The sequence below is a fragment of the Hypanus sabinus genome, chromosome 30, assembly GCF_030144855.1.
Source record: "Hypanus sabinus isolate sHypSab1 chromosome 30, sHypSab1.hap1, whole genome shotgun sequence".
NCBI classification, from domain to species: domain Eukaryota; kingdom Metazoa; phylum Chordata; class Chondrichthyes; order Myliobatiformes; family Dasyatidae; genus Hypanus; species Hypanus sabinus.
In genome coordinates, this window is record NC_082735.1 from 38,355,183 (window position 1) to 38,498,199 (window position 143,017).

At 43.2% G+C, this 143,017-nt stretch overlaps 2 protein-coding genes across 7 annotated transcripts; one reads left to right on the forward strand and one right to left on the reverse strand.

Annotated features, from left to right (window-relative positions):
• The first annotated feature begins 5,105 nt into the window (after positions 1-5,105).
• fam110d (family with sequence similarity 110 member D) lies at positions 5,106-55,102 on the forward strand. Of its 6 annotated transcripts, none has more exons than XM_059954753.1 (3): positions 46,154-46,968; positions 47,051-47,159; positions 51,910-55,102. In XM_059954753.1, the coding sequence occupies exon 3, from the start codon at positions 52,110-52,112 to the stop codon at positions 53,247-53,249; it is 1,140 nt and encodes a 379-aa protein (XP_059810736.1). In that variant the 5' UTR covers positions 46,154-46,968; positions 47,051-47,159; positions 51,910-52,109; the 3' UTR covers positions 53,250-55,102. The 6 variants fall into 6 exon arrangements, with proteins under 6 accessions (XP_059810737.1, XP_059810731.1, XP_059810733.1 ...); XM_059954751.1 differs by lacking the exon at positions 46,154-46,968 and adding an exon at positions 48,627-48,813 and having other exon boundaries at positions 47,129-47,159; XM_059954754.1 differs by lacking the exons at positions 46,154-46,968; positions 47,051-47,159 and adding an exon at positions 5,106-5,214.
• A 67,470-nt stretch (positions 55,103-122,572) lies between these two features.
• LOC132383374 (taste receptor type 1 member 1-like) lies at positions 122,573-140,873 on the reverse strand. The gene is made up of 7 exons (XM_059954263.1): positions 140,750-140,873; positions 138,561-138,705; positions 135,408-135,705; positions 131,877-132,671; positions 130,713-130,925; positions 124,964-125,084; positions 122,573-123,504 (listed from the first exon to the last, which is right to left on the reverse strand). Exons 1-7 carry the CDS (start codon positions 140,871-140,873, stop codon positions 122,573-122,575), a joined length of 2,628 nt encoding a protein of 875 aa, XP_059810246.1.
• Positions 140,874-143,017: the final 2,144 nt, after the last annotated feature.

Consider the following 143,017-nt stretch of genomic DNA (forward strand, 5'->3'; position numbering starts at 1 on the left):
CTAGACCAGGATTACAGTATATTCTTTTGTATGAGTGTTAATTTAATTGTGGCATCTTTAGGATTAAGACAGGTTGTCAAGGTAGGCAAAGAGAGTCTGTTTTCATTGGCTGCAAATCCAGAAAAAAAAAACTAAAAACCCAGGAACTGACAGAGATACTCAACAAGTCAGGGAGTGTCTGTGCAGAGACCTTGTTTCAGGTCAACGAAGAAAGGTTGGTTTTCAAATTTTCAATTTACACCTCTTTATTCCCACCTCATCTTCATGACAGGCTCCATCCCAGATCTCCACCAATCTCTCCACAGCTTCCGGAGGGCATAGGTGTCAGGCTTCCAGCAGTCTCTCCACAGCTTCCGAAGGGCTGTGCCAGGCTTCCAGCAGTCTCTCTACAACTTCCGAAGGGCCTAGGTGCCAGGCTTCCAGCAGTCTCTCCACAGCTTCCGAAGGGCCTAGGTGCCAGGCTTCCAGCAGTCTCTCCACAGCTTCCAAAGGGCCTAGGTACCAGGCTTCCAGCAGTCTCTCCACAGCTTCCGAAGGGCCTAGGTACCAGGCTTCCAGCAGTCTCTCCACAGCTTCCGAAGGGCCTAGGTACCAGGCTTCCAGCAGTCTCTCCACAGCTTCCGAAGGGCCTAGGTACCAGGCTTCCAGCAGTCTCTCCACAGCTTCCGAAGGGCCTAGGTGCCAGGCTTCCAGCAGTCTCTCTACAACTTCCGAAGGGCCTAGGTGCCAGGCTTCCAGCAGTCTCTCCACAGCTTCCGAAGGGCCTAGGTACCAGGCTTCCAGCAGTCTCTCTACAACTTCCGAAGGGCACAAGTCTCATACCTCCACCAATCTCTCCACAGATGTTGCTTCATCACAGGTGAACCACAAGGCTGTGTGCTTAGTGCCCTGCTCTACTCACTTTACACCTACGACTGTGTGGCTAAGCACAGCTCCAACACCATATTCTAGTTTGTCGATGACACCATTCTTGTGGGCCAAATCAAAGCTGGTGACATACAGGAGGGAGAGTGAAGTTTTGGTTGAGTGGTGTCTTTACAACTTCTCACTCAATGTCAGCGAGACCAAGGACCTGATTGTACTTCAGAAGAGAGAAACCAGAGGTCCTTGAGCCAGTCCTCATCGGAGGATCAGAGGTGGAGAGGGTCAGTAACTTTAAATTCCTGGGTGTTACTATTTCAACGGACCTGCCCTGAGCCCAGCACGTGTGCAATTGTGAATAAAGCACAGCAGCTCCTCACTTCCTCAGGAGTCTGCTGAGATCTGGCAACACATCTAAAACTTTAACAAACTTTTATAGGTGTGTAAGGTAGAGTGTATTGACTGGCTGCGTCACTGCCTGGTACGGAAACACCAATACCTCTGAATGGTAAGCCCTACGAAAGTCACCAGTAAAGCTGTCCCAACCAATGAGCAGATCTACATGAAATGCTGTCGTAGGAAAGCAGCATCCATCATCAGAATTCACTCACTGCATTACAGAGCAATAAACATCAAGGATGTGAGGATGGCTTAAATGCATGAAAACTGAGACCTCAGAGGACCGCGATCATGGGGGTAACTTCCACACAAAGATGAGAGTTTAAAATTAATACATGCACATACTTTCACCAGGAGTCACTAAAGGATTCCTTCATAGCAAGCTGTGTTCCTTACCCTCCTCCCCCACTCCCCCCAACCCCCATCCTCCACATATGAGGCAGGAACCTCTTTAGAGAAAGGAATCCCTGTCTTCACTGGGTTTACTTTCTCAGGGAATCCCATGTTTGCTTCACAAACCTTCATCAGTACTTTTCAAACAGTGTCCAATGAGATAAAAGTGTTGCCAACAATGCCCGGCTCTGGGTTTTCTTGCAGTGTTAATTACCCATGAGACACTAACATAAAGTTCAGTTTATTGTCACTTTCTGTTGAGAATTTAAATCGCTTTACTTATAGAGTTGTCATCCACCACCTATTTTTCAGCAAAGCTGGTTTTTTCCAAGATTCAAGGAGAATGAAATAATGGTTTCTCTGGATCTGATACAGCACAAAGAACACGGAAGATAAAGGTCACAATAATGACACTAAACACACACAAAAAATATAACTGCATAAAACAGCTTACACACATAGATTGATTGTGTGCCCATAAAGTGACGCTAGGCTGTACATAAGGTGACTGATGGGAAATAATGAAGTAGTGGTGGGTTAGTGGGTGGAGGTGTTGATTGGGGAAAGTAACTGTTTTTGAGTCTGGTGGTGTACAGCCTCCTGCTTGATGGGAGCAGGACAACAGACCATGAGCAGGGAGGGTGGGATCTTTCATGATGTTACTGACCGTCTTCTGGCACCTTTCTGCATGTAGGTCCTTGATGGTGGGTAAGTGGATGCCAGTGATGGGTTGGGCAGTTTACTCTACCTGTTCTAGAGCGTTATCGCAGTGCAGTTTCCGTACCATGCAGGATGCAGCTTGTTAGGGTGCTCCTTACTGTGTATGGACATGAGTATGGATGTGCAAAGTCCAGCTCTCTTCAGCCTCAGAAAGTAGAGGCATTGATGAGCTTTCTTGAATGTGCAGGATGTGTTCTGGGACCTGGAGAGGTTGTGTGTGATGTGCCCTCCCAAGAGTTTGAAACTACTTGCAATTCCTACTGTTGTGACAGGGGCATGTGAGTGGTACGACTTCTCAAGTGGATAACCATCCCCTTTGTCTTGTTGACGTTGAAGAAGAGGTTATTTTCCTGGCACCCTCAACCCATGACCTCTAGTTGTAGTCTCATCTAACCTCAGTGGAAAAAGTCTGCTTGTATTTTTCTATCTACACCCTTCATAATTTTGTATATCTCTATGAAATCTCCGTCCCCTCGGTCATCTATGTTGTAGGGAATATAGTCCAAACCGATTCAATCATTCCTTATAACTGAGGTCCTCCCGTCCTGGCAACATCCTTGTAAATTTTCTCTGTACTCTTTCAACCTTATTGACATCTTTCCTGTAGGGAGGTGACTAAAACTGCACACAATACTCCAAATTAGGCCTCACCAATGTCTTATATATGGTCAAATGAGCAGATCATCTGCTTTTTCTTGTATCAAAGATTAAACTTATCCAGAAAAAAACTCACATGCTCTTTGTAACATTGTAGCAGCATCTTTTATTTCTACCCAGAAGAAAGGGGCCTCAGTTTAACGTTGCGTCTGAAAGTGAGCTCCTCCCACTGTACAGCGCTTAGTCAATCTGAGCATCAGCTTCGATTATTTGCTCAAATCCTCTGACTGAGGCTTGTACCCATTAGGAAAAATGTTCTCCACCAAACCACAACCAACAAAAAGCCTTTTTCCACCAGTCTGTTCAAGTGAATCTTCAGCACCTGGCCCATCACGTGGACAGCATCTCAGACCATGCAACGTGCCTTTAGGTTTCAGGACTGGGTTATACTTGAGCCCACAATTCACGGCTTCGGCTAGCATCTGCAACCAGTATGTAAAATGAAGACAAAACAGCATAATCTGCTTTTAGTAAGGTCTTGGTTTTCTTGGTTTTTAGTAAGGTCTTGGCCAAGGCTGCCAGACTCAAAATCAGTTACTTTCCCCAGCAGTGAGGCTGATCGCTCCACCCACTAACCCACCACTACTTTATTATTTCCTATCAGTCACCTTATGAACAGTCTAGTGTCACTTCAAGGACATACAATCAATCTATGTGTATAAGCTATCTTTTATAGATATATTTTGTGTATGTGTTTATTATTACTGTGTTTTTTTGTGCTGCATTGGATCTGGAGTAACAACTATTTCATTCTCCTTACACTTGTGTACAGGAAGTGACATTAAACAATCTTGAATCTTAAAGTTCAAACAATGGAAGCCAATTATGTCTTTTCCAAATTTGGCTGTCAATATTAGATTCTAGCCTAGGACCGTCTCAGTGCTCACTGTGGGATTTGTGGCAATTTCTCCTACATTTCCACACATAACAGGAAGCAGGAACTGTACAGCTGTGTAATGTGTTCAGGTTTCAGGCACCGTCCTGAGGGTAATGTATATCCTCTGGCAAATCCATTATAGTGGCTCCCAAGCTGTAACGAGAGTCAGGTACAAGCCTGTCCGTGCTGGGTTACATGTCCCTGTAATTTGCCCGTGTTAATGTCGTTCATCCAGAAAAGGGCCTCAATTGCAGAAAAGAAATTGCATGGCTATTGAGAAGAAAACGAGAATACTGGAAATGAGAAGGAATGAGAATACAAACCTACGGCGGTTCTGTGAAAGGGGAAAGAGAGGATAATGTCTGAGCCTCATGTTTTTCATCAGACTTTGAAGACCTGAAAAAGAATCTCTTTATTCAGCCCCATTAGATCTATGCTCTCTAATCTGAGTTTACTCTACCAATGTGGAATTGAGAGAGCACTAAGTGGAGCTGGACTTCCAAAACCCTATCTAGCCTGGTGATCATGCACTCTATGTTGAAAAAATGTGATGTACTGTGGCTAATATTTACACCTCAATCAACAGCACCAATAGTAGATAATCTCGTCAGCGTATTACAGTTTGTGTGATAACCTGGTGTGCGATAATTTCCTTCATTACACCAGCGATTAAACTTCAAAAATATTTCATTGTCTCTGCCATTGTTTTGTGTTTTTAAACTTGTTAAATACATTACTTATTGGCTTAGTTGATGTGCAAATCACTGGTGTGGGATTTGAACACATAACCCTCTGACACAGATGTGAGATTGCTACCCATTTAGCCACAGTTAAAACAAAAGAAACAAAAGCATATTAATAGTTACTTAAAAAAAAGCTTTCTCATTATAGAAGAGGAAATCCACGTTCAACAAGGAGACGGGGTTGTTTACAACTGAAGGGTCTATGCAAAACTTTATTAATAAATGATCTGTTCTGCTCATTGAAAACAGGGCAGTCCTGTTTAGGATATGGTGATATAAAATCTTTATCCTGAGTTCAGATTGTAAATCTTTCCTGTCTGTTGACCCTCAATTGGTCCTCCACATCAATATGACACAGACCCCGTTGACACAGGAAATGTCTCGAGGCTTGGTCTAAAGCACAGATCGTATCAATCAGCTTAATCTCAGGTCTCTGCAGGGTCTGGATCCTGTTATAGGTGAAAAGGTCTATCAACAGATGGGCCACAATGGGAGAAGTGGAAAGGTCATTTTCAGAAACAGCTAATTAGTCTTCAGAGACCTGATGCAGCAGAAATTCATCAGGTAAAAATTAAGATTTTTTAAAATGTGCTTTTTAAAGGAACTCAATTTACTTTTGAAATCTGTTCCAGTTTCAAAGTGGAAATACATGCATCTTACTTCTTTAAAGGAATAAAGAGCCAATGTTTCGGGCCAAGACCCTTCCTCAGAACATAAATCCTGATGCTGCCTGACCTGCTGAGATCCCCCAGCAATCTGAGTGTGTCGCTCTGGATTTCCAGCATCTGTGCAATCTTTCATGTCTGCTTCTTTTGTTTCCCAATTCCCACATCAAATTTGTTTTTGGGGAACAGAGTATTTTTCAATTCAGGCAGTTAGTTTATGCATCAAGACAGATGAAAGGAAAGAAAGGCTTGCATTTTGTTACCGCCATGTCCCTTTTAGGAAACTCAGGAAAGAATTTGCAGCTGATGGTGTACTTTTCCAATGGAATAGTGAAGTCACAGCAGGCAGTTTGTTTATTTATTTAGGGATACAGCGCGAAATAGGCCCTTCCAGCCCTTTGAGTTGTGCCACCTGTTTAACCCTAGCCTAATCACAGGACGATTTACAATGACCAATTAACCTACTAACTGGTATGTCTTTGGACTGTGGGAGGAAACTAAAGCACCTGGAAGAAACATACACATTCCACAGGGAGGACACACAAACTCCTTATAGAGGACACAGGGGTTGAACTCTGACTCCGACACCCTGAGCTGTATTAGCGTCACGCTGACCGCTATGCTACGGTGGATCTCCAATTTGTGCATAGCCAGCTCCTACAATCTGTAATTACTGTTACATTCTTGCGACTTACAGGATATATTACAGCTAACAATCAGGTGTTATTTTTTCAATGAGTATTTTTTCTTCCCTCGTCAGTAATGACTACTTCCTTTGAAAAGCATCACCTCTTACAGTAGAGTGCCTCCTCGGTTGTGCCAATCTAGATTTCAGTGCTCTGGACTAGGCTTTGAAGCCAAGCATTTCAACATGGAGTAAGGTCAGTTGAAGTACAGCTGATGTCAATATTGCAGAGGTCCTAACCTGGACCCAACACATCATTGCTGCTATAAAGATGGCAAGACAGTGGCAACCTTTCACGAGGAGTTTGAGGAGAATTAATTTGTCACCTACAACACTTGCAAATTTCTGCAGATGCACCACAGACAGCATTCTAACCGGCTGCATCACTGTCTGGTATGGGGCGATGGGATGCTATTGCACAGGATCGAAAAAAGCTGCGTTGAGCTGTAAAATTAGTCAGCTTCATCATGAGCACTAGCTTCTGTAGTATCCAGGGGCAGAGTCCATCATTAAGGACCCTCACCACCCAGGTCATGCCTACTTCTCATTGCTACCTTCAGGAAGGAGGTACAGAAGCCTGAAGGCACACACTTAACAATTCAGGAACAGCTTCTTCCCCACTGCCATCTGATTTCCCAATGGACATTGAACCCATGAACACTACCTCGCTACTTTTTATTTCCTATTTTTTGTGTTACTTATTTAATTTAACTGTTTTATATAGACAAACCTGTGAATTACAGTAAGTGTATATATCAATTGTAATGCACAGGTTTTATTTGCTCTATTATTACATAATGCATTGTACTGCTGCCATAAAGTTAACAAATTTCACGACATACGCTGGTGATATTGAACCTTTTCTTATTCTGATGTAGTCGTATACCACGCTATTATCCAAGATTACATGCCATGGTGGTGTAGTGGTTAGTGTGCTGCTATTACAGTTTGGGGTGTTCCAGAGCTCGGAGTTCAATTCTGACACTGTCTGTAAGGACTTCATGCATTCTCCCTGTGAGCCATGCTGGCTTTCTCTGGCTCCTCTGGTTTCCTCCCACAGTCCAAATCATACTGGGTAGGTTAATCGGTCATTGTAAGTTGCCCCATGATTAGTTTAGGGTTAAATTGGGGTTGCCGAGTTATTGGGGCAGCACAGCTTGAAGGACTGAAAAGGCCAACTCCTGCTGTAATTCTAAATAAAAAAATAAAAATAATTTTTCTCATGCAGTCACAGTCAGCCTCAGTAAGAATGATAAAGTGCTGTGAAAACAGCATTTAGACCATAAGCCTGTGAGACATTGGAACAGATTAAGGCCATTTGGCCCATTGAGTCTGTTCCACCATTCCATCAAGGCCTGTTTTATTATCCCTCTCAAACCCATTCTTCTGTCTTCTCCCCGTAACCTTTGACACCCTGACTAATCAGGAACCTATCAACCTCTGTTTTAAATATACTCAACTACATCTGAACATAACAGTAGATGTTGGATTAAAACTTAACTATGTTGGTGCCTTGAACTTTGCTCACTGTGCAAAGAGGACAATTGCTCACACTGTCAGGCCAAGGCATGTTTTAATCATAACAATAGAAATAGGGGCTTTGAGCAATAAAATATTGACTCTAATGAGACTATTTTAGTTTTTTATTCACATCCCTCCTGATGCTGCTTTCAATTGCCTCCCCATGCCCTGTTTTTTTTTCAGTCCTCCTGTGACAAATTGGAGCCGGGCACACAAATGGTTAGGAGCAAATGTTCTCCTGGAGCACAGTGGGAAGTATCCAGAGTCTCGTGTACGACTCACCCCAACTATCAGGATCTTGATCTTCACTTGCTCCATCATTGAACTGTTCCCAAAACCAATGGACTCACTCTCAAGCACTCTTCTCATGTTCTTAATATTCATTTATTATTACTATTATTATATTTTTCTCTTTTGTGTTTGCACAGTTTCTTGTCATTTGCACATTGGCTATTGTCCGTCCTGTTGGGTGCCGCCTTTCATTGATTCGATTATGGTTCTTCGATGTAATGAGTAAGCCCATAAGAAAATGAATCTAATCATTGTATATGGTGAATTAAATGTACTTTGATAATGAATTTACTTTGAACTCTACCAGCTAGGACAATGAGCAAACTACCTACTTAAACAGGGTGTGAACTGTATTGATCCCTGGCAACAGCTTGTTTAATTAAAGTTAACACCATGATCTGACTCCTGAATACTTCAGTCCACAACCAAAATGTACGGCAAATAAAAGTGTGTGTGGAGAGTAGAGTTATGGGAGGTGCCGTGTTACGGGCAGTGTTAAAAATCTCCTGGCAATATTTGATGAAAAGCCAGAAAGATCTAGCCCTGAGATACAAATGTGGGTATGGAGTGAGGATAGAACTGGTTTTAATTCCGAGGCCTACTATGGCTGAGTACATTCAATTCCTGAGCTCAGACTTGAGGAAGCCACTCTTCATCTAATGCTCTCAATATTTATTGCTTTTTACTATTATTATTATTATTTCATTTTTTTCTCTTTCTTTTGGTATTTGCACAGTTTGTTGTCTTTTGCACATGAGTTGTTTGTCCATCCTGTTGGGCACGGTCTTTCATTGATTCTGTTGTGTTTTTTGTACTTACTGTGAATGCTCGCAAGAAAATGAATCTCAGGGTTGTGTGTGGTGACAAGCATGTACTGGCATAACAAATTTACTTTGAACTTAGAGTTTGAACTTTGAAGGTCAGGAGGGTCCAGAGAAGACTCACGAAGAACGAGTCCAGGCATAAAAGAGTTCATGTTTGATGAGCCTCAAGGTATGGGCCTGTAATTGCTGAAGTTCAGAAGAATGAAGGGACAAACTCATTATTGATAGGCCTAGGTAGAGTGGATGTGGAGAAGATGCTTCCTATAGTGGGGGAATCTAGGACCAGAGGGTGCAGCCTCAGAATAGAGAGATGTCCATTAAGAACAGAGATGAGGAGGATCTTCTCTAGCCAGAGGGTGGCAAATCTGTGGAATTCATTGCCACAGATGGCTGTGCAGCCCAAGTCACTGGGTGTATTTAGAATGGACTTAGGTTCTTCATTAGTAAGGGCATCAAAGGTTATAGGAAGAAGGCAGGAGAATGGGTTAATAAGGGATAATAAATCAGCCACAATTAAATGGCGGAGTAGACTCAATGGGCCAAATGGCCTAAACAACATGCCATTGTGATAATACTGTTTGACCTCACAGGCATCCTGTCCTTATTTTTCCTTTTACGAGCTCATACCACTCATATTTCCTCCAGTTCTGACCCCGTGCAGAACCCAGTTTTAACTGACATACCTCAGCCCTGTCCAAGCCAGGAGGTAAATCGTGAAATCAGCACAAGGTACAGATTTACGACCTGACCAAAGTTAAGCCAAACTTGATCTGAGCTGAGAATATACAAGTTTTTTTGATACCCAAGCTGAGCTGACCCAAACATTACCTGCTAAATGCATCTGAGCCGGCACTGAAAACCCTAGCTCTCAAGAGCATCTGTTCAACTCTTAAAAGTTAATCCCTTACCCTTGTGCATATTTACTTACAAGGAAGCCCAATCCAAGCCAAGCACAAGGCTCCACCTCCTTTCCAGAGCCTACCCACCAAATCCCAAATGAACATAAACCCTAACCCATTATAATCAAAGGCTCCACCCTGGATGTTGTCCCTTCTCATCTCTCCTGCTGGGCAGAAGACCTGATAGAACATATCACCAGACTCAAGGATACATTCTGACTACTTAATGTTTCCCTGATGTGATAAAATAGACTCTTTTTTGTTACTGTGAACGAAGTCACTGAAAAGATACTGAAGCTAGTGGATATAAAAGTGTTTTACTCAGCAAAAAAACGAGTAGCAGGCATCATATTTGAGACACACATGGAGGAAGAGGCCTCCTGACCCAATATTATATGTTATTTTTACATGCTAAAGATCAAAGATAAAGGCAGGACAATTCTATAGTTACAATGTACCTACAATGCTTCCCTTGAATTACATGTAGTTTTCAAACACCTTCTTCATCTCACTCATATTCCAGACAACCAAAATAAACGTTAATCCCCATTGACTCTAGGCCACATTCGTGCATATGCAGGCGTTTAAGATCTAACTGCTCTGAGCTGCGTTTTAAATTCAATCTGCAATCTACATTCAAATCTGAAGATTGGTTGCTGGTGAAATTAATATTTGTGACATACACCAACTCCAGAATACACCCTAGCACTCTTGACCTCACATTCTATCTCATTATGTCTTTGCATCTTGTTGTTTAGCTGTGCCACACTTTCTCTATAGCTGTTGCACTTCATTCTGCATTTTGTAATCATTTTATCTTGCACTATCTCAGTGAATTGACCTGTATGGAGCTTTTCACTGTATGTGTGACAATGGTAAACTAATTCCAATCTTACAGTTAGGTTCTAATAGGCTTGGTTCACTGCCTTTTTTTATGCCATGGACCTCTACTATTACCAGAGGGGTTTGTGGTTCCCGAGTTGGGAACCCCTGCTCTAGGTATTAGGCTCTGGAGTTTTCTCCTTAAGCCAGTCCATGTTAAAACTTACTCTTTGAGATATCTCATGGTCAGCCTTGCTGGTGTCTCCTGAGCTGACTCATTTAACAGTTCTCTGAAACATCTTAGGAAGTCTTGATTCCACTAATGACAAGTTAGTAATGAATGCTGTTGGCACCAGACGGTTAACACGTAACGGTGATAAAAAAAAACCTGTTGAAGACCAATTTCTGACATGCCTGGGAAACCTTGGCTCAGAACCAACGGTTTGCCATAGTAGTCATTGCCTGCTTTACACCACAGACCAAGAGTCGTGAAAACAGACCTGGCGAATAACCGCATTATTCCCAAAGAGTTAAGGGAGGGATTCCCAGGGAGCCGGCAGACAGTTTAACATGCAGTCGTCTGAGCTGAAATGTGAGTTCGATCCTCCAGCAATGAACGAACAACAATTTTCAGGCCTATTAAGCATGTAATGTGGAACAGATGTGTAAGGACTTGTGAGCTGGTACAAGAAAGTAAGAGACAGAGTGAGAGGGAGAGGATGAAAAGCAGAAAAACATGATAAATTCAGGCATAAATGAGAGGGAAGCTTACAAATAATTACTTTCCCTTCTTAGCTTTGTATTTAAATTGCTGTTTCTTTTACAGTTGTCCACACACCTATTTCTAATAAAAATGATGCTGACTCTGTCTGCTATATTTTTCAGCAATCTGTCTAAACTTTGTAAAGCTGTTATCTATATTAGAGCGATCCTCCTTCAGAACTTGCACAGTAAAGTGATGAAAGAATACTAAGTACACAGACTCAATGGCCAATTTATTAGCCACCCACTGAACCTCCCGAGTGTATGTTCATGGTTACCTGCTGCTGTAGCCCAACCACTTTGGGGTTTGATGAGTTATGCATTTAGAGATGGTTTTCTGCACACTACTGTTGTATGGCAAAGTACAGCACAGAAAGAGGTCCCTTGGCCCATCTAGTCTATGCTGAACCATTTAACTGACTAGTCCCATCGGCCTGCACCAAGACCATAGCCCTCCATACCTTTATTACCAATGTACCTATCCAAACGTCCCTTTAATGTTGAAATCAAGCTCATGTGCACCACTTGTGCTGTCAGCTCATTCCATATTCTCACCACCGCCTGAGTGAAGAAGTTTCCCCTCATGTTCACTATAAACTTTTCATCTTTCACCCTTAACTCATGACCTGTGTGATTATTTGAATTACTGTTGCATTCCCGTCAGCATGAACCAATCTGGCCATTTTCCTCTGAGCTCTCTCATTAACAAAGCATTTTCACCCAAAGAACCGGATTTTTTTTGTTTTTCACACCATTCTCTGTAAACTGTAGAGCAGGAATTCCCTACCTGGGACCACAGACCCCTCAGTTAATGGTAGGGGTCCACGGTATAAAAAAGGTTGAGCACCCCTGCCCCTGTGTGTAAAAATCCCAGGAGATCAACAGTTTCTGAGATACTCAAACCACCCCATCTGGCACCAACAATCATTTCACGGTAAAAGTCACAGATCACTTTTCTTCCCCTATTCTGATGTTTGGTCCGTACAACAGCTGAACCTCTTGACCCACTGCATGCTTTTATGCATTGAGTTGCTGCCACATGATCGGTTGATTAGATATTTGCATTAATGAGCAGGTGTACAGGTGTCCCTAATAAAGTGACTAATGAGTGTATGTAAATAATTTTTGCTGCCTTCTTTGATCTTACTCTGCCATATCTGGTTTGCCACATCTGCAGCTCATTGAAATTATCTCACCTCCTTCTATCAAATGTGCTTAAGTATGCCTGAAGTAGTGCAGCCTGCTCTGAAACGAAAGATCGCACACAATCTCAGGATATAGCTCTCACAATCTCAGGAAGTGTCAAAGTGCTTTATAACCAACACACTCTGCAGTCAGTGAACATGACCTCCTGTCCTACATCCCTGGTGTAGTCTCTGTGGGAAAAGCCGCCACTGGTTTTGGCACAGCAAGCTCCCACAAACGGTGCTGTGATGACGGAGGCACAATAGGTGAAATCTGACTGTCTGACACAGGGAAGCCTCGCCCTGACGGGGAGCTTCTTCACTCAGAGGGTGGTGAGAGTGTAGAATGAGGTGCCAGTGGAAGTAGTGGATGCAGGTTCAATTTCAACATTTAAGACAAATTTGGATAGGTACGTGGATAGTAGGGGTATGAAGGGCTATGGTCTGGTGTGGGTTGATGGGACTAAGCAGGATGGCAGTTCAACACAGACTGGGTGGGCCAAAGGGTCCTCTTCTGTGCAGTGCTCTATGATTCTACAGCACTATTACACCCTCAAGGTCATTCTCAGCCTGAAAAATGACTAACTCACAGTGTGAATTTTTTTCATCTGGAGGCACAGAAGGCTTGAAATCCAACAAAAGTTTAGCAAGCAGCAGCAATACATGTCTTCTTTGACTTTGAAAGGCCTTTGACTCTGTCAACCAAGAAGGAAAAAGGAATGTCCTTCACAATTTTATCTACCTTCTGAAATTCATCTCTGCCTGACATCTCCTCCACGTTGACTGGGAAACCAAGAGACCCGATTTCTGTGTGGACCTGCAAGGACACATCATCACATAACCTTTTCTCTGTCTTTCCACAGTTCAAAGTTAACTTATTATTAAATAACACATATGTCTCTGCAAACTACCTAGAGATTCATTTTCTTGCCGACAATGAATACAAGAAACAGAACAGAATCACCGAAGGACCACACCCAACAGGGTGGACAAACAACCAATATGCAAATACAAGACTAGAAAAAAAACAGTAATAATAAATAAGCAATAAAAACATTGAGTAAATGAGTTGTAAAGTCCTTGACAGTGAGTCTGTAGGTTGTGGGAACTGTTCAGTGTTGGGGCGAGTGAAATTATTCCTGCCGCACCTTCCTTCCTCCACTCCTCATGGGAATGGACCAAATTAAAAACTGCATCACCTACACCATCTTCACGCTAGGGCAGCCTGCAGAATAGAGGAAGTATCTGCACATACTCACGCTGAGAGCTTCGTTCCAGGTCATTGTTAATCTGTTCACTGAAGTATGTAATAGAATAGAACAGTACTGCTCAGGAACAGGCCATTCGGCCCACAATGTTGTTGCAAACCAGCTAAAAAGCAAATCAAAAACACCCAAACACTAGTTCCTCCTACCCACACCATGTCCACATCTCATCATCTTCCTAACATTCCCGTGCCTATCGAAAAGCCTCCAATGTAGTCGCTTCTCCCTCTACACCAGGGTTTAATACTTGATATCCATTCATGAAAGGTCCTCCACTAAATTGCTTCCGCTGCACAAAACCATAACTCATTAGAAGCTTCATAATCAAATTGATAGTGCAGTGGCTGGCATGGTGCTTTATAGTGCCAAAGACTGGGGTTCAGTTTCCACTGCTGACTGTAAGAAGTTTGTATGCTCTCCCGGTGACCATGTGGGTCTCTTCTGGGTGATCTGGTTTCCTCCTACAGTGTACAAGTTAGTAGGTAGTGGACATACTATATTGCTAGGTGGTGGGGTGGAGATAGGTCTTACCATCGAAGGGCCGATTCCGTGCTGCATTTCATTAAACAAAGCTTCCGGTCGCACTAGCTCGCCGGCTATCATTCCAAACTTAAAGGCTCTTATTACAGCCGCTCAGGCCACGTGGCGTGCACGGCACCAGATTGCTATAATACACACACTGCATTCCGAAGAGAATCTCTGAGCGTTATTGAGAAGTCCTCAGCATGGGAATTCAAGCCCAGGGACCCAGAGAATCCAGGGTGGCGCTGAGTGCAGGGGTTTTCCAGCTCCCAGAACACCGCAAGTCCTCATCCGGCAACCTACAACCCTGTAGCACCCTCACCAGCTGCTACAGCATGGGAGCGATCCTCGACACGGAGGGACTGCCTGTGGAGAAGGGATACACCCAGCCTCCTGTCACTGATAATCTCCCACATTCAATCCCATTGTCATGTGTCCAGTGGGAAAAATTGTTATCCAGGTGGATGATTCCAGAGTGTTTTCTTCCATCACCAAATATTTTATAAGTGCTGAACAGAGAGGAACTTAAAACAATCATTTAATACACTAGGATTTAGATGCTTGGATTTTGCTTGTAAAGTGGTGTCAATGGGTAATTTATGGGTTGTCTTGTTACGTCGGCACTAGTACCAATAGAAATGGCTAGTGGCATAGAGTTTTGGAAGACTGAATCGCACCTTCGCTGCGATCGTCTCACTGGAACCACCCCTCTGAATGGAGCATTCCAGCTAAAGTGGGTGGGGTTGGAGAAGCGAAGGCTGAATCTAGAATTCACTCTAATTCTGCAATGATTCGGCCAGCAGTGGGTTTTTAGTAGAGCGTCTCCCAGGAGCGCAGTCTGCCTTTAACATAATGCTGGCTGGAGAGGGGGTGTCAAGAAGAGGATTCCTATCAGAAATATCCAGCGATGCTCTCTGTCAGAACCTGATTTGTGGGGTCAGTGATTCTTTTTGTTACGAATTGCCAACGACTTGACCTTATATAAAAGGGCTTGAGTCTGGAACAGATTGCAAGTTGTCTATTGATTAAAGCAGTCAAGTTCTGCTCTTCAGGTGACTGCCATTTAGGATCTTTCTCTTGCAGTATAACTGTTGCGTTACACTTGATAAGTACTTGAATCTGTATCTGGTTGTATAGCTTGGTTTCCTGTGGCAAAGTTATCCTGTTGGCCCACAAGTTTCTCCTACCGAACCAACAGATGTTCAATAAATATTTAATTGTGTAATTGTAATTAGTCAAGACCCTGCTTTGATTTATGGGGAAGATTCTTTTCCTTTAATTCTTGTTGCTTCCTGATTATGCTGACTGGATGTAAAAAGAAGAGGAAACTTTGTATTTGTAAAGTAGGGAGTTCCAAAGCACTTTGCACTTTACTATTAAGGAGACTTTTTGTTGTTCGGTCACGGTTTGATTTTGTGCTCTAGGGAGTCTAAATATGATGTTGGCAACAGCCAACCTGTCTACAGCAAGTTCCCACGAACAACAGCTTGATATTTTAACCAAGGGTTAAATATTGACCTCTGGCCATATCCATCATGTGACCACCAGGATAGTAGAAGACATTAAGAAGATGGACAGTGCTCTGTAGCTGTGGTGATCCCTGTGTTCCTGAAATAGCTGGGGCTGATTCAGGAGTTTTGACTTGAAACGTTGACAATTCTCCTCCCTACTAATGCTCTTCAGCCCTCTAAGTTCTTCCAGCAGATTGTTTGTTGCTTTCAATCCTGGCTTCTTGGGCAATGCAATTTTCATTGCACCAGTGTTGAGGGGTTTTCCTGCAGCTGTGTGAACCTTCAATTCAGTTCCCTCCCTAACTCATTCTCTACCTTTGCAAATTGCCTTTGACCACCTCTCTGAATACCACCTCATTTGACCTGGTTTCAGATTTGTTCATTCTTGTAAAGCAGGGGTTCCCAACCTTTTTTATGCCATGGACCAAAACCAATAAGCAAGGGGTCTGTGGACCCCCAGCTGGGATCCCCTGCTGTAAAGCGTCCATAGAGATGATGCTGAATGAAGGATCTTACATTAGTATAAGATGGCGATGGGGTTGTAGGAAAGGGGTCTGCAGTGCACTGAGAACTGACCTCCTGTTTATTTCTACAGGGATAACTCCACAGTAGTTAAGGGTGCCCTGGGAACAGGGGGAAACCTTCTCCCATTTAATTGATATCTTGTCTGTCATGTAACCGAGCTGTGGTTTAGTGAGGTGAAATAGCCAAAGAGTGCCCAGCACGATGTTTTTGTTAACGGGATTTGATCGGAAAATCATTGTTACTTTACCCCGAAGTGAAATGTGATAACGATTCCAAATTGATTTGTGAGACTCTTGGATTTGAATGGGGTCTTCTAGGTATGGGGTACCCTTTGTGCTTTGAAGTGAGTCTTCATTGGGGGCCGTGCGTGACATCATTCCCCATGCCACAGAAATTAGATGCTGTAACCTGGAGAGTCACAATCTTTCAGGGTATAAGCTACAGCTACTTTCAAAGTAACTACAGAGCTAAGCTCCTTAAATTATTACCTCTGATCATTCTGGCTACCTCTTAACACAGTCTTAACCTCACTGCTACCATCTGGCAGGTGATGCAGAAGTCTAAAGCCCCATACTACCAGGTTCAGGAAGAGCTAACGAAAACAAGATTCAGCAGATGCTGGAAATCCAGAGCAACACTCACAACATACTGAAGGAACTCAGCAGGCCAGGCAGAAATAAACAGTCAATGTTTCAGCCTGAAATGTCGATTGTTTATTCATTTCCATGGATGCTACCTCGCCTGCTGAGTTCCTCCAGTATGTTGTGAGTGTTGCTCAGGAACAACTACTTTCCAACAACCATCAGATTCTTCATTTGATCTGCACAATCTTAATCCGACCTCACCAATGGAACGCTACAAACCACTTCTTGCACTACTGTGCATTTACTGTATTCACCAATTGCGACATCAGTCTTGGGCTGCAAACTTACTCGTGTGACGATGGGAAGCAGATGAGGAAGGTAAATGTAGCAAAGTGTCTCTGTCCACTCCCTCTCAGATCTGCAGAGATCTGAGCTGCACACTTTGTTCCACTCCCTCTCCCCTGCGGTGTCTGTAGTGATCTGAACTGCACACTTTGACCCACTCCTTCTCCCCTGCGGTGTGTAGTGATCTGAGCCTGCACACTTTGTCCCACTCCCTCTCCCCTGCGGTGTGTAGTGATCTGAGCCTGCACACTTTGACCCACTCCCTCTCCCCTGCAGTGTCTGTAGTGATCTGAACTGCACACTTTGTCCCACTCCCTCTCCTCTGCGGTGTGTAGTGATCTGAGCCTGCACACTTTGACCCACTCCTTCTCCCCTGCGATGTGTAGTGATCTGAGCCTGCACACTTGTTTTTTACAATGCTACTTTTGCTTTTTGTGGGTAACTGTTTGCCTCTGAGCTGATGTGAGGGCAACCTGGTCCCTCAAAAGGCAAGACTGAGCAAAGTGGAAGAGGCATTGTCTCCCAGAGCCACCTAAAAGCTCAAGGACATCGGACAACTGAGATCATCAGTGTTCCCCTGTTGCACAAGTCATAGATGCAGAATTAGACCATTTGTCCCATTGAGTCTGCTCCACCATTATGGTTGATTTATTATCCCTTTCAATCCCATTCTCCCTTCTTCCCATAACTTTGACACCCTGATTAATGAAGAACCTATCAGCCTTTGTCTCAAATATTCCCAATGACTTGGCCTCCAGACCTATCTACTGTATGACAATGAATTCCACAGATTCACCACCTCTGGCTAAAGAAATTCCTCCTCCTCTCTAACAAGAGAAAATCTGCAGATGCAGGAAATCTGAGCAACACACACATTGCTGGAGAACTCAGCAGGCCAGACAGCATCTAGGAAAAGAGTACAGTCAACGTTTTGGGCTGAAATCTTTTGACCTCATCTCTTCTAAATTGATGTCCCTCTGCTCTGAGGCTGTGCCCTCTGATCCCAGACTCCCCCACTGTAGGAGATATCTTCTCCTCATCCAATCACAATATTTAGTAGGTTTCAATGAGATCCCCCTCATTCTTCTAAACACCAGAGCTTACGGGCCCAGAACCATCAAGTACTCCTCGTATGTTAACCCTTTCATTCTTGGGATCACCAACTTGGGTGGATTTCACTGCTCTTTAATCAACTGGTCAAAATATTAGGGCTTCCTGTCTAATATCAGTGGGAATCCCTTCACTGTACAGAAGACGGCCACCACTGACTTCCCAATGGCAGCTGTCACTGGCCAATAAATACCAGCTCTGCCAGTAAAGCCAACAATTTGGGAAAAAATAAGAGTAGGAAGTTGTGTGCAATAAGCTAAACATTTCGTAATCTTCTTCTCCTTTATGTCCCTGCCCCTGTATTTACTTGCAGTAGAAGCTGATAATTTCTAACATCTTGCTGATTCAATGAAAGGTCTCAGTTCTGAAAAATTAACTGTTTCTTCTCCCTTTTATAGTTGGTGTTCAAGCCTCCCTTCAATTCACTTTTAGTTTCCAGGTGTTACTGGCTGTTCTTTCTTCACCGTACCTGTTGTTTCTTAGCTGAAAAGAATTACTACTGACTCCATCCACTGCAGATAGGTCTCCTATTCACCAAATTGCAACAGGGAGATGCTACAAGTCCATTGCCACTAGGACTACACATTATCATCAAAACTTCTTATCTGTAACTATTCAGCTTTGCAGCAAAACTCACTCAGGTGTAATATCCTGACAGTCCCCGCAGAACATCTATTAAATCACAGATTCCCAATCTGGGGTCCATGGACCCCTTGGTTTATAGCAGTGTTCCAAGGTTGTGAATCACTGCACTCAATGGCCTTTCCTGCTCTCCTGGCTCTGTTAATAATTATTGAGTCTGTTCACATGTTCACGTTTAAGTTTGATGTTTGTGCATGTGACCATTATGCTAATTGTTGATTCCTTGTGGCTGTTTGCACTATTGTCTTGTAAATTGTTGGTCGCTATGGTGTTATCTGTTATGGTATTGTCCTCTGTTTTATGCTTGGCACAATCCTGGTATGTTTCACATACTGGCAATAAAGTGATTCTGATTCTATTGACGAGAATGGGTGTAAACAAGATGGACATGAAAAGATGATGGAAAGATAATATTTAAATTGGACTTTAATGATAGTAATTGAGATAAAGGAGTAAAGCTTCCTTCTCTGCAATAAAGTGATTCTGATTGGTAGCAGTTGCTTCTTCAGGGTACCTGTTTGTTATTTACTTAGTGCCTGTTCCTCAAGAGGACCACAACCTTGTAGGGTTTGGAGGCTTGCGTGCCTCAGTGACCTGGAGAGCTATGTTGGCTGGAGTTAGAGCCTTGTGCTTTGGCTCTTGGTAGGGTCTCCATGCCAAACAGGTGGAAGGGCAGAGGCCAGACTGAGAGTGGTCCACCCGTCCTCCGGATTTGGGAGTTGCAACTCAGGACTAACAATCCTGACTGGTCAGACAAAACTGTTATAGAAACAGCAACGAAGACTCCTTCTATATCTGTGCCGGGTATGAAGAGACAGGCGGAGAACCTTCACTGCTGCCCTAAATGCCTGCAGAGTAAGAGGCAGTAACTTTATGCCCGCTGATGTTTACGGCAGCAGAGTAGGCCTCCATCTCAGATATAGAACAGCAATCTCTATTGCTGTTTTCATAACAATTTTGTTTGATCGGTCAGGGTTGTTAGCCCTGAGTTGAACCTCCAAACCTGGAGGACTGGTGGACCACTGTTAGTCTGCCCTCTACCCTTTGACCTGTTTGTTATGGGTGACCCTGCCGAGAGGCAAAGCATAAAGCCCTGACTTCAGACAGCGTAGTTCATTGAAGCATGCGAGCCTCCAAACCCTATGACAAGACTGTGGTCCTTGAGGTGTTGTTTCTGAGGAGCACTTATTATTTAAGTCTTTCATCTTTTTAAAAGCAAAATAAACTAAAATCTGAAGGAAAAAAAGATGTAAATAAGGTTGAAAGAGTACAGAGAAAATTTACAAGGACAAGAAAATCTGCAGATGCTGGAAATCTAGAGCAACACATGCTAAATGTTGGAGGAACTTGGCAGGTCAGGCAGCAACTATGCAAAAAAGTAAAAAGTCAACGTTTCAGTCCAAGAACCTTCATCAGGATTGGAAAAATAAAGATGAAAAGTCAGAGTAAGATGCGGGGGGGGGGGGGGGCGAGAGGAGGAAGAAGTACAAGGTGGTAGGTAACCTGAAACTGTGTCAAGGGGAGGGGTGAAGTAAAGAACTGGGAATTTGATTGGTGAAGGGGAGAGGTGGAATCTGATGGTAGAGGGTAGAAGACCATGGATGAAAGGGAAGGGGGAGGAGTACCAGAGGGATGTGGTGGGCAGGGAAGGAGATAAGGTGAGAGGGAAATGGGAATGGTGAAAGGGGGCACGGGCAACTACGCTCAAGTTCAAGAAATTAATGTTCGTGCCATCAGGTTGGAGGCTACCCAGGCAGAATGCAAGGCGTTGCTCCTCCAACATGAGTGTAGCCTCATCGCAGCAGTAGAGGATTGCTTTGTATGAGAGTTTTGAGAACCTTTTAAAGAGAAATTTGGATAGGTATTGATTGGGTGGATAGTCAAGAGGCTTTTTCCCAGGGCCGAAATGGCTAACACGAGAGGACACAGTTTTAAGGTGCTTGGAAGTAGGTACAGAGGAGACGTCAGGGGTAAGTTTTTTTTACGCAGAGAGTGGTGAGTGCGTGGAATGGGTTGCCGGCGATAGTGGTGGAGGCAGATACGATAGGGTCTTTTATGAGAATCCTGGACAGGTACGTTGAGCTCAGAAAAATAGAGGGCTATGGGTAAGCCTAGGTAATTTCTAAGGTAAGGACATGTTCGGTATGGCTTTGTGGGCTGAAGGGCCTGTATTGTGCTGCAGGTTTTCTATGTTTCTATGTTATTTGGATGGGAGAGATATGGAGGGCTATGGCTCTGGGTGCAGGTCGATGGGATGAAGCAGATTAATAGTTCAGCAAGGACTAGATGGGCTGAAGGGTCTGTTTCTGTGCTGTAGTGTTTATGATTCTATTCTAAATGTATGTTGTTTGCACGAATATTAGGAATTGAAATTCCTTCTGAACAAAGCTGCTTCCGGTTGTACGAGGGTATTGAAACATTTCCTTGGATTGTCAGTGTTGATGTTCGAGCTCCATGAGGGTCACCTTCCATTTAACCCCAGCAATCTAACTTTATACGTACCTTCCCCACCTTTCCTGCCTCCCATTTTTAATTGGATTTACTTGTGACAGTCCTATAATTTTGGCCCATTGTTGTGGCTTTGCCTTCATGGTGAAACCTTTCTCTAAAGCAAATTGCATTACTTCAGAATTTTGAAGGGCTCTGTCAGGTCACCCTTTGAAGAAAATGTCATCCTGTCCTAACTGAAAACTGAGGTTTAATTTTCCGGGTTCCAGGCCTGATCCCAGTTTTGATTACAATGTGATTGGGTGGAAGTGCTGGGGAAAAGGGGCTAAAATTTAATTTTGTCTTCCTGAATTTGGGAAAGGTGAATAAAGCATGTTCCTGATCATCATTTCATCAATTTTACTTTTATTTCTTTAACAGTGAAGGAGAAGATGTGCTCACACAAGGGTCGCACGATAGCTTAATGGTTAGCAGAACACTTTATAGTACAGCCGCTGCCTGTAAGGAGTTTGTACGTTCTCCCTGTGACTGTGTGGGTTTCCTCTGGGTGCTCCAGTTTCATCCCACATCAAAAGCCATACCAGTTAGAAGGTTAATTAGTCATTGTAAGTTGTCCAGTGATTAGACTCGGGTTAAATCAGAGGTTGCCGGGGGTGGTGTGGCTCAGAGGTTCGGAAAAGCCTATACCACGCTGTATCTCAATAAATAAAATTGGTGCTAAATCATTTTACAGGTGCTCTAGTGGTGCCCGAGAAGTTTTGAGAAATGTCCCCAGAAATTTAGCTACATTAAGAGCTCTTTCCAATTGAAAGTTGATTCCTTTTCTCTCAGAAATGAAGCACAACGGTGACAATTTCTGGATGGTTTTCCATCTCGCTGGAGTTTAATAGTGTAGCTGCAGGAAGTAACCATCTTCATACACTGATACAATTATCCATCAGAGTGTGAGAGAGAATGTCATTCCCCGTGTAGAATTTGTTTTGGAGACTGCAAGTTAACGTGGATCTTATTGTCATGGGAGCACCTATTGATAGGCAGTGCAGGACAACCACATCCTTTCAAAGTGCTGGTGTTCATTCAGGGAGCTTTTGGGGTAAATCCCATACTTTTGCCTTAAATCATTCTCTCCCTGACCCCCCACAGTGCGTCAACCTCCAGCATCCTTACAGTGTTGATCAAAAGCTGCCCTGTAAGTTTGACACTCCCAGAGGACCTCTCCTTGTTGGGACAGATGAGTATTGCATGAGTTGTTTGTGAAAGGCTTCATTGCTCTGTGTGGGAGCAAGACTGAGCTCTCTCCCTGTGGATGTGTAGAATAAAACCAGTATTTTCCAGAACAACAAAAAGTTCTGCCTTTCCCTGATAAGATTCCAGGCAACAAGTAATATGTCTGTTAGAGCTGAGCTGGGTTAGTGCACAGTGTGGGTATGAAAGGTCAAACGATGAATTGAGAGCAGTCAGATCGAAGTTCATTTCAATTCTGCGGTTTTTGAACGACTCCTTGAAGGGAAAGGTGGGGGCGTGAGGCTTTCAATTTTAAACTCTCCCTCTCTATGGCAACTGACTGAGGCTGTACCACACAACCTGTTTAATTTCTGAACCAACAAAATTATAGCAATACCATCAACGAAACAACGTTTTATATTATAAACACGAGGTTCTGTGGATACTGGAAATCCAGAGCAAGCACACAATGTTGAAGTAAATCAACAGGTCAGGCGGCATCTATGGAAGTGTATTGACAGTCGATGTTTGCTGTTCATACCCTTATCCCACTCCATCTCTTAGTAATCGTGATCTGTTGGCTTTGTTACCTTTAGAAACTGCTCTTCCAATACATACCAGCCCAGTCTCTATCTTCTGTTCCCCGGGGACAGGCCTATCACAAACTCCTCTTCACATCTTCACCTATTATTCCTTTTTCTTTATTTATCTCGTTTGAAATAGAATTATTAAAACCAACAGAAACTCTTTGCATTAAAATGTAGTTCCTTGGGTTCAGGAGGTAAGCTGTTCCCTGCGGGGCCCTCCAGTTCTGGAAGACCTGTTTAATGGAGTTCTGATGAACTGAACATTGTAAGTATGCTGTGTTGGGGTCTGTATGTATTGCAGTGCTTGTAGCCTGCCCCAGCACATCCTTGCTTTGTGTTGTTAACACAAATGATGCATTTTACTGTCTGTTTCAATTATACACGTGATAAATAAATGAATCTGAACCTCTGCTCTAAGTTACGTACCTATGGGAACAACAATCACTCTGTTCACCTTCATACTCGTGGTCTGAAGAATGACAAGAAACAAACTTGAATAGCTGATGGTATTATCACTGGGGGGAAATCCCCAAAGCTCCCTACCCACCAGTGCAGGGGAATAGCTTCCATCACGGCCTAATGTGGTTCAAGGGGAAGGTTCATCACCAGAATCTTCCTCAACTTGACATGCTTTCAACATGTGTATTTTTTAGCGGGGAAAGATAGAGAATTTAAACAGAAAATACTGAGAAGAAACAATGAGAGCCTCAAAGTAGTATATTATTCTTAAAACAGAATCTAGTTGATGTGTTCTCAGAGGATCTGTTTATTTTTGCAGTGTAAATGTGAAGAAAGATGCAACTTAAATCAAGACTCTGCAGCCCATTTTACTGACTCCATAGTACATGCTACAATGTGTTTCTCTTTCTGTTCACTTTTTTTCCCTGCTATTTTGGGCGATTTCGAATGGGGCAGTCTGTAGATAGCAAGCGACATAGCACTAGATTAAACTGAATATGTCTGGACTCTTTGTTTCTTATATTCTATGTTTTCCCACAAATATTTTTTCCTTTTTTGCCATTTACCTGACTTTTTTTGTATGTTGGTGTGTGGGGGGGGGGAGGTTTGATGTTTTTCTTTGGGTGGGTTACAGGGTTTTTTTTTGTTTCATGGCTGTCTGTGGGAATCTCAGGGTTGTATACTGCATACATACTTCGATAATGTACATTGAATCTGGCTCTGAAGGGGCCACCCTGATCATCACTGATCTCGCTCTTTCCTCCTAGCCCTGCTTCAAAGCAAAAATCTGGGCAGTTGCCCAGTTTCCACTGGATTGTTAAATCTGCTTTCACTCCTTTTCAGGCAGGCCATTCCTGATGAGGAGCAGCGCTATTGAAAGTGATTCCCTGAGTGTTGTTCTTTGATGATTTCTGCCCCAGGATGAACACTCTGAGTACATTGAAGGTTGGGACAGTGATTCATAGATACCTGGGAGATCTGAGGATACAAGGATCATTTGGGGAAAGTCGACTTGAAGCATTGAGTCAATCACAAAATGATTGATTAGAGCGGACTTGAATAGTCATGTCATCTTCTTGCTTCCATTTCTAATGTTCATGACGTTAAAAAAAAGCAGAGTTGGAAACATGTAGTAGATCATTCAACATCTGTGGAAAGAGGTTACATTTTCAATCAGCAGCTTAACCTGTGTCGTTAATTCACTTGCTTCCCTCCTGTTTCTGTTAGGCCTGTTAAGAATTTGCAGCATTTTCAACTTTTGTTTTAGCTTCCCAGCATGCCCACTGCTTATAATTGATGGTGATTATTGAGCCTTTGCCTCTTCCTTCTGTTCTTCCAGCTGTTGTTTGCATACTTACTGCTTTGACGGGTTTATAATGATGTAAAGTGTTGGAAAACAGGACCATTGCAACATTTTCAGGACCTACTGGCAAGAGTCTGTTGGCAGAGATGAGAGTAATGATGGCAGTTCAAAGCAGCCAGTCAGTTTTTGCGAAGGGAACTTTAGTGTTTTGATCGTAAGCCTTCATTGGATATTTATTTTTATTGGTCACTTTACTATGTACACCAACTCATTAATGCAAAAATCTGATTAGCCAATCATGTGACAGCAAATCAAAAGCATAACAGCATGCAGACCATGGTAAAGTAGTTGTTTGGACCAAACATCAGAATGGGGAAGAAGTATGATTAAGTGATTATGACAAGGAAATCATTGTTTGTGCCAGATGGGGTGGTTTGAATATTTTAAAAAACTGCTGATTTCTGGGGATTTTCACATGACAGTCCCTATGGTTGACAGAGAATAGTGCAAAATGAAAATTACAAGCATCCAGTGAGTGAAAGCACCTTGTTAATGAGAGAGGGCTGGAGAGGCCAGTGTGGGGAACAGAAGAAAAGGAAGAGCAGAAGATTGCAAACATTGGCTACTTGATTAGACAAAGGAAGTACGTAAATTGGCCACGGAGTGTAGTTTTTAATATAGTAAACACAACAAACTCTGCTGGTGCTGGAAATCCAGAGCAACACATACAAATTGCTGGAGGAACTCAGCAAGTCAGGCAGTGTCTATGGAAATGTACAAGCAGTCGATGTTTTGTGCAAGACCCTTCTTCAGGATCGAGAAAGGAGGCAATAGACATCAGAATAAAAAGCTGGGGGGAGGGGAAGGAGGTTAGTTTGAAGGTGATAGGATGAAGCCAGGTGGGGAGGAAAGCTAAAGGGCTGGAGAGGAAGGAATCTGATAGGAGGGGAGAGTGGATCATAGGAGAAAGGGAAGAAGGAGGGGCACCGCGGGAGGTGATGGGGAGGTGAGAAGAGATAAGTGGCTAGAGTGGGGCATAGAAGGAGGGGAGAGTGGATCATAGGAGAAAGGGAAGAAGGAGGGGCACTGCGGGAGGTGATGGGGAGGTGAGAAGAGATAAGTGGCTAGAGTGGGGCATAGAAGAAGGCGGGGTTGGAAGAAAGGGAAAAATATTTTTATCAGAAGGAGCAATCGATATTCATGTCATCAGGTTGGAGGCTACCCAGATCAGGAATATAAGGTATTGCTTCTCCATCCTGAGAGTGGCCTCATCATGACGCAAGAAGAGGCTGTGGACCAACATGCTGCAGTGGAAATGGAAACTCGTGGGAACAATCTCAAGTACTTTCCAGCTGGGGAAATGGTGATATCGTGGTTAAATTACAAGACTGATATCCAGAGGTTGGATCTGGAAAGTTTTCATCCAAATTCTTGTTTAGTGGCTGGGGATGCTGAATTCAAGTATCATCAGTACTAGTGGTCATGAACTAGGAACGGGAATTAAAATGTTTGGCCACGGGGAGGTTACACTTTCCGTGGTCGGAGTGGATGTGCTCGACGGAGTGGTCCCCCCATTTATGTTTGGTTTCACCAATGTAGAGGAGGCAGTATTGGGAGCACTTGACACAATAGACGATCCCAATATATTCACAGGCAAAGAGTTGCCTCGTCTGGAAGGACTGTTTGGTGCTCTGAGGGAGGAGCTGAATGGACTTTGACCATTTTCAGAGATACGTGCCAGGTTGGAGATTAGTGGGGAGAGATGAATTGACAAGGGAATCACAGAGGAAGTGATCCCTGCAGAAAGTGGAGATGGGGAGGTGGGATTGTAGAGATAAAGATGTGTTGGGTGGTAGGATCCCGCTGAAGATGGGAGTGTTGTGGAGCATGATATGCTGGATGCAAAGGCTCATGGGGGGAGAGTAGGTGAGGACAAGAGGAAGCCTATCGATGTTAAGCTGGTGGGAAGATGAGGTGACCAAGGATGTCTGGGAAATGGTGGAGATGCTGGTGAGGGCAGCATCAATGGTGGAAGAAGAGAAACCACATTCTTTAAAGAAAGAGGAGATCTCTGATGTCCTGGAAAGGAAAGACTCATCCTGGGAACAGATGTGGTGCAGATGAAGGAACTGAGAAAAGGGGATAGCATTTTTGTAGGAGAGAGGGTGGGGAGAGGTATCATGGTCTCTTGGCCTGCTCCATCTTTACCTCTGCTGCCTTCCACCCATAAAATTGTACTCTTCCAAAACCCTTCCTGCATCCTAATCCTAACTTGTATTGTTCCCCAATGCCCCACTATTTTCTGACCACCTAACACTTGACAGTTTAAAACCCTCTTGCACTTCAGATCACTTCAAGGCAACTTTGCCTCCAGCCCTGGTTTCTGTGCTCCAACAGTTCAGATCCCAGATCATCTGCACTATGAACTACTTTAAAATCTGTCACTCTGATTAAACACTTATCCATCAGCCCCGAAAGCACCTTTTAATCTGAAGTATCACATTCTGGAATGATGGCATCTGACTGTTACGGTCAACCGTGAACAATTACCCATGTTAATTCACAGCCCTAGGGTTGTAACTCAATTAAAGAAACATTAACAGTAACCACGTCTCAAGTGCTTTGCAGCCAGAGAAGTGGTGGTATTGTGGTTAAATTACAAGACTGATATCCAGAGGTTGGACCTGGAAAGTTTCAATCTAAATCATAGTTTGGTAGCTAGGGAAGTCGAACTCAAATAATTTCAGTACAGGCAGTCATGAGCTAGGGAAACGAATGTTGTAAAGTTTCATTGCATTCACAGAAGACTGACAAATATGCACAGTGGCTACTTTATTAGGTAGCTCCTGTACCTAATAGTGGCTACTGAGAGTATGTGCGTGATCTTCTGCTGCTGTAGCCCGTCCACTTCAAGGTCCAACATGTTATCAGCTCTGCGACCCTCTTCTGCACACAACTGTTGCAATACGTGATTTATTTGATGCCTTCCTGTCAGCTTGAACCACTCTGGCCATTTTCCTTTGACCTTTCATTAACAAGGTGTTTTGCCCACAGAACTGCCGCTCTTTGGATGTTTTTGTATTTCATACTATAAACTCTGTAAACTCTAGAGACTTCAGCAATTTGAGATACTCGAAGCACCCTGTCTGCCACCAACAATCACTCCACAGTCAAAGTCACTAAGATCACATTTCTTCCCCATTCTGATGTTTGGTCTGAACAGCAACTGAACCTCTTGACCATGTCTGTGTGCTTTTATGCACTGAGTTGCTGCCACAGGATTGGTTGATTAAATATTTGCATTAAGAGAAGTGGCCACTAACTGCATGCTGAAGAACCCACAGCATGTATTTGAATCAGGTTTATCACCTCTGCCCAATGTTGTAAAACTTGTTGTTTTGTAGCAGCAGGTCAGTGCAAAGATAGAAAAATCTATAAATTACAAAATTGAATAAACAGTGCACAATCTGAAAAGGCCAAACAAGCCATTCGGGGACGATTAGAAATGCATAATAAATGTTGTAGCAGCCATAAATCCTGCAGATCAATAATGACCAACCAGTTTAAAAATAACATCAGATTTGTTTATTTCCAACTTCAGTGAACGCTCGATATTCCTGACCAAGCTACGTCTTGCTGAAGCAGGTTCCATAATGCTGGTTACTCACCATGGTTTGTTTTCAGTGACACTCATCCCTGAGACCGATCTTCACGTGAGCACAGGTGCTCGATACACTGTCTTTCACAATCTCAGGATGTGCCAGAGTGTTTTACAACCAATTAAGTACTTTTGAAGTGCAGTGATATGTTCACCAATGCACACAAGCAGCAATTAGACAAATGACGTGATCTTCTGTTTCAGGGATAGCTTGGTGGATAATTATTGGATTGGACACAGGGTAACACCCCTTCTCTTCAAACGGATTGTTTAAGAGGGCAGGTGCACTCTGGTTTGACCATCTCAAATGACAGGTAGTAACTTGGACAAAGCAGTGGTTCTTTGGGGTTGTGTTGGATGATCAATTCACAGGCTGTTGGCATTGACTGAGGTGCTAGCTGTTGTTGTCAAACCCCAGTTTCCTCTGAACGGAGGAGCTGAGAGTCTGGAATTGCACAGGTCAGATTGGGCAAGTGTAACTAACTATTTTCTGAGGACAATGTTGGGACCAACCTGTTTTTTAATTCAGGTTATTGATAATCACTTGACTTTTAAGTACTTGCTGCCCTGGAGGGATTTGAACTTGTGTCTCTGAATAAGTAGACCAGAAGTCTGACTGCCAGGCCATTATCTAAGTTTTTTATGCTGTCATACATTGTTCATCCTAACAACACACTCAAATCTTTGGTACAAGCTCAGATGTAGCTTCTGAACTCAGCTGACCGGGAGCTGATTACTTCAGCTGTATGATAATAACTGCTCAGAGCCTAGTGTGGTTAAAGGGAGAGATAGCCAACTGGGACCAAGGCAGAGAGGAGGAGGAGTGTGTGCACAGGGATTGTATTGAGGATGGAGGGGGTGTGGACAGAAAATTGAGATTGGTGGGCAGTTGATAGAAGCCAGAGTAACATACACAAAATGCCAGAGTGACTCAGCAGTCCGGGCAGCATCTATAGAGAGGAATAAACAGTTGAGATTTCACCAGGCCTGAAATGTTGACCATTTATTTCTTTCAATAGATGCTGCCTGACCTGTTGAGTTCCTTCAGCATTTTGTGTGTGTGCTGTTCTGGATTTCCAGCATCTGCAAAATCTTTTATGATTTTTGTTTCCTCTCTCCTCCAATCTTTTTCCACTTTCACCTTTCCTCTGGATTCCCAGCATCTGCAGAATCTGTGTTTAAGGAGAGAAGCTGGTAGGATTTGGCTCCTGGGATCTTTGGTCTCACTCCAGCACTGTGCTCTCATAGAGGGAGTATAGAAGCAGATCCTTCATCCCACTGAGCCTACATCAACTGTACGAATCCTACGTTAATTCCGTTTTTTAAATTCTCCCTGCGTTCTCAAGAATTTCCCTTGATTCTACCTGTCACCTACACATGCAGGAGTGGGCAATTTACAATGGCCAATTAATCGATCAAACTGCATACCTTTAGGATGTGGGGGTGGGGGAAGGCTAGAAATGATCACAGCCAGGGTCGAAAGATTAAAGACTTGCTTTATTTGTATTGCGTACATCGAAACGTACAGTGAGATGCATCAACGACCAACACAGTCCAAGGATGTGCTGGGGCAGCCTTACAAGTCTCGCCAGGCTTCCAGTGCCAACATAGCATGCCCACAACTTACTAGTCCATACGTCTTTGGACTGTGCGAGGAAACCCACGTGGTGATGGGTACAAACTCCTTACAGGCAGTGGTGGGAATTGAACCCTGATCGCTGGCACTGTAGAGGTGTTGCCCTGACTCCTGTGCGGCCGTCCCCCCCCCCCCCAGGCTGAAGCTGGGTCTTTAGTGCAATGAGGGAGCGGCTTTGCGAGGTGTGCTGCTCAAGAAGGACCAGTAACACCTGGTGTAATTTGGTTTGATTTTCCCAGCAATATTTCATGGAGACCTAACAAGGCTGAAGCACACCTGATGCTGGGGCTGCAAGCTTAGCTCGTACTGGGAAGAGTCTGGTAAATTGCTTTCCCCAAGTGGAAAGGCTGATCAATGCCTTCACCACTACCGTATCATTTCCCATCAGCCACTTGCGTGCAGCCTTGCCTCACTTTATGGACATACAATCAATCTGCATAAATACTGTAAGCTATGGGTGACAGGGTGGAGGTGCAAGGCATTCCTTCCCTCTGCAAGCCTGCAGGTCACCCTCGGGCAAGGTGTAGCACCTGCTTAGCCCCCCCACCCGAAGCCATAGGTGCAGGTGGTGGGTGGTCGTATGAGCAGCCGGTGCATTTCACAAGTTCTGGTTCTGCGACCACTGAGGCCAGGCAGACAATCTCTGAAGAGTATCGTTGATGGCTGGGCTCACCCATTTTGTAAAGACACTTCCCAGAAGAAAACAATGCAAACCATTTCTTTAGAAAAATTTGCCAAGAATAATCATTGTCCTGGAAAGACCACAATCACCCACGTCATATGACATGGTACATAATGGTGATGTAAGCTATTATATTAATTTATATATATTGTGTGTTTTATCATTATTATTTTGTCTTTTACCCTTTGTTTTGTGCTGCATCAGATCTGGAGTTACAATTAGCTTGTTTTCCTTACACTTGTGTTCACAAAATGACAAAGATTTAAAAAAAATTTCCAGACAGACGGAAAATGACATGGAAATGGGCATTATCGCATTTCCAGCTGGCTAAGGTTTATTTCAATCACTGAGCTTTGAAATAAACAGCTCTGTGTTATCAAATTTCTAGGGTAATGCACTCTTTCTGTTTGGAATTGTTCTACTAGATAAAACAGTTCAGCAAAGGGTGCTGGCTGTTTCTTGAGATAATTTCCATGTACTTCAGAACCATTTACGTCACACCACCTGTTCTTAGTTAGTTAGCACAGGTTGACGCTTTCCCCACAAATAGGTGGAGTGACCTCTCTCCTGAAGGTTGTATCTGAATATTCCCAGACAAAGATCAAGGTTTTAGGCCCAGAGCAGGCAGTCGAGTTGATTGACAGCTTTGAGAAGGTGTGCGTGTGATTGATTGGCTGGAGTCGTTTTGACAGACAGGCTGGCAGTTCCAAAGTTTCCAATTACAGATTATATTGGGTGGTGTGTGTAATTCAAAGGTGGTTTGCAGGGAGCTGAGCCGTTTGAAGTTTTATGTGAACCAGCTGAGGAACCAGGCAGATCGAAGTTGGGAGCAAGCTACTGAGTCAAGTCTGTGCTGAGAGTGGAAGCTCTTTTGCATTACCGTGGGTGGTTAAATGTCCATTGTACTGAGATGTGCTGCGTTCTGTTCATTCATCTGCCTTGGGTGAGCAAAACAAGTTATTAACCCAGTCTAGTAAATGTGTACATTTACAGAGTGCTGCAAGCACTCAGCTAATCAGACAGCATTTGTAGAAAGCATGGGAAAGATCTTCATTGAAACTTCCCCTTCACTTACTGCCTGCCTCCTGCCTTCTTTCCCCACTTTGCCCTTCTCTCTCCCAATCTCGATTCCTTTCTCACTTTGGTCAATTTCAGTTCTGAATATAATTGCTTGCTTTTACTGTTTGCCGATTTGTTGATTTTTCTTTCTGTCCCTACATCTTTTCCTTCTTTATACACTTGCACTCTTTCTTTTTAATTAAATCTGTTTCTTTCTTCATCTGTGTTAACGTAACACTGCTCTCTCCTTGCCTTTTTCCTGAGTGAAGGGCTTAGCCATCTGGCTGGGAACATGGGGAGAGGGAGCAGCCATGGTCTGAAGTGTCGTAGGGCATTTCACAGGATCATCGTTACCTAAAGCTAATGACTTTATTCTGGTAACTGAACGGTGGGTAAATCCGGGACCTCCCAGCCAAGCTCTTACAAGGGAAGGCTGCAGAGGGAACATGTACAACTGATGTTTCACTTGCAGAGAATCACACAGCCATTTAAAATTTTTGATGTAAATTTCCTGTGTATTAGTAGGGGGCAGGGTAGTTTTCAGTTGTTGCTATATGTTGAGTGAGTGAAGTTAAATCTAACATTCAAGAAAAATGAAACTGCCAAGATTTATTTTGAAAACCAAAGATTCTTTAGTACACGTGTTGAAGGTAATACATTGCCACTTTTATGCTTGCCCGAAGCCTGCCCCCTAGGCCTGAGTCGATATAGTAGTAGTTTATGCTTGGTCTCATCTTGATCTTGTCCCTGGTATGAACCTAACACATTTCCACCACTGTAAGGAGTTTTATACGTTCTCCCTGTGACTGTGTGGGTTTCCTCCGAGAGCTCCGGTTTCCTCCCACATTCCAAAGGGGCATGGGTTAAACGTAGGTTAATTGATCACATGGTTGTCATTGGACGACACAGACTTGTAGGGCTGGAAGGGCCTGTTATTGTGCTGTATCACTAAATTAAAAATCACACAGCAACTAATATCGTGCCTTTAGCACAATTAAAAGCATTAAGGGTATTTCATAAGTGAATATTGAGGAGCAAAAGTGACAGATGGATTGAGAGAGTGGGCAGAGAGGTAGATCAAAGAGCAATTGGTGTACGTGATGATCCAGGTCACTGTCAATGGATCAATTGAAGGGCACCATAATAGCCCAGTGGTTAGCGTGACACTTACAGCTCAGAGCATTGCAGAGTTCAATTCCGGTGTCATTTGTAAGGAGTCTCTGTACATCCTCCCTGTGGAATTCGTGGGTTTTACCCAGGTGCTGTGGTTTCACCTCAGTCCAAAGACTTTACAGATAGGTTAATGGTCATTGTAAATTGTCCCGAGATGAGGTTCGGGTTAATCGTGGTTGTGGGGTTGCTGGGGCAGCATGGCACAAAGTGCTGGAAACGTCCATTCCCCACAGTATCTCAAAATAATGAGGCCGTGGCTAGATCTGCAGACCAGTCCAGGAATAATCTTAAAACCAGTTGGATGCTGCATTTCACACAATGTGGCAATGGCAAAACTTTAGAAATTACTTTGTAGATTGTCATCTTCCTTAAGATATCCTGGAGTCATGAAAGATCCCACATTTTAATTGAACTGAATTGAATTGACTTTATTCCTTCACATACGAGAGGAGTAAAAATCTTTATTCCGTCTCCGTCTGAACATGCAAATTATAGTAATTTGTAATAAATAGTATATACATTAAAATGTACAACAGGACAGTCAATATAGCTTAGAAATACAATTGTGTCAGCATGAATTAAGGAGTCTGATGGCCTGGTGGAAGAAGCTGTCCCAGAGCCTGTTGGTCCTGGCTTTTATGCTGCGGTACCGTTCCTTGGATGGTAGCAACTTGAACAGTTTGTGGTTGGGGTGACTCAGGTCCCTAATGATCTTTTGGGCCCTTTTTACACACCTGTCTTTGTAAGTGCACTGAATAGTGGGAAGTTCACATCTACCGATGTGCTGGACTGTCGGCACCACTCTCTGCAGAGCCCTGCGATTGAGGGAAGTATGGCTCCCGTACCAGGCAGGGATGTAGCCTGTCACAATGCTCTCAATTGTGCCCCAGTAGAAAGTCCTTAGGATTTGGGGAGTCATGCTGAACAACTTCAACCATCTGAGGTGAAAGAGGTGCTGTTGTGGTCTTTTCACCACACAGCCGGTAGGTACAGACGACGTGAGATCCTCGGTGATGTGTATACCAAAGAACTTGAAGTTGTTCACCTTCTCAACCCCAGATTCATTGAGGTCAGTAGGGGTGAGCCTGTCTCCATTTGTCCTATAATCCACAACCAGCTCCTTTGTTTTTGCGACATTGAGGGAGAGGTTGTTTTCTTGACACCACTGTGTCAGGGTGAAGAGTGGGAGGGAAAGAGGTAATATACATATGGCAGAACTTAGTGCTGGACCAATGCTTTTTTGCAATTCGTGGATTAAGTCTCAAATACTTGGCTAATCAAATTAAAATCTGAGTATTTCTGCTCATAACAGTAGGCTGCAAAAAAAAGACCTAATTTGATTTTTATCCCCATCTCAAACTCTTAAACTGTAACTTTTTAAAATCAGAACACAATTTGGAACATTTCCAACCATCTACAGGCCTTTCCATTAATGTGGAACCTTTCTGCCCCTTTTTCTGTAGAACCTTGGGTCGTGAGTGAAATTGCTGAAAATCTTCTAACCTAACCTTTCTCCGAGAGACCCACTTTTCTCTAGTTCTAGTCTCTTGAACATTCCTGAATTCCTTCACTTCACCTCCAGCAGCTGAGGCCTTGGCTGTGGAAAACGTTCCCTGAAACTTCTCGCCTCCCAAACCCTCAACAGGCACCTTAGACCTTGGGTAAGCTTTCGGAGCCCCACCTAAATGCATTTGCCTCTGTGCCAAGTTTAGTTTGCTACATCAGACAGCAGAGAAGCTCCTGTGACCCTTATAGTTTTTACAGATTTAACTAGAGTACAGGGATTACTGCTGGCTGCAGTCTTGTACACTTCTGAGTCACGGAATACTTACCGCAGGCATCTTAAAGCAGCTTGAGATTGTTTTGATTGTACAGATAAACAAAATCCACAATCCACGGGCAGGATAAGGAAGGCTGGATCCTTTACCTGACAAATTTCTACATGCTGAGGCCTTACTTTTCAGGCAGTATCTATGGAAAAGAGTGAACTGTCTGATTCGGGCTGAGACCCTTCTGCAGGTCCTGAGTCTCGGCCTGAAACGTTGACTGTTTACTCTTTTTCATGGATGCTCCCTGGCCTGCTGAGTTCTTCCAGCATTTTGTGTGTGTTGGATTTCCAGCTTTGGCAGATTTTCTCGTGTTTGGCCTTAATGATCAGTTCCAATGAGTGGGTCATTCCACTTGAATTCTCCTCAAAAAGCCACACTTTCTTGAAGTTACAAGCTGGATTACTAAATGTTTACAAGGATGTTCTCAAGCTTCCCTTGGAAAAAAGTGTGAAAAGCCAGACCTGTGGTAATCTTGGACCACAGATGCTCAAGAGGGTGAAGGACTTTCAGGGTGTCACTGAGAAGTGAGTCCAAACATTGGCAGCATATGGAAGAGTGCAACAGACGAAGGAGTGAATTTCCCTCTGAAGTACCCTGTTAAGCACCTGCTGCCTTCACTGTGCCAGAGCCTGCAGGTCCAACAATAGTTTGATTCACCACTTTAGAATGCACTGAGAAAGTGGCTGGAAGGAAGTCTTCAATCCTGAGGATCTGCTGAAGAGGCCTACCATTGTTGCCTTGCATATTGTCATGGAAACAAAGTGGGGTCTATTCATATGTGAAGGATGACAAGAGGAAAATCTACATTGAGCCATATTCTCTGTTGCTGGCAGTTCAGGTCATTGTGATTACCCTCCTGTCTCAGCTTGAATTCTCACCTCCAAAGAGAGGAGAACGAATTTTAAAATATTGTTGGCTTTGTTAAGAACCTCAAAGGTGTGGGAAAAAGTTAGGACTCGTCCCCAGGATATGCAGGCAAAGCAAGGAGAAATACCACATGTTCTTTAAAGAATTCTTCCAGTATATGAGATGCTCTTACAGGGAATAGAGATTCTAAGAGAAAATCTTGGCTTTTAGTTTTGATGTTTTTTTCCCACATGTAAAAAGAGCTAAATATGCACCAACATGAGCAGTGGAAATAGAGTGATGAATTGCTTCATATAATCAGGAGCAGATTAAAATCAGTTTCCCATTACTCTGCTAGACAATAATTAGACTGGAGTTTCCCCTATAACCCTAGATCTTGCTTTTAGTGGCTCATTAAAGGGGAAGTGTTTTTTTTTGCATTTAACTGCCTCATTACTACAGATTGTCTCAAGGCTGTTGTGAATCAGTGATCACCAAAAGGCCTTGGACAGGATTTAGTCTTCCATCGGGCAATACCTTAGTTTGGCAGTAAACAGAGACTTAACTAGAAAGTTTACCTCTTACCAACTCCACCCCATCAATTTTCTCCTATCCCTTTTATTTCTGCCCAATTGTCTACTGTTCAAATTTTTCCCACCAGTTAAAGATCTCCAGGACACTCACCCCTTTGCCAGCTGTCATAACTGTTGGAGGAACCGACTTGGTTGTCATTTCAAACCCTACTCTGGCCAGGAGTAAAAGGCTAGAATGTGCACTCCAGCAAATATATACTGACGAGGTGCCGCAATGTGTTGGCATGGTTAGCGCAATTCTTTACAGTTTCAGCAACCCGGGTTCAATTCCTGCCGCTGCCTGTAAGGAGCTTGTACATCCTCCCCATCTCAGAGTGCTCCAGTTCCCTCCCACAGTCCAAAGACAGACTGGTTGGTAGGTTCACTGGTCTTTGGAGATTGGCCTGTGCTTCGGCTAGGATTAAATTGGGATATTGCTGGGCAGCACAGCTTGAAGGGCCAGAAGGGCCTTTTCCATGCTCTATCTCAATAAATAAACTAATTGAAATTTTGGAGCTGAGATCTTTCAGAAGAGATACTATTCCTTTGGGCATTTTAGCAGAAAATAAACCGACAGTATTATTTTAAAGGTATGTGTGTATATATAATGTGTGTACATATATATTCCTTTAATATATATATATATATTAATAATATTCATTCCCTGTTCTGATGCACCTCCTGTGCCCATTGATGTGGGTTTCCACCGTGCGTCCCATCTGGCAGGTGGACACCTGCATTGAGGAGCACAGGAGATATATCCATTTGGGTTTCCCGGAGAAACCGGCGGTAGCAGAACACTGCATTCACAATGGCCATAGGATTGACTTCAGCAGAACAAAACTACTGTGCCGAGCTAGTGGCTTTCAGGACTGCCAGGTAAAGGAAGCCATTGAAATAAAACTAGAGAGAAGAATTTTAACAAAGGCAAAGGTCTTGCTCTATGAAATAACTGGAAATTGATTGAAAACCAGGTGGGGGGAGAGCAGAAACCTTATTGGATGAAGACTAACCAATCAGGAGGGACAGACCACAGGGGTCTAAATACCAGCAGACTAGACAAGCCCAGGCATCATCCCTGATAAAGATGGCAGAGTTTGTCATTGAAATGTCAGTTATAATCAATACCTGTACCCTGTAGGAAGTCCAAGAAGAGGTTAATCGTCATCAACGCTGGGAAAGCACTAGATCCTTTTGTTAACTTCACTCACACTGTACTGTTCCCACAATCTATAAACTCACTTTTAACGAGTCTGCATCTCATTTTCTCAATATTTATTTCTTCTGTTGTATTTGAAGAGTTTGTTGTCTTCTGCACTCTGGTTGATCACCTGACTTGGGTGGTCTTCCATTGGTTCCGTTATGGTTATTATTCTATATATTTGCTGAGCTCCCCCACAGGAAAACAAATCTCAGGGTGGTACTTGCTTTGATAATAAGTTACTTTGAACACCTTTCACGAAGGAAGTTCCAGATCATAATTACCCTTAAATGCCTGCTGCCTGTGGTATATGTGGCACAAAATTTTAAACCTGTGCCTGTAGTCCTTGAACAACTTGTTAGTGGGAACTTGTTCCCTCAATTTCCCTTAGTTAATCAGTCATGATTTTTCTACACCTCAGTAAAATGTCCTGTTACAGACTCTCGAGCAGATCAACCCCAACTTAGCTAATTTAACCCGAGACAGAAATTGCTAAATTTGGTAAATCTTTTCTGTTCCGTACCTTCAGGACCCTAACATACTTTCCAAAGATTACCATGAGACTTGGAACAGAATTAGGCCATTTGATCCATCAAGACTGTTCTCAGCTTTGACCCATCAATATCTGACCTTTGTTCACTTGTTTCCCTGCATACTATGCATTATTTTGTCAAATAATGTAGGAAGCACTTTCTTTGAAGATAATACATTAATAATAAACTAAACTAGGTGGCAGGGTGCCGATGCATCCCTCCCAAAAGATGTGTAAGGCACCCCTTCCCTCCACTAGCCTGCAGGTCACCCTGGGCAAGGTGTAGTGTCTGCTTAGCCCCCTGATCAGGGTCACACGAAGCCATGGGAGCAGGGGGTGGTTGATTGAGTGAGCAGCTGGTGCACATCACAAGTCCAGGTCTTGTAAAGACACTGCCCAGAAGAAGGCAATGGCAAACAAATTCTGTAGAAAAATTTGCCAAGAACAATCATTATCATGGATAGACCATGATTACCAACATCATGCAACATGACACATAATGAAAGTGATGAACGTAAGAAATATTCAAACATCCTTAAGTTATTGATGAGACCGTAGGATATATGAGTCCATTTGGCCCATCAAGTCTTTTCCAACATTTCATCATGGCTGATCCATTTTTCCTCTCGGCCCTAATCTCCTGCATTCTCCCCGTATCTCTCCATGCCCCAACTAATCAAGAAACTATCAGCCTCTGTCTTAAAGATTCCCGATGGCTTGATATGCACAGCCATTAGTGATGAAGAATTCCGCAGATCCACGCTGGCTAAAGAAAGTCCTCCTCATCTCCGTTCCAAATGGGCATCCCATATCTGTTGATCAGGCTGATTCCTCTGATTAAAGTATCACAAAAGTACAGCGTGTATTTTGATGGCTTCCAAGTTGAGTGGTCCACTTGACTCCTGCCTCTGTCTGAACATCAGTGTGACATGCTGCTGATATTGATCCAGATCTACCCTTGAGTTTTCAGTCTAAATTTGAAGATTAAATTAAAGGACACTACTGTGACCAAAACCATTTTAGTGCATTTAAGTATATATTTTATTTTCTTTGAAGATCATGATTTATTATTGGAGCTGCAGAATGAAATGAATGTTGCATTCTAGAATTACCTATTTGATTCATCATCATTATGTGCCATGTCATATGATGTGGGTGATCATGGTCTATCCATGGTTCTTGGCAAATTTTACTACAAAGTGGTTTTGCCATTCCCCCCCCCCCACCCTCTTCCTCTATTCTCCACTCTGACCTCTTGCCTCTTCTCACCTGCCCATCACTTCCCCTGGGTCCCCTCCTCTTCCCTTTCTCCTATGGTCCGCTCTGCTCTCCTATCAGATTCCTCCTTCACCAAACCTTGATCTTTCACACCCACCTGGTTTCACCTATCACCTTCTAGCTAACCGCCTTCCTCTCAATCACACCTCTTTACTCCAGCATCTTTTCTTCTTCCTTCTCAGCACTGAAGAAGGATCTCAGCTCAAATGGTCAACTCCATAGATGCTGCCTGACCTGCTGAGTTCCTCCAGCATTTTATGTGCATTTACAAGATCAGTAACCCCAGCAATTATCAATACTCTTCAGAGATTGTCTGCCTGGCGTCCTTGGTCACAATACTATACACAACACAATACAATACCCAATACTATACACAACACAATACACAATACTATACACAACACAATACACAATACTTGTGTGTGATATGCACCACACGACCATCCACCACCTGCTCCCCAGGCTTCATGTGAAGCTAAGGGGCTTCAGGGGCTAAGCAGGTGTTGCATAAGGGTAACCTAGCGGAGGGAGGGAATGCCTTCCACTTCCTTTGCTAGAGATGTGTTTGCACCCCACCATGCAATATCTGAATATTAGTCAACATATTTCCTGATGGTTGGTTGTAGCCAATGTGGGGCATATTGATGTATCTGTGATCTAACCTCTTAGGAACTTCTAGCCCGATTTGGTAACTCGAGCTGAATGTCAGAAGTGATAAAATGATGATGTAGTGATTTATTAGTTGAAGAACAAAGGCAATCGACAAAGACCCAAAATACTTGGACACACTTAAGAGATTCTCCTCATTTTGACCTTGTCTGGTTTAATTATTCATGCTATTTCCACCTCTTCTCACAGCTCATCATCCTAAATCATGCTGTAAAATTACCATTCTCATCTACCTTTCTTCCTCGGGATTGGCCGAGCTAAACTCTTTTGTCTGTTCACAAAGTGGGCGTCCAGGGTTAAAGACTGCAGAGTTAAGGGTCCACAGTAAATCAGCATTAGAAGTGACTGAAGGTCCTCAATGAGGTGTGATTTCAACCTCTTTATTGGGGGCTATAAAAGACAACTGGCGGCTGGAGTCAATGAATCTCACTTTCCTCTCATCCTTTGACCTTCAGGGTCACTAAGTCCAATTATCCTCTGGCCATTTGGCAACGTGAACGAAAGGGCCGTGGAAAGAGTGAACATCCTAACACAAGCCTGTCATCTTCAGTCACTGAAGTGAGGGTCAAAGGGGCCAGACGTGATGAATGCTGATTGCTATTGTTGACGCCAACTGCAATTATATATTTATTGAGTGACAACTTACCAGAGAGTACCAGTACCAGAGAAGCTTATTTAATTAAAAATTCTGTGTGGCATGCAGTGATCCAGACCTGCATTTCAGCAACTTGCAACTCTGTAATGCATTTAGTATAGCACAAATGAGCCAAGGCACTGTAATCCAACATGTCTCAACACTAAACTACATATTAAGGCTTTGGGCGAGCTTCAAATGAAGCAGCTCAAGGAAGAATATTAGGAGGACGTTCCCCAGCTTAAGAGAACAGACCTGCTGAAGGCTTACTGAAATGAAGTGTTTAACATTGGTTGCCTGTGAGAGCCGAAGATGGGAGAGCAGACGATGGGTGCTGGTTCTCGGGCTGGAGTGCTTCGTGGAGATGGAGAGGTATTTGAAAAGAATGTCAGGCAATTAAAGGGTGAATCTAGCTCAGTGATCACACCAAGTGTTGGGTGAATGGGACTCAATGTCACCTGAGGTACAGGCAGCAGAATAAATGGGGATGGAATGAAAGAATTTCAAACCAGATCCTTTGAAAGAGACGATGGTTGTGTGCCTGTCCATCTAGTACTATCCATTGTGTGGTTTTTCTCATCTGTGTTGTATTAGAGTACCTTGAAACTGAAGAGGATACTGACTGTACACAGTAATAACAAACCAGGGGCAGACAACAAGACGACTAAAAATACTTTCAGAAGTTTGCTTTAGGGAACTGGTAATTTGTTCTTTGTTGATGGATTATGTCACTGACTTGAGAATACTAGCCTTACCTCATTTCTGTTCATCATGTATTGCTGAATCAAGTTCATTGTCACTGACATATATCATTAAATTTTGCTTTGTGGCAGCAATGAAGTACAAAGGTATAAAAATTACTGTAAGTTGCAATGAGAAATTATAGTTCAAAAGAGGAATAATGAAGTAGTGTTTATGGACCATAATGAAATTTGATGGTGAAGAAGCTATTACTAAAACAGTGAGTATGGGTCTTCAGGCTCCTGTACCTCCTCCCTGATGGTAATAATGAAAAGAGGGTATGTCTGGGGTGGTGAACATCCTTAATGATGGATGCTGCTTTCTTGAGGTATTCCCTCTTGAAGGTGTCCTTGATGGTGGGGAGCCTTGTGGCCACAGTGGGGGTGACCGAGTTGCCAAAGCTCTGCAGCATTTTCAGTTTTGTACATGGGAGCTTCTCTACCAGTCAGAATGGTCTCCACCATACATCTGTAGAAATTGGCAAAAATCTTTGGTGACATACCAAATCTCCTCAGACTCCTGATAAAGCAGAATGTGCCTTCTTCATGATTGCACCAATTCATTGGACACAGGTGCTGGGAAAACCGTATCATGGCTGTCTGAGTGAAGAGAAGTGTATTGCTATAATGCCTTCTGCAGCCAACTGGGACATCTATAGACAGCGCTGAAGAAGAAACATCTAATTCTGGCAAGAGGCAACGAAACACAGTGAAATAGTAGTTTGGTGTGTGAATACCTTATGAAATAGAAAATTACTCCTACACAAGTTGTCAACCAGGGCTTCCCAACCTTTTTTTATGCCAGTGAGCCTTCCAATTAACTGAGGGGTCCATGGAGCCCAGGTACTGATCATTACACACAATGGGACCAAGCCAGAGGACTTGGCTAAATGTTTACTGATAGATGTTTAACACACCAGACAAAGGAGATTTCTATAGCTGCCAGAACATCTTTGGAATGAGCAACAGACAAAATGCTGGAAGAACTCAACAGGTCAAGTAGCATCTGTGGAGAGTAATGAACAGTGGATGGTTCGGGCTGTGACCCTTCACGACTGGAAAGGAAGCGTCAAAAAAGCCAAAATAAGTAAGGGGGGAGGGTAAAAGAGTACAAGCTGGAAGATAAACATTAGGAAATCTGCAGATGCTGGAAATTCAAGCAACACAATATATAGTTAGGACTATAGGAAGATGCTTCTTCCTATAGATGCTGCCTGGCCTGCTGTGTTCCACCAGCATTTTGTGTGTGTTACAAGCTGGAAGGTGATCGGTGAGACCAGGTGAGGGGGGAAGGTGAAGGAGAGGGGGAAGAAGGGATGAAGTGAGAAGCTGGGAGGTGATAGGTGGAAAGGTAGGGCTGAAGGGGGAGGAATCTGATGGGAGGAGAGTGGACCATGGAGAATGGGAAAGAGGAGGGGCACCCGAAGGAGCTGATGGGCAGGAGAGGAGAAGAGACGAGGTGAGCCAGAATGGGGACTGGAAAAAGAGAGGAGGGGGAGGGGGAGAAATTACCAGAAATAGCTACCTTGTTTCTGGTATATTTCACTCACACATTTATAGAGTTTAACCGATTGCTGTTGGGGGTAGAATTGTTTTCAGTCCCTCTGGGAGAATATAGTTTTTGGAGTAGCCGCTCAATCAGATTCTTGTCATTATCAATGTTCTTGCTGTGTTTCATTGGATGCAAAAAGCACTTAAGTCAAAATTTACTTTGTAACGGACTGGTTGACATCTTACTGATCACCAAATTACTGTTTCATAGCTGCAGATTTGCTCAAGTTTAGTGTTCAGACATGGGGGAGACTGGCACTAACCTTGAGTACCACAAGTCAGGAACATCAAGAGCTGAAATGGTGTCAAGTGAAGCTTGAATTATCCAAGTCCCCTTGACCCTGTCATCTGATTCTGTAATGCAGCCTGCAACATTGATCATAAACTGTGATACAGAAACTGGCAATAATTCCTCAGTGCGCCGTTTGGTACAACCGGATCTCTTGAACTCACATGAGAGGGCCAGAGTGACCCAGGTTTCTGACAAATTGGCTGAGGGCTCCATTGCTGCAACCATGCAGCCTGCTGATCAAAAATAATTAAAGTTCAACGGGAAACTCTGAGAAGACTCACTGCTGAACTGGCTCTGCGTCTGTGAGCTGAGTCTTTGGCTCCTGATTAGGCTCGGATTAAGTTGGGGGAATGCTGGGTGGTGAGACTTGAAGGGTCACCTGTATGCTGTATCTCAATAAATAAATATTTCACCATATGCTACCCTGAGATTAATTTTTTACAGGCATTCCTGTAATACAATAGAATCAGTAAAAAAATGTGCACACTTAAGCAAAGACTGACAAATGGTGTGCAGAAGAAGACAATCTGTGCAAACAAAACTAATAAAATTAAAGGTATCGCAGTTAGGACCATCTATGTTAACCATCAGGATGTAATTTCACAGGATAAACAAGCAAGAACAACTAGCTTAATAGATATAGGCATTCCAAACACACACAGCTTGCAGAAATCAATATGCAAAAAACATCAGAAATGTGCTGAATTGAAAGGCTATGGAATATGAACAGGGTATACAGTGTTCTGATAGCAATATCAACAACTGGTATCATCCCAAAGTCGCTACACAATTGCTTCAGACAATTAGGGTTACGCAGTATTATCTAAGCAAATCTTCAGAAAGCCACAATACTAAATGCCACTAGAACAGTTGGAATGTCCCTAGCAATTGAGAAATGAGTGTGCTTGGCTACGTATGCCATGCATCAGGTTTTACCAGCTTAAGCTCAGAAAAAAACATGGATTAATATTGAGAACGTGAGTTATTGAGTCTAAGAAAGTGAGTCCATAATTTGTGGAATCAGTTTAGTGTTGAGGTGAGTGAGGTTATCTACACTGCTCCAAGAGCCTGGTGGTTGTAGGGTAATTACTGTTCCTGAACCTGGTGGTTTAGGGTCTAAAGCTGCTGTACCTCCTGCCTGATGGCAGCAGTGAGAAGAGAGCATGGTCTTGATAGTGGCAGTGACCGCAATTAAAATGGTGTAAGGCCCAATGGAACATTTTGAAGGGCAAGTTGTAAAATGAAATTATCATTTAGTTTCTTCATGGTAATAAAATTAAGATCAGCTGGTGTAGATAAACTGAGGGAAATGAATCAAGGTAAGAAAGACTTGCTATTATAAGACATTGGTACATGGAGTAGATTTTACAATCACAGAAATTTCAAAGCACTCTGCACCCACCCAGTTAAATGCTCTTTAAAATGTAATCAGTATTCAGGTGTTTTAGATATAACAGTGGGAACGAATTTGTATCACGTAGAATACTGGAGGAACTTAGCAGGAGAGGAATAAACAGTTGAAGTTTCAGGCCGACACACTTCAGGACTGGAAAGGAAGGGGGAAGATGCCAGAATAGGGAGGGGAAGGGGTACGTTGGCAGGTAATAGGTGAAACCAGGTGAGTTGGTAGGTGGTCAGAAGCTGGGAGGTGACAGGTACAAAAGGTAAAGGAATGAAGAAGGAGGAATCTTGATAGGAGAAGAGAGTGAACTTTAGCAGGTAGGGAAAGAGGAGGAGCACCAGGGGAAGATGACAGATAGGTGAATAGAAGAGAAGGGAGCCAGAATGGAGAAAGAAGGAGAGGAGGAGAAATTACCAGAAGCTAGAGAAATCAATGTTCATGTTGTCAGGTTGGAGACTACTCAGATGGAATATGAAGTGTTGCTCCTCCACCCTGAGGGTGGCCTCGTCAGGATGAAGGGTCTTGGCCTGAAACGTCGACAGCGCTTCTTCCTGTAGATGCTGCCTGGCCTGCAGCGTTCCGCCAGCATTTTGTGTGTGTGTATTGCTTGAATTTCCAGTGTTTTTTCCCCCCAAATTCAAAGTAAATTTACTGTCAAAGTACACACACAAACGACTTTGAGATTGAGTTCTTGGAGGCGTTTACAGGACAAATAGAAATACAAAGGAATTTCTATGGTACATTGGTAAGAGTTGATAGGAACATGACAAATTCCTGTAGTGTCCTGAGGAAGTAGACGCGTTGGTGAGCTTCCTCGGCTGTGACATAAATGTGGTCGGACCAGACAGACGATTGGTGATTCGACACTGTTGATTTGGACAGGATAATGCACATTGTCCTCTTTCTAATTCCTTTTTTAAAGTAAAAAGCTTTGGGTCAAATTCTTAGCTTCATACACAAGATACCGGAGGAACTCAGCAGGTCAGGCAGCAGGCGAACAAATGACATTTTGGGCTGAGCCTCTCTTCAGGACAGGAAAGGAATGGGAAAGGTAAAATAAGGAGGAGGACAGAGGCGAAGAAGTACAAGTTAAAAGGTGTATATTGATAATGCCAATAACTGATGTCTAGAGATTCAAAGTCTAGAGGTTCATTTGTCAACCATATTTTTTCATAATCATTTAGATCCATTATCTCCCTCTGAGTTGCCCCAGCTCGATTCTAGACTGGTGTGTTCTGTTACATATTCACAAATAAATATCATTGATCAGTTTTCTCTGTATAGCATACAGATTTATTAGTGCATGTAAATTTGCAAAAAAGTGATTCCTCTATGTAGGTGTTTGAGGTTTTGTTCATTGTTTCTTGACTATTATAAGTTAAAGCCCAAAATTTGAAACACTATTATTCTGAGTTATGAGTTCTGTGTAAAGCGACAAGCTTGTAGATAACGTACCGTTAACATTGATCTTTGTTCTTCTCTTCTAACTATGTCCTTACTAAATGAAGGGTGGAGTCAGCAAATTAAATTTGACTTTGGTGTCATTCGCTATAAAAAGCAGAAATTATATAGCATGAGAGGCGCACTAAAGAAGTTTAGAAGGAATTGGGAGTAATTGTGGTCTGAGATATTTTGGCTTCGTACTCTCCAAACTTTAGTAGTGTTTTTCCCGAAACCAATTCGTAAAGAGAAGCATTTTGGTATCACTGAACAAAAAGGAGAAAGTGAGTTGAGGAATGAAGGAAGGTGAGATGATATTTAATTTAAATATCACATTGGAATGCTCATTGTCTTTTGCACACTGTTCGAATGCCTAAGTTGGTGGGGTCTTTCATTGATTCTATTATGGATTTATTGAGAATGATGGCAAGAAAATGAATCTCAGGGTTTTATATGGTGACATATATGGACGTTCAGCTTTGAAAATGTTTCTGAATGGGCTGTGTTTAGAGAGCTGATGAAAGTAGCATTTGGAAGATTGTGTGCAGGTCTTGGCACCACTGAACATCGGGAAGGATATTGAGTGAGCACAGGGAAGATTTATCGCAATAACTGAACACCACGGTGAAAATGGAAATTAGCCAACTTCTTGCTATACAGTATTCCCTCCAGTTGGAATGTTAGAATCAGAATCTGATTTAATGTCATGGGCATATGTTGCGAGATTTTTGTTTTGTGGCAACAGCACATTTCAATATACTGCACAATAAAAACTGTGAATTACTGTCCTTGATGCTATGGAGGCTGGTGCCCTTGATGGAGCCGACTAAGTTTAGAACTTTCTGATGCCCAGTATAATCAGGGATTTTGAAACTTTAAGAAGATTGTGGAGAGTCTATTTTTGATTCAGTGATACAGAAATTGGGACCTTCCATAAATGGACAAGGTGAGAGAACTCTTCTGTAAATGGCATCTCAAACTGGTTCTGTTGTTCACTTTGATCTCAGACTGAGATTTTTGTCAACCAGACTGGAAAGTGGAGCTGTGATGTTTGTCAGCTGTATCAATGAGTGAGAGAGCTGGTGTAAGGGATTGAAAACCCCGTTCCTGTTCCCATGTCAGACGGAGATAGGAAAGGTAAGTTAGTATAGAGTCAAGTGGTTCTGGGGAATATTATAAATATGGTGGGGAAAGGGGGAATGAGATAAAGGCATTTGAAATTGAATTGTAAAACTTAGTATGTGATGTTATAACCAATAATTACTGGTAATGAGATGTGATGGGTTCTTGCAACAATACAGATAATAGAATTCTGTGAGAACACAAAATTTCCATTTTACTCTATTTAAAGGGAATATGAGATTTATCTGGCAGGGAAAGTGAAGGAAAATCCCAAGAAGTTACATTAAAAGTAAAAGAATGGATAGAGAGAGAGTAGGTTCACTGAGAATTCAGCAGGGCTGCCTGTGTCTTGATTTGTTCTTAATCATTAAGGGATTTACTCATCACTTGACCTTCTAAACCCAATGTAGCTTCATTTATTTTGACCAGAACCTCGATACATCTTGTCCATCAGGATTCCCTAAACTCACCAGGTTTTACCCTTCACCATAACAGGAACAGGTTGACACTGAACTCTTGATATATTGCTCTGGAAAACCTCTTGCTTGCTGTTCCTTCCTTTTCCTTCAAATATACTCTCCCAATCAACCTAATTCCCTCAAAATTAGCCCTGCTCCAATTTAGGAGCCTAACCCGTGGACTTGCCCTGTCCTTTTTCTTCTCTATCCAAAAACTGCCTTCAACTAGAACGAGTTAATATTAACATTTGGATCTATAAATGTCAGAAATAGGAGCAGCTATTGGCCATGTTGGACTTTGAAACTGTTCCATGCTTTAAATAAATGTGTTTACTGTGCTTGCTCTTGTTGCCATGTCAAGTAATTCAGTAAAGAAAGGAAGAAATCTATTAAGGCAGAAAATGAACGACCAAATAGAGCAAGCTGTATAATTTCGAAATTGGCGGGGGAAGAGAGAATAAATGTACGGGAATGTTTGAAAATGGTGAAACAAGGCTGTTTATAAATACCTACAGGAAGCTGTTGGGCTTTCCAGATGGAGACTGGCTTCTTTAGCGGATGGTGCTTTGCAAGCCTCAGAAAGACAGTGTCTGGAGCATTGTGTTCGGCTCTTGGCACTGCTGGATGTTAGGAAGGACGTTAGTCTGGGTGTGAATGCAGGAAAAATGAATTACAAATTTTATAAATGTGTTAGGCCTTCAGAGGAGCATTGTGTTCCATTAAGGACGTCGTACTTAGGAAGGATGTCAGGTCCTCGAGGGACTGTTAACTTACTAAAGCAGTATTGGTGTGCAAGGATGGCCTCAAACTAGGGGCAGAAAGCTAAGTTAGGAGTGCCATCAAGAGTGTGCTGACCAGATACGTCATCCCCACCCCACCTTTTCACTCTTGCGTCTTTCTTCCCTCCTTCCCAGTCCTGAAAAATGGGTCTTGGCCTGAAATGTTGATTGTTTATGCATTTCCGTAGACGGTACCTGACCTGCTGAGTTCCTCCAGCATATTGTGTGTGTGTTTGCGATTCCAGACTTAGCTGCATTACCATCTAATTGCGGAGTCGCGAGGCACCTGGCCACAAGCCCCTCCAAAGGATTGTGAAGTCTGCGGGGAGGATCATCGGGGTCTCTCTCCCCCCATTCAGGATATTTATCAGGAATTCGATGATCTCTGCAACCCATCCAACAATCTCTTTGACCCCTTCCATCAGACACAAGGTACCATAGCATTAGGAGAAGAACTGTTAGAATGAAAAACAGCTTCTTCCCCCAGACTGTAAGACTACTGAATTCCCTAACACCACCCAGGTCTCATCACGTTATACTGTTATACTGTTTACTACTTGTATATATGCACCTTATTATCTGTTCATTTATTTGTGGTAATACTACTTTGTGTTAAGTGTGTAAGATGTATTGTGCACCTTGGTCCAGAGGAAAGTTGTTTCACTTGGTGGTATACATATGTATGGCTGAATGTCAATAAAGTAAACTTGAATTTGAAGGGTTAATGGTTTGATGGTATTGAAACTGAGAAATGGTTTTGCCAGATGGAAGATTGAGCAGAGATGAGAGGATTCAGGACTGACAACACAGACAGAAGGAACAAGGCAAATGTTTTATGTAGTGAGCTGTGATTTATAATGAACTGAAGGGTGGTTGCAGAATCAAGTTCAGTAGTAAATTTAAAAACAATTTAGGATTGTAAACTCAGCCAATTCCATCAAGGGCACTAGCCTCCCCAGCATCCAGGACGTCTTCAAAAGGCAATGCCTCAAAAAGGCGGCATCCATCATTAAGGTCACCCATGACGTCCTTCTTCTCATTGCTAGCATCATGGAGGAGGAAGACCCACACTCAAAAGGAGCAAATGTTATTCGTTGCCTATTGTCCATTTGTTAAAAATAAATGGTAGCTCATTTGGTTAAAACATTGTGTTTTCCTGAGGATGGATGCAATATTTCTGATAATATTTTGTCACTGATACCTGATCTCACTTCTTGGACTGGGTCTTGCTCTACACAAATTGCCTGTTCCAACCACTTAGAGTTAATGTTACATTAGAACCATGTTTAATATCACTGGCATATATTGTGAAATTTGTCTTGTGGCAGAAGTACAATGCAAAACATAATTAAATCTATAAATTACAGTAAGTGTGCATATACATATTATTTATACATATGCATGTATATTACAAAATAAATAAAATAATTAGTGCAAAAGGGGCAAAAAAGAACATGAGGTAGTGTTCATGTGTTCAATGTCTATTCAGCAATCTGATGGAGGAGGAGAAGAAGCTGTTCCTGAAATGTTGAGTGTGTGTCTTCAGGCTCCTGTTCCTCCTTGATTGGTAGCGATGAGAAGAGGGCATGTCCTGGCTAATAGGGGTCCTTGTTGATGGATGCTGCCTTTTTGAGGTTTCACCTTTTGAAGTTGTCCTGGATGCTGGGGAGGCTAGTGCCCATGATGGAACTGGCTGAGTCACAACTTACTGCAGCTTTTTCCGATCCTGCGCATTTCTGATCCACAGTAACACAACCAGTTGGAATGCGCTTCAGGGTTCCTCCGTAGAAATTTGCGAGTGTCTTTGGTGACGTTCCAATTCCAAATGAAATATAGCTGCTCTTTATGTAAGCTCAGTCATTATTGTGCAGTGCTATGTCATCTTGAAGCAAGGTTACATAAACACCATACAACAATGACTGAGTAGCCATCGTAAAAATTTCCTCAAGTGATGTTTCCATTTTCCTCAGCCTCAGTTCCATAAGATCTAGCCTAGCAAATGTATATAAAGCACATCAAACAAATACTGTTTATACTTAGAATAAGCCTGTAATAAATTTCCCAAAATCTGTCAGTCATAATAATTAATTGCTGGTCAAATAATGAGGCTTTTTCAACCATAAGAAAACTGTTGTAGATTTTCTGCTGTTTTAACCATAAAAATAGTAAATTAGTCATGTGTCTCCTTTGGTTGGGACTTATCGGTGACTAGGTAGTACTTTTTCGTTGGACTTTTCCTGAAAGTCCTCTGTGGCTCGATAGGTCTTGCCCTCGTCTCTGGTTTCAAAGTGGTTGAGCAAAGCCTGATTCACGATTTTTTAACCTACAAACCTACCAGCTGTCCAGTCCAATGTTAAGGACTTCTAGCCTTGTAGATACCACTGCTTTTTAGATAAGGCCTGCTTGAGTCACGGTAAAATGTCCCTAGCAACGTGCACAGCGTGCTGGAGGAACTCAGCAAATCAGGCAGTATCTCTGAAGGGAAATGAACAGTCAACATTTTGGGCAGAGATCCTATGAGATCAATGTTCTCAGCCTGAAACGTTAACTGTTTATTCCCTTCTGTAGATGCTGCCTGACCTACTGAGTTCCTCCAGCAGTTTGTGTGAGTTGATCAAGATTTCCAGCATATGCAGAATCTTGTGTGTCTGTGAGAAGTCCTCAGTGTCCTGACCAATGCTGATCCTTTAATCAACAGCTTATAGTAGAATATGTGCTAATTCAAAGTTCAAAGTAAATTTATTATTAAGGTACATATTTGTTACTGTGCACAGCCCTGAGATAGATTTTCTTGTGGGCATTCACAGTAAACACAGGAAACACAATAGAATCAATGAAAGACTACACCCAACATCACAGACAAACAACCAATTTACAAAAGACAAAAAAAGTTGAACAAGTACAAAGAAAAAATGAAATAATAACAAACAAATACATAAGCAATAAATATCGAGAACATGAAATGAAATGTCCTTTGAAAGTAAATCCATAAGCTGCGGGGACAGTCAGTTTTGGAATGACTGAAGGTGAGTGGAGTTGTCCCTTCTGCTTCAAGAGCCTGATGGTTGAGGGGTAATAACTGTTCCCGAACCTGCTGGTGGTGAGTCCCCAGGCTCATATTGTGTGAGTGTTCTATACACTGACTGGTGAGTTACATTTTACTAGGTTGACTACCCTTTTCAAAAAAAAAGTACTTAATTATTGTCAAGCACTCTCCAGTTATGGATGGCTGTACAACTAGGAGGTAATGAGAGGTACTTATGATGTTGCACAATGTACTTTGTGAATTATAATTGGTTGTGCTGGATTTGCTTCAGTGGTTTTTGACTGTAAGTCCCCAGTTTGAGGACTATTTTTCCTTGGCTGATTGTGTACATCATCTGCTGTTGAGCCAGGCCAGCGTCCACTCAGCTTGGTTGTGGTGGTTCTGCAGCATTGAAACTGTCAGCACTGAAAGACAAAGTATCTTCAAGGGTCGAGTCCAGCAGCTTTTAACTGATATGCAATGTCCTTTGTTTTATTTTTCAGGAGGACGTGCGGAACTGAGGGAAAGTTTGGTGAAGTTGAGAGTGGAGTGTCTTAATGGAAACTTTTGATCCCATCTCTTGCTGATTTATTTTTTTTATGACAAAAGATCCATTGAGAAGAATGAGTGCTTTTAACCACACCAGAACAAAACTTCATGTGATCTGCTTCCAGTGACCCTGGGTATGGCAACGTTGGTCTGAATGCTGCTGCTGGGTTCAGTTCAGGGCTCCTTGTGTGGTCCTGACAGGTGCAGAATGAAGCCAGTCACTCCGGTCGGTTCTCCATCGCCCCTCAGACTGTTGAACAAAGGCCCAGAGTACCTCCGCAAGCACATAGAAAGCGGCAACAGGAGCCGGGCGCTGAGCGCAGTTGAGAGGCTTGAAGCGGACAAGCCCAAGTATGTTAAAAGCCAGCAAGCAATGACCACCAAGCAAAAGGCTGGAAGTAGTCCTTGTGCATCACCATCATTTGGTGGGAACCGGGTCAGGCCTTGCGAAGCCAGAGTTCCGTGCCAAGAACTTAATGCCAGGAAAGAAAATACTAACATGGAGGAACTTAATAATGCCAGGAATATCTTGCTGGACAAGCCATCCCATGATACGGTAGTTACCAGGAGGGCCATCTCCAAAAGGGTCATGAGGCCCGACTCCTTGGTCATCTATAGGCAGAAACGGGATTGCAAGGTAGGGAGCACTGAGACCTCTAGGGGTTACAGCTTCATTCGGCGACTGTTCCAGGGGTCAATGAGAGACAAGCAGATGGTCTCTCTGGAAACACAGAAGGTCATTCTGAAGGAGGGTGACAGGTCCTTCCCTGAAGGTAACACACACACATGTCAGTTAACAATCAGTGATGAAGTAGAAACTGAGAATCACCGTGTCGGTGTTGTTTCCCAGAAAGGAGTGACCAGCTGCCCTGCGTCACCCATTTGCATGACCAAAATTGAGAATTTACCAAGTGGGCAAGCAGTCTTGAGAAACAGGACTTTACATCACTCAAGTTCTGACCTCACTCTGCGTAATTCTGTTGCTTTGTCAGAAAAGGACCGTTTTTTCAATTACTGTGGTCTTGACCTGGATGTGGTGGACTGCCTTGGGCTGTCGAAGCTCTCTCCTGCCAACTCGGATTCCACCTTGGTCAGAGTTCAGAACACTGGCTTGGCTGACAGTGAAGGCAGTGAATTTTCTCGCTGGAGTCAAGACGGAGAAGGTCTTTATGAGGAAGAAATTCACGAGCAAATCTCTTCGGGGATTTCTGTCATTGAGAGGAACGCACGGGTCATCAAGTGGCTATATAGCTGCAAGAAGGCCAAAGAGGGACCAAAGGAGTCAACTGTGTAGAGAAGAGATGCTTTAAATTGCATGGACACTATTGTCCCTGCGTTACAATCTGATTTATCAGAAGGGAATTAGAACGGATTGAATCTTCAAGTATTTAAAAGCTTTATTTTCATTATTTAACTTTAAAGACTACTTTTCAGTTTTGGCATGAATGTTTTATTTGAAGACTTTAAGCAAATGGTGGTTGTTTAGTGCAGCATTTAAATATGATCGACCCAGGTTAGATGGGCATAGTATTACATTGTGCCTTGTTTATTCTCTCATTTGAAATTAAAAATCATTTTGTTGTTCATTTTAATGTACCCAAACTAGTAACAAGCACATCCAAGTCCAGCACAGATCAGATTAGAAACATTATCCTTTACAATTATCAAAGCTGTTTTATATGATGTCTCAAAGTATTTTCGTAGTGGATTTAAATTTTTCTTGAAGTATACATTTGGTCTTCGTTATCCGCGAAGTCGTGAGGTCAGCCTTGTGTGGAAGTGGGCAGCCCCTGCCAATGGGGGCAGCAGGGAGGGGGTGTTGTTATTAACAAATAATCTGTATCACAAGTTTCCACAACACAGATCTGCATTATATGCACATTCTTCCAGAAACACAAGTGGGGTTAAAATGGTCTTGTTGTGTACACTTTTCCACGAGTTCTGTGGCAGTGAATTTTATTGCATGTTTGTTTGATTTTTTTTCTGGGTGGTGATTTGCATTTTGTAAAGGTGGATTTCTGCTGCCTGAACAGCCAAACGTGGGGGTCATGTGGACAGTGCCATCAGTATGAGCCAAATCCCTTAGGTTTCCAGCGATTCTATTCGATTTCTTGTGCTGGTAAGTCACGAGTGAGCTGGGGTTGGGCACTGGAACACTATGGGTAAGAGATGTAGATGAGTTTTGGGCTGGAACTAGGTCCAGTGACACCCTGGTATGCAGCTAAATCTAGGATTGGGAATATGAGTAGAAGTGGAATGAGAGTCAGTCCAGAATGCTTGTTAAGCTGAACTTTACACTGAAGTGGTACCCATTTGGGGGTGGGGGCTGACTGTTTGTATATCATTGGTGATGATCTGAGTGGTGTTAATTTGATACCTGCAGGGAGCCCACACCCCAACACCTCATGGACAACGAGAACTTGGTGGTCAATTGCACAAAGCAAGCTCCCTCAAACTGCAGTATAATGATGTTCTTAATGACTGGGAACAAATATTAATCAGCCCACTATGGGGATCTCCTCTGCTGTTCTAATGAGTAACACCTTGGGACCTTCACCATTGATCTGGAGGTGAGCCTAGTATTAAGGTTACAGGATAGACAGGGTCTCTAAAAGTATGCTCAAGTGTCTGAATTTCAGGATATTTGAAGCAAACTCCTGAGTAGAGTTGAGAACTTTGTTCACTGAGTTATAGCAGACACCCAATGCAAAGCAAAAGTTAGAGGTGGAATAAGATTATGTAGGTCTACACATTCCCAACATTGTACCTTGGTACTACCTCAAAAACATCCTTGAATGTTACAAGGTGACATTTCATTCATTGACTATCAAACATTGGTTGTTGGTTGGATTAAGCCCCCCAAATGGACCATAAGAAAAAGCATCTTCTAGGATGGGTAGGAACCCGGTCCCAGCATCTACAAAGACCTTTAAACAAAAACTTACTTACTTGTAACCTCATCCTTTTAAGTTATGCAAATAGAAGTGATCCTGGGACCAACACAAAGTGGCTGTGCTGGGCACAGCTTGGACCGTGGCTTTTCAACATTAATCATTTTTCAGTGGAATCCAGATGAAGGGAATCCTGTTTGTTTCTGGATGATTGTAAAGCTTCTGTTTAAAAATAAATAAATTTTATTAAGAAAATTAAAAATGGGTTTCAATGTGTGTGCATTTGTTTTGGATATGGGCTGATGGAGCCAAGGAAGTGTGTTTGTTTGACTTGTGAAACAACAATGAAGGTCTCTGTTTATAACTTTTCAGCCTCTGATCAGGTGGTTCTGTGGATGTCGGAGTCCTCCAGTGACTTATTTGATAGGTTTTGATTTATCAGTAGCTCTTCAGGGGAAGTAGGTGTATTTGAGTACCATTTGACTGAACTTGCATCTGATATGTATGCACACAAGTCTCTATAGAAGCATGACTGGAGTTGCGCAGGCTCCTGCTCTTTGTCCCTACCAAGCAAAGAATCAGACTCTATGTGGAGTCTGCAGAAAATGATGAAGATTCAAAGTTCTGTTTCTGATTCAAAATTCTGAGCCTCATTCCCACATGGCCCAATCATTGTGTTTTTGATCCTTGGCGGTATTTGTTGAAAGACCTCCCTCTTGTTGACTGTGCTAACATTGGTGTGGTGAAAGCCACCTTGGAAATTCTACAGGCAAAGCACCAATAAGTGAAAGGCCCATGTCACTAATTTTACTGTACAATATTAGGCCATCCAGTACGACTGGCCCAAGCTGGTGTTCATAGCCCACGTGAGCCTCTTTCCAATTTACTTCACACGAATTTAACAGATTATCTCCATTACTTTCTTTGTCATGTCTTCAAAGATAAAGATTAGCTTTACTTGTCTCACATACTGTACATCAACATTCAAAGGAAATGTTATTATCAAAGTACATACAGTATATTTCACCATATGCAACCTTGAGATTTGTTTTCCTGTGGACATGCTCAGCAAATCTATAGGATCTAACAGGATCAATTTACAATCAACCAGAGTGCAGAAGACAACAAATTGTGCAAGTACAAATATAAATACACAGCAATAAATACCAAGAACATGAGATAATGAGATAAAGAATCTTTAACATGAGACCATTGGTTGTAAGGACATTTCAATGGCAAATGGCAAAAAGGCAAATGAGTGTAGTTATCCCCTTCTATTCAGGGGCATGATAGTTGAGGGATAGTAACTGTTCCTGAACCTGATGGTGTGAGTCCTGAGGCTCCTGTATCACATTCCTGATGGCAGCAGCGAGAAGAGACAATATCCCGGGTGGTGAGGGTCCCTGATGATGGATCCTGCTTTCCTGCGACAGCATTCTGTGTAGATGTGCTCAATGGTGGGGAAGTCTTTACCTGTGATGGACTGGGCTGTATCTACTACTTTTTTCAGTTCAAGGGCATTGGCGTTTCCATACCAGGCGATGATGCAGCCAGTCAATATTCTGTTCACCACACATCTCTTGAAGTTTGTCAAAGTTTTAGAAGTCAAGCGGAATCTTCACAAACTTCGACGTATGTAGAAGTGCTGCCATAATTAGTTTTGAGGAGGTGATAATGTCGAATGCCGAGCTGTAGTCGATGATAAACATCCTGATGTATTCACTTTCACTGTCTAGATGTTCCAGGGTTGAGTGATGAGCCAATAAGATGGCATCTGCTGTTGACCTGTTGTGATGGTAGGCAAATTGGAGTGGGTCCAAGCTGCTTCTCCAGCAGGAATTGATGTGCTTCATCACCAGTCTCTCAAAACACTACATCACTGTGCGTGTAAGTGCTACTAGATGATAGTCATTGAGGCAGCTTGCCAAGTTCTTCTTGGGCATCAGTATAATTGAAACCTGCTTGAAGCAGGTGGGTACCTCAGACAGCCAAAGAGAGAGGTTAAGGATTTGAGGAACTCTCCAGCCAGTAGATCACCACAGGTCTTCAGTACTTGGCCAGGTACCCTGTCTGGGCTGGATTCGCCCTCTTGAAGGATGCTCTCGTATCAGCCTCAGGGACTGAAATCACAGGGCAATGGGAGTTAATGAAAGGTCCTCCATGTTTTGACTGCCAAAGTGAGCATCAGATCACAGCTGAGTTATAAAGAACAGTATGAATAACTTTCCACTCATTACTAGTTAACTGATCTGTAATCTTGAGACCTATTTTGTAGATTCTCCAGTTGAGGTAATGCTGCTCTTTTAACCTGTGTGATTTGATCTCTCATTTTTGATCCTTTATGTCCTTTCATTTACTGTTATGAGTCCAAGGCAGGAAAGTGCTTCAGGATTTAAACATACAAGAGTACAGCCCAGGAACAGGCCCTTCGGCCCACAATGCTGTGCTGAACCAGCTAAAAAGGAGATTTAAAAAAACTTGCCCTCCTACCTACACCATGCTTATCCCTCTATCTTCCTCACACTCATGTGCATCTCTTAAAAGCCTCTGATGTATTTGCCCTTACCACCACACCAGGCAATGCATTCTGGACATCCACTATTCTCTGAATACAAACTTACCCCTCACATCCCCCTTGAATCTACCCCCTCAAACAGTTGTCAAATTTTTTCTTTCAGTAAACCATTTTTTCCCTTCTTTGCTTTCTCTAATTTATCTTTTACCATGTGCTTTTAAGCATTTTGCCAACAGCTGACCTCAGGCTAACTCAGTAGAGTTCTTGCTGTTCTCTCTCCCCTCCTTGATTAACAGTGTTTACATTCATTCCCCTCCAGTTTTCTGGAAGGAATTCAAACTCTCAGGAATTTTGGAAGATAGTCACCGAGGCACACTATCTCTGCAGACATATCATTTGGAATGCTGGGGTAAAGGCTATCAGGCCCAGGGATTTCTTTGGCTTTCAGTTTAAAGTAGTTTAGACTCTTTCATTAGATTAATTCCCTTTATTTCTTAATTACCATGTATTCTACAGTTAAGACATGGAACATGAGATCAATATTCACAAGGCATTGATAAGGGCAAATTTGGAGTATTGTGTACAGTTCTGGTCACTGAATTATAGGAAAGATGTCAACAAATTAGAGAGAGTACAGAGGAGATTTACTAGAATGTTACCTGGGTTTCAGCACCTAAGTTACAGAGAAAGGTTGAACAAGTTAGATCTTTATTCTTTGGAGCGTAGAAGGTTGAGGGGGGGGACTTGATAGAGGTATTCAAAATTATGAGGGGGATAGATAGAGTTGATGTGGATAAGCTTTTTCTATTGAGAGTAGGGGAGATTCAAACAAGAGGACATGAGTTGAGAGTTAAGGGGAAAAAGTTTAGGGGTAACACGAGGGGGAACTTCTTTACTCTGAGAGTGGTAGCTGTGTGGAACGAGCTTCCGGTAGAAGTGGTAGAGGCAGGTTTGATTTTGTCATTTAAAAAAAATTGGATAGATATATGGACAGGAAAGGAATGGAGGGTTATGGGCAGAGTGCAGGTCAGTGGGACTAGGTGAGAGTAAGCGTTCGGCACAGACTAGAAGGGGTGAAATGGCCTGTTTCCGTGCTGTAATTGTTATATGGTTATAAAATACTGGAAGAAATCAGTAAGTCAGGCAGCATATATGGAGTGGAATAAACAAATGACATTTTGCTCTGAAAACCTTCATTGGCACTGGAAAGAAGGGAGCAGAATCTAGAATAAGGAGGTGGGTGGAGGGGAAGGAGTAAGAGCTGACAGGTGAAGGGTGAAGAAGGTGAGTGGGAAGGTGGGTGCCTGAGAGCCGGGGATGAATTAAGAACTTGGGAGGGGATAGGTGCAAGAGGTAAAGGACTGAAGAAGAAGGAATTCAATAGGAGAGGACAGTAGACTATGGGAGGAAAAAAGGGAGGGGAACCAGAGGGGGAAGATTGGCATTGAGGAGAAGAGAAGGGGTAAGGGGTAACCTGATTAGGGAATGGAAACAGAGGAGGAGAATGGGGGGAGAAGTTACCAGAAGTTTGAGAAATCGATCTTCATGCCATCTGGTTGGAAGCTACCCAGGTGGAATATGAGGTGTTGCACTTTCAGCCCGAGTTTGGCCTCATTGCGGCAGTAGAGGAGGCCATGACTGACATGTTGGTGTGTGAATGGGAAGTTGAACCTCCGGCATTTTGTGTTGCTCAAGGTTTCCAGCATCAACAGAGTCTCCTGAGTTTAGTTGGTTTAATATCTTTATTTTGTTTAGAATTTTTTCCACCTTTGTCTCTACAGAACTCTGATTTACGTTGGTCAGCTTTTACACACAATTGCAACCAGCAGCAATTTTAAAAAATTATTCTTTAGTTAAGATATTCTGTCTTCACCTTTAGAAAATCATATACACTATTACTTTGTTTACTAATACCTACCCAGTATTTGGTTTGACTGTTCTCTTGACATCATCATAAAACTCTCCCAGTTTTTTTTCTATTGTAGATTAAAAATAATTAATTGGACATAAGACCATAAGAATTAGGCCATTTGGCCCATCAACTCTGTTCCATCATTCAATCATGGCTTTTATATCCCCAGCATGGTCCCACTCCCCAGCATTCTCCTTGAACCTTTAATGCCATGTCCAATCAAGAACTTATCAATCTCTGCTTTAAATACACCCAATGACCTGGCCCCAAAGCTGCCTGTGGTAATAAATACCACAAATTCACCATCCTCTGGCAAAAGAAATTTCTCCACATCTCTGTTGTAAATGGACGCCCCTCTATCCTGAGGCTGTGCCCTCTTGTCCTAGACTCTCCCACCATGTGAAACATCCTTTCCACATCTGAATGATTTCAATGAGATCCCCCCCCATCCTTCTGAGTTCCAGCAAGTACTGATCCAAAGCTATCAAACTTCCTTGTATGATAATCCTTTCATTCCCAGAATCCATGCTTCATTTACCCCTATTGCATGAGTTCCAAGTTCCACAAGAGTTGTGGAGGGAGGAGGGGTATGTTCCAGAGCAGGTTTGGAACCAGGACTGTTCCACGTAACTAACAAAGAAGACAAGCATTACCCATGTGAGGGCCCAAGGCCAAACTTCTTATTTGTAGAAAGTGGAAGGACTTGAAAGAAATTTTTGAGGGTAAGAATAAGTCTTGCCAGGTCATTGAAGGTGGAGGAGGGGATCTTCCTCAGTCCTAAAACCTTATTGACGGGGCGAGGGTGGGGTGGAAGTGATTGCTGGTGCAGTTTCCTCCATGGACTCTGCTTGGAAACACTGAATAAGATGTATTTTGGTGCTGGAGGAGAATATCAGATAGTTTAGTGCAAAATGTCGAGAATTAAATCCAGATTGAGCAGATGGTGACCGCAACCCGGCCACTGGGAAATATTCTGTTTATACTTGGCTCTTTAACTTGCTCAGATGTTGTTTAGACACTGGCGTTGGATCAGTCTGTGAAATGTAAATTCCCATCAACACACACAAAATGCTGGTGGAACGCAGCAGGCCAGGCAGCATCTATAGGGAGAAGCACCGTCGACGTTTTGGGCCGGGACCCTTTGTCAGGACTAACTGAAAGGAAAGATAACTATCCACCAGCATTTTGTGTGTATTGCTTGAATTTCCAGCATCTGCAGATTTCCTCGTGTTTGCTTTGTAAGTTTCCATTCTTGTTTAGCTACTGGGAGAGACCACTTACCTCAGAAGTGCACTTTGATAGCTGTAATGGAGCAGTTCGATTGACAAAGAATTTGTAATTAATTGCCACCCAAACGGAAGAACCTTTTAAATTTGCATTTGGATTTCACATCTTTGCCATTCAGTTCATCTGCTCTCTAGCCTGGGCCACTCAAAGTACATTTATTATCAAAGTATGTATGCAATATACAACCTCTGAGATTCATCTCCTTGCAGGCAGCCACAAAAGAGAAACCCAATAGAACCCATTAAAAAAAAGACTGTCAAACATCTAAGGTGCAAAATCAAAAGAACAAATCGTGTAAACGCTTAAAGAGTAAGCAAACAACAGTCAGCGCTGAAGCTCACAAAAGTGAGTTCATAGCCACAAAGCTATTCATCACTGCAGCAGGTTCAATTCAAATTTCAAAGCATATCTATTAATAAAGTATGTTCAATTTATTATCAGAGTGCATGGTTGTTGAGGCCGGTTACTGCCGGCCATTTGGACACTGTAAGGCTCGTAGCTGCCTTGAAGCCTGAAGGGGCCGTGGACTGTTCAAGAGAGATGTTGAAAATGCCTGATCGAGGCTCTGTTAACTGGGCTGCACAGTCCCTCAACACCCAGCCAGGTATGTTACCAAGCCCCACAGCTCTACGTGCGCTGACCCTGCCAAGGGTCTTCTTCACAGGCAAGCGCCGACTCTTTGGAGGGAGGGTGGCTTTCCTTGCCAGCACACCGTCCTGTGCATTATAACAGATATTCAGTCTATCAGGATGAGAAGTGTTTCAGCTGTTAGTGTGTATTGAGGGTACCTGCCATCAGATTTCTGAATGGACATTGAACCCAGGAACACTACCCCACTACTTTTTTACACTACTTATTTAATTTAACTTTTAAAAATATATACACTATAATTTACAGTTTTTATTAATATGTACTACCGCATAACAACAAATTCCACAACATATGCCCGTGATATTAAATCTGCTTCTGATCTAGGGAGTGGTTGAGGCAGATGAAGCACAGGCAGAAATTAGTATCTTGAAAAGATTCTTTCAACTGATGCATTGTAGGCAGAACATGTCCCCAAGATGTTCTCTAACAAACTTTGTGGAATGCTCCTTCCAGTCTCCCCACACAAAACCAAGGCTTTCATGAGAGGAAGGGGAAAACAGATCAGAGAGCATGAGGAAAATATTTTTCACATGGAAAATGGTCCTGTGTGGAAATGATCTAGAGACAGAAACACTAACCACATTTGCAAAGTATTAAGTGACTTAATTGACGGATGGACCTCAGATGTTGAAAATTTACAATAATTTCCATGAAGTTTGAGATGAGTTAGTGGAATGGGATGAGGCATGTTTTGAAGATGATCAGAAAAGACTCAAAATAGTTTCTGTAGATGCTCGGAATATTAAAAATTCAATTTAAATTTATTATCAAGGTATGTATGCTGTAAGCAACCCTGAAATTTGTCTTTCCACAGACAGCCACGAAACAAAGCCATGGAACCTGTTCAAAGAAAAGCATCAACCCCACCCCCCCACCCCACATGCAAAAAAAAATCAAATCGCACAACAGCAACAAAAAAACAAGTGAAAAAACACAATGTAAAACACAAAATTGAAAGCGCCCAAGCATATTCAGTTCAGCTCAGTTCATTATCTGCAGGCTGCCCCAATTCAAAATTGCCCAAAATGGCAACAGGAAAAGGGGCAAGCAGAAACACATCATAATGTAAACAACACACACAAATTGCTGATGGGACTCATCAGTTCAGCTAGCATCTGTGGGATGATATAAACAAGTCAAAGTTTTGGGCCCTTCATCAGAACTGGAAAGCTGAAAGGAAGGGGACGGAAGCTTCTGCTCTGCTTTCTCTCCAGTCCTGATTGTTTCCCTCCATGGATGCTGCCTGACCTGCTGAGTTTCTCCAGCATGTGTTGGAACTGTTCTTTTCAATATTGAGGGATGATGCAGAGAATACCAAGACACCAGCAAGCAGGATATTCGATTGAACTTTACTGATAACACTGCTTGCACAGTATGTGAACTTCTCCCATTTGGGAAAGGCCAACTGAGGGACATCTACTGGTTGGTAGGTTAACTGGGCCTTGTAAATTGTCCTGTGATAAGGCTGGGGTTAAATCAGGGGATTGCCGGGTGGCATAGCTTGAAGGGATGGAAGGGCCTTGCTGTAACTCAATAAATAGATAAATGATTTCTTTCCACAGATGTTGCACTGAGTTTCTCCAGTAGTCTGGGTTTTTTTCTTGTCCGAATGGCTTGTTCCATGCTATACGTTCTTTATTGTTATTTATTTTCTGATGTGGACGTAATTTGTTTATCTGCTCCAGTTTTCCCTGAGCAGGTTCTTGAACTTGACAGGAGGTAGTGCAAGTAGCCCAGTGGGGGAGTAAAATGTGATGCGCTGTCTCTGGGTTAAGGTCACTGCTGCAGAACACTGAGCCATTGCCCTCTGAAAACTCTGGGATGATCACTCAGATTCACTTGTGTTCTCTGCTTCCATCAGAATCGAACAAGTCAAGCCACACTCCCAATCTCTCATCCTTATACAAACACAAACATCTTGCCTTTTTAGTGCTGACCAGTCCCTGCTGTTTGAGAGTCTGCACCAAGCTAAAGAAATTAAGGAGAGATTGTGGATTACCAAACTTCTTTAGAACAGATATATTCATTTAGAACAGAGATAAGGAAGAATTCTTCAGCCAGAAGGTGGTGTATCCGTGGAATTCTTACCATAGATGGTCATGGAGACCCAGTAATCAGGTATATTTAAAGCTGATGTTGATAGATTCTTCATTAGTAAGGGCCTCAAAGGTTATGGGGAAAGGCAGGAGAATGAGGTTTAGAGGGATAATAAATTAGCCATGATAGAATGGCAGAGCAGACTTGATGGGCTGAATGGCTTAATTCTGCTCCTATGTCTTAAGATCTTTTGATTTGACTAATTTGTGATATGTTAAATGAAAATGAGACATTCCATAATTTGAAAGTTTAGTAAATGAATCTTGATTGACATTCCTTATGGAAGAACAACTGAAAAAGATGAAACCACGACGATAGATTTTCTATATTTAGTTGACTTCGTGCATCCTTCTATAATTTCCTTCCTTTAGAGATTTGATTGATTGGATTAAAAATTGTCTTGATCATAGAATACTTTATTTTTTTAGAGATACAGTGTGAAACAGGCCTTTCTGGCCAACCGAGTTATGCCACCCAGCAACATTCTGATCACAGGACAACAAGCAATAACAATTAATCTACCAACCAGTATGCCTTTGGGCTGTGGGTGGAAACCAAAACATCCGGAGAAAATCCACGTGCACAAGGGGAGAATGTATAAACTGTCTTACAGATAATGCCAGAATGATGTATACAGTAAATGAGTTGGACAAACCTCCAAGTGGATCTCAACCTTGCGTAGGGTTTTGAGGCTCGCATGCCTCAATGACACAGAGAACTATGCTGGCTTTGCTGGAAAGAGCTATTCCTCCTCAGCTCTGTTCTAAAAGGAAGCCCCTCTGCACTCAGTTATTATTCTAGCTTAGTGCATGTGTAACGATCTGTTCTGTATGAGCAGTATGCAATACAAGCTTTTCACTGTGCCTCCATACATGTTCAAAGTTCTAAGTACATTTATTATCAAAGTAGGTATCCTATATGCAGCCTTGAGAATTGTTTCCTTACGGGCAGTCATGAAACAAAACAAAGAAGCCCAATAGAATCCAGTAAGAAGATCATCAAATACCCGATGTGTAGAAAAAAATTAATTGTGCAAACAACTAAAGCAAGCATATGAAGTTCACGAAAGTGAGTCCACAGCCGTTTTCTGAGACAATAATGAACCAATTCCAATTCTATGTTGAGAGGTGACCTAATAGATGTACAAATGATTTGTATATAAAATTAGATGTATAGACAGGGTAGATAGTGAGTCTTTTTCCCAGGATAAAACTATCGAATAATACACGGTATAGATTTAAGGTGAGAGAGGGAAAGTTTAAATGAGATTTACAAGGCATGTTTTCTCTAAACTGGTCAGTGCTTGAAACATGCTGCCAAGGCCGATAGTGGACATAGATACAATAGTAATGTTTAAGAGGAATTTGGACAGGCACATGAATAAGCATGAATCTCAGAGTTGTATTCTCTATACATACTTCAATAATAAATGTACTTTGAATCTTTGAATAATTTTAAATGGAAGGATATGGGCCTTGAGCAGACAGATGGGATTATTATTTTGGCATAGTTGGCACAGACATTCTGGGCTGAAAGGCCTCTTCCTGTACTGCAGTGTTTTATGTTTTGTCGTATTCTGGAGATATGGAACAAATATTAATTTCAACAGCAAGCAGTCTTCAGAGCTGAATATGGATTGTAGATTGAATTTAAATGCAGCTCAGAACAATGGTCTACCTGGAGCTGCAGAGACTGGGCTTGTACACGCTGTAATTAAGGAGATTGAGAGGGGATCTGATTGAAACATATAGGATTATTAAGGGATTGGACAAGATAGAGGCAGGAAATATGTTCCAGATGCTGGGAGAGTCCAGTACCAGAGGGCATGGTTTGAGAATAAGGGGTAGGTCATTTAGGACAGAGTTAAGGAAAAACTTCTTCTCTCAGAGAGTTGTGGGGGTCTGGAATGCACTGCCTCGGAAGACAGTGGAGGCCAATTCTCTGTCTGCTTTCAAGAAGGAGCTAGATAGGTATCTTATGGATAGGGGAATCAAGGGATATGGGGACAAGGCAGGAACCGGGTATTGATAGTAGATGATCAGCCATGATCTCAAAATAGCGATGCAGGCTCGAAGGCCGAATGGTCTACTTCTGCACCTATTGTCTATTGTCTATTGCATTTTAGAGTAAATTGTAGACCAAAAAACACCCAATTGACTTGAGATGTCTGCATATGCATGAATGCAATTGACACCCTATTGCACAAATATAACTCAGACAGCATAGTAATTCATACTCATTTTGGCTGTGATTATGGGAAGAAACAGGCGTTTGAAAAATTATATTGTCCTGTTACCTTTGTTCTTTAACATATATCAGGTCGGGGAAGCTCTCTCTGTCGAGTGACCCCAAAGGCTGTCAGCTTGTGTGTGTCCCAGATACAGATGTCTACACCTACCACTGTGTCTCTTTGGTGGCTTCATTCACAGTCACAACATTCTATGTTCTTTGTATTCATCCTGTCCCTTCCAACTTTCTACATCTGTACCATTGGACTCAATGAGAGGAGACTCTAACCATTTTAACCAAGTATGGGGAGTTTTACAGAGTTCACTGTTAGATCAATGAGAGTCTGTCTTATGTCTTACATACCTTATCTTCTAATGCCTTCTGTTTTGTTCCTGTAAATCAAACAAACCCTAGAAAGTACTTTGGAGTGGACATTGGACTATGGCATACTCTAACTACAATACTATCTAAAGGCAAGGAGAGTCTTCTAAACAAGGGTGTGTGCTTTATACTGGTTCACACACCATATTATGCAGATATGATCTACATACACATGAATTATTTGCATATCAAATAAATATCTCAAACACGTCCATAATTTTAAAATCTAATATTAGGTCACCAACTTAGCTTAGATCATTATACATAACTATGTCCACTCTGCTAACCGTGCCCTACCCCCCACCCTACAGCCATTCATCCACTTCAGTCTATCCCTTATGTTTCTACAGTATTTGTTTTTGCATTTCAGGAATCAGTGTGGTTTAATTGCATTTCTCAATGCAACGTGAGGCAGGGTTTGACGGTTATCTTCAGTTGCCTACTATTTCTAATTGTAATAGATTTGTAGCTGCATTATGTGTTGGGTAAAATTAGCCCTGATGCAGGGCTTGATGTGGATTAGGAAAAGAAAGGTGGGACATAGTGAGAGAGAAAATCAAAGATAAAAACTGAGTAAAGGCAAAATAACAATTCAAACACATTTAAAATGAAATGGGGACAAGTGGGCGTAAAAGTCTTTCACTTTCAGATTAAGAAAAAATACTCTGCATTGTGCAATTAAAACATATCTCAATAAAAAAAAATAAAAGGATCATTTCTCTTCTCAAGCTAAAAGATTCAGCTCTGGTTGCCACATGATGAGAAGTCAGTTATTACGCTGGAGAGGGTGTAAAGGTGGTTCAGCCAGGATATTGTTTGGGATGGAATGTTTAATGATATATATCAGCAAAGACTCTAGCAAACTTTCTACAGCATGTTCCACAGAGAGAATTCTAGCTGTTTACATCACCATCTAGCATGGAGGAACCACTGCACAGGATCGGGAAAAGCTACAGAGCGTTGTCAACTCAGCCAGCTAGATGGGCACTAGCGTCCCCAGGTAATCATCAGTTCAGGGAGTATGAGCTGAGCTTATAAAAAGAAATGGAAGGAACAAGTCCATGCAAGCACACCTAAACTTTGATGAAAACTTCCTTCCTGAATCTGTGACCTAGATTCTACAATGACCTATCTTAATGTCCAATCCTTGTCACCATTGATAGTCTTGTCTGTTTTTCATTTGCTTAATTGTGTAGAACTTGCCCTGGGTCTGGCCCCAGGCTGTGGAAACTGAATGAGTGAAAAATTAAAGAACTGTCTGTCAGAAAGGAAAGCGTTTTCCTGGAACAAGATGGAAGAGGAACAGTAGAGATGAATTGGAATGTCCATTTTAAGAAACCCATCTTGCACAAGTCAGGTCTTTACCAGTCATCGCACAAAAATATGATCATCATCGAATCCAGTCCTGTGCACTCCATCATGTCGATTGACACTACATATCCCATCATGCTTATGAAATTTGTTGTTGTGGGGCAGCAGTACATTGCATTATGTTATAATAAAAGTTTTAAATTACAGTTAGAAATATATATTTTAAAAGTTAAATTAAATTAGTAGTACAAAAAGAGAAAAAAGTGTTGTGATGTAGTGTTCACAGGTTTAACAACCATTCAGAAATCTGATGACAGAGGGGAAGAAACTGCTCCTGAATCGTTGAGTGTGTGCCTTCAGATTTCTGCACCTCATCCTTGATGGTAGCACTGAGAAGAGGGAATATCATGGGTGTTGGGGATCCTTAATGATGGATGCCAGTTTTTGAGGCATCACTCCTTGAAGATGTCCTGGATGCTGGGGAGACTAGAGCCCACGATGGAGCCGACTGAGTTCACAACGTTCTGCAACTTATTTTGATCCTGTACAATGCCCCCCCACCACACCATACGATGATGCAGTTAGAATGTTCTCCACGGATACAGTACCTGTAGACATTTGTGACTGCCTTTGGTGACATACCAAATCTCCTCAAGTTCCTAAGCAACTTTAACCGATGTTGTGCTTTATTTTAACTGTATCAATATGCTGGGCCTCAGAGATGTTAACAGCCAGGGATCTGAAATTGCTCACTCTTTCCACTTCTGATCTCTAGATGAAGACTAGTGTATGCTCCCTTCTCTTACTCTTTCTGAAGTCCACAATCACCAACTATGGAAGGAAAAGAAGTCTCGGCCCTAAATATCAACAATTAATTTCTCTCCATAACCTGCTGATTTCCTCCAGTGTTTTGTGCATGTTATGCAAGAACTTCCATGATGTCTGGACTCTAACAGCAAAGGAAGCAATCACTCCGTGTGTAATGCCAACATTTCAGAGAGCTATTTAATTGCTCATGTACTCTTTTTTTCATTGTCCTACAAGTATTTTCTCTTTGTATCTTTTCATAGCCCTTGAACTTGCTTCTGTTGCATGTTCATTCTCATACAATGCAGTCCAGATTATAACAGACTGCAGGAAGAAGTTCTCCTTATCTCCAATCTTTTTTTTGTGTGGCAGGGACCTTATTCCCAACAGGGGAAATGTTTGGATAGTGTAGGGGCTGATCTTCAGTTAAAAGCTCCAAGTATGCTTTTTCAAGGAAACTCTCTGCATTTTTAAACGCAGAAGCTTTAACATTTTTTTTACACAGAGTTTACAGAACAGAAAAGTAACATTCGGTTCAACTCATCCATCTCTGTGCTCTACATGACACCGAAGCTGACTGACATGGCCTTTTGTTTGTGCGTTCCCCAGCTTCTCAGAAAGCACATCAAAGCTGTTTATCTCAGTATATGATGTGGGTGGTATTCTCACCCTTTTTTGTCTTAACATCAGTTTCTTGGATCTCTTTTGGGGGTGATGATGACGATCTGGTATTTATATTAAAGTAAAATGCTCCGAGTCTCACTCCCTTGTTGGTGGTGCAAAGTACAACACAGTCACCTCTGTTCTCCAGTTCCAAGATTCATTCCTTTGTACAATACTCTAATGTCATTTTGGAGCATGTTAAGCACTACTTGGATGAATTTCTAGATAAGGGATGTGAATATGTGGAATTGTTGATTGTCTTCAGAGGAACGGCCAAGCACTTTGCAATGATGAAAGGAAGCAGCTGTGTGATTTATTAGACAAGTGACCTGGCCACAAGGCATGTCATGGGTCATGAGGGGACTAGTTCCTGACACTGACTTCTCTAGCTGTTGATATGTTGTGTGGATCTTTCAAACTCTTTCTGTTAGATTCACAGCCAGTTATAGTAAGGTAGCTTCAGAGATAGCTCTCATTTCCATTAAATAAGGATGAATCAGGTTTATTCAGGTTCAGGGAGGCTGTTACCTATGGCAACCATGTTATCGTTGAGGAATATGTGAATTCTGTGACCAGCTACACAGAGAAGTGAACTGAGGATGTTATCACCACAAAACACATCCAGGTGTGGGCAATTCAGAAGCCATGGCCTACTGCAGAGGTCTGTGCCAGGCTGAGGGAACGTAATAAGGCCTTTAGATCTGAAGATGCGACAGCTCTCAGGGAAGCAGGAGCTGTGCTTTCCCGCTCTATCAGGAAGGCAAAATGGCAGCATTCTTAGCGAATATGCAGCCACTTCTACGATACCACAGACACCATGCGCATGTGGCAGGGAATTCAGAGGATTACAGACTACCAGTCTATCATGCACGTCAGTGATCAGGATGCTTCTGCCTCTGAGAGGCTTCTATGTCCAGTTTGATGCGCAGTACAAAGTGCTGGCAAGGAAGTCTTCCCTCCTCCCCAGGGAGTAGACTCTCCGTCTGGCTGAAGCTGAAGTGAGAAAGACCCTGGTCAGAGTTGACCCACACAAAGCTGTAGGGCCCAATATAGACAATAGACAATAGGAGCAGAAATAGACCATTCGGCCCTTCAAGCCTGCACCGCCATGACAGGACATGTCTTGTGGCTAGGTCACTTGTCTAATAAATCACAAATGATAATAATAATAATAATATACCAGGTTGGGTTCTGAAAGACTGCGCAGCCCAGCAGAGGGAAATACGGACAGATATATTTAACATCTCTCTGGAATAGTCCATTATCTTTTCGGTTTTCAAGGTGGCAACCATCATTCCAATATCAAAGAAGACGACAGTGAGCTGCCTAAATGACTGCCACCCGGCGGCATTAATATCAACAATTATGAAATGCTTTGAGCGGCTGGTCAGGGAGAACATTAAAGCCTTTCTCCTGGCTTCACTGGACCCTTTCTACTTGTCACTCAAATCGATCCACTGATGATGCAATAGCCTATGTCCTCCACTCTGTCTGTCCCACCTGGAAAATGGGGTCTCATATGGCAGACTGCTATTTATAGACTTCGATTCCGCATTCAGTACCACCATACCCCAGAATCTGGTGGGGAAACAGTCCTCGCTCTGCAATGGGATACTGGACTTCTTAACAGTAAGGCCGCAGTCGGTCCGGGTGGGCAGCAACACCTCTCATTCCATTACGCTGAGCACTGACGCTCCCCGAGAACTGACTGCCAGCCCGCTACTGTTCACAGTGCTGATGCACGACTGCATCGCAGTACCCAGCTCAATGTGTCATCAGGTTTGCGGATGACACAACAGTGGTCGGTCTCATCAAGAACGATGGCGAGACGGAGTTTAGAGAGGAAGCTGAGTGGCTGGTGGACTGTTGTGAGGAAAACTACGTATGCCTCCATAGAGAGAGTTAAGTGCACCACGTTCTGGGAGTTTGCATCACAGATTACCTCACCTAATCTCTCAATATCACCTCCCTGCATAAGAAGGCACAGCAGCACCTCCATTTCCTAAGAATGATTGAGGCAACTGCATCTTAACTGCATTTTACAGGAGCACCATTGACAACATCCTGACAAGTTCCATCTTCATCTGGTATGGGAGCATTGGCCAGAAGTCCATGCAAAGGACTGTGAGGACAGCTGAGAGGAACACAGGGGTCTCCCTACCATCCATCAGGGACATTTATCAGGAGTGTTGTGTATGCAGGGCCCTTAGTATTACTAAGGATCCCACCCACCCATCCAGCATCCTCTTTGACTTTCTGCCATCAGGCAGGAGACAATGATGCATAAAAACAAGAACGGTTTGAATGAGAAACATTTTCTTTCCCTAGGCCATTAGGCTTCTGAACTCTGCCACATCATATTCAAAATGTCCCTGGTTAATCTGTTGTGTATTTTACAATATTTAGTATTAATGCACTTTAATTTGTTACTTATGTGTGATTCAATTGTAGACTTTATCCTTATCTTCATAAGTTATTGTGTGTTGTGTTATGTGTACCACTGTGCTTAGTGCTTTACATCCTGGTTTGAAGAAACATTATATGGTTCTCTCTCTTATATGGTTACTGTAATGTATGATCTGTTTCTTATAGAGCAATGACCAACCCCTCTTAGCACTATGTATTGATCTGTTGTCTGTGCATGTCCATTGTTCTCTCTCTCTCCCTCTCTGCAATGCAAATACACCAGTTAAAGTCATCTCTCATGTGAGTGTTTTTACTTTGTTGATATGTAGTTGTGCTCAGACACAACAAATTGGCGACGAGTATGAACCTGAATGTCTGACAGGAAGACTTAAGCAGAACAGAGAAATCCATCATGACGCTAACAAAGGAATGCATGAGTAACAGAGAAAGATGCACTGAATTTAAAGTGAAAATAACGTGGCGATGGCTTCAGTCAGGGAAGATGACGAATTTGATAGCACTAATGACAGCTGGGAGTTGTATATCGAGAGGGTTCAATTGTACAGTAACGCAGACCGCGTGGAGGAGCAAAAGAAAACCCCTCCACTTGGCTTAATAGGCCGCAAGAATGTACAGTCTCTTATACAACTTAGTATCCCCTGAAAAGACAGCAAGCAAGATGTTCAATGAACTTGTTGCAATTTTACAAAATCACTTGAGCCCTAAAACATTGGTAATCGGTGAGAGATTTAGATTTTACAGAAGGAACCAGTAAAAAGATGAAAGCCTTTCTGAATACATTGCGGAACTGCTCAAACTTTCCAGCACTGTGACTTCAGAGATGGATTTTCTCATGGATTGTATGTGGCACTCAAGCTAGGCTACTGTCGGAAAGAGACCTAACCTTAGAACAGGCAGTCACCATTGCAGTATCGTTAGAGGCTGCTGGAAATGATGCAGCAGAACTACAGAAAAGGAGGTTAGAATGTGAAATGCACAAAATGTCCCTGAATGGTGCAAAAAGCCAAAGTTGTTACTGATGTGGCAAATACTCCCATGATGCAAATCACTGTTGGTTCAAAGAAAATGTCTGCGGGAAGTGTCACAGACAAGGTCACAAGGGGGACAAAAAGCACAAGCGAGTGAAAAGTCTCAAACACAAAACTAAACAAGTGCATAAAGTTACCAAAAGTAAAACAGAATTAGACAACATAGAGTCTGACAAAGGTGAGCTGTCATGCTGAGAACTGCATAGTATTACTGAAGCGGATCTCAGTATAACATGGATCACAACAGATGTGTCTGGTGCAAAACTGAATACAGGATCAGCTTTGTCTATGATTCTAGAGGCTGATTACAACAGACTTTGTTTTCTAAGATACCATTAGAGAAGACTTCAGTGATGCTGAAGACCTATACAGGTGAAAAGGTGCCCCCAGAGGCCAACTGAAAGAGAAGGTGACATATGGAGGCTAACACAGCATCTACATGTTTATGTATTGAAAAGTGGAGGGCCAGTACTTTTCAGACATGAATGGTTGAGAAAAATCCAACTAGACTGGCACTCAATCAAAGCTCTCAGTGTGACATCGACAAGCAGTGGCCGCCCAAATGGTAGCACTAGCCGGAGGCTGTCACAGCTGCTTAATGCTAATGAGAAGGGGAATGATAAACTCAAAGACATGAAGGCCAGAATTGAACTAGAGGAAATAGCAACACCAAGATTTCATAAAGCACGTCCAGTGCCTTATGCATTATGTTTTAAAGTGGAAGCTTAACTGTAGAGCTTGGAGGCATCTGCAATTCTCTCCAAGGTTAAATGGAGCAATTGGGCCATGGCCATTGTCCCTGTGATCAAGAAAGAGAAGGCTGGAGCTGTTTGCAAATGTGGGGACTTCAAAGTGGTCATCAGCCTGGTGCTGTGTACTGTGCAGTATCCCCAGCCACAAATAGAAGACATTTTTTGCATCTTTGGCAGGTGGGGAGAGGTTTTCAAAGATTGACTTGTCACAAGCCTATCTGCAGATGGAGATTGAGGAGTCAAGCAGGAAGTTCTTCACAGTAACACTCACAAGACACTGTTCCAGTGTAATCATCTCATCTTTGGCGTCACATCAGCCCCAGCAACTTGGCAAAGAACAATGGACCAAGAACTTAAAGTTACCCCAGGAACACAATGTTACCTTGATGACATCATTGTGACCGGCAAAAATGATGACCAGCGCCTCCAAAAGTTGTTCAAGATGCAAAAAGTTCAAAATGCACCCCTACAGCATTACACTGGTGGAAATGGCCATTGTCACCATGGCAAAGAGTACATTTTGACTTTGCTGGGCCATTCATTTATGTTCCTGATTGCTGTGAATGCTCATTCCATGTGGTTGGAGGTTATACCGATGAAGGTCAACCACCTCAGCAAAGACCGTTTCCACTCTGAGGGCTATCTTCATGAGAAATGGCTTACCAGAACAAACTTTGAATGACAACAGACCACGATACACTTCAGAAGAGTTCCGACTGTTTATGAAGAAAAATGGCATCTGACCCTTTCAAGTCAGCTTCTCGCCACCCAACAATGAATGAGATAACTGAAAGGTTTATCCAAATCTTCAAGAAGTCCATTAAAGTGAAGGACAAGGAGGACATTTCCCTACAGCACAAGGTGGACAACTTCCTTTTTTGCGTAACGGAACTGTTCATGCAACAGCAAATCTAACACTTGCAATGCTGTTCACGAAGAGGAATCTGAAATTGTGCACGGATCTCCAGAAACCAAATCTACAGCGGGAAGTGCAAAATAAAGAATTCAGCCAGTTGCCAAGTGAAACAATGAGGATCTTCGAAATTGGACAGGACGTCCTAGCATATGATTACCAAGTTCAGTGGACACCTGGTAGGATAGCTACAAGAACTGGACCACTGGTGTACACAGTGGATGTTGGATATCAGACATGGAGACATCACGTGGACCAGATACGAAATGCTCAACAGAAGAACACACCTGAGTGGACGGCATCCAACAGAATGGACACATTACAGTCACCGGACTTACCTCACAGTGATAGTCATGTCACTGACAGCAACGTGACACTGGATACCAAGTATGTTGTCTTAGACAAGATACTTACCAATCCTGATGCCATTCCACAGGTGCTATCATGAAAGAAACAGAGAAGCACTCAAAAGACTGAACCTTTAAAACTGTGACGTTAGTTATGGACCGTTATTATAAAAGCATGTTTATTTGGAATATGGGTTTATGAAAGGGAAATTGAATGTTTTTGTACACAAATAGTTTTATGTTGCATTAATCTAAAGGGGGAGAAAGTGTACTGTATGGATCTATTCCTTTTAGAGCAATGTTCCTCCTTAGCACTATGTATTTATCTGCTGTCTGCGTATATACGTTGTTCCCTCTCTCTCATTGCAATGTGAATACACCAGTTAAAGCCATCTCCCATGTGTGCATTTGTTTAATTGATATGTTGTCGTGCACAGACACAACAGTTATAGAGTATACATGTGTATGGTTAAATGACGATATAATTGATTTGATTTGACTATTATCACTGACATACACTCTGAGGCCACCTTATTCGGTACAGCAAAACCAATGCGGCTTTTCTCTGAAATTTCAAGGTTTGACATGTTGTACGTTCAGAGATTCTCTTCTGCATATCATTGTTGTAACACATGGTTATTTGCGTTACTGTTGTCTTCCTCAGTTTGAACCAGACTGCCCATTCTCCTCTGACCTCTCTCATTAATGAGGTGTATTTGCCAACAGAACTGCCGCTCACTGGATTTTTTTTTACACACCATTCTGTGTAAGATCTAGGAACACTGTTGTCCATGAAAATCCCAGGAGATCAGTAGTTTCTGTGATATCAAATCTGCTGGCACCAACAATCATTCCGTGGTCAAAGTCACTAAGATCACATTTCTTCCCCATTCTGATGTTTGGTCTGAACAACTGAACCTCTTGACCATGTCTGCATTCTTTTATGCACTGAGTTGCTGCCACATGATGGGCTGATTAGATATTTGCATTAATGAGCACCTGTACAGGTGTACCTAGTAAAGTGGCCTATGAGTGTATGCCATGAAATTTGTCGTTTTGTGATAACAGTACAATACAATACATAAAAATTACTATGTTATATTAAGAAATATAAAAATAAAGAAGTGCACAAGACAAGAACAAAATTGTGAGTTCATGTTCATGGGTTTATGGAATGTTCAGAGAACCGATGGAGGAGGGGAAGAAGCTGTCCTTAAAGTGTGGATTGTGTGTCTTCAGGCTCCTGTACCTCTACCCCAATAGTAGTAATGAGAAGAAGGCCTGCCCTGGATGATGAGAGCCTTTAGTGATTGGATGCACCTCTTGAGGCATTGCCATTTGAAGATGTCCTCAAAGGTGTGGATGGTGAGCGAGTGTCAGCACTGTCAACCAGCCTCTCACTCGCCACCGCTGGAGAAGGTGCACCTGGCAGTTTCTCACTTCCTCCTGCTCTCTGCTCCTGAGGGAAGGTCTTTGCGTTTGAGTGATCTCCGTCTCCCTCAATGCTGTTGGCGGATGGTATTGGATTAAGGTTTAATCGATTTAGATTTGGACTCTAATTCAAGTTTATGATGTGTTCTAGTCACTATTTTTTTTGTTAATACTTTTCAGAATCAGAATCAGGTTTATTATCACTGGCATGTGTTGTGAAATTTGTTAACTTAGCAGCAGCAGTTCAATGCATAATAATATAGAAAGAAAAAAATAAATCAATTACAGTAAGTATATATATGTATATTAAATAGATTAAAAATAGTGCAAAAACAGAAGTAATATATTTTTTTAAAAAGTGAGGTAGTGTTCATGGTTCAATATCCATTTAAGAATCAGATAGCAGAGGGGAAGATGCTGTTCCTGAATTGCTGAGTGTGTGCCTTCAGGCTCCTGTACTTCCTTCCTGATGGTAACAGTGAAAAGCAGGCACATGTCCTGGGTGATGGGGGTCCTTAATATTGGACATCACCTTTCTGAGGCACAGCTCCTTGAGGATGTCTTGGATACTACAGAGGCTAGTATCCAAGATGGAAATGACTGATTTTACTATTCTTGTAGCTTCTTTCAATCTTGTGCTGTAGCCCCCCCTGCCCCCATACCAGACAGTGATTCATGTTGTCAGAATCCTCTCCATAGTACATCTGGAGAAGTCTTCAAGTGTCTTAGGTGACAAACCAAATCTCTTCAAACTCTTAATGAAATATAGCTGCTGCCTTGCCTTCTTTATAGCTGAATTGATATGTTGGGACAGAGATTTTGACACCGAAGAACTTCTGATCCCTCTAAGAGGATCGGTTTGTGTTCTCTTGTCTTACCCTTCTTGAAGTCCACGATCAGCTCTTGTCTTACTAACACTGAGTGCAAGGATGTTGCTGTGACACCATTCAACTAGCTGGTATATCTCGCCCCTGTATGCCCTCTTGTCTCCATCTGAGATTCTCTCAACAGTGGTTGTATCATCATCAATTTTATAGATGGCATTTGAGCCATGCCTAGCCACACAGAGATAGGTATAGAGGGAGTAGAGTAGTGGACTAAGCACACATCCCTGAGGCGCACTGGGGTTGGATCGTCAGTGAGGAGGAGATATTATTACCAATCCGCACAGACTGTGGTCTTCTGGTTATGAAGTCGAGGATCCAGTTGCAGAGGAAAGTACAGAGGCCCAGGTTCTGTAGCTTGTCAATCCGGACTGTGGGAATGATGGTGTTAAATGCTGAGCTATCATCAATGAATAGCATCCAACCATATGTGTTTGTATTGTTGATTTTTCAATTAAGCAGCCTATAGATAATGAACACTGAGATGAACTGTACTGAAGTATGCCTTTCGATTTGTGTTTTATATTTTATAATTTCAGTTGTTTTTTTGTTGCCGTTTGCACAATTTGTTTTGTACATGGGGAGAGGGGAGGTTTCGATGTTTGATATTTTTCTTTGAACAGGTTGGTTCTGTGATTCTTTGTTTCGTGACTGTCCATGGGAAGATGAATCTCAGGGTCGTATACTGCAAACTAACTTTGTAAATAAATGTATTTCGGATCTTTGAATGCTGGGGAGGCCAGAGCCCACAATGGAGCCGGCTGAGTTTACAACCTTTTGCAGGAGGAGCTGCTTACTCCAATGAACAAAGGTCTCCAAAGCTTACAGCTGAAACAAATGCAATAATGTTGCACTTACAGATTACTTTTCTAACATCTTTTGATGAAACGTGTATTTTTGGTAAGGTATCTACTCCACCATGGAACACCTAGACAACAGCAGAACATATACTGGGCTGCTGCTTGTCAAATATATCTCAACATTTAACATAATCATCCCCTCAGTATTAATCAACAAGCTTCAAAAGCTGGCCTCTGTACCTCCCTCTGCAATTGGATCCTCGACTTCCTTACTGGGACACCACAGTCATAAGATTATTAAGGGATTAGACACGCTAGAGGCAGGAAACATGTTCCCGATGTTGGGTGAGTCCAGAACCAGAGGCCACAGTTTAAGAATAAGGGGTAAGCCATTTAGAACCCAGTTGAGGAAAAACTTTTTCACCCAGAGAGTTGTGCATCTGTGGAATGCTCTGCCTCTGCAGGCAGTGGAGGCCAATTCTCTGGATACTTTCAAGAAAGAGTTAGATAGTGAAGTCAAGGGATATGGAGAGAAGGCAGGAACGGGGTACTGATTGTTAATGATCAGCCATGATCACAGTGAATGGCAGTGCTGGCTCGAAGGTCCAAATGGCCTACTCCTGCACCTACTGTCTATTATTAATTGATAATAACATCTCCCTGCATCTAAATCAGAATCAGGTTTAATATCACTAGCTTATGTCATGGAATTTGGTGTTTTGCTGCAGCAGTACATTGCAATACATAATGATTAAAAACTGTAAATTACAATAAGAAGTGTATTAAATAAGTAGTGAAGAAAGAGAAGAGGAAGTAGTGAGGTAGTGTTCATGGGTTCATTGTCCATTCTGAAATCTGACGGTGGAGGGGAAGAGGCTGTTCCTGAAAAGTTGATTCTCATCACTGACGATCAACTCTAGTGCATCTGAAGGATGTGTCCTTAACACATTGCTCTACCCCTTCCACACTCATGATTGTGTGGCTAAGAACAGCTCAAGCATCATCTATATGTTTGCTTATGATGTAATTGTGTGGGCAGAATCTCAATAAGCAGCAAGTGAAGATGATCCAAGATGATCCAGCTTGCAGCGGCCACTCCAGAGCTGATTATCTGTTATTTGTGAAAGGGTAATCGATTGAAAATGGACGTGGGAGCACTGAGGAACATCGGGAAATCTCCAGGAAGACCCTCTTCGTTGCTGCTGCTGCTGTGAGGTCCTTGACTCTGCTGGGAAGAACAGGCCCCCAGTCCTCAGGGTCGCATTGCCGATGGCCGTTGACAGGGCTGTCTTAATATGCTCGGCAGAGGATGGTGCTCGGAGAAGCTGTTCTGGAGGGGATGGTCGTCAGCTCGGAGGTTCGACGAACTCGTAGTCCGCTGTGGTCAGGTCGCTTTCGGTGTGTGCTGCGTCTGTGAGGCTGAGTCGGGCGGCGCCATGGAAGTCCATAGCGGGGGTATTCCCTTCTGCCGCCTGCGTGGGATGGCGAGTCTGTCGGGACCCTGGGGACTTGTGGAAACTGTGGTGATTTCTTTTAAATTTATAGTCCTTTAACATCTTTGGACTATTTTTACTGTACCCATGGTCTGCTTTTTTATCAATTATGCTATTGTTTGCACTGTTGTAACTATATGTTGTAACTATGTGGTTTTGTGCAGGTCTTGTAGCTTTAGTTTTTGTCTTGTTGTCTGGTGGATTTGGAGCTCCTTTCCAGGGAATGCACTAAGATGGTAGCACAATACTAATATGCAGCAGCCTCTCCAGACTCTGGATTGGGGATTGCCAAACGTTATGTGGATTTTCTGGTGTAGTCTGTTTTGACATATGCTTTTGTGATATCATTCTGGAGGTACGTTGTCTCATTTTTTAACTGCATTGCATTTGTGTTTTCTAAATGACAATAAACTGAATCTGAATCTGGATACTCGCAGGAATGAGATAGATCGGCTGGTTGAGTGGCATTGCAACATTGGTTTCACAACTAACATTAGCAAGACCAAGGAACTGATTGTGGAGTTCAGTGAGGGGACGTGGGTGAACACATACCAATCCTCCTTACGGGTGACCAGCTTCAAGTCCATGGGCATAAACAACTCTCAGGATTAATCCTAAATCCAACACTTTGAAGATATCATAAAAACATGGCAGTGGCTCCACTTCATTAGGAATTTCAGGAGATTTGGTTTTACATCAAATTTCTATTGGTGCAAGGTAGTGAGCATTCTGACTGCAGTCCTCTCCACTTTACTTGATGTGTAACCCCTCTGCCCTGGCATGTGACCTGGGTTCTGTATTTTGCTGGTGTTCTCCCCACCGTCTAATGGCTGCCCATCACTGGACAGGGATGTGTCCACCTAAGCAATTGTTCTTCAGACGGATTTCATCCGGACAATGCGGGTTTTTGACTGCTCAACAACATGGGCATCACATTTGGCCCCTGCCAAGAAACACAAACAGAGCTGGACGTTCTATCATTCGTGCACATGACAGCTCACACATTCACAAATCGCACACATGCATTCCAGTACTGAGCCATCACTTCATCTTCCCCGGGTCTCTTCTTTCTCCTACAGTCCACTCTCCACTCCTATCAGATTTCTTCTTCCCCAGCCCATGACCTTTCCCATCCAGCTGGCTTCGCTTATCACCTCCTAGCTAGCCTCCTTCCCCTCCCGCCACCTTTTCATTCTGGCATCTTCCCCCTTCCATTCCAGTCCTGATGAAGGGTATCTGCCTGACTCACCGACTGTTTATTCATTTTCATGGAGTCTGCCTGACCTGCTGAGTTTCTCCAGCATTTTGTGTGTGTTGTTTTGACTATTTAATCATTTAACTGCATACCCATAAAAGCTACAGTCATTCCCTCCCCAACTGAGGCTGGTTAAATATTGCACTAGCTACGATCTGCCTTGTTCTGCAGCCAAGCCCGTTTCAAATGAGGTGTTAGCTTGATTTACGTCCCCCATTAAACATGTGGAAAAAACATCTGATATGTGTTGGAGCATTTGCTGAACTGCAGGAAAGGGCCCAGCTGCCGACCTAGGGACTCGGCACCATCATCTTTCAGCTTATGGCTGGTGATCTAATTTCCACTTCAACATTACTGCCGAGCCCTGGGAGAGCAACCTGCAGAGGTTCACCCGGTGATTCAGCGTGTGCTTTCCTGATTCATTTATGGAAGGGAAGAAGGCAGGCCACAGACATCTGCAAATAAGGCACCTGGTACAAAGGGGATGGAGATATGCCTCTACCAAAGGAGGTGTAAGGTGCTCCTTCTCTCCACTAGCCTGCAGGTCACCCTGGGCAAGGTGGTGACCCCCAATCAGGGTCATGTGAAGCTAGGTGGTGAATGTTCATATCAGCAGCTGGTGCACCTCACAAGTCTTGATTATGCAACCACTGACGCCAGGCCAACAATCTCTAAAAAATATTGATAATGGCTGAGATTACCCTTCTTGTAAAGGCACAGCCTAGAAGAAGGCAATGGCAAGACTAATCATGGTTATGGATAAGACCATTGTCCTGAAAAATGTTCTTTCGTTTTTACTGTGCAATGTACCAGCAGTTACGGTTGAAATGACAATAAAAAGTGACTTGACTTGACTTGATGAGTGCTCACGTCATACAACACAGCACATAATGAATGAACAGTATGATGAGAAAGTTTCTTGCAGTCTCAGGATATGACGAGTTTGATTTTGAAGAATCAATATTGCTGTAATGTAGGCAACACTGCAGCCAATCTGTGCAAAAATAAACCCCACTAATGACAATGAAGTATCAGAAAGCCTATTTTAATATTGAGGTCTATGGGATGTATATTGCTCAACTTCCCCATCTTTCTTTGAGGTTTTGTCCACAGCAGTGGTGTCATTGATGAGCTTATAGATGACATTTGCTCTGTACTTAGTCACACAGTCATGAGTGTAGGGAGGATAGAGCAGTGGGTTAAGCACACATCTTCAAGGTGCACCAGTGTTGATTATCAGTGAGGACAATCAGCTTTTCCCCTCTTCCACACAATATTTTCCTTGCAAGAGTAGACTTGCATGTCAGTTAAATGTCCCATTTGATAGATGGCACCTCTGACAATGTGGCATTCCCTCAGCACCTCATTGGGAGAGAGCGTTGAGACAAACTGTCTGAGTGTTAGTAACTGTCCTGTGTTGTTCCTCCAGCAAGTTCCTCTGGCCTTGTCCTGCTGGTCTTCTATTGGATGCTGAAAATCCCCATTGGTGGCCCTTGGATGACTGGAGCATGCCTTATGAGAATAGGTTGAGTGAACTCGGCCTTTTCTCCTTGAAGCGACGGACGATGAGAGGTGACCTGATAGAGGTGTACAGGATGATGAGAGGCATTGATTGTGTGGATAGTCAGAGGCTTTTTCTCAGGGCTGAAATGGTTGCCACAAGAGGACACAGGTTTAAGGTGCTGGGGAGTAGGTACAGAGGAGATGTCAGGGGTAAGTTTTTTACTCAGAGAGTGGTAAGTGTGTGGAATGGGCTGCCAGCAATGGTGGTGGAGGCGGATACGATACGGTCTTTTAAGAGGCTTTTAGATAGGTACATGGAGCTTAGTAAAATAGAGGGCTATAGGTAAGCCTAGTATTTTCTAAGGTAGGGACATGTTTGGCACAGCATTGTGGGCCGAAGGGCCTGTATTATGCTGTAGGTTTTCCATGTTTCTATGTAATCCCAGCTCTGATTTAGTGTCTATCCATCAATGAGATGTGGAGGCTTGGAAGAGCCCTGGAACCCACGACCATGACAAAGCAGTAAATAAGAAATCTACGGCCATGCCCATCATTCAGCACACTTACAGGGAGTGCAGCCACAAGAAAGCAGCTTCCATCATCAAGGACCCCCAACATCCAGCTCTCTTCTTGCACTGCCATCGAGAAGGTGCAAGAGCCTTAGGTCCCACACCACCAGGTTTCAGATCGCTATTAGTCTTCAACCATCAGACTCCTGAAACAGCGTGGATAACTTCACTCACCTCAACTCTGCATGAATTTCACAAGCTATGGACTAACTTTCAAGAACTCCAACTCATATTCTGAGTAATATTTATTTATTAGATGTTCATTGAACCCATGAACACTACCTCAATACTGTTTCATTTCCTATGTTTTTGCACTACTTATTTAAATTAACTATTTAATACATATATACTTACTGTAATTCAGTTTTCACTTTTTCTCTATTGTCATGTATTGCACTGTAGAGTTGTCGCTAAGTTAACAAATTTCACGACACATGTCACTGATTGTGATTCTGATGTATTTGCACAGTTGGTCTTCTTTCGCACACTGCTTGTTTGTCCATCTTTGTGTGTTATTTTTCTTTGACTCTATTGTATTTCTTTTCTCTACCATGAATGCCTGCAAGAAAGCAAATCTCAGAGTAGTATATGGTGACATATACGGACTTGGATAATAAATCTACAAACGAACTTTGAACTCTTTGAGCTGCTTGGGCCTTTGCGCTACAAATTGCCAAGTAGGCTATTGATGGGGCGGCTCCTGACCTATAGAGAAAGAAACCTGTGTTCTAAATTTCTGAGACAGTTTCTTGAAACTGCAGGAGACTAATCTAAATACAGCAATCTAACTAATCAGCCCAGACTGACTACATTCCAACAATGGCATTCCCAGGATCCCAGCAACATTTCATTCCATGGGGTGTCTCACCATGTCTCTCTACTTTGTCCGAACTTTTGTATGATTGTTGCAAAGTTAAATCCTCTAGCTGTTTGTCAATAGTCCCATCGCCATTATTCTCTGCAAAAGCAGGTAACTCTAAAAGAATTTTATAGATATCTTAGTTCAAGGGTCTTTCATTCAGACCACAATAATAAGAAGTGAATCCCACTTCTTCCCCATTTTGCCGTCAATGGCATCTATCATTTGTAAATGCTGTTATTTCACCTTTTTTTTTATCAAGAAGGTATATAAATTAATGAGCACATCTGCATGAAAATCTGTCATGGAAAAGCAGCATCCATCATCAGAGATACTCACCACCGAGCCATGCACTTTTCTTGTTGCTGCCATCAGGTAGAAGGTGCAAGAAACTTTGGACAAGCACCACCAGGTTAAAGAACAGTTACTGCCCCTCAATCATCAGGCTCTTGAACAACAGTGGATAACTACACTCACTTGCCTATCCATTGAGATGTTCCCATAACTAATAATCCCACTTTAAGGCCTCTTTATCTTGTTATTTATTGCTATTTATTTATATTTACATTTGCAGTTTGTTGTCTTCTACACTCTATTTGATCTTTCATTGATCCTGTTATAGTTACTATTCTATAGATTTGCTAAGTGTGTCTGCAGGAAAATCAATCGCAGGGCTTTATGTGGTGACATATATGTACTTTGATAATAACATTTACTTTGAGCTTTAAGTTATCTTATGAAGTCATTAGTTCCAAATCCATGAACTTCTGAACTAGTTGAACTTTGCCAACCTTTGGGAAAAATACAGTCCTCTGGTTCCATTCTCAGTTCTCTCCGTGAAGGCTGTTTTGGGTTAAATTCCCAGTGCAGAGATGTGAACGATCTATGCGCGCAGTGTAGTGAAGTACGCAGGTGAGTTTCATTGGTTATTCCGTGTTTTTACAGCACAGCTCCAGAGAGAGCCATCGCTATGGTAACACCATATGTAACTCCTGTCCTCCAGTTATTCGAATTACCCACATTGATGCATAACAGAGAAAGACCATAAGATCATACGATATGGGTGCAGAATTAGCCACTCAGACCATTGAGTCTGTTCTGCCATTCCATTTATTTTCACTCTTAACCCCATTCTCCTGCCTTCTCCCGTCTTCTCCCCATAGCCTTTGGCAATCTTATTAATTCAGAACCTATAAACCTCATCTTTAAATATACCCAATGACTTGGCCTTCACAGCCATCTGTGGCAATGAATTCCACAGTTTCATCACCCTCTGGCAAAACAAATTCCTCCTCGTCACTGTTCCAAAGCGACACCCTTCTATTCTGAGGCTGTGTCCTCTTGTCCTCAACTCCCTCAGTATTGGAAACATGTCCACACTATTTAAGCCTTTCAATATCTGATAGATTTCAATGAGATTCCCTCCTCATTTTTCTAAACTCCAGCACATACAGGCCCAGAGCCATCAAATACTCCTCATATATTAACCCTTTCATTCCCAGGATCATTCTCGCAGACTTCCACTGGACCCTCTCCAACGCCAGCACATGTTCTTTGATGGACTCAAAACTGCTCACAATTCTCCAAGTGTGGTCTGACCAATACCTTCTTTACATTCTTGCTTTTATATTCCAGTCTTCTCGGAATGAACGCTATTATTACATTTGCCTTTCTTTCTGACTACCGACTTAATCGTCAAGTTAACCTTTACGGAACTGCTCCTCATTTAGAAATTATCTACATCTTTATTACTTCTACCAAAGTGCATGTCCATATACTTCCCTACACCTATTTCCATCCATCACTTCTATGCCCTTGCTCCTAACCTGACAAAGTCCCTCTGCAGACTCCCTGCTTTCTCAACACTACCTGCCCCTCCACCTATCTTTGTATCATCCATAAACTTGGACCAAAAGTAATTAGTTCAGTCATTCAGATCATTAACATATAATGCAAAAAGTGTCAGAGCCAATACCGACCTCTGTGGAATGCCAACCAACCAGAAAGGGCCCCCTTTATTCCCCAATCTTTGACTTCTGCCAGTTAGCCAATCTTCTCTTCATGCTAGTGTCTTTCCTGTAATTCTTGGATAGCATCCTCATGTGCAGCACCTTGTTAAAGGCCTTCTGAAAATCCATGTATACAACATCCACTGACACCCCCTTGTCTGTCTTGCCTGTTATTTCCTCAAAGAATTCCAACAGATTTGTCAGGCAAGATTTCCCCTCAAGGAAACTTTGGCCTATTATATTGTGTCCCTCCAAGTACCATAAAAACCACATCCTTAAAAACGGATTTTAGTATCTTGACTACCTTTGAAATCAGGCTAGCTGGCCTATAATTTCCTGTCTTTTCCCTCCTCCTCTTCTGAAGGAGTGGAGTGACATTTGTATAAATGGTTCATATCCAGTGCTGAAGCTTACATGTAACTCCAATCCTGCATGTGTGGCAGAGATGTGAAAGAGAGTTCCAAAAGTACTTGAGGAATCAGTCAGTGGAAAAACTGTTCAAATTAGTTTATTTAGGGTGTTGGCTACCCAAATAGAAACAGAAATTGTGTTCATTACACAACCTCCATCGGTCTACATGTGAAAACAGTTAAATCAGAGGTTGGGGAGAGGAGAAAATTCACAAGCTAGTCATTCTTGGCTTCCTCATAGCGTCCACTACTCAGCATGAACTCCGTGCAACTAATAAGAGATAACAGGCCGGAGTTGATTATGAAAGGAGATGCCCCAAGGGTGAAAGGGCAAAGGTGAGCCTGGAAAAATCAGCAGCCTAGGATTTATGGAGAGGGGTTTCTTTCTGATGCAGGACATTTTCAGGCTGGTTCCTGTTACAGGGACATAAATCTGGCTCCATGAAGGATTTCATTTCAGATCTCCAGGGGCTCTCATTCAGTGGCATAGACAGCTCCATGGTGCCTGGGATAGGCCATTTAATCCCAGGACACGCTAGTAATTAAGGACAGTCTGAAGTGGAGACAAGGCTACTGATGGCTGGATTTCTAAAGTCTTACTATACTTTAAAGTGTTGCTGTGCCCCTCCTATTAAATACTGAGATGGAATTGCACTCTAACTGAGCTGGAATAAACTCCAGACAATGACGACCAGCTGAAATGCAATTATCACTGCATTGTAATTCCCTTGCTTAATTAACAAATACCTAGTAAAAGAGAAAAGAAGGGAATCAATGATATAGCTATCTATCTATGTATATCAGATATATCCAGATATGTATCTATCAAATACACAGAGGCCACATTATTAGATACACCAGTGCACCTGCTTGTTAAAGCAAGTACCTAATCATGTGGCAACAACTCAATCCACCCAAGCATGCAGACATTGTCAAGAGGTTCATTTGTTGTCAGAATGGAGAGGAAGTGTAATCTAAATGACTCTGACTGTAACACACATCTGAAGAGTCCTGACGAGCCCAAAACGTCGATAGCGCTTCTCCCTATAGATGTTGCCTGGCGTGCTGTGTTCGACCAGCATTTTGTGTGTGTTGTTGTTCGTCGACAGCGCTTCTCCCTATAGATGTTGCCTGGCGTGCTGTGTTCGACCAGCATTTTGTGTGTGTTGTTGTTCGTCGACAGCGCTTCTCCCTATAGATGTTGCCTGGCGTGCTGTGTTCGACCAGCATTTTGTGTGTGTTGTTGTTTGAGTTTCCAGCCTCTGCAGATTTCCTCGTGTTGACTCTGATTGTGGTATGATTGTTGGTGCCAGATGGGGTAGTTTGAGTATTTAAGAAACTGCTGATCTCCTGAGACTTGCACACACAACTGTCTCTAGATTTACCAAGAACAGTGCAAAAAAACAAAAGAAAAATTCAGTGAGCAGCCATTCTGTGGGTGAAAATGCCTTGTGAATGAAAGAGGTCAGAAGAGAATGGCTAGACTGTCTTAAGCTGACAGGAAGGCAACAGGAACTCGAACAACCACGTGCTAGAACAGTGGTGTGCAGAAGAGCATCTCTGAACATTGAATTAAGGACCAAACCTGGACACAACATATTGATGGCAGCTATAAAGGCAAGACAGTGGCTATATTTCATCAGGAGGTTGAGGAGATGTGGTTTACCAACAAAAACACCTACCGTGGAAGACATTTTACTTGCTGCATCACCGTCTAGTATGGGGGGGGGGGGCTACTGCACAAGATTGAAATAAGTTGCAGAAACTTGTAAAATTAGTCAGCTCCATCATGGGTACCAGCCTCTGTAGTGTCCAAGACCTCTTCAAAGAGCGGTGCCTTAGGAAGGCAGCATCCATCACTAAGACATACAACTCAGCAGGTTGCATGACTGAAGTTTGGCCATGCATGGACATATCCAAATGGGAATGTGAAGGAGAGTTTTATGTCCGTACATGGCCTCCTCTATTGCCGTGATGAGGCCAAACTCAGGTTGGAGAAGCAACACCTCATATACCGTCTGGGCAGTCTCCAGCCCCTTGGTATGAACATCGAATTCTCTAACTTCCGGTAATTCCCTCCCTCCCCCTTCTCCCATCCCACTTTCACTCTGTCTCCTCTTCTAGCTGCCTATCACCTCTCATGACTCTGCCTTCTTCCACAACCCATAGTGCTTTCCCATTAGATTCCTTCTTCACCTCTCCTGCCTATCCCCTCCCTGCTTCCCCTCCCCCACCCCTTGATCTTTCCTCTGATTGGTTTTCCACCCTCCCCCCACCTTCGTTATGGGGCCCCTGCCCCCTCCTTCTTCAGTCCTGACGAAGGGTCTCGGCCCGAAACGATGACTGCTTCTTTCAACGGATTCTGCCCGATATCCAGCTTGTTTGTATGTCTTGATTTGACCACAGCATCTGCAGTGTACTTTGTGTTTGTTACCCATCATTAAGGACCCCCACCACCCAGGACACTGTTACCGTCAGGAAGGAGGTATAGAAGCCTGAAGCCACACACTCAGTGATTCAGGAACAACTTGTTCCCCTCTGCCATCCGATTTCTAAACGGACACTACCTCATCTCTTTTTTATTTCAACTTAACTATTTAATAAACATATATATACTTAAAGCAACTCAGTTTTTTTCCCTCTATATTTATTTATCATATTTTGTATAGTACTGCTGCTGCAAAGGTAACAAATTTCACGACATATGCCGATGATATTAAACCTGAATCTGATTCTTATTCTGACTTACAATCAGTGGCTACTTTATTAGGTCCAGGGTTAACCTAATAAAGGAGCGACTGAGTATATATTTAATACATTTGGAGTGAAGGAGGTTGAGGGGTGAATTGATAGAGGTGTGTAAAATGATAAAAGGCACAGATAAAATGGACAGCCAGCAGCTTTCTCCCAGGGTGGCAATGGATCGTATGAGGGCAATAATTCTAAGTTGACTGGAGGAAAGTATAGGGGAGAACTTAGAAGCAGGTTTCTGACTCAGAGTGGTAAGTGCATGCTTGGGGCAGATACATTAGGGACACTTAAGAAATGTTTAGGTAGGTCAACAGATGATATAAAAATGGAGGGCTGTGCATGAGGGAAGGGTTAGGTTGATTTTACAGTAGGTAAAAGGTTGGCACAACATTGTGGACAAAAGGGTCTGTGATGTGCCGTGGTGTTCCGTGTTCACACTCCCTTCCCAATACTGCTGCCTCTTCTCCTGCTTTTAACTCTAGCTGTTCCGTTGTTGTTGCTTTAGTGTTTCTCTTTGCTTGGCTTTAGATTACATTACAAACTTTACACCATTCCACTGGTTTGAATTTGTTACTACGTTTGTTAGAATCATAGAGTCACAGAAACAGGCTCTTTGGACCATCTAATCCTTGGTGAACTATTTAAATTTCCTCCTCCCATCAACCTGCATCCGGACCATATCCCTCCATATCTCTACTATCCATGTATCTATCCAAACTTCTCTTAAACATTGAAATTGAGTTTGCATGCACCTCCTGCAACTTGCAGCTTGTTCCGCTGAGTGTGGTATTGTTGTATTTATTATTAGCCTGTGTTTACTCCTTGAAATTGTTTGCACTATGTTATATTTGATAATAAACCAATATGAAATCTGATATCTGACCCTGTCAAATATTTGACAGGTAGTTAAAACTGCCCAGTGCATTATGTGCCTACCCACCATCAAGGACATATATACAGAAAGATGCTGGAAAAGGGCCAGTAATGTCATGAAACATCCCATCCACCCTGCTCATGAATTGTTTGTCCCACTCCCATTGGGGAGGAGGCTACACGGCAGGACCACTGGATTCAAAACGCGTTACTGTCCCTAAGCAGTAAGATTGATCAACACCTCCACCCACTAACTCCTCCACTACTTTATCATCTCCCGTCAGTCACCTTATGTACAGCCAGCCTCACTTTATGGACATACAATCAAACACCGTATATAAATTATCTCATGTATTTATATTTATTGTGTTTTAAATCATTTCATTGTTATTGAGTTCTTTATCTTTACTGTTTTTTTTGTGCTGCATTGGACCTGGAGTAACAATCACATCGGTCCTTACAATTGTGTACAAGAAATGACATTAAACAGTCTTGAATCTTGAATTTTGTATCTATCTATCCTCAGCTGAACTTTGAAGCTCCTTGACTATTCAAGGAAGTTTTAAGCACTTATGTTCTCAATATTATTTATATATATTTTTATTATTTGCATGATTTGTCATCTTTTACACATTGTATATTGATGTTATTTATAGCTTTTCATAATTTCAATTGTATTTCTTTATTTTCCTGTAAGTACCTGCAAGAAAATGAAACAAGATAGTATAAAGTGACATATTGGTAGTTTGATAATAAATTTACTTTGAAATTTGAACTTTAAAGCACCTATTTACACCAAATTCATTTGGTTTATTTTTGACACCTCTCTCTTTCTCAATTTTTCTGTCTCCACCTCTGGAGACATCCTGTCTACTGACAGCAGAATCTCTTATGTTTATGATTTACACTAATCTTATACAGTATTTACTTACTGCCCATTAGGCCTCTGGCGGTTAGGACAACAATGAAGGTTCTCCATCTCTGGTGGTGTTCAGGTCTTCCTTCATCATGTCCACAGCAATCTTTTATTAGCCTAATCTTATTGTCACCACGTTCTCATTAACTAACCCCCCCCCCCCCCAAATTCTGCCACTCCCTTTGTATACTAGGGACAATTGACAATGAACAATTAGCTTACCAACCTACGTGCCTTGGGCATGTGGGAGGAAGGTGGAATATCACAGGGAGAATATACAAACCTCATACAGCAGAACTAAAAGTTGGAATGAAACTGGGACAGTTGGAGCTATAGAGCATCAACCCTGTGCTGGGTTTGAACCTGAAACACTGGCCATCCCTTTCCTCCCACAGATGTTGCTTGACCTGCTAAGTGCTGGTTGCTGCCCTATACATTATCCAGTTCACTGGAGAGATTACCCCATTTGTCAACCAGTGATAGTTTTCCCATCTAATTTATCGGACCAATGTCAAATTTTAATTTTTATCTGAAGGGAGGCAGTCCTGGCTGTGGCGTACACTCCCTTAGCACAGCATCTGTCTAGATTAGGGGATGTGCCATTGCTGAACCTTGAAATATTGGCTTTAGGCCCCATGCTAGAAAGTTAAGTACACAGCCACAGCTGCCCAAATACAGATGAAACTCTCCCTGCTGCAGATTTATAGCACAGTTATGTATGAACATAAAAGCTAAGAGCCAATGTAACTACTGAGCCTCTTGAGTCTGCTCTACACTTCAATTAAACTATGGGTGAAACTGACAAACTTGTGTTCTTGTTTGCCTTTGGCAATCTTTCAGCCCTTTGCTTATCAACAATCTATCTTTCCGTGGATTAAAATTTTCATTGAAATCACTTCTATCAAAGATGGTTTGAAGGATTCATGGCCCTGAGAAAAAATGTTTCACCTCACCTCTCTCTTCCATGAATGATTCATTATTTTTAATCAGTGACCCCCCCCCCGCCCCGCCAGTCCTAGGTTCTTTGAAAAGAGGAAGCACCCTACCCACAACCCTCAGCACTTATACATTTTCAACAAATCTCATCTCATCCTTCGACGTTTCAGCAGACACAAGCCTCACTTGCCCAAGATTTTCTCTTAAAGCAGCCCACACACTTCAGGTACCATTCTAATAAATTTCCTCTAACTTGCTTCCAGTGCATTTATGAGCAAGGAGATCAATACTGAACACAATATGCTAAAGGTGCTGTTTGTAATGGAACTATTAACTCCCCTATTTTTAACTTTAATTACCTTCACAGTAATAAATTCTATTAGCTTTCCCTATTATTTACATATTAGCTTTTTGTAGATTGTACATGACATTCCTCTGCATGTCAGAGCTCTAAATCTCTCAGGACATAGATGGTATGATTCCCTTTTCCATCTAGCTTAGAGAGACAAGAGAGCTGAGTGGCCTCAGTGAAGCGCAGAATAGGTCTCAATCTGCAGCTGCCCGGGACAAAAGATGCCAGAGACGCTGTGGCGCAGTGCCCATGCTGGAGTGGGGACCCATTAGTACCGCTCTCCAGTGTTTGCTCGATGGCGTACAGGAGTGAGAGATGCCAACTAGTGGAATGGTGCTGCAGCAACAACCAGGCATTCAACGTCAGTAAGACGAAAGAACTGATTGTGGACTTCAGGAAGGGTAGGACGAAGGAACATCTACCAATCCTCATAGAGGGATCAGAAGTGGAGAGAGTGAGCAGCTTCGGGTTCCTGGGCGTCAAGATCTCTGAGGATCTAAACTGGTCCCAACATATCGATGTAGTCATGAATAAGGCAAGACAGTGGCTATATTTTATTAGGAGTTTGAAGAGATTTGGCATGTCAACAAATACGCTCAAAAACTTCTATAGATGTATCGTGGAGAGCATTCTGACAGGCTGCATCACTGTCTGGTATGGAGGGGCTACTTCACAGGACCGAAAGAAGCTGCAGAAGGTTGTAAATTCAGTCAGCTCCATCTTGGGCACTAGCCTACAAAGTACCCAGGACACCTTTAGGGAGCAGTGTCTCAGAAAGGCAGCGGAAAGCAGTGTGCATTATTAAGGCCCTCCAGCACCCAGGGCATGCACTTTCTCACTGTTACCATCAGGGAGGAGGTACAGAAGCCTGAAGACACACACTCAGCGATTCAGGAACAGCTTCTTCCCTTCTGCCATCTGATTCCTAAACGGACATTGAAGCTTTGGACACTATCTCACTTTTTTTAAATATACAGTATTTCTGTTTTTTCACATTTTAAAAAATCTGTTCAATATACGTAATTGATTTACTTGTTTACTTATTATGTTTTATTTTATGTATTATTATTTTTTTCTCTCTCTGCTAGGTTATGTATTACATGAACTGCTGCTGCCAATTTAACAAATTTCATGTCAGATGCTGGTGATAATAAACCTGATTCTGATTCGGGAAGACAAGGTGGATTGCATGCAGAACATCTACTTTCTCCGAAGTTTGTGAAGAGTTGGCATGTCATCTAAAATTCTGACATGCTTCTATAGTGCGCCACGGTTGTATCAGGGCCTTGTGTGGAAAAACCAAAGCCCCCGAACAGAAAAGCCCTCCCCACAACTGAGCACATCTACAAGTAGCGCTATTGCAGAAAAGTGGCATCCATCATCAAGGACCCTCACCAGGCAGGACATGCTCTCTTCTTGCTGCTGGCATCAGAAAAGCGGGTACAAGCAACTCAGGACCAACACCGCCATCTACCCCTCACCCATCATGCTCTTGAACAGAGTGAATTACTTCACTCGACCCAACCCTGAACTGATTCTACACCTATGGACTCACTTTCAAAGACTTTACAACTCATGTAATCGATATTTATTATTTATTTATTTATTTTCTCTTTTTCCTTTTTTTTGTATTTTCACAATTAGTTGTCTTTTGCACTTTGATTGTTTGCCCATCTTTGCTGTGGGCAGTTTTTCATTGATCCCATTGTGTTTATTTCTATTTACTGCCAACGCCCACAGAATAAATGAACCTCAGGGTGGTTCATATATGTTGACATATATGTACCTTGATAATAAATTTACATTGAATCTTTGAGCAAGTGTATGCTGGACATAAGTTGGGATCAGCTAAGTTCCTAAAAAACTGATTATCATGGAGATTCCTATTACTACCATCAAGAAGGAGGTTCAGAAGCCTGAGGCCACACACCCAATGATTCAGGAACAACTTCTTCCCCTCTGCCATCTGATTTCTGAATGGACATTGAACCCATGAACACTACGTCGGTACTTTTTTTATTTCTATTTTTGCACTACTTATTTAATTTAACTATTTAATATACTGTATATATACATAGTGTAATTCACATTTTTTCTCTATTATTATGTACTGCATTGTACTGCTGCCATAAAGAAACAAATTTTGTGACATATGTGCTGATATTAAACCTGATTTTGAGACTGCGGAATGTTCTTGGTGGCTATCACCTCTTCTGCTGGTCTGTCAACAGAGAAATTCCACCCTCCTGCAGTTACAAGTCCAGACCAAAGGTACACATATAAGTGATCAAAGAAGTATGAATGGCATCACTTGTATTAAATCTTTTATAGCAGGACAAAATATATGTGCTTCTTTACAAGAGGAGTATTCCTATGAATATTAGGATGTAGGCTTTGTTCAGTTATGCAAATGATTAAGTTGAAATGTTGCGAAGGTATGCCCTCGAAATGCACTCTGCATTCCTTACAGTTCACAGTGCATTCTTTGGACAGCTGTAGCGTTCTGCATGGAGTTAAAGGTATAGAGGTGAATTCATACACTTCTCACAACCTCCCTGGGTTTCAAAGCACTTTGAAGTCATTGATTTTTTGTTCTGATGGAAAACACAGCAGCTAATTTGTACATGGCAAGATTCCATAGTGTGCCATTGACCCCATTGTTTGTTTTAGAAATGTTGGTTAAGGAAGAAATGTCTTAAAGAAAAACAAGGAAAACCTTCCTTGATCTTCTTCAAATAATGCTGTTGTATGTCTAGCTGTGGGAATATTGAGGTGCTCCATTGTTTTTTTGTAAAGCTAACAAAAGCAAGTGCAGAACAGAAATCCCACAATTTGACCACAGAAACAATGGGCAAATCAGTCAGAGGGACCATCAGTTTGGATCAAAGCAGATGACACCTGGTTTATTCCTCTTGTCAGTTCTCATCAAGGCTTCACTTAGGAGACCAAGCTCTTGCTGGGTGGCACACACAAACTGCTGGAGGAACTCAGCAGGTCAGACAGCATCCATGGAGAAAGACAGAGCGATATCGTTTGTTGCCCTGATGGAACTCTGATGACATATTGTTCATATTCTTGGGGGTCAAGAAAGAGTTCAGCAGTGAAGTAATATCCTCCATAAGCCTTTCCCATCCCAAAGCTCTATCCTATATAGACATAGATAGCTATATTTCATTAGGGGTTTGAGGAGGATTAGTATGTCACTAAAGACTCGCAAATTTCGACAGACGTACCATGGAGAGCATTCTAACCTATTACCATCTTGTATGTGGGGGGGGGGGGATCCACTACGCAGGATCAGAAAAAGCTGCAGAGAATTGTAAACTCAGCCAGTTCCATCATGGACACTAGCCTACCCTGCAACCAGGACACCTTCAAAAGGTGATGCCTCCGGAAGTTGGTGTCCATCATTAAGGACCCCCATCACCCAGGACATGCCTCCTCTCATTGCTACCATCAAGGAGGTGGTACAGGAGGAGCCTGGACACCTTTCTTCATTCTTCAATGATTCACAAACAGCTTCTTCCCCTCTCCCATCAAACCCATGAACACTACCTCACTACTTTTTTTATTTTCAATCTTGCACTATTTATATATATATATTACTTTCCATAATTCACGTTTTTCTCTCTGTTATTATATATTCCATTGTAGTGCTGCCTCAAAGACAACAAATTTCACAACATATGCCAGTAATTCTGATACCGAACATTCGCACGGTGTAGACTGATGTGAGGATTTGCCATGTGAGTGGAGAGAGAACAAAGGCCAGAGAAAAGATGTGGTTTTAAATTTATCAATGGACCTGAGCAGATCTGGGCAGCATCAAGCACATGTTGTGGTTTCTGACCTGCCAAGAGAGAGGTTCAAACCTCTGGGATCTGAGGTACAACCCTCGGCAAAGGACTTTGCAGATTGGCCAAGTCCATGCTGACAATGAAAGATTAATCACTGCTGTTACCTATTAGTCAAAGTTTGAAGAAAAGTTGTAAATTTTCAAAGGCCTGAAATAAAAATAAAGGTGAATTGGTCTGTTAATTATCAAACCCTGGAGAGTACCGCCCCCCCCCCACCTCAGGAGCAGGTGGGAACCTGTGATGTCTCAGAAAACTGTCAAAGAACAGAACAGGCAGAGTTAATGGGAGTCGCACTGGCAGAGAGGTTAGTTTCTATTATGTGAAACAGCTCAGAGAAACAGCCTACGTTGAGCAGACACAATCTATGTCTCCCATCCATCACGAGAATAGTGGTTGAAAGTGCTTTAAGATGGAATCACCGCGACTCTCTTTAATGAGGAGATTCTGTCAGCAGGACCACATTAATTTTGCTCCATTCTTTAGGATGTCAGGATTTGAAAAGAAGAACATGTTCCACTTCAGTCATGCATCAATTATCATCATGCACTCTTAGACAGGTATAGATAAGCTTGGATAAGACACAGAGTATACCCCATTATGTACTATTTTGTTAATATATAGTACTGTGCAAAAGTATTAGAGATATTAAAAAATCTGTAAAGCGAAGATACTTTCAAAAATAATGAGATGAAAAGTTTCAAAATATTAAAAAATTACTACACAGAGCAGAAAACAGTACAAAACAAAATCAAATCAGTATTTGGTGTGCCCATCCTTTGCCTTTGTAAGTACATCAATTCTCTTTGGTACACTCTTGGGCGGTTCTTTAAGAAAATCGGATGGTAGGTTGTTGTAAGCATCTTGAAGAATTTGCTACAGTTCTTCTGCAAACTTTGGCTGTGTCTCACTTGCTTCGATCTCTCCAGGTAATCTTGATGATGTTGAGAACAGGGCTCTGTGGAGGCCATACTGTCTGTTGCAGAACTCCTTATGTTTGAGATCATTGTCCTTCTGCAGAATGAAATTGGGACCAGTCAGACGGCTCCCTGATGGTATTGTGTGATGGATGAGAATCTGATTGTACTTCACAGCATTGAGGATTCCTTGAATTCTGACCAGATCACCAACTCCATTTACAGAAATGCGCCCCCAGCCCAGCAGGGAACTCTGCTGTGCTTCACCATTGGCTGCGGACGCTCAAAAATGTAGCACTCTCCAGCTCTTCTATGGACAGACTACGTCCTGACTGAGCCCAAAACTTCACATATAACTCATCAGTCCGGAGTATTTGCTGCCATTGTTTAACACGCCAGTCCTTGTGTTTTAATGTGTCGGTGAGTCTCTTGGCTTTGTTTCCACTTCAGAGGAATTATTTTTTGGTAGCAACTCTTCCATGGAAACCATTTTTGACAAGACTTGGCTGGACTGTAAAGGGGTGTACTTGGGTTCCAGTGGTTTTTCAGAGTTCAGAGCTGAAAGCACTGATGGACTTCCAGTTTAGAAGGGACGTCAGTTAGGTGTATTTCTCATCTGCTACACTCAGTTACGTGGACGACCACTGTGTTTTGGGTCTTCAACCTTTGACCGCTCCTTTTGGTTTCCCCAGAAGAGCTTGGACAGAACATCTTGGAACTCCTGTGTGGCACAAAGTTTCTGCTTGGGAGAGACCTTGCTGTTGCAGGATGACTACATTGTGGTCTTGTTGCTACACTCACTCTTGCCTTGGTGTAAGAATTGATGATTTGAAGGTCAAACTGCCACACTCTCACCTTTTAGTTTGGTTGCCCTTCACCTAGTTTAGGGTTGTCCTATGCCCAAATGGCCTGATTTCTGCTCCTACACCTTATGGTCTCATGGTCAACCCCCAGCCCACCAATCCACAACAAGAAAGAATGGGCAAGAACATGATAATGAACATGGAGCTGAAAGAGGCCAATATGGACAACAGTTAGTTTGAACTACAGTCCATCCATAAATCTCAAAACTTCGATAACATCTCTGAGATCATCGGGACCCAGCAGCCCCTCCAAGGGCAACGACTCAAACCAGTGGTCTTTCCAAGAACCACTCGCTCTCCTCCCATTTGCCTGGATGTTTCAATCTACCTCGATGCTTTAAACTACAAGAAATGTAGTCAATCATGGCCCCTCATCTTGTCTCTCAGTTTCTCCTCATGCTCACATTACTCTCCTTTGGATTCATAAGCTGCACGGAGAAGGGGAGACTGCTACATCAGCAACAGCTTGCTCTCCATATTATACTGCCCTAGCCTGCATATCACATAGACATCTAGGACCATAAGATATAGGAGCAGAATTAGGCCAATGGGCTATCATCCATCATTTCATCATGGCTGATCTATTTTCCCTCTCAGGTCTAGTGTCCTACCTTCTCCCCATATCCTTTCACACCATGACCAATCAAGAATCTATCAACCTCTGCTTTAAATATACCTAATGACTCAGCCTGCAGAGCCACCTGTGGCAACAAATTCCACAGATTCAACACTCTCCGGCTGAAGAAATGCATCCTCATCTCCATTCTAAAGGGATGCCTTCCAATTCTTACGCTGTGTCTTCTGGTCTTAAACTTCCCCGCTAAGGAAGCATCCTCTCCATATCCACTCTATAAAGGCCTTTCACCGTTTCTATGAGGTCACCGTTCATTCTGCTGAATTCCAGTATATACAAGCCCAGAACCATCAAACACTGCCAATATGACAAGCCTTTCACTCCCAGAATCATTTTTGTGAATCTCTGTTGAACCCTCTCCAATGTCAGAACATCCTTTCTAAGATAAGGTGCCCAAAATGGCTCACAATATTCCAAATGAAGACTCACCAATGCTTTATAAAGTCTCAATATTACATTGTTGTTTTTATGTTCTAGTCTTCTTGAAATGAATAACATCACATTTGCCTTCCTCACCACAGACTCAATCTGCAAATTAAACTTGAGGGAATCCTGCATGAGGATTCCCAAGTCCCCCTTGCAGCTCAGATTTCTGAACTTTCTCTCCATTTAGAAAATAGTCAACCCTTTCATTTCTTCTACCAAAGTGCATGACCATACACTTCCAGATACTGTATTTTATCTGCCATTTCTTTCCCCATTCTAATCTAAGTCCTTCTGTACCTCCTCTACTTCCTCAAAACTACCTGCCCCTCCACCTATCTTCATATCATCCATAAACTTTGCCACAAAGCCATCAATTCCATCATCCAGGTCATTGACATATAATGTAAGAAGAGGCGGTCACAACACAGGCCCCTATGGAACATCACCAGTCACAGGCAACCAACCAGAAAAGGCTCTCTTTATCTCTTTGTCTCCTATCAATCGGCCAATGTTATATCCATGGTAATATCTTCCCTGTTTTACTTGTTAAGCAGCCTCATGTGTGGCACCTTGACAAAGGCCCTCTGAAAATCCAAGTACGCAACATCCACCAATTCTTCTTTGTCTATCCTGTTTGTTAATTCCTCAACGATTTCCAACGGGTTTGGCAGGCAAGGTTTTCCCTTAAGGAAACCAAGCTGACTACAGCCTATTTTATCATGTGCCTTTGAGTACCCTGAAACAATCAACTTCAACACCTTCCCAACCACTGAGGACAGACTAAACAGCCTTGAATTTCCTATCTTCTGTCTCTTTCTCTTCTTAAAGAGTGAAGTAACATTTGCAATTTTCTATTCCTCTAGTAGCATGCCAGAATCAACTGATTCTTGAAAAATCATTACTAATGCCTCCACAATCTCTTCAGCTATCTCTTTCAGAACCCTCATGTCTGCAGCATCTGGATCAGGTGACTTACCTAACTTCAGACCTTTCAGTTTCCCAAGAACCTTCTCCTTAGTAATGGCAACTTAACACACTTCTGACCCCTGACACTCTTGAGCTTTCAGCATGCTGCTAGTGTCTTCCACAGTGAAGACTGATGCAAAATACTTACTCAGTTCCTCTGACATCTCTTTGTCCCCCATTACTCCTCCCCAGCATCATTTTCTAACAGATGTGTTGTTGCGTGAATGAAACCACCAGAGGAAGTTACTGGTAGAGACAAACAGCTTCTTTATTCGACAAAACAAGGTACAGCAGGCATCATATAGAGATGCTTTCGGCGGAGAGGTCTGCTGGCTCAACGTGGGGCTCGATATTTTATGTGTCAAACATCAAGGGAAATTCGATATTTACAATGTATGGACAATGCATTCTTTGAAACTACATACAACCTTCACACCTCCTGATCTATGGAATGCTCTGCCTCAGAAGGCAGTGGAGGCCAATTCTCTCGATGCTTTCAAGAAAGAGTTAGATAGAGCTCTTAAAGATAGCGGAGTCAAGGGATATGGGGCGAAGGCAGGAACGGGGTACTGATTGTGGATGATCAGCCACGATCACATTGAATGGCAGTGCTGGCTCGACGGGCTGAATGGCCTACTCCTGCACCTATTGTCTATTGTCTATTGATTCACATCCCCATCATAGGCATCCAAATGAATCTTAATCAGCATTGTCTGGTCTGAGATTCACAGCTTTTAGTAATCCACTGTTCAGAATTGCACTCCAAATTAAACACACGATACACTTTCAGATGTGAAGACTGGTAACCAAAGTCAATTGCAAATTGTGTATGTCCTAAACCCAAAAATTACTCTAACAGATGTATGGTTGGCCCTGAGCAAAAGAGGCACTCGAATTCTGTGGAACTCTCTAGGAAAACTAGGTAGGCAAAGATAACCAGTCTTGAATGAAGCGTGTCAGCCCAAAATGCAGATTGTTTATTCTTTTCCATAGATGCTACCTGACCAGCTGAGCTCCCCTAATGTTTTGTGTGTGTTGCTTTGGATTTCCAGCATCTTCTGATTTTCTCATGTTCAGAATCGAAATCAGATTTATTATCACCGGCATGTGACGTGAAATTTATTAACTTAGCAGCAGCAGTTCAATGCAATATATAATCTAGCAGAGAGAAAAAAAATAATAAATAAAGTAAAACATAATAATTAATGAACAAGTAAATCAATTACGTATATTGAATAGATTTTAAAAATTGTGCAAAAACAGAAATACTGTATATTAAAAAAGAGAGAGGTGGCTTTCACTGGTTCAATGTCCATTTAGGGATCAGATGGCAGAGGGGAAGAAGCTGAGTGTGTGCCTTCAGGCTTCTGTACATCCTACCTGATGGTAACAGTGAGAAAAGGACATGCCCTGGGTGCTGGAGATCCATAATAATGGACGCTGCCTTTCTGAGACACCGCTCCCTGAAGGTAACCTTAGCTTAGGAGTTCGTTGAATGTTTTCAGGAAAGCTCCAAAGACCAGCTGCAGATCTTGAGCCAACCAGACCAGTGAGCTACATTGGGCTTGGTATTTGTAAACCTGTATTGCCCCATCAGACACTCACTGCATTCAAAATAGTTTGAATGCGAGTTAGGTTCAGTGCAAATCACTTCCTGGACTCATCATTCCCTCCAGTATACTGTATAGGTACAGCACAGATTAAATATGGAGTAATCTTCCTTCTGAGCTCTCACAGAATCAGAATCGTTAATATCACTGCCACACTGCATGTCATGAGATTTGTTGTTTTGCAGCAGCAGTACATTGCTGTACACAATAATAAAAAGAAAACTATAAATTTCAAAAAGTATGTCTATAAAACAATTAAATTAAGTAAGTAATTCAAAAGGCAGAAGAAAAAGCAGTGAGGTAGTGCTCATGGGGTCAATATCCATTCAGAACTCAGATGGCAGAGAGGAAGAAGCTATTCCTGAATCGTTAAGTTTGTGCCTTTAGGCTTCTGTACCTCCTCCCTGCTGGTAGCAATGGGAAGAGAGCATGTCCTGGGTGATAGGGGTCCTTAATGATGGATGCTGCCTTTGTGAGGCATCGGTCCTTGAAGAAGATAATTAATCCATGGGTTAGACTCAATGTAAAATCTGTCCTGTTCCATCATATCAAACATTTCCAGGGCGGCTAAATGCAGATTACATTCATGATGTAGAGCTCCTTCAACAGCGTTCTGCTTCATCAAAGGTTCTCAAGGAAGGTGTAGTGCAGATTAAAGGAAGAATTATGCACCCCCTACATTGACGCCCCCCCCAAACTCTCTCAGGACAGACACACTAAATGTGGGATGCAATGTGAAGCTCCTTCTGTATCATCTTCCAACACTTGCAGTGTAGGCAGAGAGTAGATCATGTGCAGAGTAAAATTTCTTTAACCCTGTCTGATTAAATATTGCCAGGACAGATGCATTGCAGATGAGTTAAAATTAAGGCCATTACCTCACTGCACCTCATATACTGTACCACGAGCACTACAGAGAGGACGTGTGATGTAAAGTTCCCACTGCAATGCCTCATCAATTATTCCAGGAGAAAGTACAGCGAGAGTTAGATTCACCTTAATGGTCATTCCATACTTTCGTTTTATAATCCTTCTCAAGCTCTCAGGTCTTCCACTGGTCTCTTAAATATAAACAATCTCCCTCAAAAGAAAACTGGCAGGTCAGCTTTTCATAAACTGTGGAATTCAATACCTAAAACTATAAGGGATGCAGGCTCAGTTGACCCTTTTAACGACAGCCCAAAACCTATTTATTAAAACTTGCTTTTAAATAACATCTTCTTGTCTTTTATTTTCATGTTTATTTTTATATTTTATTTTCATGTTTGTACTTTTTTCCCATTATAAAGCACTTTGAATGACATCATTGGTGTGAAAAGTGCTCTATGAATGAAGTTACTATTATTAAGCTATTATGCTGCTGTATCAGACACAAAGACCAACAAACGGCCAATGTACAGAGGGCATCGGATTTCAGAGTTCAATCCCAGCACTGTGCTGTAAGGAGTCTCTGTACGTTCTTCCTGTGGAATGCATGAGTTTTCCCCGGTGTTCTGATTTCCTCTCACAGTCCAACGACATACAGGGTCGGCTAACTGATTATTGTAAATTGTCCCGCGATTAGGTTAAGGTTACATCAGGGTTGTTGGGGGTTGCTGGAACAGGGCAGGTTGAAGGGCTGGAAGGGTGTACTCTGCACCGAATCACTAAACAAATAGAAAAATAATACTGAGAACATGAGGAGCAGAGTTCTTCAAAGTGAGTCCATAGGCTGTGGAAACCGTTCGGTGTTGAGCTGAGTGAAGTTCTCCTTGCTGGTTCAGAAGGCTGATGGTTGAGGGGTAAAAACTGTTCCAGAAGCTGGTGGTGTGACACCTAAGGTTCCAGTCCCACCCTCCTGATCCAGCAATGAGAAGAGCTTGGCCTGGCTGGTGGGGGGTGGGGAGGAGTGTCCTCGATGATGGACGATGGACAGCTGTTTAAGAGCACAAGCTCCGTGCTGTGGGTTCACTGAGGCTCACAATTGCAACTGGATTTCTCCAGGCGCTTCTCAATTTCAGTAGTGCAGAGTCTGTGAACTGCTGCTGAAGGCAGTTAATCCTGAAGGATAGCTTACAATAAAATACCTAATTAAGATAACGTGCAAGTTCAGTAAAACCAATAGAATGATGAAGCTTCCAGAGAGATCCATTGTTCCATAGAGTCATTAGGAGCAGCCCAGTCCTGCTCCCACAATGCCAGGCATTTCATTCCAGTTCACATTTCCAACTGCAGCATGAAGGAAGAAAAAAGTTAGAAAAAGGAAGAAAACCTTTTACTTAAATGTATCATCAAAGCCGATGCACAGGCTTGGAAGGTCTGCAAAGGATTGTAGAAGCAGCCAGCTCCATCATAGGCTCAACCCTCCCCACCACTGAGCACGTAGAACAGGAACAGGCCCTTCGGCCCACACTGTTGTGCTAACCCAGCTAAAAGCAACTCAAAAAAACCCCCAAAAACTAACCCTCTGACCTGCACAATGTCCATATCCTACCACCTTCCTCACATCCATGTGCCTATCCAAACATCTCTTAAAAGTCTGTAATGTAATTGCCCCCACCACCATAGAAGGCAGCGTGTTCCCGGCATCCACCACTCTTTGAGTAAAAAATATACCCTCACATCCCCTTTGAACCTACCCCTTGTCACCTTAAATACTTGTCCTCTGGTATTAGACATTTCAACTTTGGGAAAAAGATATTGTCTGTCTACTCTACCTAAGCCTCTCATTATCTTATAAAACTATCAGATCTCCCCACACCCTCCATAGCTCCAAAAAAAAGTTTGTCCAGCCTCTCATGATAGCCCATGTCTCTAAACCAGACGGCCTCCTGGTAAACCTCTTCTGCTCCCTCTCCAAAGCCTCAACATCTTTCCTATGGTGGGGCAACCAAAACTATGTACAATACTCCAGATGTAGCCTAACCAGAGCTCTATTAATTTGCAACATAACCTCTTGACTTTTGAACTCAAAGCCTTGACTAATAAAAGCAAGCATTCCGTAAGCCTTCTCAACCACCCATCGACCTGTGTAGCCACTTTCACTACGAACTTGGACACCAGGATCTCTCTGCTGTGCAACTCCGCCCACCCATCCTCATTCTTTTGCCTCCTTTTCTACTCTTTCTAAAATTTCGAAAAGCTAGTAAATAAATCACCCATTGCTACCTCTCTCTCAACCAAGACTCTGTAATGGCCACAACATCGTAGTTTCATACGCTGATTCATGCTCTATTTATTACCTTTACTGATAATACTCCTAGCCTTAAAATACACACCCCTTCAATCTATCTGACCTATCGTACCGGTTATTTCGATTTTGCCTTTCAATATTTTCCCTGACTTCACCTTCCCGTCCATTCCCTTAAGCAGTGGTGGCTTGAGAAGGCAGCATCCATCTTTATAGCCCCTCACCATCCAGGGCATGTACACTTTATGTTATTACCATCTTGGAGGGGGTACAGCAGGAGTTCCCAACCTTTTTTATGGCATGGAACCGAGAGGTCCGTGAACCCCAGGTTGGGAACTGCTGAGGTACAGGACTGTGAAGACACAAACTCAACGTTTTAAGAACAACTTTGAGAATAGACGAGTGGCAGAGAGAAGAGAAGTGGTTGAGAGATCCATCTAAAACAGCAGAGAGGACTCCATTTACCATGAGGAAAGAGTGGAGAGCCACATCAGTGGAACGAAAAAACAAAGAGAAGGAATGAAAAGAATGGCGTCTTCAGGTGAGAGAATTTATATTTAAGGTTACACTTTGAGTCTGTACAATCGTAAATCTGTCTTCTGAGAAAAATGCAGAGATCTGGAAAGGGAAGGGGAATGTCAGAGGTGGACCACATGAATAAGGGCACAGAGTGGAAGTTGGCAGCAGAAGTGAAGGAATTTTGGGCTCTGTGTGGGTGCATTATGCAGCACCGAGTCCCATGGATCTGCCTTTGCTCCCTGGCTCCTGAATTCAATTCCCGCTGCTCTCTGACACGAATTTTTCCATTCTCCCCGTGACCGCGTGGGTTTCCTCCGGCTGCTTTGTATTGTAATTTATAGTTTTTATTATCATTATTCATTGCAAGGTACTGCTGCCACAAAACAACACATTTCATGACATATGCCAGTGATATAAAACCTGATTCTGATTCTAAGGAACAGTGTTAGAAGTATATGAGTGTAGCTTCCCGTATTTATCATCTGTGTTCAGGACTGAATACAATGAGTGCATTTATCAAATTGGACTGTTGTGTTACACCAAACTGCCAATTAAAGAATGGAGTATCTCTCACTTTTGGTTTGGGGTGTTAATAATTAATCTTATTTCAAGTTGTTGCACATGGCACTTAGATTGGGGCTGTGATCTCATCTCTCCAACAATTGAAACAGCGAAGCTACTGTTCCTGCAACAATCAGCCTGACTGTGTCTGCCCCATTGTCTGCCAGGATAAGTGACTCTTTCAATCAATAACTAATTCCCTTGTGGATATTGTTTGGGAGCAGGACATAAAGAATGAGGAACGACAGGCATAAAAACCATTAGGTGTAGTGTAAATCAGGCCACAAATATACAAAAAAAACAATTGGCAGGATAAAGATGAAAGTGTAAGTGGTTGGATTATATCCTCAGGAAAATTCCACCTGCAGTTTCTCTGACGTCAGATATGTAGAGGGTCGGAGGACTGGCTCTTTATAAAAAAGTGTATACCGAACGTGCAGCCTATCGAATGATTCGTAATACCAGGAATCATTAGAATATTTTCCTCTTTTATTCGACATTCTTCCAGTGGTATCCATCATTAAGAACCTTCTCCATCTTTGACATACACTCTTCTCATTATTGCCATCAGGGAGAAGGTGCAGGAGCCTGAAGAGCCACGCTCAATGTTTTAAAGTTCAAAAGTTCGGAGTTCAAAGTCAAAACTTGTATCAAAATACATAATGTCACCACATACAACCCTGAAACTCTTTTCTGTGGGCATGCTTAGCAAAGCTATAGAACAGTAACTGTAAACAGGGTCAATAGACAAAAAATTGCAAATGGAGATAATAAATAAATAAATTGCATTGAATAATGAGTATGAAATCACATGATAAAAGAGTCCTTAAAATAGCATCGTTATCCCCTTTTGTTCCAGAGCCTGATGGATGAGGGGTAGTAACTGTTCTTGAACCTGGTGTTGTGAATCCCGAGGTTCCTATGCCTTCTACCTGACGGCAGCAGCCAGTGGGTTGTGGGGGTCTTTGACGATGGATGCTGCTTTCCTATGGCAACGTTTCATGTAGACGTGCTCAATGGTTCATTGGTTTTAGGAAGAGCTTGTTCCTGTTTGTTGTCGGGTTTGGAAACATAGAAACATAGAAAACTAACAGTACAATAGAGGGCCTTCAGCCCACAATGCTGTGCTGAACATGTACTTACTTTTGAAATCACCTGAAATCACCATAACCCTCTTTTTTCTAAGCTCCATATATTTATCCAGGAGTCTCTTAAAAGACCCTATCGTATCCGCCTCCACCACAGTCACTGGCAGCCCATTCCACTCACTCACCACTCTCTGTGTAAAAAACTTACCCCTGATATCTCCTCTGTACCTATTTCCTTAAAATTGTGCCCTCTCGTGTTAGCCATTTCAGCCTTAGGAAAAAGCCTCTGATTATCAACACGATCAATGCCTCTCATTATCTTATACACCTCTATCAGGTCACCTCTCATCCACCAGTCCAGGGAGAAAAGGCCAAGTTCACTCAACCTATTCTCATAAGGCATGCTCCCTAATTCAGGCAACATCCTTGTAAATCTCCTTCGCAACCTTTCTACAGTTTTCACATCCTTCCTATAGTGAGGCGACCAGAACTGAGGACAGTATTCCGATCCTATATCTGCAACATTACTTCTCGGCTCTTAAACTCAATCCCATGATTAATGAAGGCCAAGGCACCGTATGCTTTCTTAATCACAGAGTCAACCTACATAGCAGCTTTGAGTGTCCTATGGACTCAGACCCCAAGATCCCTCTGATCCTCCACACTGCCAAGAGTCTTACCATTAATACTATATTCTGCCATCATATTTGACCTACCAAAATGAACCACCTCACACTTATCTGGGTTGAACTCCATCTGCCACTTCTCAGCTCAGTTTTGCATTCTATCAATGTCCCGTTATAACCTCTGACAGCCCTCCACACTATCCACAACACCTCCAAATTTTGTGTCATCAGCACATTTATTAACTCATCCATCTACATCCTCATCCAGGTTGTTTATAAAAATCACAAAGAGTAGGGGTCCCAGAACAGATCCCTGAGGCACACCAACCTCCATGCAGAATATGACCTATCGACAACCACTCTTTGCCTTCTGTGGGCAAGCCAGTTCTGGATCCACAAAGCAATGTCCCCTTGGATCCCATGCCTCCTTACTTTCTCAATAAGCCTTGCATGGGGTACCTTATCAAATGCCTTGCTGAAATCCATATACGTTACATCTACGGCTCTACTTTCATCAATGTGTTTAGTCACATCCTCAAAAAATTCAGTCAGGCTCGTAAGGCATGACCTGTCTTTGACAAAGCCATGCTGACTATTTCTAATCATATTATGCCTCTCCAAAGGTTCATAAATCTTGCCTCTTAGGATCTTCTCCATCAACTTACCAACCACTGAAGTAAGACTCACTGGTCTATAATTTCCTGGGCTATCTCTACTCCATTTCTTGAATAATTGAACAACATCTGCAACCCTCCAATCCTCCAGAACCTCTCCTGTTCCCATTAATGATGCAAAGATCATTGCCCGAGGATCAGCAACCTCCTCCCTCTCCTCCCACAGTAGCCTGTGGTACATCTCATCTGGTCCTGGAAAACTTATCCAACTTGATGCTTTTCAAAAGCTCCAGCACATCCTCTTTCTTAATATCTATATGCTTAAGCTTTTCAATCTGCTGTAAGTCATCCCTACAATCACCAAGGTACTCATTAAATACCTCTGCTATCTCCTCCAGTTCCATACACACATTCCCACTGTCATACTTGATTAGTCCTATTCTCTCACGTCTTATCCTCTTGCTCTTCACATACTTGTAGAATGCCTTGGGGTTTTCCTTAATCCTGCTTGCCAAAGCCTTCACATGGCCCCTACTGACTCTCCTAATTTCATTCTTAAGCTCCTTCCTGCTAGCCTTAAAATCTTCTGGATCTCTATCATTACATAGTTTTTTGAACCTTTTGTAAGCTTTTCTTTTCTTCTTGTATAGATTTACAACAGCCTTTGTACACCACGGTTCCTGTACCCTACCATCCTTTCCCTGTCTCTAAATCTCTGTAATCTTCTAGGTTTCTGAATGCTCTATGGATGCTACCTTGATATTCCTATTTTGTACTGTCCCATCTACCTATTTATTTATTGTATCTTAGAGTAATTTTTTATGTCTTGCTCTGTACCGCTGTCACAGAACAACACATTTTATGACACGCTGAATGTCAATAAAACTGATTCTGGCCTGGTGAACCATGGTCTATTTTCATTATTTGTAAGAGGCATTTGCAAGATATTTACAGTCAGAGAGAAGCAACTTGTATGTATGTCATTCTTTAAATATTGTGCCATATCGTCATCGTTTTATCAAAGTGTTATCAAATAAAATGTAACCACTAAGCACTTAACAAAGTAGTTATTTCTTCCCCTGATCTTACTCTGGCCATTTACATCCATCTTTAGCTTCCTGTATGAAGGGGCTCTGTAAGTGTAGTCTTCATTTGATTTCCAGATGAAATACAGAATGCAATTTGATTTAATGGTCTTGACTCTTCGAATGCACAGCATTGGCCCAAGAGCAAAGACTGTAAATCCGCAAGTAAGGAGAAGCGGTCCCAATGAATCACTGTCCGACAGAACTGTGTAAACAGAGGCTTGAATTCCAGTTTAGTTTTGGTGGATTTGTCCTGAGAGTGTTTAAGAAGTGGGAATATTGAACCACGCAGTAATTTTAAATGGAGTGGTTGATGGAACACAAGAAGCAGCTTTAATTTGAATGTAATTCTGACTATTTATTTAGATACAGCACAGACTAGGCTCCTCCAGCCCTTCAAGCTGCATCACCCAGCAGTCCTTGATTTAACCCTAGCCTAATCACTGGACCACGTACAATGACCAGTTGATCTACCTGGTACACCTTTGTATTGTGGGAGGAAACCAGAGCACCCGCACATTCCACGGGAGGACGTATAGACTCCTCACAGAACAGCGCTGGGACTGACCTCTCAGCTGTACATTGGCTGTTCTTTTGCACGTTGATTGTTTGTCAGGCTTTGTGTGCAGAGTGATGGGGGTCCTTAAAGATGGATGCCCCCTCATTGAGGCATTGCTTTTTGAAGGTGTCCTGGATGCTGGTGAGCCCGGTGCCCAAGATGGAGCTGACTGAGTTTACAACTTTCTGCAGCTTTTTCCGATCTCCCACATACCAGACAGCAATGCAACCGGCTGAAACTCTCCACGGTATATATGCAAAGTGTCTTTGGTGAAGTATCATCTGATATTCTTTCAGGCGGATCAATCACCAAACTTTCAATGTAACAGAAATATTTGCTTCAGGCCCACATCTTCGAGGCACCATGGTAACACAGTGGTTAACATGATGCTATTACAGCTCAGGGCTTTGGACTTCGCAGTTCAATCCTCTGTAAGTTCCTTACTGTCTGTGTGTGGGTTTCCTCCGAGTGCTCCGGTTTCCCCCCCCCATTCCTCAGATGTACCGGTTGGTAGGTTAATTGTAACCTGTCCTGTGATTAGGCCTGGATTAAATCAGCGGTTGTCAGGGTTTGCTGTGCAGTGTGGCTTGGTGGGCAGGAAGGAACACATCTCTAAATAAAAAAAATAGTCTTCCCTGTTCAAGCAGCAGATAAATTTTTTCCTCCTTTTTTAAATATTCTGTGAAATCATGGTGTGGTCATTATTGTAATGTGTTATGCCGTACAGGGAAGTCTGCTGAGTGAAGTCCGAGGGAGAGAGAGCACTGGTAGGGGAGGATCGATATAAGACAACACACTACCGACTCTGACCCGGTAAGACCAGGACTGGGCTCAGTAGGGATATAAAGTAAGGCAGAGTGTAACCCCGGGGCTCTGGGAGGCCAGGATTAACACTGCAAGGTATATCATTCTGAAGGCCTAATCTATTAAAGCACTCTCGTTTTCTGTAGCTGTCTGGGAGCCTGGCTGCCTGTCTCAGCTGCAGCTTTTCACCTCACTCTGTCTGGAATTCATTGAGGAACCTAGGCCAGGCTCCTGGGATGTCTGTGCGTACAACCCGAGGAGTCCAGAAGTTTTTATGGATCCTAGGTCCTCCTACGTCCAGACAGATCCAGCTTCCTGCATGCCAGTGTATTGCCTATGCATAATATTAATTGCTAATTTATTTATTCAAATATTACTTTATGTTAATTTATTTGTTATTTATTTAGAAATCCAGCGCGCCACACTGCCCAGCAGCCCACCTATTTAACCCCAGCCTAATCACAGGACAATTTACGATGACCAACTAACCTACTAACTGGTACGTCTTTGGACAGTGGGAGGAAACCGGAGCATCCAGAGGAAGCCCGCACATTCCACGTACAAACTCCTCACAGAAAGCACGTGTATCAAATCACAAGCAAGAGAAAATCTGCAGATGCTGGAAATCCGAGCAACACACACTAATTGCTGGAGGAACTCAGCAGGCCAGGCAACATCTATGGAAAAAAAGTACAGTCTACATTTCGGGCTGAAACCCTTCAGCAAGACTTCAACAACGTGTAGTTATGTTTCAGGGTGATGATCTTTCCACAGAACAGCTTTTGTTTTTACAGAACAATAGAGTCTTTACTGTGAGGCATAAGCTAACACTATAATTATCTCACTGATTAGCTCGGCTTTCTGTCTTTAATTTCTATCATCATTTTAAATTCTTAACAATATTCCCAATGCTGAAGAGATCCATAGAAATGACTTTTCCGACCAGTATTTTTTTATGAATATAATGTTACTGGCTTCCACTGAGAGATTTCTTTAAACGGGTTCTATGGTGTTTCTTTGTTTTGTCACTGTCTGCAAGAGGACAAATCTGAAGTTTGTATAATGTATACATACTTTGATAATAAATGTCCTGTGAACTTTGAACTTTAATGAACTGGGTTTCGACAGTGCTATATTTCATGAGGAGTTTGAGGAGAATTGATGACTCACTGAAAACACTTTGAAACAAGATACAAAGAAAATTTGTAGAGATGTACGTAGAGATTGGTTACATTACTGTCTGATATGGAAGAGCCCCAGCACAGGATGGAAAAAAGCTGCAGGAAGTTTTAAACTCAGTCAGCTCCATCAAGCACCAGCCTCCCCAAAACTGAGGACATCTTCAAAAGGCCAAGCTTCAGAAAGGCAGCGTCCATTGCTAAAGGCTGCCATCACCCAGGGCACACCCTCTTCTCATTGATACCTTCAAGGAGAAGTTACAGAAGCCTGAAGACGCACACTCAACGTTTCAGCAACTGCTTCTTGTCCTCTGCAATCCGAATTTCTGAATGGGCAATGAACCCATGAACACTACCTCACCATTTTTCCCTCTCTTTTTACACTACTTATTTAATTGAATTTTTTATGTATACTTATTGTGATTTATGGTTCTTATTATATATTGCCATGTACTGCTGCCACAAAGCAACAAATTTCACACCATACTCACTTTCAGACCCCAGTCAGTTCAGATCAAAACTAACCAGTAAACCCCAAGACCTGTTTGAGAACAGAGGACCCATTGAATGATTTGACCTCCCCGACAGCTCCTTCCTGAGGCAAAAAACAAACGAATTTTAGCATCGAAAGAAAATGTGAAATGCTTGTGGGGAAGGAGGGAAGATCAACCCAGAAATTAGATCAGTTAACAAACTGGTAACTGGTTCAAAACTCACGGTGTGTTTCCAGGAGAAACATCATATTAAAATGGTTCATTGTCACAATCAAGGTTCAAAATTGTTTAACGTCATTTTCTACACACAAGTGTGAAAAGAATGAAATAATTGTTCCTCCGGATTCAATTCAGCACAAAAAAACACAAAAGATGAAGATCACAATTATAATACTAAAAAAAACAAAATCACAACACATAAGATAGCTGATATGCGTAGACTGATTCTATGAGCATAAGGTGATGCTAGGCTGTACATAATGTGACTGACAGGAAATAATAAAGTAGTGGAGGAGTTAGGGAGTGGAGGTGTTGATCAGCCTTACAGCTTGGGGAAAGTAACTGTTTTTGAGTCTGGTGGTCGTGGTGTGGATGTTATCTCTCCTGATGGGAGAGGGACAAACAGTCCATGAGCAGGGTGGATGGGATTCTTCATGATGTTACTGGCTCTTTCCCAGCTCCTTTCTGTATATTTGTCCTTGATGGCGGATAGGCAGGTGCTGGTGATGTGTGAGGTAGGTTACTGAGCAATGTTGTAGCGTAGTACAAACCTCTGCCCTGCCCACTGCGATTGTCTGCTCTTTAGGGAAGCAATGAATGAAAATCTGATGGAAGCCTCCCCCGACTGCTGCTGAGATCCAGAATGCAGGCCTCTCGCCACATTGCCTGTTGCTGCATTGTGAACCAGGGTGCAGGGAATTGGGACCCATTGGGAGTATCTCATCAGTCCTTCTCCTACAGCCTCCCTCGTTGGACGTGAGTGAAGTTCAAAGTACATTTATTATCAGAGTATACCATACACAACCTTGAGATTCATCTTCTTGCAGGCAGCCAGAAAACAAAGGAACACAATAGAGTTCAAGAACCACCCACCCCCGCCGCAACCACACACTACAAAGACAGTCAAACAGCCATTCAGGAAAAAACAAGAATAAATTGTGCAAACAATAAAAAAAGCAAACACACAGTTGACAGAACATGAGGCACAGAGCCCCCAAATGTAAGTGCACGGCCACGGAGCCAGTTCAGTGCTGAAGCTGGTTATCATTATCATTATCATTATACTTTTGTGGTGAACTACATATATCTGGACACGCCCCCTGCTGACTGCTCCTGTGGCTCCTCCCACACACCCCTGTATAAAGGCGATCGAGGCCTGAGCCCGGCCTCTCAGTCTCCAGGATGTAGTATGGTGGTCAACCACTGCTTGTTCCTTCTTCCAGTCAATAAAAGCCGATATCTCGCCTTCACGTCTCAGAGTGAGTTATTGATGGTGCATCAACTTTATTGTCACCAAACAATTGATACTAGAGCATACAATCATCACGGTGATATTTGTTTCTGCGCTGCGGAGCTGTGGAGCCAGCTCAGCACTGAACCTGACTCAGTTCCCTCTCTTGACTGGAGTTGTCAGCACAGTGAAATCCCTGGGCTGTGGGGTGGGGGGGGGGGGGTGGCTGGAGATCTATGCAGCCAAACAAAGACAGGCAATGCCAGCCCCCAGCAAGCGTCTGCGTGCACTCACTAGGACAGCCAGCATACACAGAGCCCTTCTTCTCTGTGCTGAAGTGTTGCAGCTCACTCACCCCAGACCCAGCGCCAGTCCCCATGCACATCCTTCCCAGGTGGAGACTGGGGGGTTTCTTTCCCACCGACCCCTCATTCCTGGTGAGTGTCAAACTGGAGGACCGAGGTCACCATAAACAATAAGTGCACTGTATACGGTACAGGTGTACCCAAACTTATGGCCAGTAATTCCCAAAAACCAATCAGTTTTCACACTCTCCTAACACAGGAGGCTAAAGAAATTCAGCATACCCCCAGCGACACCAATTTTTACACAGAAAGCATTCTATCTGGATGCGTAGTGACATGTTACGTCAACTGCTCTGCTTTCAAGGGCTCCCCATCTAATGTTCTCGACATTTATTGCTTATTTATTATTATTATTATTATTATTATTTCTTTTGTACTTTCACAGTTTGTTGTCTTTTCCACATTGGTTGTTTGCCCAACTGGGTGTGGTCTTTCATTGATTCTATCATGGTTATAAGATTCATTGAGTATGCCCACAAGAAATTGAATCTCAGCGTTGCTGTAAATGGTGACATATACAGAATATACTTTGAACTTTAACTGCAAGAAGCTTCTGAGAGATGTGGACATGTCTCAGCACAGAAAGCAGCCTCCCCTCCGTGGACTCTGTCTACACTTCTTACTGACTCAGTAAGGCAGCCAGCATAATCAAAGCCCCCATCCATCCCAGACACTCCCTTTCTCCCCCTCCCATCGGGCAGAAGATACAAAAGCCTGAAAGCAGGCTCAAGGACACGGTCTACCCCACTGTTATCAGACTCTTGAATGGACCTCTTGTAAAGTAAGGACTCTTGGCCTCGCAATAGAACATAGAATATAGAATAGTACAGCACGTTACAGGCCCTTCGGCCCACAATGTTGTGCCGACCCTCAAACCCTGCCTCACATGGATGTTGTGTTCTAGTTGTGGAGGTTGATATGCAGTCCAGGGCGGTATGATATGGAGAGCAAGCTGTCACCCATGAAGCAGGTTCCCCCTCTCCACGCAGCTGATCAACCCAAAGGAACGGCAGAGACCGATACAGTTTGGCACCAGTGGTGTCACAGGAGTTGCCATTCAGCATTGAACTCAACATAGGCTTGCTTTGGGGACCCCAGCTTCGGATTTTCCCTCAGGGTTTACTCCCAAAGCCTTCCCCATGAGTGGGTATATCCACAAGGCAGGTATGAGATCAGAATTTTCTTTCTCCGAGATGAGCTACCAACTACGGCTGATGAGCCCCATCTACCCAGAGCGACTGGTTTTCAGATGAGGTGACCCACCTTTGCCCCTTTGACTGTCAGTAGAAACGGTTCTGCCAGGCTCAGTAGCTAAGCCACACGTGAAAGCCAGGGCTGGACTTGGTTGTCAGAGGCTACCTGAGACACACAGCACTGGGAGCATTTAATAGGTAGTGGAAACTTTTCCCCATTACCACTCCTGCCTATGACTGCCTTAAGGATCCACAAATGAATATAAGTTACAATAAAAGATAAGTAAACAAATAAGCTAAAAGAGGAATAGTGAGTTCATGGACCCCACATTTCCACCAATTCCCTCCAGATTCATCCTCTTACCTACAAACAATCACTAATTTACAGCAGCCAATTACATGCCAACCTTCTTAAGTTTGCAGAGGGTACTGGAGCACCTTGAAGAAACATACACAGTCATATGGAGGACACACAGACTGCACACAGACAACAGTGAAGGTCAGAGTTGAACCTGAGTAACTGGAACTAGGAACTGACAGCTCCAAATGCTCCATTATTCCTGGCTGAAAACTGAACCGAGAGTTAGGACCGAGCATTGATTTTAGCGGACCTGAGCTTCCATTTGGAAGAGCTGTGCTTTTCTGTCTTCATTCACTGTCCTGAGGAAACATAGGAATGCCCATCTTTGTAAAATTGCAGTTTCTGTGACAAAACTCCTCAGGAAAAGGTGTAAAATGGCGACATGCTGCCACCCGTTGGTCAATTTTGGAAACTGTTTGACAAAATGAAATGAATGAGATTTACAAGATGTTTCCTGCGTGGCACCTCCAACAGGTCATCAGCCAGGGACCACCATTCACTGATGTTTCGCTCCCTTAGACCTGGTACATCTCCTGTTGGCGGAGCAGGGACAGGACATCTCCCTGCCACCCCCAGCAGCTTTCAGTAGGGTTAGTTGGTCCTTCCTCGTCAGCCGCAGCTAAACACTGCCCTTTTCTGTCTCTCGAGCCAACTCTTTTGTGGCCCTCCTGAGTCTTGTTCCAGTCACTGCCATATCGTGGCGTAACTTTGTCGATGTAGTCCTGACATCCTACCTCCACAGACAGGTGATGGGCCTCCAGCCTGCTCCCTTACACTCAGCTGCCAGGTCTGAGCACTTCACAGCCTCTGCTCCTTCGAGTTGTAAGAAAATAATCAACACACACAAAACGCTGGAGGAACGCAGCAGGTCAGGCAGCATCTACGGAACTGAATAAAAAGTTGACGTTTTGGACCGAGACCCTTCCTCAGGACTGAAGAGGAAGGGGGAAGATGCCAGAATGAAAAGCTGGGGTCTGGGGAAGTCTCTAGCGGGAAGGTGAAAGGTGAAGCCAGGTGGCTGGGAAAGGTCAAGGGCTGGAGATCAGATGTCGGAATCTGATAGGTGAGGAGAGTGGACCGCAGGAGGAAGGGAAGGGGTGGGTACGCAGGGGGAAATAACAGACAGGTGAGAAGAAGTGAAATGTCAGAGTGGGGAATAGGGTGGGGTGGGAATCAACATTCATGGCATCAGGTTGGAGGCAACCCAGGTGGTGCCCTCCCCTCTCCTCTCCAATCAGATTCCTTCCTCTCCAGCCTTTGACCTTTTACATCCACCTGGCTTCACCTATCACCTTCCAGCTATCCTCCTTCCCTCCCCCATCTTTTAAACTGGCATCTCCCCCCTTTCCTTCCTAGTGCTGAAGAAGGGTCTCAGACCAAAACATCTTTTCCAACAATGCTGCCTTACCTGCTGAGTTCCTCCAGCATTTTGTTTGTGTTGCTTTTTAATTTAATTATGTTCTAGAAGATTTTGTTACTCATCCTTGCCTGAGAGATTGTCTTTTCATCTTTGACACTCCCTCAGAATCACCGACTTTCACTCTGATTTTGCGCTCAGTAAGGCCAAAATTAAAAGAAGAACAAAAAGCACACTCGATGGATCGAACAATAACTGTTGGGGGAAAGGAATTGACAACATTTCAAAGATCAAAGTAAATTTATTATCAAAGTATTGTACATACACGTTACCATATGCTACCCTGAGATTCATTTTCTTGCAGGCATTCACAGTAGAGAGAAAAAACAACAGGGATAATGCAAGTTGACACGGTAGCATAGCGGTTAGTGCTGTATAACTCTTTACAATATCGGTGACCTGGGTTCAATTCCCACCGCCAACTGTAAGGAGTCTGTATGTTTTCCCCGTGACCATGTGTGCTTCTTCCGGGTGTTCTGGTTTCCTCCCACAGTCCAAAGAGGGACCAGTTGGTAGGTTAATTGTTCATTATAAATTGTCCTGTCATTAGGCTGGGTAAATCAGGGGTTGCAGGGTGGTGCTGGGCTCTTGTCACTGCTTTTGTTGGGCAGGAGGTTCTGGAACATTTATTTAGCTACAACCGTCAGGCTCCTGAACCAGTGTGGATAACTTCACTCACCCAATACTGAACTGACCCCACAACCAATGGACTCACTTTCATTTTGTATTTGCACATATTATCTTCTTTTTGCATATTTATTGTTTGTCAATTTTTGTTTATATTGTTTTTATATATTCTAATGTTTTTTCCCCATTTTCTTGGAAATGCCACTACTCAGAATTGATTCCACAACCTACAGACTCACAGATTCTACAACCTACAAACCCTTTACAGCTCATGTTTTCAATATTATTTGCACAATTTGTCTTCTTTTGCACATTGCTTATTTGTCAGTCTTTGTTTACAGAGTTTTTTTGTAAATTCTATTGTATTCTCTATTTTACTGTAAATACCTACAAAAAAAAATTAATCCCACCATGATTGTTCTTGGCAGATTTTTCTACAAAAGAAGTTTGCCATTGCCTTCTTCTGGGCAGTGTCTTTACAAGACGGGTGACCCCAGCCATTATCAATACTCTTCAGAGGTTGTCTGCTTGGCATCAGTGGTTGCAGAACCAGGACCTCTTTGATTACTCAGAGCATGAAGGGTTACAGGGTGAAGGCAGGATACTGGGGCCAAGAGAGCCATGATAAAGTAGCAGAGCAGAATCGATGGGCAAAATGGCCCAATTCTGCTCCTATATCTTATGGTCTATGGTCTGCATGCACCAGTCACTAATGTAACCATCCGCCATCTGCTCCCATGGCTTTACGTGACCATGATCTGGGGGAGAGGGGCTAAGCAGATACTGTGGCGACCCATTTCCTGGCACATCCGAACCGGCTCACAATTAGATAGCCTATGGGGGTTTGCGAGCACAGAGCTTTGGAGCCTCTGCGCCACGGGGGGCAGGTTGAGGGAGGCTTAAAAGTGAGGCTGAGGATTTCGAATAAAGTTTTTTCCTTTGACTGCAGTTACCGACTCCGGGTCGTAATTTTAGCGCTGCGTGTAGCACACTGCTACTACTACGTGGTGAGCTCCCTCGACCAGGACACAGCGGCCCAGGTCGCGGAGTTCATACAGTCGCCCCCAGCAGACGGCAAGTACACAGAATTCAAAGCCCTGCTCCTCAGGACTTTCGGACTCTCACGGCGCGAGCGGGCTGCCCGTTTACTGCACCTGGATGGCTTGGACGACAGACCTCCATCGGCTTTAATGAATGAGATGTTGTCTCTAGCGGACGGACACACACCCTGCCTCATGCTTGAGCAGGCATTCCTGGAGCAGCTGCCCGAGGACATACGCCTGCTGCTGTCCGACGCGGATTTCAGTGACCCCCGGAAGGTGGCAGCCCGGGCGGACTTGCTGTGGAACGCCAAAAAGGTGAGCGGGGCGTCCATCGCACAGATCTCCCAGCCACGCTCCCAGCAGCAAACCAGTCCAGGCCCGGCCGCAGAGCCCGCCAACCCCCGGCCCAAGGAACACTGGTGCTTCTACCACCAGCGATGGGTCGCCCGCCCTGCAAGTTCCCGGGAAACGCCAGGGCCAGCCGCTGCTGATGGCTACGGCGGCTGGCCATCGGGATAGCCTCCTGTATGTGTGGGATAGAAGGTCGGGACGCCGGTTTTTGGTCGATACTGGTGCCGAGATCAGCGTTTTACCTCCGACGAGTTACGACACCCGCAGCAGGGCACCGGGTCCCCCACTGAGGGCCGTGAACGGCAGCACAGTAAGGACCTATGGCACCCGTCAGGTGCAGCTACAGTTCGGCTCCAGCCAGTTCACGTGGGACTTTACACTGGCCGCCGTAGCCCAACCGCTTCTGGGTGCGGATTTTTTGCGGGCTCACAGCCTACTGGTCGACCTGCCCAGGAAGAGACTGGTACACGCCGAGACCTTTCAGACGTTCTCCCTGGGTGCAGCCCAGTTGCCAGCCCCTCACCTCGGCTCCAACACGCTGTCCGACAACGACTTCACCAGGGTCCTGGCGGATTTCCCATCGGTTCTGGCACCACAGTTCACAGCGGCCATGCCCAGGCACGGCGTACAGCACCACATCCCGACCCAGGGACCACCCCTCCACGCCCGCGTTCGGCGGCTTCCCCCGGACAAGCTCCGACTGGCGAAGGAGGAGTTCCAGAGGAATTGGGGATCATCCGGCGGTCCGACAGCCCATGGGCCTCCTCCCTGCACATGGTGCCCAAAGCGACGGGAGGCTGGAGACCGTGCGGCGACTACCGCAGGCTGAACGAGGCTACCACACCGAACCGCTACCCTGTGCCGCACATTCAGGACTTTGCAGCAAACCTGCACGGCGCACAGATCTTCTCCAAGGTAGACCTCGTCCGAGGGTACCATCAAATCCCGATGCATCCTGACGACGTCCCCAAAACTGCTCTCATCACCCCGTTTGGCCTTTTCGAGTTCCTCCGCATGCCGTTCGGCCTGAAGAATGCCGCACAGACATTCCAGCGGTTAATGGACGCGGTGGGACGGGACCTGGACTTTGCGTTCATCTATTTGGACGACATCCTCATAGCCAGCAGCAGTCGTCAGGAGCATCTGTCCCACCTCCGTCAACTCTGCGCCCGACTGAGTGAGTACGGTCTTACAATCAACCCCACCAAATGCCAGTTCGGACTCGATACCATTGACTTCCTGGGCCACAGGATTACTAAAGACTGGACAACCCCTCTGCCCGCTAAGGTAGATGCGGTCCGCCACTTTCCCCGACCCACCACGATCAAAGGCCTTCAGGAATTCGTAGTTATGGTCAATTTCTACCACCGCTTCCTCCCTTCAGCTGCCCGGATCATGTGCCCCCTGTTCGCCCTGATGTCGGGTCCGAGCAAGGACATTACCTGGGACGAGGAGTCCGCCGCCGCTTTCGTTCAAACGAAGGAAGCTTTGGCGAACGCCGCAATGCTAGTACATCCCAGAATGGACGCCCCTACCGCCCTCACAGTGGACGCATCTAACACGGCAGTCAGTGGGGTGCTGGAGCAACTCATCGCAGGTCGCTGGCAACCCCTGGCATTTTTCAGCAAACACCTGCGGCCACCCGAGCTCAAGTACAGTGCTTTCGACCGGGAACTGTTGGCGCTCTACCTGGCAATCTGGCATTTCAGGTACTTCCTAGAAGGTCAGCCCTTCACCGCGTTCACGGACCACAAACCGCTTACCTTTGCGTTTACGAAAGCGTCCGACCCCTGGTCGTCCCGCCAGCAACGCCACCTGTCCTACATCTCTGAATACACGACGGATGTCCGGCACGTCTCGGGTAAGGACAATGTCGTGGCGGATGCGCTCTCTCGCCCTACCGTTCATGCCCTTTCCCAAGGGGTAGACTTTGAGGCACTGGCAGAGACGCAGCATGCGGACGAGGAGATTCCGAGTTACAGAACCGCAGTCTCCGGTTTGCAGCTCCAGGACCTCCCTGTCGGCCCGGGTGAAAGGACCCTACTCTGTGATGTCGCCACCGGCCAGCCCCGTCCCATCGTCCTGACAGCCTGGCGGCGCCGTGTTTTCGACTCCATTCATAACTTGGCGCATCCCTCCATCCGGACAACTGTCCGGATGGTTTCCAGCAGGTTCGTTTGGCACGGACTCCGCAAACAGGTCGGTGAATGGGCCAAAACGTGCATGCACTGCCAGACGGCCAAGGTGCAGCGGCACACCAAAGCCCCACCGCAGCAGTTCCGTCCCGCCCACTGGCGTTTCGACCACATTCATGTGGATATCGTGGGCCCCCTGCCAGTGTCGCGCGGAGCGCGGCACCTCCTGACTATCGTGGACCGGTTCACAAGATGGCCAGAGGCGGTCCCGCTCACCGACACCACCTCCGAATCTTGCGCCCGAGCCCTGATCACCACCTGGATATCTCGCTTTGGTGTACCGGCTCACATTACCTCTGACAGAGGCACCCAGTTCACCTCCAGCCTGTGGTCAGCTATGGCCAGCCTTTTGGGGACTCAGCTGCACCACACAACTGCCTACCACCCACAGTCGAACGGGTTAGTGGAGCGTTTCCACCGTCACCTGAAGTCGGCCCTCATGGCCCGCCTGCGAGGAGCCAACTGGGTGGACGAGCTTCCCTGGGTCCTACTCGGCAACCGCACAGTGCCCAAGGACGACCTGCACGCCTCGTTGGCCGAGTTGGTATACGGCGCGCCCCTGGTCGTCCCCGGGGAGTTCCTACCAGCCCCACGGGGGCAAGAGGAAGATCCCGCAGCAGTCCTGGGCAGACTACGCGAGAAGCTCGGTAACCTGGCCCCCATACGCACTTCACAGCACGGGCGGCACCCGACCTGCGTACCCAAAGACCTGCAGAACTGTAAGTTTGTGTTTATACGAAGGGGCAGGCATCGGCCACCGCTGCAGCGGCCATATGAGGGGCCGTTTATGGTGCTCCGGAACAACGGGTCCACGTTCGTGCTGGACGTTGAGGGGAAAGGGAAGGTTTTCACGGTGGACCGACTGAAACCGGCCCATGTGGACCTGGCACAACCGGCCGAGTTTCCGGCACCTCGGCGCAGAGAGCGACCTCCCAAGCAGGTTGTGGCCCAGACTGTGGACATTGGGGGGTGTATCACCGGTTCTGGGGGGGGGTTATGTAGCGCCTCATTTCCTGGCGTATCCGAACCGACTCACAATTAGATAGCCTACGGGGGTTTGCGAGCACAGAGCTTTGGAGCCTCTGCGCCACGGGGGGCAGGTTGAGGGAGGCTTAAAAGTGAGGCTGAGGATTTCGAATAAAGTTATTTTCTTTCGACTGCAGTTACCGACTCCGTGTCGTAATTTTAGCACTGCGTGTAGCACACCGCTACAGTACTACACCTTGCCTAAGAGTGACTTTGAGGCTAGCAGAGGGAAGGAGTGCCTCACACCTCCTTTGGTAAAGATGTATCTTCACCCCGCCACCCAAAAACATTTAAAACTTCAAAAATAAATTTTACGTTGAGTTTGACCTTGAGGATGTTGAGCTTAAGGACTATTCTCATGCGTTCTTGTGGTGCTTGGAGCATGCTCAAACACGTGTCGTCTGAATAACTGAGGCTCAGGCGACCTCGATTCTGGAGAATGGTCAGTGTGGGCTGGACACTTCTCCGTGGTCCGGACCATGATTTCCACTCCTGTGGCAAAGCTTGTTGGTGAGGGACAACATTGCAAATAGGCTAAAGTATTCCCTCAAGTGTATTTGTAGAAAAAAAATCACACACAGACACATAAATTACCAAGTGTGCAATAAATTACTTACATCTCTAAATATTTTATTACATTGCAAAATGTTAATTACATGCAAGAATAATTTATCCTGTCATTTTTGCCCAAGAAACATGTAAAACTGATGAAAAGGAAATACTAACCAAGGTCGGTACACTCATGAATTCACAGTGGTAGTGATATGAACTAAGTGATGATAATCTAAGGTACTGTCAAGCTGGAAGGCAACATTAGTATCAAGAAGATATCAAAATATCAAGATATACCTTTGAGAGTACTTCCAGGAGACAGGGAGGGAAGGTTTAAGAAGGAGTGAAAGAATAATCGGAAGGAAAGTTCCTCAATGGGGAGGAAGGCATTAAATCAGAAATACAAAAATGACCCTGATACATCTAAGGGCTGCTTTTCAATAACTGACACCAGTTCACAAAACAAAATGTAATGGATTGGTGACTATATCCTGAAGTTGGATGAGCTATATAAGTCAAGGTTCAAAATTACTTATAATGTAAAATAGTGATGGAGTAGCTAAAATCTACCTCAAGTACAAACTAACAAAAGTAATCCTCGTACTTTTCATTAACTTCCACGTCTTTGACTGGTTTTTTTCAGACTCTCCTTATGTGGCTCGGTGCCACAGCTTGCCTGGTTGGTAGTTTGATTTGTTGCATTAAAGGTGTTTTGTCGAAGCGAATTGTTATTGTTGCTCAGTGATGACCCATTACCTTTGGCAGTAGGAGGGAGATAGTCCAAGGAACACAGAGAGCTTGCTGAGAGTTAGTGATTGCTATGGCTCCTGAACATCTCTGTTCCTGGTGTATTCCTGGATGCATGTTTGGAAAAACGCGGTGGTGTTGTACTGTGGCTTAAAGAGAATGATGTAGCATTTGGGGAAGAAATATCCCACGGTGATGGAGTAGGAACTTAAAAGGATGACAGAGGCCTCAATAGCTGAAGTGTAACTGGTTGAACCGGAGAGCAAAACCAGAATCAGGAAGATCCAAGAGATGAGGACCAGAGCCATGCTGAAAGTGATACACTTCGCCTCATTGTAGTTTTTGGGAAGATCTTTCCCCAGGTAGGCAAACACAAAGCAAAGCAAGCTGAACAGAATAAGTCCAGCAATGGGTATGATGGAGATAAAAAGATTTCCAGAAGAACACATCAGAATAATTTCAGTTTTGGAAACATCGTAGTTCTTTTCAAAAACAGAAGATCTAAAGTATGTCCAAAAGATGGATGCAGAAAAGAACTCAATGACAGTGCTTATTAAGAGAAAAATATACTGCCCGTTGTATTTAACCCAGTAACTGTAAGTCTTGGGCAATCTGGTGGCCATTTTGAATATGACCACCAGCTGAAAGGATCTGACCAGTACACAAGCCAGACAGGTCTCGTAACTGACCGCGAATACTACCTTCCTGGCGACACAGATCTCAGTGCTTGGCTTCCCAATAAATAAATACACGCTGCCGCAGCTAATGGCCAGTGCCAGTAAGAGTACAAAGCAGAGCTTTCCCCCTGCAGCCTTGATGACAGGAGTGTCGAAGTAAAGGGCAAAGACCAGGGCGATCGATGCTTTTAGAAGGAGTCCGGTTCCCGACAGTATGGCTAACGCTATTGAAACGCCTTCGTCCCACCTCATATACACCTCCGTCCTGCTCTCACACACAGTGCTCTTTGCAGGTGACCACTGGTCTGGGCTGCAAGGCAGGCATTCTGAAAGAGGAAACAAAAGTACCTGGTGAGCTGACTCTGATTTTTGACCATTGCCTTAATCACGACAGCTCCCACTTACATAGAACATTACCCTTTCCCAGCCTACAGAGAACAGCTAGGGCACTGTGTGCAAATTAGGGCAAAGGGAAAACAAATCATAAACATGGAAAAGTCTGCAGCCGCTGGAAATCCAGAGTAACACACACAACTTGCTGGAGGAACAGCAAGTCAGGTAGCATCTATGGAAATCAATTAACAGTCGATGTTTCGGGCTGTGACCCTTTTTCGGGATTGCGTCTCCCTTCCTTTCCAGTCCTGAAGAAGGGTCTTGGCCCGAAATGACAACTGTTTATTCATTTCCTTAGACGCTGCCTGACTTGCTGAGTTCCTCCAGCATTTTGTGTCTGTTGCTTAGGGCAAAGGGGAATGTGGTTTTATGAGAATTTGGAAGGTGATTATTGAAGGGATATGTTTAAGATTTATGATAGGAGAATTCCATTCCAAAACCATGTTTTCACTGCTGCCAATGTGAAATTGAATCAGTGAGGGGGTTCTCCAAATTCCAGATGCAAAAGTGTCATCAATTGCAGCAGTGGTGGCAAAATATTGTCAATCTTTGGAGACCCCTGCCACTCTGGACACACCCTCTTCACATTGCTACCATCAGGGAGGAGGGACAGGAGCCTGAAGACCCCTCTTCACATTGTTACCATCAGGGAGGAGGGACAGGAGCCTGGAGGCACACACTCAACATTTCAGGAACAGCTTCTTCCCCTCTGCCATCAGAAACTGGATAAATACTGAACAGAAAGCTGAAGACAACAGAGCTTACAGCAAATCATAAACTCAAGAGATTCTGCAGAAAGCAAATATCCAGAGCTACACACACAAAATGCTGGAGGAGCTCTGCAGGTCAGGCAGCATCTGTGGAAAAGAGTAAACAGTCAATGTTTCGGGCTGAGACCCTTCATAAGGTCTTCATTAGTGCTGATGAAGGGTCTCGGCATGGTCATTTTTTATCTGCTCTGTTGTATGACATGGGTGATCATGGTCTTTCCATGGCCATGATTGCTCTTGGCAAAATTTTCTGCCGAAGTTTTTGCCATTGACAGCTTCTGGGCCGTGTCTTTATCAATACCGTTCGAAGGTTGATCGTCTGGCATCAGTGGTCGCATAGCCAGGATTTGTGATCTGCACCAGCTGCTCAGACGACCATCCACCACCTGTTCACATGGATTCACGTGACCCTGATCGGCGTCGGCGGGGCGGGGGGAGGTGGCTAAGCAGGTGCTACACCTTGACAAAGGGGACGGAAGGAACGCCTTACAACTCTGACTTATCTCCACCCCGCCTTTGACATAGAACATCAGCAAGCAAGAATATCTGTCCCCTCTTACTGCCCTTTCCCATGACCTCATTATGAGTGAAACAACCTGAGTAAGGAATGTTTCATACAAACCACTCTCATTCTGGAACGTTCCCTCAGCGCAATCCTCACAAATAAAACAACATGGTTGGAAGCCAATTGTCGTCTTTATCTGACCAGGTTCACATTCGCTGGAGCAGTTTGAAGTAGGAATCTGCTTGAAATGAGAAAATATGAAAATGAGCATTAAAATTATTTTAAATATAGGGGGAGGTTTGACCTAACTTAAGAAAAGACACACAGCTTCGGATACAGTCCAAAGGAAATTATCTCAGATTATTTCTGGGATAAGAGAGTCCTTCTTTCTCAAGCAGGAAAAGAACTGGAGTTAGATTCTTGGTACTCTGGACAAATGCGGGTTAACTTATTAAAATAAATAAAAGATTGAGAGGCAATGACCAGAGAACCACACAGTACGGTATGTGCCTTACAGCCCACAATATAGTGCATCAGATGTTTCCACTAGTGGGAAAATCTCGAACCAGGGACTTGTTTATTAAATTATGTTTGGGCCTGTAGAAGTGAGGAATAGGGACGTTTCTTATTGAGGGTAGTGACTCTCTGGAATTCATCACCACTGACAGAAATGGAGGTTAGAGCTATACTTAAGCAGGAAGTTGATAAATATTTAAAAGGTGAAGGAATTGGGGAACTGTGGGGAATAGGCACAGAAGAGGAGATGAGGCCTGGGGCAGACAGGCTGGAGCACTGTTTGTTTTTTTTTGCATATTAATGATTTGACAGTCTTCTCTATTTATGTGTTTTGCTTGTAAAATTCTATTGCTTTTTTCTGTAAATAGATCTCAGGCTAGTATATGGAAGCATATACAGAATGTACTTGGATAATAAACTTATTTTGAACATTGAACCTCTCCTGCCTATGTTTCCTTATGTCTGTACATTCTTAGAGAATGTCCCTCCCATTGGGTCATTTGGCAAGCACAGGGCAAGGACCTCTCACATCTCATTCCTGGTCTACATTGAGTTACAATGACCTACATTGCGTTGGGTGTTGGGTTGCAACAACATGTCTCAATATGCAACAAAAAGAGCTTTGATCAGTGACCATATAACCATTTAACAATTACAGCACGGAAACAGGCCATCTCAGCCCTTCTAGTCCATGCTGAACACTTACTCTCACCTAGTCCCACCTGCCTGCACTCAGCCCATAACCCTCCATTCCTTTCCTGTCCATACACCTGTCTGATTTTTTTTCCAATTGAGACATCGGAAGCTTTGGGAGGAGGGTACTTCAGTCAAGTCCACTACAAAAGGCAGCAGCAGTCGGTACAGCGCAAAAGAGCCTTGACCAGTTACCAGTCAGAGTTTGCAATTGATTAGCAAGGGCAAATTAAAGAAAGGTGGGCAAGCGCAATGACTGTCATCAGAGTGGACAAAGTTAGAGTGGTGATCTTGAGGCTTCAGAAAAGAGAGGCTTCAGTCAGTGAAGGCAAAAGCACAAGGTTAATATATTTTTCTACTTCCCTTCTTTATATCTGCTCATCTACGATGGGAGAGATGCCAGGTAGGATAGTGGAATGCTCCTCTTGCTGGATGTGGGAAGGCAGGGAGACCTCCAGTGTCCCTGACGACTACAGCTGTGAGAAGTGCATTCAGCTGCAGCTTCTAACAAGCCACGTTAAGGAGTTGGAGCTGGAACTGGGTGAACTCTGGATCATTCGGGAGGCTGAATCGGTGATAGATAGGACATAGAGAGATAATTACACCCAGAGTGCAGGGCACAGAAGACTGGATGACAGTCAGGAAGGGGAAAGGGGTTAAGGAGCCAGTGCAGGGTACCCCTGTGGCCATCCCCCTCAACAACAGGTATACCACTTGGATACTATTGGGGAGGATGACTGAACAGAGGAAAGTCACAATGGTTGGATTTCCGGCACTGAATCTGCCTCGGCGACTCAGGAGGGGAGGGGTGGAGATGAGGAAAGGCACTCTGTAGTGATAGGGAGATTCATTATTTAGGAGAATGGACAGGAGGTTTTGTGGGTGAGAATGAGATTCCTGGATGGTCTGTTGCCTCCTGGGTTTCAGGGTCGGAGACATCTCAGATCAAGTCCTCAGCATTCTTAAGTTGGAGGGTGAACAGCCAGATGTCTTGTTCCATGCAGGTACAAATAACATTGGTAGGATGAGTGACAAGGTTCTGCATGGGAGTTCATGGAATTAGCCGCTAACTTAAAGAGTAGGGCCTCAAGAGTTGTAATCTCAGGATTACTACCCGTGCCATGTGCAGGTGAGACAAGACCTAGGAAGATTATGCAGTTTAATACACGGCTAAAGAGTTGGTGTAGGAAGGGGGGCATAACATTTTTGGATCTTTGGGCTTTCTTCTAGAGAAAGTGAGACGTGTACAGAAGGCATGCTTTGCACCTGAACTGGAGGTGAACTAATATCCTAGCAGGGAGGTTCGTTAATGCTTCACAGCGGGGTTTAAACTAGAGTTGCAGGGGGATGGGAACTAGAGTGCAGAGGTTGTGTAGGCAGATGTTGGTAAAATAAAGTTAGGAATCGCAAGGCTGAGCTTGGTACAGCTAATGTCCTGAGCTGCTTGTATTTCAGTTCAAGAAGTATTGTTGGAAAGGCAGACAATAGTGCCGAAGAAGAGGCAATGGTTGTGTGGAGAGGCTGTTGACAGGGCAAAATTGCAGTCAACAGGATGAGTTGCAATGTAAAAGGTGGTCAAAATCGAAAAGGGTGAATACAGGACTGAAGGTGTTATACTTGGAATAAGGTGGATGAACTTGCAGCACAGTTGCACATTGGCAGGGTATGATATTGTAATCATCACTGAATCATAGCTGAAAGAAGATTATAGCTGGAAGCTTAATATCCAAGGATACATATTATATTGAAAGGACAGGCAGGGAGGCAGAGGGGTGGCATTGCTCTGTTGGTAAAAGATGAAATCAAATCTTTAGAAAGAATAGACAAAGGGTCAGAAGGTGTTGAATCATTGTGGATAGAGCTAAGGAACTGCAAGGGTAAAAAGACCCTGATGAGAGTTATATAGACTCCCAAACAGTAGTAAGGATGTGGTCTACAAATTACAACAGGAGATAGAAAATGCATACCAAAAGGGCAATGTTACGAAGTCATGGGGGTCTTCAGTATGTAGGTAGATTGAGAAAATCAGGTTGGTACTGGATTCCAAGAGGGGCAATTTCTAGAGTACCTAAGAGATGGCTTTTTAGAGTAGCCCATGGTTGAGCCCACTAGGGAATCAGCTATTCTGAATTGGGTGTTGTGCAGTGATTGGAATTGATTGGAGAAGTTAAGGTAAAGGAACCTTTAGGGGAAAGTGATCATAATATGATTGAATTCATTCTGAAATTTGAGAAGGAGAAGCTAACATCAGATGTATCAGTGTTACAGTAGAGAAAAGGGAATTAAAGAGGCATGAGAGAGGAGTTGGCCAGAATTCATTGGAAAAGAACACTGGCAGGGATGATGGCAGAGCAGCAATGGGGGGAGTTTCTGGAAGCAATTCGGAAGGCACAGGATATATTCATCCCAAAGAGGAAGAAATTTTCCAAAGGAAAAATTACACAACCATGGCTAAGAAGAGGAATCAAAGTTAACATTAAAGTGAAAGATAGGGCATTTAATAGAGCAAAATTCATGGGAAGTTAGAGAATTGGAAGCTTTTTAAAACCATCAGAAGGCAACTAAAAAGTAATTAAGAAGGTAAAGATGGATTAAAAAGTAAGCTAGCCAATAATATTAAAGAGGATACCAAAAATTCCTTCAGTTACATAAAATGTAAAGAGGTGTGAGAATGGATAATTGTACAGCTGGAAAATGATGCTGGAGAGGTAGTAATGGAGGACAATGAAACGGTGGACCAACTGAATAAGTATTTTGCGTCAGTTTTCACTGTGGAAGATACTGGCAGCATGGTAGGATTTCCAGGTGTCAGGGTCATGCAGTGTGTGAAGTTACCATAACTAGAGAGAAAGTTCTTGAGAAACTGAAAGGTCTGAAGGTAGATAAGTCACCTGGATCAGATGGTGTACACCCCAGGGTTCTGAACAAGGTGGCTGAAGAGATCATATTAGTAATGATCCTTCAAGAATCACTAGATTCTGGATTGGTTCCAGAAGACTGGAAAATTGCAAATGTCACTGTGCTCTTCAAGAAGGGAGAGGGACAGAAGAAAGGAAGCTATAGGTCAGTTACTCTAACCTCAGTAATTGGGAAGATGTTGGAGTTGATTGTTAAGGATGAGGTTTCGGGGTACTTGGAGGCACATAGTAAAATAGGCTGTAGTCAGCATGGTTTCCTCAAGGGAAAATCTTACCTGACAAATTTTTGGAATTCTTTGAAGAAATAACAGGCAAGATAGACAAAGGAGAATCGGTTGATGTTATGTACTTGGATTTACAGAAGACCTTTGACAAGGTGCCACACACGAGGCTGCTTAACAAGCTATGAGCCCATGGTATTACAGGAAAGTTCTAGCATGGATAAAGCAGTGGCTGATTGGCAGGAGGCAAAGAATGGGAAAAAAGGGAGACTTTTCTGATTGGCTGCTGGTGACTAGTGGTGTTCCACAGGGGTCTGTGTTGGGATCGATTCTTTTTACGTTATATGTCAATGATTTGGATGATTTTGTTGCAAAGTTTGCAGACGATATGAAGATAGGCGGAGGGACAGGTCATTTTGAGCAAGTAGAGTCTACAGAAGGACTTAAACATATTAGAAGAATGGGCAAAGAAATAGCAGATAGAATACAGTGTTGGGAAGTGTATAGTCATGCACTTTGGTAGAACAGATGAAAGGGTTAACTATTCACTAAATGGAGAGAAAATCAAAAAAAACTGAGGCACAAGGGATCTTGGGAGTCTTTGTGGAGGATTCCATAAGGGTTAAATTGCAGGTTGAGTCTGTGGTGAGGAAAGTAAATACAATGTTAGCATTCATTTTAAGAGTACTAGTATATAGAAGCAAGGATGTAATGTTGAGACTTTATAAAGCACTAATAGGCCTCACTTGGAATATTGAGAGCAGTTATGGCCCCTTATTTTGGAAAGGATGTGCTGAAACTGGGGCAGGTTCAAAGGAGATTCACAAAAATGATTTGAGGATTGAATGGCTTATCATATGAAGAGCATTTTATTAGCTCTGAGCATTTATTCACTCGAGTCCAGAAAAATGAGAGGTGGCCTCATTGATACCTATGGACTGGTGAAATCCCTTGATAGAGTGGATGTGGTGAAGATATTTCCTATGGTGGGAGAGTCTAAGACCAGAGGACACAGCCTCTGAATAGAGGCTGTCTTTTTAGAATGGAGACGAGGAGGACTTTCTTTAGCCAGAGAGTAATGAATCTGTGGAATTCTTTGCCACAGGCAGCTGTGGAGGCCAAGTCTTTATGTGTATTTAAGGCAGAGGTTGATAGATTCTTGAATGGGCAGGACATGAAGGGATATGAGGAGAATGCAGCAGATTGTGGCTGAGAGGAAAATTGGATTAGCCATGATGAAATGGTAGAGCAGACTTGATGGGCCAAATGTTCTAATTCTGCTCCCATATTTTATCATCTTATAGTCTTATGGTCTCAGTATTGGTGGGCAACATAATCGTCACCTGAAAAATACACAGGAGATATTTAGATTCGGGAAACTTCAATCAAATTATCATTTTAACTATTTGAAACAATCTTAAATTTGAGAGCTGGAAGATTAAAAGTAAAAGAGAAGAGTAAAGTGTATTCAAAATGAAAGATGGATCTCAGTATTGAATGAGACCTCAGGTAAGTTACCTGGCCATTTTGTGAATTCCATTTGATCAGGGAGCCATCAAGTTGTAGGTGCACTGGGTTTGGTGTGTATGAGCCAATCGCTTTAAAGGAAACTGCTTCATTGGTCCAGACCCAGTGAATGATATCATATCCAATGGGAGGGTTTCCACATTCATCAAAGTAAATTTGCATATCATCAAGAGAAAAATTGACTTTTTTTAATGCTTTCAGAAGCTGAAAAAAATACAAAGCAAAGATAGGAACATCAGAAAGATTTTAGAGCAGACAGGAATAGTGAAAAGTATTCATGTCAATAGAATTTGATGAACAGCATTAGCAGATATATAACTTGGGTGCTGTAACATTAACTAGGAGCACACTGCCTCAATGCCTGGCTTATTTCTGTTGGTTATTCCTAAACAAGTCCCTGAATTGATCCCAACATCCTATGGCCAAAGGATTCTGTGCTTCAGTTCCTGACTACTAGTGTGACCTACGATGGTAAGTCCATTTCCTTAGAGAGACACAGATCCAGCTGTCAACAAAGATTTATTTGGTAACCTTCTTATTTTTGTGTAATGTAGACTGTGGTTCAATCCCCATTCTAAAGATTTCAGCTACAATTACCGGTGCAGAATTGTTACTGGTACTGGCTTTTGGATGAAGGTGTAATCCACCCTCTATAAAAGATAACCTGTTTCCATCTAGAACTGCCAGCATCTCTCAACCAACTTTACTAGAAGAGACATTAATTCAATGTTCTCTGGTCCTTGCTGTTGATGGAATGTTGTGGTATACAATGTCGTACATCCTATATTATGGAAGCATATCTGATTGGCTGGGAAGTGCTTTGAAGCATTCTGGGCTTGTGGAATGAGTTTTTCTATCTCTCCACTGTCTATATGCTGCATGCTAGTGCTGAGTGTCTGGGGTGGTGTGATGGGGCAGTAGGGTTGTCATTATTGGGGGTGAGTGCTAAGGAGAAACATTCCCACAGCCTGAGGCAGTGAGTAGTTCTTTGAATCTGTTTCACTGGTAGCATTGTAAAGTTATGTTTACATGTCTAATGAGGGGGAGAGTGAATGATTGAAAAAGCTGGTCCTCATCTCGGGTAGGTCACTAATCTACCTCAGTTCTGGGAAGAATATAATCCAGATGAAAAGTTGAATTTGCTGCTCTCCTAACCTGCCAAGGATAGACTTCCTTCTTCTCGCACTCTCCAGAATCGCACTGTAGTAATTGATGTAGGCCATAAGCTACAGCGTACGTGGCTGAATACACGTTGAATTCAATCCGCCATTCGGAATGTCGCAGTAGTGATTTAACTCCATCAGAAGTACACAGCACACACTCATCACATACGGCCCTGCAGTCATCATCCATGCTGCTCAGCCTTTCCCCCTCAAGATTCAAACATCTTAATGGTTTGTAATTATCCGTGCTGCATGCAGTGATATCCCTCAGCACAAACTCTTCATAGCCGGCCATTCTGCCCTGCTTGAGGGAAATGCCTAAGATGGTGCCAATGTTCCGAATGTTAGAGATTTCTGAGAGCTTTCTCAGGACAGACATGGCCTCACTTAGGATCCAGACTTTCCCAGTGATATTTAGGGTCACTGCTACCTGGAAGAAGCGTTCTGCGTCCTCTGAATGCGCAAACACAACAATGACGTTTGCTCTACTTTCTGTGATGTTCCCAAAGATGTCAATGATTGCGGGCGTTGACCCTGACCCGTGCGTTGGAATTGTGTGGTGCGAGGCTATGCAAATGCCCGCTGCAGTGGCGGTTGAGATCACGTGGTGCTTTCCACTTTCACCGTAGTCACTGTCACTTGCGGCAACTGCAATCCAATTCCACCGAAACTTCTGGATCAACAGCACAATTGCTTCAATTTGGTTTGCATCGCTTGGAATGGTTCTCATAAATGTTGGATGTTGTGTCCTGTCACTCAGTTCATCACTGGAAGCTCCAAAGCTGATCTGTTTTGGAAGAACATGGACATATATTCTGTAATTAGCATGCCATCTATTAATTTTAACACAAACAACTTTGCTGCAACTCCAGCTGCAAAAGGAGGAGCGTTGGGCATAGTGCCGACGACCACCTACCATTAAATCCCAGAGCTACAGAAATACCAACAGTAGCTCCAAAGACCTTATCCCTGGGAGAGGAAGGATCTTCAACTAAGATGAGCTATACCTGGGGGCAAATTGAAAGACTGGCCCAAGGCAGAGGACTCTGGCAAACTGCTATCACCAGTCTAAACCCCAGTAGGGTGATTGGCTGATGTAAATAAGTAACTTTGCTGCCATTGCCCAAGGCAGCACTAAGCCCCTTTCCCTTATTAATATGCTCAGAGAACTTGCATCGATTCCTATTCCAGAAATCTATTGATTATAAAATCCCCACCTCGATCTTCACTATTCTACTGTGGTACCAGAATCCCAAAACTCTGTTACAGCAAAGGATTATCAGGTAGAGGAAAACATTTAAGGAGCAGCAAGCACAACACTGAAGGAACTTAGTGGCTCGAGCAGCTTCTGAGGGAGGGAATTGGTGTTGTTTCTGGAATTAGAGCTCTTGTATCTCCAGTGACTCAATGATGCGTGCAAAGCTTCCTTGATGAAGTGCATCATCACTATGGATACCTGGGAGCTTCTGCACCATATTTGCCCATGTTGTCAAAGGAGCTTTTGATTGCTATTGGGACACTTGAGGTAGTGCATCAAGAGTGTGCAGATGCTCTGTGTAAGCGAAAGAAATAGGGCACCAACTCACAATTAGCCCACACAATCAGCCACCTCCTGCCCCTGTCTATGGAACAGTCTGTAGTTTGCCTATCGTCCTTATTAGTCATGCCAGAACACACAAGACCAGAGTGAAAACAAGTTGTCTTCAGCTTTGGCACATTGGCCTTCATAAATCAATATATTGAGTACAGGAGATGGGATGTTATTTTGAAGTTGTATGAGATGTTGGTGAGGCCGAATGTGTGCAATTTTGCTCACCTACCTACAGGAAGGATATAAATAAGGTTGAAAATTTGCAAGGATGTTGACAGGTCTGGAGGACCTGAGTTATAAGGTCTTTGAACATAGAAGAATAAGAGGAAATTTGATAAAGTATACAAAATTATGAGGGTTATATATAGGGTAAATCAAGCGGGCTTTTTCCACTGAGGTTGGATGGGACTACAACCAGAGGTCATGGGTTAAGGGTGAAAGGTGAAAAGTTTAAGGGGTGCATGAGGGAAAACTTCACTCAGAGGGTTGAGTGTGGAACGAACAGCCTGCACAAGTGGTGCATGCAAACTTGATTTCAACATTTAAGAGAAGTTTGGATAGGTACATGGATGGTAAGGGTAGGGAAGCTGATGGGAGTAGGCAGTTTCAATGTTTTCAGCATGGACTAGATGGGCCGAAGGGTCTGTTTCTGCGCTGTACGTCTCTATACCTCTATGACTCTATCCTGAGGAAATGCCTAAGAAGTTCAAGTTCAAGTTCAGTTTTAATCATCATTCAACCATACATGAATGCAGCCAAAGGAAACAGGCTGCATCTTCGGGGCCAAGATGCAAAACACAATGCCAAGAGTCATACACAGCACAAGGCACATATAGCAGGAACATCCTGTTGTATTGTATGTGCTATATGCTGCAACTGCAGTGAAAGAAGACGAAGAACACAGAATGTTACAGCACAGTACAAGTCTTTTGGCCCATGATGTTGTGTTGAACTATTAACCCACTCTATGATCAATCCAACCTTTCTCTTTTTCTATTATCCGTGTGCCTATAGAAGAGTTTCTTAAATGTTAACAGCTTTACAGCATCTCCAGCCCTTGGATCTTGTGTGAGCCCTGTCCTCTTTGTGCATTCCTGATTTCCATTACCCCGACACCCAGCAACTTCAGCTAACAAGATCCCGAGCTTGGGAATCTCTGCTTCAAAATATGGCACTCCTTAACTCACTTCCTTCCATTAGCTGTTCCCCAGAACTCATTCCCTTGAGCAAGCTTTTGATCTCCTCCTCTTGATCTTTTTACACAAAATCATAGAACACTATAGCACACAACAGCCCTTTGGTCCATCTAGTCCATGCTGAACTATTTAAACTGCCGAGTCCAATCAAGCTGCACTGGGAACATAGACCTCCATACCCCTACCATCCATGTACCTATCTAAACTTCTCTTAAATATTGAAATCAACCCCGCATCCATCGCTTCTGCTGGCAGCTTTTTCCACACTCTCACCATCCTCTGAGTGAAGTAGCAACCCCTCGTTTCCCCTCAAACATCTCATCTTTCACCCTTAACCCATGACCTCTGGTTGTAGTCCCACCCAACTTCAGTGGAAAAAGCCCGCTTGCATTTACTCTATCTATATTCTTCATAATTTTGTATACTTCTATCAAATATCCCCTCAATCTCCTACACTCTTGGAAATAAAGTCCTAAATTATTCAACATTACCCTATAACTCAGGTCCTCAAGTGCTGGTAAATCCTTGTAGATTTTCTCGTCACTCTTTAAATCTTACTTACATCTTTTCTGTATATAGGTGACCAGAACTGCACACAATATTCCAAATTTGACTTCACCAATGTCTTGTGCAACTTCCAGACCTATTCAACATTACCCTTTAACTCAGGTCCTCAAGCATAAATTTTATTTTATATGGTCTGTTAAGACATGAGACTTGCATTGTTAAACTTTACCTGAGGGACGTCAAACAAACCGAGAATCTTGTTTGTAATGATTGCAGCATCCGACTTTAATGGGCCAATCACGGCTGTAACTGTAGGCTGATATCTGCTCTTTTGCAAGCTTTCTTCAGTAATGTTCTCATGGTGTCTTGACACAAAAGCTAATGCTCCTTGGATATCAATGCCAAATTCACAGTCGTCAAATATCAGATAACCCAAGGTCACATTTGGCAGAAGAGAGCTTGAGTTGTTGATCTCCTCAACTGCAAACCTTAGGGTTTGGAAACGTAGATATCCACTGTCTGAAAACCTGGTGAAATATTTAAAACATCCATGTTAATGCTTTTGAGCAGCGACCAACTGGACATCAGACGTGTGAGAGGACTTAACTTACTCAGCTTCACCAATTGAGTTAAAAAGGCATCGACTTGAGGCAGTTTGATGTTTTGATAAGCATTTGGGATTGATTGGCAAGAACAACTTATTAAAGTAAATTAAAGTAAGGCGGGGCAAGCGGAGTGGCCATTGCTGGAGTGGTCAGTTAGAGTGGAGTTTTAGCTCTTTGAGGCTTCACCGAGGAGATGCGTCAGTCAGAGAGGGCAAAAAAGCTATAGGAAGAGATCTTTTGTTCCCCACAGTTTATTGTTTTTCCTTCTTTATAGTTGCTCTTATAGAACAGTAGAGATAACAAAAGGTTAGTGGAATGCTCCTCTTGCAGGATGTGGGAAGGCAGGGAGACCTCCAGTGTCCCTGTGGGCTTTACCTGCAAGAAGTGCATCCAGCTGCAGCTTCACGTTAAGGAGTTAAGGTTGGAATCAGATGAACTCCAGATCATTCAGGAGACTGAAGGGGTGATAAGTAGGACATACAGAGAGTTAGTTACACCCAAGGTGCAGGACACAGGAAGCTGGGTGACGGCCAGGAAGGGGAAAGAGGCTAAACAGACAGTGCAGCGTACCCCTGTTGGCCTTCACCCTCAACAACAGGTATAAAACTACGGATGCCTTCAGTGAAGTGTTTGACTTAGTAGAGGAAAGTCATAGCAGTCAGGTCTCTGGCACTGAGTCTGGCCCTATGGCTCAGAAGGGAAAGGAGGAGGAAGAAGAGGTGAATTGTGGTGATGGGGGATTGTAGTCCCACCCAACTTCAGTGGAAAAAGCCTGCTTGCATTTACTCTATCTATATTCCTCATAATTTTGTATACTTCTATCAAATATCCCCTCAATCTCCTACACTCTTGGAAATAAAGTCCTAAATTATTCAACATTACCCTATGGGTTCTGTGGACGAGAATAAGATTCCCAGATGGTATATTGCCTCCCGGGTGCCAGGATCTGGGACACCTTGACTCAAATCCTTGGCATTCTTAAGTGGGAGGGTGAACAGCCAGAAGTCATGATCCATGTAGGTACCAATGACATGTGTAAAAAGAGTGATGAGATTCTGCAAAGTGACTTCAGGGAGTTAGGTGCTAAGTTAAGGGCAGGACCTCCAGGGTTATGAACTCAGGGCTGCTACCCGTGCCACATGCTAGTAAGGCCAAAACTAGAAAGATGAACAGTTTAATACATGGCTAAGGAGTTAGTGTAGGAGAGAGGGCATAAGATTTTTGGCTCTTCGGGCTCTCTTCCAGGGAAGGTGGGACCTGTACAGAAGACAACACACACAAAATGCTGGTGAAACACACCAGGCCAGGCAGCATCTATAAGGAGAAGCACTGTCGACAATTCGGGCCGAGACCCTTCGTCAGTCCTGATCATAATTTTAGATGTTGATCCATGCCCTGAGCTCATTTGCCTTTCCTACGATTTTTTTTGCATTGAAATATGTGCAACTCAGAACATTTGTCCCACCATGATCCTGATTCCTGACTTTGTATGTCGGCTTAACAACATCTTTCTCGGCAATCTGTTCTGGCACTCCTATTCCCAGCCCCCTGCAGCACTAGCAAACCTTACTGCTAGGATCTAACAAACATGAAGTCAACTCAACGCTCTAGGGTTCTGCCACATCTGGTTGCGTACAGTACTGGGTGATTAAACATGGGCATCTTCAGTTAGCAACCCTCTCCTTAGTGACAGTGAAACTCAGATCCTGATAACTGGATATGCAATGTAGAAATGTCTTTTACTCTGGAATTTCTAACTTAAAACATTCTGATATCTACATCTCTTCCTCATTCAGTTGAAAACATAAGTTCTATAAGGAAATTGCATATATCCATCTTGGCTCCTTCTGAAGCCCCATTTTCACACAATCTGGCTAGATTGTTTTACTTCACTTGATGTCAAGTAATAGCCAATTGGTAAAATTTTGTTCCACTCTCTCATGACCCTCCAAGTGAAGAAGTTTCCCCTCATGTTGCCCTTTACTGTTAGGATAAAAGCAATATTTATCTAGCTTAAAATAACATGCACAAAATGTTGTTGGAACTCATCGGGTGAGGCAGCATCTATGAAAGGAAATGAACAGCCGATATTTCAGGCTGGGACCCTTCGTTAGAACTGGAAAGGCAAGGGCACAAGGGCAGAAGCCAGAATAAGAAGATGGGACAGGATGTGGGGGGGGGGGGGGAAGAGGGGAAGGAGTATGTGCTGAAGGTGATAAATGAAATCAGGAGAGGGGAAGGTGGGCAAGTGGGCTGTGATAGGTGGAAAAGGAGGAATCTGATGGGAGACTATTGTAGACTGTGGGCGAAAGGAAAGGAAGAGGGGCACCAGATGGAGGTGATGAGCAGGTGAGGAGAGGAGAGGGATAAGAGGGGAGCCATAATGTAGAATGGAATAGAAACAGAATGGGAGGGAGAAGAAGTTACCAGAAGTTAGAAATTGATGTTCGTGCCATCACGTTGAAGGCTACACAGACAAAAAACGAGGTGTTGCATATCCAACTTGACAGTAACCCCATCATGACAGTAGAGAAGGCTGTGGACTGGCATGATGGAGTGGGGATGAGGAGTCAAATTGAAATGGGTGGCCACAAGGAAATCTTGCCTTTCGTGGTGGACGGAGCTATTGCCTTAGTCTAGCCTAAAGTACCTCTTCATCTTTCGTTACTGCAAACCCAAGCTTGTATTTTGACACACGCTGGCATACATTGCCTTAAGGTGCATAGTACAACTTGACTGGAATAGTCCTCCCTTCTAAATGCCTTATTGTTCCTTACCTTTTGCACTTGGTGATCTCCAGTTCTGAGCGACCATGGTACAGCTCATCATGAACGTGGAAGAGCCCACCAATGAAGTAGTCCCCTGGAAGGTTCAGTTGCATTCGGCATTTCTCTGCATTGCATCCAAGTAATGAGAAGTAACCTTGTGCAGAGAAGCAGAGCACAATTGACAGATGGAGGAACATGATTAAGATGATAAGTATACCGAGCCGCCCAGATACGCAGTGTATCACATGCTGAATTACATCAATACCAATCAGCAAGTTACTATGAAAATACTACCACCCAAGTGTTTGCCTTGGGGGAACAGATTTGCAAAGGATTTTTTGCATCTCGTAATGCTTAACTTTTAATGAAAATGATGTGGCCAGATCTCCTTTGAAATCCAAATATTTGACATGAATTGAACTTTCAATTGTAAAATTACACTGAAGATATGGAGAGACAGAAGGAATTATTCACATTTCGCTATACAGTTTGAGACCAGGCTGACTCCTCTGTCCATCTTCCTGCTGCTTGTGTCTCAATAACAGAATACCAGGGTCCACCATGTTCTCATTCACCTATTCAATATGGTTTTCTTCTGATTGCATCACTTACACTTCTACTCTCTTCCTTTTCTCTTCTTTGTCCCTCAACTCATCAGGCAAGAGGTAGGAGCCTTGAGTTTCACATCATCAGTCTCCGCTACAGACGTGGGCAACTTCACTCACCACAACCTTGAAGTGATTCCACAACATACAGACTCACTTTCAAGGATTCGACAACTCAGGCTCTCAGTACTATTTATTTTTTTATTTGCATAGCTCGTCTTCTTTTGCACATTAGCTGTTTGTCCATCTTTATTTTCATAATTTCTATCGTATTTCTTCATTTTCCTGTAAATGCCTGTGAGAAAATGAAAGAAATTGCAAGCGGGCTTTTTCCACTGAGGTTGGGTAGGACTACAATCAGCGGTCATAGGTCAAGAATGAAAGGTGAAAAATTTATTAGGATCATGAGGGGAAACTTCTTCATTCAGAGGGTCGTGAGAGTATGGAATGATCTGCCAGCACAAGTGGTGCATGCAAGCTGGATTTCAACGTTTAAGAGAAGTTTGGATAGTTACGTGGATGGCAGAGATATGGAGGGCTATGGTCCTGGTGCAGGTCAATGGCAGTAGGCAGTTTAATGGTTTGGCATGGACTAGATGGGCTGAAGGGTGTGTCTATGTGCTGTACTTTTCTATATGACTCAAGGTAGTATATGGTAATATATATGTACCTTGATAATAAATCTAGCTTGATTTTGAATTTACTGAATTTCTCTCTCATTCATTAGTTCCTGTCCAGATCCTTCACTTTTCTTCTTGTCCCTCTTTTGCTTCCATGTTTCATTTAGTTTCTGTTTGTTGTACTTGTTTTCCAGATGTAGCTGAGTCTAGCAAGGTTACCCATTAATCCCCTTCCCCAGTTGCCCTGGGCAGGGGTGTTTCAAGGCCTCTCTTGCAGGCCTTGAAGTAAGGCATTGACCAAGTGAAGGATCATAATCAGATGTTGTGTAGCTTGTCGACGATGGTCTTCCGACAAGATTTCCGCTCTTGATCTTCATTATGATATTTTATATTAATATATAGTCATGAGCAATATTAGCATGGAAATACATCTCCAGCCCACTTTCCTGATGAAAGGTCTCGGCCCGAAATGTCAGCTACTCTTTTCTCACGGATGCTGCCTGGCCTGCTGAGTTCTTCCAGCGTTGTGTACGTATAGTTTGGTACCAGCAGCCTCGCAAGAATTGAACTCAACATAGGACTTCCAAAGGAAGTCTGGATTCTTCCCTGGGGGTTTACTCTGAAGCCTTCCCCATGAGTGGGTATATCTGCAAGGCAGTAGAGGTTTGAGATCAACCCATAGGGTTATGGGCTGGCTTTAATCTATCTCTCTCATGGGAAGTGGAAAATCCTGAGGCTGTCCAATTTGATGGGGACAAATATTAATGGTGAGAGATTGAAAGCTATCGGTGTTCAGATGAAGGTGGACAGGCAATACCCACACAATGCTGGAGGTACTCTGAGGGCCAGGCAACATCTATAGAAAAGAGTCAACAGTCAACGTTTTGGGCCAAGACCCTTTATCAGGACCTGGCAATTATGGGTTAATTCTTATCAATGGAATTTCTATTAACTCTAGTCTGGCCATGATTACTTTTATTTTGCTCTTTTCTTTGTTCTCTTGGTGCTTCTTCCTCTTCTTTGCTCTTGTAACACTGAATAAAATGACCATAAGCAACAAGTTTTGTGTCTTGACTACTGAAGAACCTTTGCGTCATAAACGCAATGGGATCCAATAGGCACAAGAGGCAAAAAGGCCAGTTTCTGGGATACTGTATTTCTTGTTTTCTTTTGCTAGAACAATCGGGAGTTTATTCCAGTAAACAGGTGAATTCAGATTTGAATCTGTGTTTGTATAACACTTCCTACCTGACCAGCTTTTACCTATGCAAAGGAGCACACCTGAAGGTCACTGTATTTAGCTGATGACTTTATCCTCTAGGGATTCAGCAAGGTGTAACCTTGTAGTTTGTGTCAGTCACAATGTATAATAACTTCACACCTTCAGTGTAACACTCATAAAATGCTGCAGGAACTTAGCAGGTCAGGCAGCATCTATGGAGAAGAATAAACAGTTGACATTTTGGACCAAGACTCTTCTGTAGGACTTTTAGTGTTGTGCGTGCCATGTTTGCAGTCTTGCCTAGAAACTTGCCCTGGTTGGCAACACGAAGCATGTTAGATAGTCTCATTAACACATTGCATTCTCCCTCTGAAAGTTATTCCATTAACTTGAACAAACGATTAGAAAGGTGGTATATAAATCACTGCTGTGAATTTATTGCGTATTGAGTATTATCAGTGAGGGCATAGATTTCTAGATTTTCATAGCCTCAAATGATTGGAATGAGAAGACCTACAAGATTCCATCCTGGCTTTGACTGTCTGGGTTAGAACATAACCTTAGAATTCTCTCTTCAAACCTTTTTTTCCAAAGTTCAAAGTAAATTTATTATCAAATTAGATATATATCACCATATACAACCCTGAAATTCATTTTCTTGTGGGCATAATCAATAAATTCATAATAGAATAAAACCCATAATAGAATCAGTGAAAGACCGCACCAACTTGGGCGTTCAACCAATGTGCAAAATACAATAAACTGTGTAAATACAAAATGAAAGAAATAATAACAACAGATAAATACGCAAGAAATATCAAGAACATGAGATGAAAAGTCCTTGAAAGTGAGTCCATAGGTTGTGGTATTTACTGATCTGGGTAAAATTTTTGAGTCTTCTGGGACTCTATCAAAATGTTCCAATCAACACCCTTCAAGGCTAAAGTTTTCTCTCGGAAGAAGCTGCATCCCACTGAAGTGGAAATTCCCCTGGCATCAATGACCTGGCCTCGTTCATCCAGGTCTAGAAAATTAGTTTCATTTGCCACAGGAGACACTGCTGAAAATTTATCCCCCAACAATGCAGAGTGATTGCCATTTTGCTGAATCAGGAAAACACCTCATTACAAATCTCCACTCCTTGTATTGAAACAAAAAAGCTGTGGTTTAAAAAAAAATCTGTGAAAGCTGCATTCTTTCACTGGCCAGGCCATTAAATGATCCTGTGCATCTTGTTGGCTTGTTGTAAAATGGTTTCTTAGCAACAACGAGTACAGGTGTGATCCGTTAATCAAAGCACCTAACCACAGCTCAAATATTCCAGCTGTTGCAGGCTTTTATGTTGGTGGCAAGCTGAGGTTTAGCCCAGTTCTAAAAGGGAAGAAAGAAGTTCTAAAGGCGAGACATCAGTGATGTAATGACACTATTTTGAGGTGAGGTACTTTTACAATTCTTTTCTGGAAAACCAAGCTTGGGAATCAAGGCTGGCAATAATGAGGGACTGACTGCAGCATTGTCAAATGAAATGAAGGAATAACAAGAAGTTCTCACCAGTGTTGTGGACAATTCATACCCTTCAACCGATGCTTCAAAAAGAAAATATGATACCAAGACCTTGTTATTAAAGAGGGATAGTTCACACAAAGTTTGCAGGTACCCATCAAGGCTGCAATGTCACTGAAGATGAAAATACACAGCAGCCAACCACACCATGGAAGCAGCATGTTCCTCTGCAAGGTTTCACTTCTGTGTTTTACCATGTCAACAAAAAGAGGGATGGGGTGGATTTACCAAGGCTGTTCACTATCACAAAGAACACACACAAAATGCTGGAGTAACTCAGCAGGTCAGGCAGCGTTGGCTGACACGAGGACTGGAAAGTAAAGTAGAGGTCAGAAAAAGTCTGGGGGAGAGATGGATGGAGAAACTGGCAGATGATTAAAGCCAGGGAGAGATTAAAGTACCAAGGAAGACTAAAATCATGGAGACAAGTTCAGAAAGTGAGTATACAGCATCATC

Bases quoted from the DNA above. Each gene is read 5' to 3' on its own strand.
- fam110d (XM_059954754.1), top strand. From the start codon at position 52,110: ATGCTGCTGCTGGGTTCAGTTCAGGGCTCCTTGTGTGGTCCTGACAGG.
- LOC132383374 (XM_059954263.1), bottom strand. From the start codon at position 140,873: ATGACGCAAAGGTTCTTCAGTAGTCAAGACACAAAACTTGTTGCTTAT. The intron at 132,672-135,407 runs GTAAAGTTTAAC...CTTCCAAAACAG, and splicing joins GTTTGTTTGACGTCCCTCAG to ATCAGCTTTGGAGCTTCCAG. The intron at 130,926-131,876 runs GTTAGGAGAGCA...TATTTTTTTCAG, and splicing joins AGGAAGTCTATCCTTGGCAG to CTTCTGAAAGCATTAAAAAA.